Genomic DNA, 103400 nt, shown 5'->3' with positions numbered 1-103400 from the left:
CTTGGAGCTTAAACTGCATGTCAACTCTCTAGTAAGTCTCCTGTGTTGTAGGGTAGTCACTACTAATCTTATAGGAGGTGTGAGATGATAGAAACTGGAATAATTCTAGAAACCTCTGGGAAAGCAAGTTATTATACATGAATTGATGCTATCTTCTTTAAAATTTGGATTGTTTTGCTTAAGGGAGAGGCAAAAGCTCTGTTCAGTTCCCAGCCCCTTCCTTGTTAGAAAATTGTTGCATGTGTACTGTATAGAGCAGTGTTTCTTTTCTCAACTGTGGCAGCCTGAAGATGTGTGGACTTCAACTCCCAGAATTCCCTAGACAGAATTCCCCATTTCCCCTAGCTGAGGAATTCTGGGAATAGAAGTCCATACATCTTTAAGCTGCCAAGGTTGAAAAACACTGGTATAGAGAAATATGTAGCATGAATCTAGTTCTTCAAAGATAAAGTAATGTACTAAATTACAAGCTTGAGATAAAACACTTGTGTTAGTAGAGTGTATTACACTGGGTATACAGTATATTTTTATATGAAAAACACATATAAATGTATAATAAAATCTATTTCTCATCTCTTCTTTTGCTGTGTACATGTTTCATCAGGATTAGGCAAAAAGAAAACATCCTAAGATTTGTCTGTGTGTAACCCTCAAAGTGGCAGGCAGTGTAGACAGGTGGTTGAGGCTATGCATCTCACAGCCAATGTATTTTCTAGAGATTTTGGTTTAAGATATTGATCCTTAAGTCCTGTACTCATTCATAAATATGTTTGTCTATAATGTTTCCTTAGAGCAAACATATGACTAATTGTGAGACATTATATTCCCCACCACTACCACCAAAAAATCCAGGTGTGATCCTAACCCCAACTACTTTAGAGTCCCATATTCATGGAGTAATTATTTGCACATATCAACAAATTATTGCAGAATTGCTAGGTCATATTTGCAAGTGAATGAATCTACCCTATCTTGCTTACTCATAATTTCAATTTGCTTATGCCAGAAAGGAGATGAATAAATGGGAACGTTCATTACTCTGCTTGTAGTTCATTGTATTTTATGTAAGCGAATAGGGAACTCAGCCTGGAAATGCTGATCCATTTGGCAGTGCTTGGGGCCAAGCGGGAGTATCCACAGGCTTGAGGGAACTCATTAAACTAAAATAACTAAGAGACTGGGGGCCTCAGTGGAGCTTAAAAAAACTGGGCCGGGGCGGGGGGAGGACTGGGATGATAAAAAGGCTGAAGTGATGCTTTGTTATAAGTCCCACTAGTTTCTTTTATAACTTTTAAGTGAGCCATTGATGATTTTCCATATACCTCTTCTCATTGTTATGCACGGTTGATGCTCTTAACAATCGTTTTAGGAAAAGACTATGAATATAGTCCCAGTTTAATGATTCTCCACTAGGGGGAGGCAATGACAAAAAAATTGTCAGTCTTTTTTCTTGATGGAGAAATACAAATTTGTAAAATGTTTTGCAAATCCACTTGGGATGAATGCATTTGTGTGCATGCATGTGCTAATTTGCATTTACATGTCAAGCAACTGTACATATGTGTTCATACCATTCTTGCTCACACTTTTATATGAATATATACTGGATGCTATGGTGTAATCCACAGCAGGCAGAAAAAAAAAATCCAAAATCTAGACTACAGCAGAAAACATATTGCAGATACAAAGTCTCTTCCTTCTTTTATAACCTGAATACTGGTTTACAGTATAAATAGTGCAATGATTTGCATAGTTTACTCAAAAGTAAATTCCATTGAATACACTTTGCCCAAATGTTAGTATGCAGAACTGTGTCCATAATTGTTTTTCAGTTTAATTACATCTGACTTCGGTATTTTTTGCTATGCCTGTTGGGGTAGCTTCACACAACTGCCAACCCAGGATAACAAAATATGGTGCTTATGTTTGGACATCATATGATTGTACAGTATGTCTAAACAAATCATTATATTCAAGCTTTGGCTCATACAGTGTACTAAAGAAAGCCTGGCACCCATAGCATGCAAACTACTAATTCCCCAACCTCATTTTAGCCTAGTTGGTTGTTTATAATTTATAATTTATCTATAATTTCAACTTTCACAGTCACCCATTTGTACATGACTCCGGGCAGCTAACATGAGTTAAAAACTGTAACAATTAAAATGAAATTCCAACAGCCATATGAAGGGGTTGGGGGGAACCACACAATTCCACCTCACAGAATCTTGCTGGTGGATTCCCCCAGTGGGGTTTCCTTGGAGGCAGGCAGCGTTGGGGCTTTGGATCTCTGGGGGGGTGGGGGGTGGGATGTTGTTCCAGAAGGCTATGTGAGCCTAGCCCCGGAGTCTGACTTGCAAATTTTGTCAGGAGTACCTGACAAACACTAATGTTCCTACTCATGCCGCTAGAGAGAGAGAGAACGTATTTTAGAAGATGGTGATAAATCATAATGCATTTCCAGGCAGATATCCATGCTGATTTCTGGATAGAACATCAAAAGGCAATTATGTAGAATTGTTATTTTGCAAGATCAATGCCTTTTTATCTGGGAACTCTGAAGAACATTTGGAGTGAGTCTTGGAAGTAAGAGAAGATCTTCCAGATGATGCAACCTGTGGAATCATTGCTACCCATATTTATTTATCCAGGACTTGGCAACCTGAGAATCTCCAGGAATAACTGAACTTCCATTCCCAGGATCCTCACCATTAGTGATATGGGCTAGGGTGGCCAGGAGAGGGTAACAGCCAGAAGGTCACAGGTTACCCATCCAAATTATATTATTTTCAGCAGTTTGCTTCTCAGATGTAATGTTCCTTATTTGGGAGCTTTTCTAGTGTACAGTATTATAGTGAAATTACAGTATTTTTAAAACATCTAAAATGTGATTTCAGGCAAGAAAGATGATACATTCATTACTGTGACTAATCTTGTAGTGCATGGTCTCCTGCAGTCTGCAATGAAAGTGCACTTACTGGCAAAAGACAAGAAGCCAATAACTAATCTCTGGGTGGTTTTGACAGGATTGCAGAAAACAGCTTTCCACGCTGCCTCTCTCTTCAAACCTGTGCAGCAAAATATTGCTAAGAAACTAGGGACATTTTTAAAATAAGTTTCTTGGAAAGGATAGAAGATTTTCATTTTTAAAAAATAATACGCATATTCTCCCTTGAATCAATACATTAAAAATGCAGAAAATGGGAGTGGATGAAAACTTAATTCTTTATCCTGGAGCATATAACATCTAAAATATTTTCAAACTGCTCATGTGCATATGCTTGTACTGTATAACCAAATTGCATTTTGTCGTCGTTTTCAGGTGGAAGAGTCAGAGTTTTCCCTCACCCCATCCATCCCTGCAGTATAAATCAGCTGCATGTAGAGGGAAGATCAGAGGCATAATGAGGGAAATATTTATCTTTGTCCTACATTCTTTGGCACTCAGCAGTATCTGTGGGTTGCCTAATTTTTCTTGGTGTTTCTAAAACTTCATTAACTGAACCAGAAGAGGACCTCAACTGAGGGATACTTCATGTATTGAGAGAATCTCGCTCTCTTTCTCTCTCTCTCTCTCTCCATCACCATCATCACCACCAAACAACTGTAAAACCGGAATGTAGAAATTGTAGGATTTTGTATTTTAGCAATGCATGGAATAAAAATGCATAAAAGACCCCCACATCAATATCCAGAAGAATCCTGCACCTTCTGAGATGAAATGGCCAATATAAAGAAAATGTATCTTGTGTATTGGTTGATCATCTAGCTCTGAAATTCTTCACATACTGACCTCCTGACTTAGCTCATTTTTGTGGAAAAAAGTTCCCTGAATTGGATATTTTCTTAGCTTTCCAAAGCTTAGTGGGTTCCCTCCTAATCCCAACTGTCCAATAGTAGATACATTTAAAGGATTTTTTTATTAACAGTGTGGTCTTCCCTGTCTGAAGATTGCGTTCGTTAATCTCAATCAAAAATCCCATTTTAGGACACAACTGAATACTAATTTATTGCCATATTTGGCTTTTTCCTTTGGGAGATACACATTTTCTTCCTAGTGAAACAGAAAAATATGCTTACATCATCCTCAAATCATCTGATTGAAAAAGTGAATCAACTTCAGTATCCTGGCTAACACATCATTTATTGACATGATAGATCAAATTGCACAATTGAATAAAGTGTGCCTATCAAAAACCCAACCAGAAGTTGACTTGATAAAATCACATTGCTTCTTTATATATTATTGTGGTTATTATTACTGTTGTTGTTGTTGTTATTATTATTATTATTATCATCATCCCCATTATCATCATTTCTGGATTTCACAATGAAAAAAAGGAAGAGTATTTAGAAGGAAATTATAGCACAAAGCACTGTTTCTTCGTGTGCCCTATTTTCCTTTCTCCCAGCTGTGTATCTTTTCAAGCTAAGCAACCAGGATAATATTTAAAGAACACATGTAAGAATTCATTTAAGCTTGCTATTTTATAAGCCTTTTAAAAATACTGTTTCTCCTTCTCTTCCATTAATTTAAGATAAATCTAAATAATTATTTTTACTTCATAAGTTTATAGTACAGAAAAAAATACAGGTTTGCATCTAATAATAGGAGTAATTTTATGTAGTGTGTGCTTAAAGAAGGTTGGAACCAAGAACAGTACAACATAATGTCCAAATTAAACTTCAGTTTCATTCAAAACTCAATTCTAATGTTATTTTTAAGGAGAAGAATAAACAATTCTACAGATGTTTTTTACTTTAGAATATGTTCAAAATACAATAAACTATCATACCTTTATGGGCTCAGCACAGGAAGCATTTTATAGAAAAGAAAGAGCAGATACAGAGAAATGGTTCACATATCAAGATTTATTAATACAGGAAGAGGGAAAACTTAAGATGAAGAGAACAGTTGACTGCAGAGGGATATAGCTTCCAATGCTTTTCTTACACACAATTAAGAGAAAGATTTAATATAGATAAAAGGGCAGTTGGAACTGATCGACATAAGACAGAATTTGAAAATGAATTATGTACAAACGATAAACATGTAATTGCAAAAATACCTAAGATTTTTTTAAGGTATGAAACTGAAGAACAAGTTAAGAATTGCATGATGAAATGGGCTATGAATTTTGGTTATAACATACAAATGGACAAATGGGATAGAATGTGGGTAAATGGGATGAAATTTCACATGGTGTCATAATTTAAGAGAGAATTTGTATAAAATGGAGTACTGTTGGTATATGACACCGGAGAAACTATCAGAGATGTATAAAGGTACCTGAGATCAATGTTGGAAGTGTGAAAAACATGAAGGGACATTTTACCATGCATGGTGAACTTGTAACAAAGCTAGAAAATTCTGGATGAAAATACATACAATGATACAAAAAATCTTAAAGATTAATGTTGAGAAGAAGCGAGAACTTTTCTTATTGGGACTTATGGATAGCCAATTAGAAAACCTCATGGAAGACTGATTTTATGTACGGTAACTGCAGCAGGACTATTATATGCCCAACAATGGAGGAATATGGAAATTCCCACAATGGAGGAATGGGTTGTGAAGATGTCGGAATTGTCAGAAATGGCAAAACTGACCTGCTTGGTCAGGGTAAGACAATAAGTACCTTTTTAAAAGATTGGAAACTTTTTATAGACTTTTGCCTGAAAATAGAGAAAAGTGAAGTGATGATTTATGGATCTGATAACTGAAAAAGGGCTAGACAAGGGGCTGAAGGGATTATTAAGGAGGGAGGTTGGATAATACATTTGTTAATTTCTGTTGCAAAGAAGGTTGAAGTCACTTAATTTTCTGACTTTTGTTCTCTTAGTTATTCTTTTTTTCTATCTTTCCTTTTTTCTTTTTGTTTCCTGCACCTTTTCTTCTTATCTTTTCTTCTTCTTCTTTCATTTTTTCTTTTAGATTTGTCTTTTATTGTTTGAAAAAAATCTTTAATAAAAATATGATAGGCTATCATATTTTGTTCTGGCTCACCAATAAGGTTCCTCCCCTCAATTCACCTCCCACTCTTCCCCACATCTTCTCACTTTTAAGTAACCATGTCAGGTGATGTGTACACTGAAAGCAGTAGAAAATTTAAAATGTTGGTCCAGCTTTAGTCTGCCATATGCTGAATTAACACTAAGTCTTCTCAACATGATTCTAAGATCCTGACATACAAGCATGTTCTAGAATCCAAGAGAAAAACCACTGATTGTGGTTTCTTACTTTTTGTGACTTGGCTTTTCTGGCTCACAAATACCCTTGGGTCTATGTGGACTTCACTAAGAATGCCTAACACTATTGATAAATGGTATATCAATATGTGTTGGTAAATATTAGTATAAATGAACTCATAGCCACCATGAGTTGGGCAGCCATATACTGTAAATCTCATAAATAGATAGATAGATAGATAGATAGATAGATGATAGATAGATAGATAGATAGATAGATAGATAGATAGATAGATAGATAGATAGATAGAGTAAAATAGCCTCCCTCACTGGGAGGGGGCATGGTCCATTTTGGCTGAGGGGAAATGTAGTTTAACTTACCAGGAATGGGTCAATAGGGGAAACCTTGATAGAACCTCCATGTGCAAATTGTTATGCCACGGTTTACATATTTCACCAGTTCTATTACATGCAAGAGGGAGCCACTGCTCCTGATAATTGCCATTCTAGGTATTACAACTTGAACTAAAGTCCGGGATACCAGAGAGCTGGCTACTTAAATTTTCTAAATAAATAAAGCAAGCAAGCTCCCTTGGCTTTGCTATATCAGCCATTGCCAGGATTACCATTCCACAGTCAGCATAGTCATCATTAAGGCCACCTGAATGGGGAAGGTTGACTTCTTGTAATACAGAAATAAATTAATTGAGTAGGATTAATTTGTTACCGCATTTCCATTATAATCCCAACATACTGAGAGACTTGGAGCTGCTACTTTTAGCCTGGTATTGGTGATGGTGTGACTGTCAGCTACAATGAACAAACAAACAAACAAACAAACAAACAAACAGGAAAACTGTATCTATAGTTATATCATCACATGGCTTGTTAGGATAACAGTAGCTTTGTGGGTAACCATTGTTAGAAAGCCATCTGGTTGTCCATTAGACAGAGAGTATTCTATGCAAACACACAGAGACACCCAAGGTTTTGTCTTAAAGAGTACGCTGAAATACTTTTCCTTCCCCAACCTTATCTTGTTGCTTCTTCCTTTCCCAACCCAGCATTAATAGCTAAAAAGAGAAATGTACTTAAAGCTACCAGGTTAAGATCAACATGAACACAATTTTTGCTCCAGTCTCTTGGATGCTCCTTTCTTTTCTGTAAAATCTTGCCCTCCCTGTAGGGAAACAGGCCAAAGATACTTTCAGTCTACACACAATTGTCTGTAGATTTAATCTGTCTCTTATATTGGAACAGATAATTTTAAACCGTTAATGTTAAGGGTCTATGTCTGCTTATGTAGCTGACATGTATGTGTTTGTATGGAAAGCCTCTCTTCCTCTGCTGCAACATGTGGATGTGATTAAGGGTGCATTCCCAGCCTGGTATGTTAGACCTCATGTATACTTGGAAATGAAACAGGCAGTTATTCTCTATAAAAGGAAAGAAGGTTCTTTGAGGTATTCACAGAATGAGCTGGAAAGTTCCTTCCCCTCCTCCGAGCCAAACAGGTTTTTTTCAAAATATTTTGTGGTCTTGATCTTACAGAATGTTGTTTAGCGTGCTCATATGCCAAACTCTGTATTTTGTTCACTCACTGTGCAGTTTGTAAATGAAAAGGTACCTTAAATCTAGGCTTGGACATATTCCTTTGACAACACTGTTTGTTAGGCTTTGTAAATAGTCATTGCTAAGGTATGATGTTTGGGTAACTTCATATTATTGCTTTCATGATGCCCATGAGTAAGAGAGTTTTTTCCTCCTAAATCTCCAAACTGTTTGTATAAAACAAGAATAAAAAACAACACCTTGAACCTGTTCATAAGGGAAAATCCTACTTAGAGTCCTGTCTGTGAAAAGAAGTGGTACACTCTTCAGGTTACACGTCAATGTATATAACCACATGCACAAGGAGGGATGAACAGCCCTTCCAGGAGCAACCTTAGAGGAAGTCAAAAATGTCAAGAGGTGGCTGTGACTGTGTAATCAAACCCCACCCCTTTTAAAATGTACTTTGCAGTGGACATAAAAAAGGAGCAGAGCTTTGATCACACAGTCACAGTCCTCATCTTCACTCTTTTGACCACCCATGCAGACACCCTTGGAGCCCCTCCCATTTCCAGGTCATGTTGGCCATGTCACCTGTGGAGACTCCTGCTTCATATCAGCAGCTCTCTTGGAATGGGGAGCAGCTGCTTCTTGCTCCTGCAAATATACTCACAAAGGCTTTGAAGGATCAAATGTTCTCTGCAAGTCTTCCAAGGTTGTATTTCCCTGACCAACAAGGGGACTCTGCTCTTATATTTTCACAAGCAAAGTATAAAAGTGTAACCATTCTGCCCAAAGACCTGAAGATTCACATTTGAAAGCACATGTAATTTATGTACTATGCAACGTTTGCTGCTGTTATTGGTAGCATTTTATTATTTTGATTATGTGTCATCAAGTTGGTGTTAACTCTTGGTGACCACATAGACTTGTTGCATGACAATCTATCCCTAACTTGGTCCTTCAGATCTTACAACAGTACATCCATGGCCACTCTAACAGAGTCCATCCATCTTGCTGCAGGTCATCCTCTTCTCTTCCATTTCTCTCCATTACTCCATTACTCTGTGTCTGAAGTAGGATAATTTGAGCTGGGTTATTTGTACCTTGATTGAGAACTCTGGATTGATTTGTTCGATGATTGATTTGTTTCCTTAGTTGTCCATGTTATCCTCAGGAGTCATCTCCAACACCAAGGTTCAAAAGCATCTCAATACTTTTATCCTGTTTCTTCAAAGTCCAACTTTGCTTCCATAGAGTGCCACAGGGGAAACCATGGCTTGTGCAATTCTGAGCTTATTGGATTATTGTTTTCTCATTGGAACCAGTATTGTAATGCTTTGTGCTGTTAGCCGCTTTGAGCCTGGGGCAGGGCAGTTATCACAACCACATGTCCTTGCTTTCACATCTCAGTTGCCTTAATGCCTGTTTTCCTGTGATAGAATTTGATCTTAATGGTCCATCGTCTCCCCAGATTTCCCCAACGAGTGCTTCAGTAATGTCTTTTCTTCATTGTAATGAAATCAAACTGCCTGAGTTTTATTTATTTATGGTGGCAGCATTTATAACCTTACCTCCTTAGACCAAGCTCAGCTATCAAAATATTAGTTTTAGTCTTTTCCATTCAAACAGATTTCTCTGTGCATGAAACCAACTTATCTGTAAGAAAAGGGAAACTGGCTTCGGGGTGTTCCGGTAAATCAAAACCCTCCACCCTCCCTTCCCCCCATTTCATCAGTTGGTTCAAAGGACAGGAGAGTGACTTGAGGGAGCCGGCAGGGAAAGTATATTTTAGATATTTAATGTAAATATCTAAACATACTCATGTTTGTTATTGTTTAATTTGTGTTTTTTTGCTCACATTTTATTTCTACCAGTCTTCTGTGGTTTCCCAGCATGCTTAATGTTTTCTGTTATTCAAGCCTCTACAGTAGTGGAAGTTAAGCTCTTTTCGGTTAAGAGATCTTAGGGCAGATATTACCTGGTGTTATACAATGTTGCTGGTGTGAAGGAGGCAAAATCTAGAAGGGAGGTATTTACCAGTATCCTTGCAGGCTACTTAAATATGGTATTATGGTGCTGATATTGTTGCATATAACTCTGCATTATTAGTATTTTTAAACTGTTGGCAATGTGCTGAACAAACCTGAGGGCAGAAAAACAACCCCACCCCATCTCCCAAGTCAAGCTGGACTCTGAAGAAAATAAAGGGAATAAAAAGAGTGGGAAAAACAGGAAAAGAGATAGGAAATGGATGTGGCCTGATTGCTATAGAGTGATGGAAGAGCCATGGAGAAGAAGCAAAACTATGAGAAGCTAAAATCTGCAATATAATACAGTGCTGTGTTTAGTTAAAAGGAAGATGACATTTCCCCCCCAATAATTTGTCTTCAAAATAGTGATCACTGTCTTAGATTCAGTGAGAATAAGGTGACGAAGTCAGGTGTGTTTGGTATATTGTTTTCTGCTACAGAAATTAATATCACCATGGTAATTGAGTACTTTCTTAAGTATCGGCAGGGTGAAGAGGTCGAATTTAATTATCCTCAATTTGGGTGTTAAAAGCTGCATTGCCTGGGGGAGGAACCTTGCTTGGACTTGTTTTAGTTTCAGTTTCCTTCTTTCTACACACAGCCTCCTCCAGTCCTCTCTGAGCACGTGTGTGAATGCACAGCTTGTAAAATATGTTTTTGTGCTTTCTGTAAATACATTTATTTTTCTAGAAATGCCTGGTGTGTGTGATTTTTCTGATCTCTCAGGCCAAACACTTTCCAGCATTCTGCCACAAGGTGATGGCTTCATCTTTCTTGAGAGGGAGTATTTTAAGAGTTGTATTGGCATATGAAGTATTAGGATCCTACTATCAATCATTTTTATAGCATCTTGTGTTTTTTCAGAGACTGTGACAAAAGATTAAAAGAAATCAAGATAGATTATGAGCTAACCCAGAGAATGATAGGACTGCATAGGCTATCCCTTTCTACCCCCTCAAATGGAAGGAATCATGTCCCTCTGTAAACTTCAGCTCAGTGTTCTGGAGAGAGGGTGCTCCACATATGCAGATGTACCACTGGCTCAGCTGTGATTTGCCATTTTGTCTTCATCTCTGGGTTCAGAGATGTTCAGACTTCAACCTGTCCCCCCCCCCCCCCTTCCATTTTACCAAGTAAAGAAATCTTCCCTATCCTGTTGCCCCTGAGATGTATTACTTTTCAACTCCCTTAATCTTCCAACCAGCTTTGGCTATATAGGATGAGCATTATGGAAGTTGAAGTCTTTTGGAGAACATCTGGGAAGTGAAAGATGCGTTAGCCCACACAGATATTTAAGCCACCCACTGAAATGCCACAAAGGAGAAGAGGATATGGGGGTATATGCAGGTCTGAAAGTTTCTTGCCTAGCACTGAAAAAGGACCCTTTTCTTCGTGCAGAAGTTAGAGAGCAATCATCTCTTGATTTCTTCATTACCAAGAAAGAAAGTCTTGTGGACTCAAAACAGTGGTGTCTTTGCAGTAATCCTTTATTCTGAAGCTTTGCCCACTCCCATTTTCCACTTTGCTGGTTGTTCGTGAGGGTAAGCCAGCCCTTGGATTGAACTGGGTTCCTGTCTTTGACTTGCGACCAAATTAGCACCTTGGAGGTTTGCCATACCTGAACTCCAAACCTGAAGGAACCCCTACAATGCCAAGAATAGTTGTGCTGTCACTTCAGGTGACCATTCTTGGTCCAAGTACCCAGGAAAGGCACTGTGAGGACAGGGGGGAACTGGGACTTCCGGCCATATCTTTGGGTGTCAATATTGTACAAATGGCACAAATTGCTATCATGATGTGACTGATGTAACTTATATAATTTGAGCCATTGACCTCTGAATAGTGAAACATACACAGCTGTGTCTGGGGAAGGCACCAGAATCAGATGTAAACTCTCTTTTTTGCATGGTTTCTGCTTATATTAAATGGCAGATCAATTTTCTTAAAAGCAACCATTAATTTTCTTAAAAGCGACAATTAATCATAGTATTAAATGGCAGGAAGCACACAAACTCTCCTCTGTCTCTGGAAGGGTGGGAACAGCTGGCATGTTATGGCAAAACACATGTGTCAATACTTTTTGTCTCATAATTGCCTTTCTCCATGTGTGCGCCATTAGGTATCAGATTGTTTGGACATACTCCATTTCGATTGACTGGGACCACCATGCCTTTGCTTAAAACAAAAACCCTTGTCTCCTTTTCTTTTCAATTCAGAGCAGTACAATAACAATCTCCAGATGTTTGGAGAAGTGCAAGTGCACTGGGTCATTTAATGTCCTCCACCCTGCACTTGAATGAATTAAAGGAAATATCCCAATGGAAGAGAGCAAACATTAGTCTGATGTCTCTTCTAGTGCCATAAAAGCTGGCAATAACTTCGACAGCCTGCCTCTGAAAGTGCTATATGAGAAGTAGTGCATGGGAACTGTCATAATATGAGACTAAAGGAATCTAAGTGACTTCATCCCCATAGTTGTATAAGGAGTATCACCTGCTTCACAGAGATATAAGCTGTTAATGCACTCTCATCAAGCTTTTGTAATTACAAAAATCTATTTATCCTATCTATCTATCTATCTATCTATCTATCTATCTATCTATCTATCTATCTATCTATCTATCTATCTACCTACCTACCTACCTACCTACCTATCTAATCTATGTCTATCATCTATTTTGATCTGTCTATCATCTTTGCACCAAACATTAATAAAGAGCTAGTGCCTTAATTTCAGAATTCCCCATTGCTGCTACAGTTGGAGCCTAGCATTTGCTTTGGGGGAGTGGTGATGGGATAACAGCTCCATGTGCTATTGCCTTTTCTTCACTTGGATAAAGTGTTAAGCAGGGGAGGGGAAAAATAAAATCCACTTCAAGTTAAGCTTAACTGGTGATTACTTATCTCTTCCTTGGCACTGCCTTCTTCTGGAATGTTTTTCAACCTCAAGTCTAGCCTACAGCCTTGGGATTCCCTAGTGATCTTATATCTCAATACTAGACAACTTAGCTTTTTCAAGATCTGCCAGGGTCAACTAAGGGCTGCCACACAGCTCAGACATCAGGGAGGGCATCCGAATGAAAGAAAGAGCCCCTTTGCTGCTTGCAGAATGAAAGGGATTTCAGTCAGCCTGTTGCCTGACATTTTGCAATGTTCCTCTACCCAACCTCTAGTTATTATGATTGTGGGACAACAAGGCCTTGCAGGGCTTCCCATTCCTGCAGCTGCTCCATCCAGAAGGCAGACAGTGAAGTAGAAGAGGTCTTGTGTTGGTGCCTCAGAGCCATCTGTCCCAACATTTTGGGAAGAAATAAAGAATGGGGCTTATACTTTCTATCAAGTCAAAAAGTGCTACCTTCACCTTATTTCTTGTGCTAACCCAGACTCTGTGGCTTTTTGACAGGCCATGGTTAATCACACATGATTAGTGTGAACCTAGCTAATAGTCCAAGAAGGATGTTATTATTTGTAATCTCCTAATGCCAAAAATATAGACATTACACACCAAGCACATAGTCATTACATTTCATGTGTTTAGTTGCTGCTTCAGCTAATAAAATTCCTGTTTAATATTTGTTTATTTAAAACTATAAAAGAATATGTTTGGGTTATCCACTGGAAATATCCAAATCACTTAAGAGTGTAACTAGATTTGAGGCTAAATACTTCATTGGAATGATAGTTGTGGGTTCCAGGTTTCTGTATGTGAAATAAGTCTTCACATCTTTCTTTCCCCAAACACAGTTCCATGCTCATGCTACTATAAGGTATATTCAGAATATTTGTGGAACCATTTTTCTAGAACTAATATCAGCAGTATCGTGATGAAAATCTAATCTTTCTTGCTATTAATTTTTAAAAATGATATTTTTATGACATGTTTATTTTAATATCAGGTCTTGCATGACCTCAAGATGTTACAAAAACTGAATCCCAGAATATACCTTTTATAAAGGTGTTTGGAGATACCTAAAAAAACAACAAAAAAGACCCCAAACACTTATGATCTCAGTTTCAATGCCTAACATATGTAACATCTTATATAGAAAGTAAAATATAGCCAGCATTTCATATTTAGTTGTAAAAGGTTAGGCATCTGTGGAAATGAACACTGGTTTCTGACTAGAGTTCATGTTTCCTTCCTTAAAAAAAAGAAAGAAGATGCAAGTTTCTACTTGTTATTTGTAAATGTCTAGCCATGGGGGAAAAAATTCCTCAGAGATTGTGCATGCCTTCTTACATTTGTTCCTAGCTTTTGGTTATCAGCAAAGAATAAGGGCAAACAAAGTGATATATTAAATGTAGGAATAATCTCTTTTTCTGGCTACTCCATAGAATGACAGAACCACAAGAGATTGTTGTAAAATGAAGTCATTCCAGGCCACCAAATATCTCAATTGCTCCCATTTTTCATCTCTCCCCACCATGAGTTTATCTCTTCACTGATGGTTCTGGCCTCAGTCAGGGCTCCATGTTCTTTTTCCTCAACTGTAAACATAAACACACCAGGAAATGTTGGTCACCCAGGTACCCCAAAGGTAGATGGAATATGGGCCAAAAAGTGATGTAAGCAGAAAATTGCTGCTGGTTACAGTTTGCTGCTTTAATGTCATGTTCTCCGTTTCAATGTCCTGTATACATCATAACGTTTCACATGTCACTCTTCTAATCCATGTTTCCCTCTTGGACATTTCCAGCCCTGCGTGGCTGTAATCTCTGGAATGCATGTCTGGGTTGGTGACTCTATTCAAGGTTACTTTCCCAGGCCGGTGTATGACGATGGATGACATCTGGGATGGGGTGGTTGCTACGAGGAGGCACGGGGCAGAGTTGGCCTGAAGCAACAGTATTTGATTTGTATTTCGCGCGCTTTTGGTTTATTCTCAGCTTTGTCTGTATCTGCACACTATTCCTTTAATAAATCAGTTATCTTAAAGCTCGGGCTTGTGAGACTGAGTATATTGGAGTAGGCAACCATTACATAAAGCTGAGAATCATCTTTAACCTTTCCGCTAGCCCCATCCAAGTATTGGGTGAAGAGGGACGCTAGCGATGTCATAACCCGGACTGCAAGCGTGCGAGGAGGGTGAAGGAGAACCAGACACCACAAGAGCGCTTGTGGTCCCGAGCTCCCGAGCTCAGAGGGCAGCCCGACGGGATAAGCGGGGTGCCCTGACGGAGGACCGGGGTTTACCGTCTGAAGTGAGCGGTGCTACAGGGGATGACTATCGAACCGGGGAGGAGGGAGACTCCGAGGTCGAATCACCCCAAGCATCCTGGGAACCGGAGATCCCACTCTCGCCTACGGTGGTAGTGACTACGGGTCCATTGGAAGCCCCGGTCACCCCTGCGCGTATGAGGGCGCTGGAGGAAAAAATGGACATTATTGTTGCCCTGTTAAAGGACCACCCCAGGGGGTTGGAATCCTGGCAGGAGAGTCCGGAGGAAGTTCCACCTCGACGGCCCAACCTGGGAGTGAGGTGCCCATCCCCACCGAGGGGGAGAAGGACTGGGGTGTTCCGGCAAGCGAGGGGTAGAGAGTCCTGGAGTGACCAAGGAAGGGTCACAGGCGACGGGCAGGCGTTCGTTGGCCTTTGCGGAGCCAGCTGAGCCGAGAGAGGTGGCAAGAGCCCCCCCCCCTTTTGTGGTGAAGTTCGATGGCGACCCTACCAAGCTGTCCTTCTTCCTTACCAACGCTAGAAATTATATAGCTGGCTGGGGGTGAAGCTTTCGCTCCGAGTTGGGCAAAATCAATGCCATCGCCAATAAGCTAAAGGGGAGGGCAGCAGATTGGTATGTGCAATTATGCCAAACCGAAGCCACAGAACTAGAGGAGTTTGAGGAGTTCCTGTGGGCACTAAAACAACACTTCGAAGACCCCTTGGCCCAGGAATGGGCGAAGCGGGCGTTGAGGAAGCTCTCCCAGGGATCCCTCTCCGTCGCGGACTACGCTTTGGAGTTTAAAGCCCTGGCTGGAAAGGTGGAGGACTGGTCCCAGTCGACCCTAGTGGAAATGTTCAAACAGGGACTGGAGACGGAGGTCCTCCGATGGGCGTTGGGACGGGACGACCCGAAAACATTGTACGGGTGGATTCAGCTGGCCGGTAGTGCTGAAGATGCCCTGGAGACGTTCGCCCATAATAAAGAATTGAAACAGGGAAAGTTCAGTAAAAGTGTCCGCACCCCGGGATTCCCAAGCCGCCCTAAGTTGAAAAGTTGGGAGGAGGAGAAAGAACGCCATTTTACGAAAGGCCAGTGCTTGCGATGTGGGAAAGAAGGGCATCATGCAGCGGCGTGCCCAAGAAAGAGATCTGAGGAGTGACCTGGGAAGGCATCCAGCAAGTCCCCTTCAGTACCAAGGAAGGTGAGAGCTGCCCGCGTGGAGGACGACCCTGACGATCACCAATTTGGAGGAGAGGAGGAACAGCTGGACTTCGAACAACCGGCGGGAAAAGCCAGCTACCTGCCCTGAACGGCGCCCTAGGGCAGGTGGAAGGAGAGGGGCGCGACCACGATTCGGTGAGTGGGAATTTTCCTACCCTGACGGTCAAGGTAAAATTGGGCTCCAGTACCCGAACTGTGGAAGTGTGGGCAATGCTGGACTCAGGCTGCTCACGATCCCTGATGCACCCCGATCTGGTAGCCGCATTAGAGCTTCCCAGGTTCCCGTTGCAGCGACCAATGATTTTTACCCAACTTGACGGGACTATGGTGGGGGGAAAACTAGTAACCCACTCCACCAGACTGGTGGCGTTGCAAATGGGAACTCACTGGGAGAAATTACCCTTTGTAATAGCACCGGTGGGGGGCCTATTGGTCATCCTGGGGATGCCCTGGTTTGTCAAGCAAAATCTGGCTATCAACTGGCTGCATAGAACTGTGATGTTCGCTGATGGATTTTATAAGGTGCCAGAAAAGGATTTGTTGGAGGACAATGAAGGGGGGCGGGCAGCCACCACCACAATTCAAACGCTGGAGCCACTAGAGGGACTGCCGGTCCAATATCAGGACTTCGCAGATGTGTTTGGCGAAAAGGAGGCAGATCGCCTCCCCCTCACTGAAAGACTGATTGTGCTATTGAATTGTTACCCAATGTAAAGTTGCCTAACCCAAAAATCTATGCCATGTCCCCGAAAGAGTTGGCCACATTGCGGGAGTTTATTGATAAGAATCTGGCCCGGGGTTTTATTGAGCCAGCCAGCTCTCCGGTGGGGGCACCTGTCCTATTTAGACCTAAAAAGGACGGTTCGTTGAGGCTATGTACAGATTTCTGGGGGCTCAATGCAGTGTCAATATTAAACAAATATCCTTTGCCCCTCCTCAAGGACATGTTAGCACATCTGGCCAGAGGCAAGATTTTCTCAAAACTGGATTTGAGGGAGGCCTATTTTCGCATTCGCATAAGGGAAGGGGACGAGTGGAAAACAGCATTCAACTGTCCTCTGGGGGCTTTTCAATACAAAGTGTTACCTTTTGGGTTGGCAGGGGCACCTGGGGTATTTATGCAGCTCATCAATGAGGTCTTGCATGACCACCTGTTTAAGGGGGTGTTAGTATATTTGGATGATGTATTGATTTATATTGAATTATGGCAGAACATGTTCACCTGGTGCGTCAAGTGCTTGCTAAACTCCAAAAAGCTGAGTTGCATGCTAAATTATCCAAATGTGCTTTTCATCAGTCCCACATTGATTATCTCGGCTACCGAATTTCAGCAGGGGGGATTGAAATGGACCCAGCAAAAGTGGAAGCCATTGTCGCCTGGGAACCCCCACGCACGCAACGCCAATTACAAAGTTTCCTTGGCTTCGCCAATTTCTATCGGGCATTTGCCGAAAATTTTGCGGAAATCGCCCTCCCCCTCACTGACTTATTAAAAACCAAAGCTCAGGGGGATACTCGACGATCAAAAAATCCAGGCGCGCTCCTTAAATGGACTCCAGCCTGCCAGCAGGCTTTTGACGCGCTGAAACAATTGTTCACAACTGAACCCATCCTCAAGCATCCCGACCCAACTAAACCATTTGTGGTACAGGTCGATGCCTCCGACTTCTCTATCGGAGCCCTCTTACTCCAAGGTGACCAGTCGGGCACTTTGAAACCCTGTGCATATTTGTCTCGCAAGTTTACTGAGACAGAGAGGCAATGGCATGTCTGGGAGAAAGAGGCTTTTGCTGTAAAAGCAGCCTTGGACACTTGGCGACACTTATTGGAGGGGGCTTCGCACACTTTTGAAGTTTGGACTGACCACAAGAATCTCGAAGCCTTAACCACCAGTCGCAAACTCAGCCCTAAGCAACTCCGATGGGCCGAATTTTTCAGCCGTTTTGATTTCTCCCTCAAGTTCATTCCAGGGAGAAAAAACTTTTTGGCCGACGCCGTCCCGCCGGCCCCAAGATTCTGGTCCTGCTCCAACTGTCCAAGGCACAGTATGGACGGAAAAGCAATTGGGATTGGCAGCTGTGACGCGCAGTCAGACACGCGCCCGTCTAACTCAGCAGCCAGCCACTCCTCCTTCTCAGCGGCCAGCCACTCCTCCCTCTCCCGCTCCAGGGCAGTTGCCAATTTCCTCAGCTTTGCAACAACAGTTTCTTCTTCACCTGAAATCGGATACATGGTTGCAGACCAACTTAGACTCTGTTACTTTTCATGAGGGTTTTGCATGGAAGAATGATCGCCTTCATGTCCCGTCGGCTTTGCAAAAGGCAATCCTCCTGCGCTGCCACGATGATAAGCTAGCTGGACACTTTGGCTACCTTAAGACCCTCCATCTCACCCAACATCAATTTTGGTGGCCAGCGCTCCTCAGGGACGTCAAGGACTATGTCGCTGCCTGCGCTGTTTGCGCGGCGACTAAGCGCAAAGTTGGAAAGCCCCACGGCTTGCTACAACTAGTGGCTAACCCAACCTGCCCTTGGCAGGAGATCTCCATGGACTTTATAGTGGACTTACCCCCCAGTCAACGTAAAACAGTAATTTGGGTTGTCAAAGACTTCTTTTCCAAACAAGCCCACTTCATCCCCTGCGCATCCATTCCCACCGCGCAGCAGCTGGCCCGTCTGTTTCTCGTACACGTGTACCGCCTACACAGGAGCCCCTCCCGTTTGGTGAGTGACAGGGGTTCACAATTTACGTCACAGTTTTGGCGGGCTTTTTTGAAACTAGTTGGCACCAAACAAGCCCTTTCTACGGCGTGGCATTCGGAAACGGATGGATCTACTGAAGCTGTCAACTCCACCTTGGAACAATACCTCCGTGCCTTTGTCAATTATCAACAAGACAATTGGGTCGACCTCCTTCCCTTTGCTGAAGTAGCTTATAACAACGCTGTCCACCAAAGTACTGGCCAAGTCCCTTTCAAAGCTGTATTCGGCCGTGATTTCGTCCCGATTCCGGAACTCCCCAATCCGCAATCTCTCCCTTCCTCTCTCACCAATTGGTCTCAAACCTTAGCCGACTCTTGGCCAAAAATCCAACAGGCATTACACCACTCGCAAGCCTCTTACAAAAAACATGCAGACGTGAGGCGTTCCACCCAACCCGCATTTAAAGTCGGGGACAAGGTCTATTTTTCCACGAAATTTATCAAATCCCCACAACACTCCAAAAAGCTTGGCCCTAAGTTCGTTGGTCCATTTCCTATTGTTGACCAAATCAATCCTGTAACTTTTAAATTGGATTTGCCACACAACCTTAAACGTTTGCATCCTGTTTTTCATTGCAGCTTACTCAAGCCGCTCGTTCTGTCGGATCGCTGGCATCCTCAGCAAGCACCCCCTCCACCCATTATGATTGACGCTCAGCAACACTTTGAAGTTAAGGACATTCTTGATTCTCGTCGCAAATGCTCTACTTTACAATATCTCATCCGCTGGAAGCATTTCCCACACCCGGAGTGGGTTGCCGCTCCCGATGTGTGTTCCCCGAACCTCGTTGCTAAATTTCATGCTGCCTATCCCTCCAAACCTGCTCCGTAATTTTTTTAGGGGGGCAGTATGTCATGTTCTCCGTTTCAATGTCCTGTATACATTGTAACGTTTCACATGTCACTCTTCTAATCCGTGTTTCCCTCTTGGACATTTCCAGCCCTGCGTGGCTGTAATCTCTGGAATGCATGTTTGGGTTGGTGACTCTATTCAAGGTTACTTTCCCAGGCCAGTGTATGATGATGGATGACATCTGGGATGGGGTGGTTGCTACGAGGAGGCACGGGGCGGAGTTGGCCTGAAGCAACAGTATTTGATTTGTATTTCGCGCGCTTTTGGTTTATTCTCAGCTTTGTCTGTATCTGCACACTATTCCTTTAATAAATCAGTTATCTTAAAGCTCAGGCTTGTGAGACTGAGTATATTGGAGTAGGCAACCATTACATTTAAATGGGTCTGAATGGATAAGTCAAGTGGTTTTTCCATTGTTAGTGCTAGATTTGGCAGAGTGTGTCATAATATAAATATGGTGTCTAGACCAGATCCCCATTAGTGTATGATGGGTACAGCCTCTGCACAACACTCTGAAGAGCTGTTTTCAGTTGGAAGAGACAACTTTAGCCAATACAAAAATCAAACTAGGTGTCTGAAGACAACTAGTATGATCACCAGCTTGTTTTATGAATATATAAAAGAGAATACGTTGCATTGGGATTTGGTTATGCAAATACTTCTTAATCTTAGCAGTAGCCTATGACCATGGTCTAGGAGAGATGAGTTGGCTAATGAATGTGAGAATTCTTATGCTTCAAGAAATAATATTGCAGCATCTTTTTACTAGCTGCTGAATTAAATAGGTCAGAGCTGTTAATATGTATCCCTAATTGAAATTTTTTAAAAAAATAATTCATTAACACTTATTTCCCAAATTAAGGATTTTTTTTGGGTTATATCTTTGCTTTTGGAATCTGCTCTATAGATGTGATTCCAAATAATGGGATATCAAAAAAATAATATTGGAAAACATCGTTTGTCTTAAAGCTACTACTCATAAAGTGGCCCTATCAAATAATGTTTAGGGTGGGCTGATGTTTAGGGTGTTCAAGGGCTGCTGAACAATAATTTCATTCTAATCAATGAGCTGCCTTGCTTGGCTTTTATGAGAATACAAGGAAGTTTTTAACTTCTATTTTTCTCCTTGTATTTTCAGTTGGAAATATTCCTTGTTGCAACACAAACTTTCACTTTTTCTAATAAATTACCTTAATTGCCATAATTAAAGTATTGGTATTCTTGAAATGTTGCTTGCCTACCATAGATGAAAACATGCAGCATGTGTAGCTCCTGCTCTAGTTGATGTGCAAAGTATATTGACATTCTTGGCTGATAAATTTCTACTACAGCTGTAATGTAGCCAGAAAATCTGGAAATACTTACCATAAATTCAAAGAATTTAACAACTGAGAATTAAGATAGATTTGCATATTCATCTATCAGACACAAGGGAACAGTTCACATATTTTAACATAATATCATCGCTCCAAGTATTATTTTAAGAAACTGATATGCTACTTTTGCTATGCAAAATCCCAAGGTGACATACAGTATATAGTAAAATGTATTGGAAACATATGAGACAAGAACATAGAACTCAAAATGAGAAAAAAGAATCAAATTATCTCACTCTGGTTCAGAGTCACTCAATATATTTAGGGATAAAAGCAACCCCAACTGAAAACATGATGAGGGGTTGCATAAAAGATCAAAGAAAGCTACTTGTGTCTCCCCATATGACCATGCTAACACAGTAACTTTACTTCCCTCTGTGAGAGTGAGCTTGTATCCAAGGGCCACATGGGGCCTACAGGCTCTGGGTTACTTACCTAAACAGCACTTTAGCACCTGTTCTCTTCCTTAATAAGATTAGATTTCTTTAGGGCAGTGTTTCTCAACCTTAGCAACTTTAAAATGTGTGGCGTTGAAGTACACACATCTTAAAGTTGCTAAGGTTGAGAAACACTGCTTTAGGAAGAACAAATAAGGCACCCCTGGCTTTGGGGACTACATGGCTTTGCAAGGGTACTACTTCACCCAAGATGCTAATGTCCAAAGAGAGAAGGGGTATCTCCTCATCTCGACCAAGGATTTTTATTACTGATTCCAAAGGAATACGGGTTGAAACTTCAGTCTGCAGTGGCCAATGTGAAACAGATGTAGTCCTTATGTCTTTGCTATTGAATTCTTCTATGCCAGTTAGTTAATTTGGCCAAAGCACAATTTGCCCTGCAGGCTGCCATTCTGTGGAATAAATCTGTTGTTGGGCCAGACTGTTTACTTAGTGCTTTCCTTCCATCCTGTGCAGAATTAAATTTCAGAAGGCTAAGATCACCATCAAACGTCAGCTAAAACAACCCAAGTGTGTGATAATTGGTCTGTGCGGACCTCGCGTGTACTGAATTACAAGCAGATGGCATGCTTTTAAGGCTCTGTCTCTCTCTAAAAGTCCTGGATATAAGTAGGTGGGAAATTGCTTTCTCTTAAGCAATCATCTTGGCCCACTGATGTCAATATGGATTGGCAGCGGCAAATCAGTGTTTTGGGCAAATCCTTGGAATTGAACTTAGGACTTTTTGTATGTAAAAGATGTGCTTGGACACTGGGTTTATTTACCTATTTATTTAAAACTAAACTGATTGAGAAGTTCTCTAAAGGCAATAGATAAATGGATTATTTCCCATGGTTGGGGGAAAAGTATGTAAACCAGATTGTTTCCAATACCTGGAGAGTGGGGAGAGCTCCAGAAATGGGTGAGCCACCACCAAGGAGACCTCATTTTGCAGCTTTACCTATTGACCCTACTACTGTATCAGCAAGCGGAGCTCCCAGAGAGTGCTGCAGAGATTCCTAAGATGGATAGCTAACAGCATGTGCAATTCACTAGGGGTACTGAACTGGGGAAAGAACAGTTCCTGGCAGCCCATATGGAGCATGGAAGAAGCTGGTGCAGAAACACTTGAGCCTGGCTCCATAGTGGCCCCATGTCTCCCTTCCTCCAGCCCCCCAACCTACATACCCTTCTGCTCCCCTCACAGAACAGCAATCCAGCTTTGTGACCTTCCTCAAATTTAATGTAGCCATTTTTTTAAAAAAACCCATAAACTCATTATGAATGTTCTTTGTTATTAAGAACTAGAGTCATAATGACTGGCACTGCATTTATGCTTCTTTGTATTAAAACCAAGTTATCTTGCAGTGTAATTGGGGAAGCAATATAGTATAATTTCACCTGAGGGAGAAAAAAGGCTTGGCAGATCAAAAATGGGCTAGGATCTTATTTTCTTACCCATTTAAAGAAAATTTGTTCTACCTGGCCCTTGAGACATAGCTCGAAAAACAGCAATACACCTACTAAGGGAAGCTTTATTCACTTTATTAAATTAAGCTACCCAGATTTAATGCTATGGCTTTTGCCTCTTCCCCACCTCTGCACACATACAGCCTATTTTCAGAACTTTTCTATATTCCTACAGTGGTTCTCCAAAGCTAAACAAAATTAAATAGGTCTTCCATGAATTGAAACAGATGTAAGCTGTCTTCCGATCCACATGAGGCTTTTAACCTAGAATGGATAAAAAGCTAACAGTTGTTTGATGAAGTAGCAGTAAGAGAGCATTTCCTCACACCCTCTTACCCCATTTTCTCCTATCTTCGTAACACACAACTCACCAGGTTTGTGTGGGAAGGGTTATAGCATATTACCTAAACTGTTGTTGTTTTCTCGTCTCAAATTCGAGTATATCCATACATTGTACTGCCTTAATGTGGTTTACTTAGATATTGTTCAGTATGTTATGTGAACCCAACCTCTTTTATAGCTTAATATACAGTATTGTGTAAATCAAGCCAACTGTAGTTTAGTCAAATCACAATTAAGGAAACAATGGTTTACCATGAAGTCAACAAGTCAACAAGTCTGATACCCTAACTCTTAATGTTCTGCAAACCGAGTGAAAATATGTTGCTGAAATTGTACCTTGCCATTGATTTTTTCAGATATTTTAACTTTCCAGCAACTCTTGGAAAAAGGAGAAGGGAGAGGAAGAGACACCCCTCCCTTCCTCGGGTATAAAACACAAAATTTTACAATATAACAGCACTTTTTTAAGGTAGTGAAGTAAATACATGTCATCTTCCTCATTGTAATGTTTACACAGATTTATACAATATAACAGCAGATTATGGAACTGATCAGTGTGTGCTTGCCCTGATGAGCTAAGTCCAGCTTTGGCCAACTGAGGCTTCCACATAATGCTTGTTCATAATATAGAGAAGATATAAAGGAAGTTATCAGATGTATCCATGCCACATGCAGCATTCCCACAAGCTAACATTAAGGTCAGCACCAATCAGTTTTGGCATATTTTGGATAGTATGCCCCTAGGCAAAGGTAAAGGTTTCCCTTGACATTATGTACAGTCACATCCAACTCTAGGGGGCGGTGCTCATCTCCGTTTCAAAGCCGAAGAGCCGGCGTTTGTCTATAGACACTTCCGTGGTCATGTGGCTGGCGTGACTAAGTGGAAAGCCGTTACCTGCCCGCTGAAGCAGTACCTATTAATCTACTCACATTTGCATGTTTTCGAACTGCTAGGTTGGCAGGAGCTGGGACTAGCAATGGGAGCTCACCCCGTCACGGGGATTCGAACCGCCAAACTTCAGATCAGCAAGATCAGCAAGCTCAGCAGCTCAGCAGTTTAACCTGCAGTGCCACCGTGTCCCTCCAGTATGCCCCTACAGCAGCAAATCCCTTAAGCTTTTAAGCATGCTCATGTTATTTCTTGCAAGCTAGGATCTCTAATTTAGAGACTACCTTCCAAGCCAAAATACCTTTGCCTGCATCCCACCAACTTGGAAGTACCTGTGTGTGAAAATGAACGTAATGCTTAGTGAATGGTTCAATACTGATCAAAGAGTAAGACAAGGAAATGCATTGGTTAATATATTTATGAGTAAATATGTAAGGAATGCTTGTGATGATGTTGGAGGTATGTTAGCTGGGGACCTGAATGTACATACAGCTTTTCTAGGCAGATGATGCTGTGCTGATGGCTGAGATCATCAGTGATTTGTAGAAAATGTTAGGCTATTTGATCCAGTGAGGGGTATGGATCATAATATAATCTATCAAAGACCAAGGTAATTGTGTTTGACTTGGAAATGAATGATTGGAAGTTATACATAAATGGTGAAAAACTAGAGTATGTAGATAAATTGTTTACCTTGGTAGAAAATTTATGATATATGGGAGAATGGATGGAGAAATTTTAAGATGTACAAACATTGGTAGATGGGTAGACAATAGCATGTGGGATGAATTAATCTTTGTTAAAAAGAGGAGAAAATGTATTCACGAGCATGCTTCTGCCTACTTGAAAGTGCGAGATACATCTGAGGAAAATAAAGGTAAGTTGAATGAAGTGGGAATAGGGTCTTAAGTATGTGGGGTAAAACAAGAATGAATGGGTGATGAATGAAAGAGGGTTGAAAACAAGAGTGAGTGACCAGAATGAAAGGAGGATGTTATGAATGTAATCTGCAAGTAAAAGTCAGACTATAAATGGGAATTTAAAGTACCTCATTACTCATTAAAAAGTCACATTGAACTGTAATTTACCTACACCCACTTCTGTTCTCTCCACTGGAGCTTTCTTAGGAATAACTTAAATTGCATTGATTAAATGGCAACATTTCAAACAACTTTCATTTTTAATATTTTATTTATTGAATACTTTATATAGAAGCATTTAGATACATTTCCATGGCTTGTTGGTTAATTTTTTAGGAAAAACATTAGATACTTTAAGCTCTACAATTTAAACAACATGACTATTAATCACACAAAGGATATACATCTACAGTATATGTAAATGCTGGGGCAACAAGCCATCTCCGAGTCTCATTTCACCTGCAGTTCCCAATGAAAGAAAAAGGTGGAAGGGTTGTAAGGAAGCAAGGCTGAGTGAACTGCGCTCTATTACTGATAAAGTTCCATGAGTATCAGAACTCCCAGGGAATCCAAACCTAAATGTTCTCAAAGATGCATAATCAGGTTGCTTCTGATAGCATCCCCTCCGTATAGCCACAATGCCATGGACTGCAATTCTTGGAACATGATGCCAAAGCAAGCTGTGTGATCTATCTTAATCCACTTTAGAAATGTCCTTGATGAGACCATTTATTTACTTTTAAAACCTGCCACGATGCAGAAAACATTAGCACATGTCCTCAATGAAGTCTCCTTGGCATGGATGTTGCAACCTGCTGGCCATAACATAGACAACTATGCCATGTGTGCTTCCTTGTTCTCATTCATCCCTAAACATTGGCTTGCAAGTTCTTTGTGCTGTGGGCTGGTAGACCTTCCGTATCCATGAGAACAATGACTGGATGAAAATCACATAGGCATAAGGAGGAATGCCAGCCAGTGGAAACCAACAGCTGGGTGGAAGGTAGGGATTCCAATGAGCATTACACTAATCCTGTTCCTTTTAGAAATTAATCACAAATGTAGCTTCTGGCCTTTGACGGAGGAAAAGCTCACTCCTCCAAACACACACAGCTGCAAAGTTCCTCTTACCAAATTTACTGCTGCTAATACTTAATCTTCTGAAAATTTATTATAGCACTCAAATCTTATCATCATACATAAGCTATTAGGCAGAGTGCATTTAGTATTCCACCAAAATAAAATAAAAGCCACATACTTAATATGCAGTTCCCAGCATCACACTGACAATTCAATAAAAAAATTCCATCAAGTTTAATAATCTTTTCAACCCTGGTGTTTTCAAACTGCATTGGACTATTAACTCCTGTTATCCCTGTTGGCCTTGCTGGTTGGGGACAAGGAGAACTATAGTTTTAGCACTTCCAGAGACAACAGGTTGGAACAGATGAATTACAAAAAGCTATAAATAGTGGAAGTGATAGCCTGGCTGCTCCTTACAGTATGCAGGAGGGTGACTTGTTGTGGTCTCTACTCTCAAAACCTCAGCCAGCATGGCCAATGATCAGGAATGAGAACAGCTTATATCAATTAAATATACATGAAGTTGCCTAAAGTAAGAACACAGAACAATCACATAAGATAAAGGAGAATCATTTTATCAGCCACTAATGAAGGCCAATGACAATTAATGATGCCCCATTATAAACAGCACCTCAAAAAGCATGGTATGTACCTGAACAACTGCCCCTTTTGTAGAAAATGAAGGTCAAATTGGTCTAAGCTACTTCTAGTTAACTGGTTTAGCATTCAGTTCTTTCTACCTCAGGGCAGACTTTTGCAGGAATTGCTTTCAAACACATACCACTTATATGCCCCTTATCCAATTTACAGGAATACACTTAAGTTAGTCTTCCATAGATGCTCCTGCTATATTCACTCCCATGTTAGTTACTCACTGCCAGGAGTGCCAAATATAGGTTTAAGAAACAATGAGATGCAGTTCTGCTAACATGTATGAGATGCCTATGTAACTGTATCAGTCAACTGAACGTAACTTTCTTAGAAAAAGACACACTTCATAAATGCTTATGGAGTTCTGTTATATACGTGTGTGTTGAAAGACACAAGTTTTCTATCTGCAAGGGACTGTCTTCAGCACTGAATTTTTGGAGATGCTTGTACTAGGTGAACATTCCATAGTATAGGTGAAGTTCTTACATAGGACAAATCTCTAATTCCCAAACAGATTGAAGTTCTAATTTGTTTTCAAACACATGGAAGTGTTCAATATGTATTGTGTCTAAAACCAAACAGATATTTTCCAGTTCTCTGTCTTAAGTAATTCCGACTTTTATTGCATTAAAGATTCCTATAAATTGTCATTACTGATTGACCAAATCTAACGTAATTTAACAAAAAGTTTTCCATTTGCTAAGAACATAGCCATAATTTATACTAAAGGAGCTTGCTTTGTGTTAGTTGAAACAGCAACTTCGTAACAAACATAGCCAACATAAACCTTGCTGCTAATCCCAGTAGAATCAACTGGGTAGCTTTAAGAATTTTAAAGTATTCTTACCAAGAAAACCAATATCCTTTTGCATGCACTCACCTCCTACGAACATAGCACATTACTATTTTGTTTTCTTAAAATTTCCTACTCTTAAAGCCAGAAAAAGCCCTGTCACAAATATTAGGAAGAATGATTTAAACTGCCCATTTCAACATCTCTGATGGGATGCATCAATTGAGAATTTACTACTAATAGTCTCAGTATTCATGTTCAATTCTCTTTTCCCTCCAGATGTAGTAAAAATAACTCCTATCATTCCTGACCGTTAGCTGGCTGGGGTTGGCAACAGCAGAATCCAACCCCAATGGAAAGGCTTCAAACAGTCATTTTAGGGATTACAGTAGACAATGCTCCGATTCATGTGTTTAAAGGTCATCCATGTGAATAGGTCCCATTGCCACAACTGTTCTACAATGGGATAGGGAGAAGTTACCAAGGAAATTTAAGCTGATTTCATGTGATTACTTCCTCCTAGTCTGTGAAAGCAAAGTTGTATAAGCGGTGCCTCCAGAGATCAAGCACTAATGTGCTAAGATTTATTAGCCTTTACTCCCTCCATGTGGCTGTTGATAAAAAGACCAGTCTACATAGGAGATTTCTACATGCATTAAAGTGAAGTATTTCCATCTGTTTGCCCCCCCCACCCCAAATGAAAAAAAGAAGAAGTTGGGACAGAATAAATTCATCAAAACTTTGAATACATGTATAATCCAGAAAGCTCATCAAACATATGTTTTGCTTTAACAATACCTCTAGATGGCATTAAAAAAAAGTCCATTGTAACCTACATTTTTCCAATCAGGTTCTTTAAGCTGTCAAATCATTTCTTACATATTTTTCAAACTCTAATCAGCCTTCTGGAGATAATATGTTACAACACACAGGGGAAGTGAAGCCCTTCTCTTGCAGATGTTGGGGGTTCTATCTGTTTTCCCACTATACCATTCCATGTGTATCTCTAAAACTACTTATTTGTGGGAATTAGTTTTGTGTGTGATAATTTACAAATGTAGCCCTTTGATTACAAAAAAAAAAAAAAAAAACGGCAAAACCTGGCAGCATAATGAATAATTATATATATATATATATTTTAAACCTCCTGAAGAAGTCGTTTTTGTAATATGCCAAACTTGAAATAATTTAACATAATGGCGCCTAGTTTTCAGTACATGTGGTTGTTTAAAGTTCTTCCTGAAAGGCCTAGAACGTTCGATTCCTCTATTCTTCACGTACTGCATTACCATTTCCCATCTCATTTCCTGTAATTACTTGATTGAAATAACTTTAGTGGTCTAAATCCTCAGGATGCAACTTCTTTGGCTTAAACCCTCCCCATCATGTTTGTCCCAATGAGTCTGTTCCGAGTCAGAACACACAAAAACATCAGGCACCGAAATAATGCTCCTGTTTAAGGGAGCTTGTTTTTACTACAAGGGGTACACAGCAGGCTGGCTGCATCCAGGACGAACGGTTTGCCAGCCAGCAAGGTCTCACATTCCAGGCAGGTGAAATGTTGCTTGTGCCAAGTAAGGCCTTCAGTTTGTTGGTAGTCATCAGAAAATATTATCTGTGGAAGGAAACAAGTTCATTTATCATTCCTTTCCTGAACGTTTTCATTATGAAAACATCACACACGCACACAGATACAAACACGAAGTTGTTGACAAGCCAACTGTGTGAAGAGTGCATCCGTGCTACTTAGCCTTGGACAGAAAATAAATATTTACACATTCCTATAAAGAACCGTGTTTTGGTCCAACTAAGCTACAGAACAAGTTTACATTTAGATTCAAGCATTATTTAAAACAAATGCTTGAAAATATCTCTGGTTACAAAGACTTCTTGAATTCACTGAAATATATTGTGTTCTTTATACAATATGTATCTGAAACAGGAATTCCTTGAGTAATTTAAGTTCCATGAGAACCAGGCATACTATCCTATCCTCATACGTATTCTGTGCCTTTCCCAAATTCTACTTCCTTCTCTGTACAGTATTCCATACTTACTACACAGAGCCTCCTTCTTGAAATAGTGGCTACTTGTACCATAATTAGAATACTGTATAATGTTCTTCCTACAGAAACCTATGAAGGAGCTGAGGCTGGTAGCGAGCTTTATAGCGTGTAGGAATAGAGCCAAGTCTCCCCGATCCTAGTTAACACTAAATGCTACACAGCCATAACTTTTGCAGTGCAATGGTTTAACATGTAAAAATTTGCTGCAAAAAGTTGACTGGTCCATAGCTGGTATGCATATATGCTATACAGGAGGCAAGAAAGCAAAGCTAATGGTTAATAGGTATTTTGTTAGCTACAGCTTCATCATCTATGTAAGCATACAATAATTTTTTTAATGTCCATCTCATGTTCCCTCAGGAAGGAAAAAGGAACCATTTCATCAGCTGCCTGGGAAAAAACAATGAGCAAACACAGCTAAGGACTGCTTATTGTACTGAGCAGATATCTGGCCCATTTGGTTTCCAAGATTCTTCCAACTCTACGGTGGGTCAACTGGTAGAGGAAGTGGGGTGCAGAAAGAATATTTTTAGAACATACAAATTTACCTTCTTCCAGATATATTATCTTTAAATCTCTCCTACAACCTAGCATGTGGGATTTAACATTTATTCAGTAACAAGATGCTCAATTTATTATTTTTCTTTTCTTATTTCCCATATCCCAACTTTACTTCATATATTCCTGGCCCTGAAAAATAGACACCATGATCAGGAGATGGTTGTTCCTTAATAGAAAAGCAGAAATCCTCAGAGATTTCCAAACAATAAGAAATGGAGCCCTATTTGTAATCCTAGATTTTGATAAATTATTTAAAAAAGAGAGACAGAGACGGCAGAACTATAAACTCAGCAGGATCAGCAGGGGTATTTTCTGAAGGATGCGCTTATGTGCTAAATACCATTTATGATGACAGATCTGAGAGGTACAAGAATGCTTATTGGAAATATATTGCTGTAAAGCATTTAACTATATACGTACTTAACATCAAGCTCATGGGATTAGTTTGGATGGAATAAAATATTTATCCCTGGAGTGGCTTAAATAAGATCAATACAAACTAAATAGCCTATGTTCACAAATTAGTTGTAAGGGGATGGGGGAGGAGAAAATAAGCTCACCCTACCACAAGCTTAGAGCAGTTCTTCTAGGAACAGGACAGGACAGGAAATCGGAGTCAAATGGCACTGATGGAGTTGCCTGTTTGCTACCTCTAACTTTGCTGTAGCTCCTGGAGTAGCTTACTGTTGATTGGCAGCAGTGAGAGTATTTCTGTGATAAGCCTATATTTCACACAGAATACAGAGCCTGCCCCCCTTTGCAAAAAATGAAATCTGTTTCAGCCTTCTTAAGTTTAAGTTTAAGTTCAAGTTCAAAGAAAATAAATGGGCAGTTTGTTCTCTGAAACATTCCCCTATAATAAAGAATTCACAGAAAAATGAACAAAAGATTGCCTCACTGATCACCATAAACAAAAGTACTCAGCACGCTTTAAATTCCTTCCAGGCAAGTCAATGTGAACCCTGCTTAAAAGGGAAACAAGGGAAAGGATTTTGGATAAATGTGGGACTCCGTGCATCTGTTTCATCCATCTCATACTTGGGTCCAACACAGGCAAGAGACGGATGCCCACCTTCACAGCAACCATACCTCATCGCAAGCTGTACAGCGTGGCCTTATGCTATCACAGTAATGGCGTCCACACCGGATGGCCCCATTGTTCCAGAAGTAGATCAAGTCAACAAGCGGTTCAGAGCACTTAGAGCACACAAAGCATGCCGGATGCCACTGGTGATCGTAGCCTGCTCGGTCTGCGTACACTACAGGATAGTCAGCTGGTAGCACCTCCTTGCAGAAGTCACAGCGCTAGGAAAGAAATCAAAGCCACAATCAAGAAACAGTGAAGCTCCTTCAATCAGCTCATAGCCAAACACACGACCATTTGCTGTTCTCCACTGATGTACGTATCTTTGTATTTATAGCATTTATAAGGTTGCCCAACTCAAAAAAATCAACCTTACATCGTTAAAAAGTAGCCCAATATAGAAAATGGGGTAATTTAAAGGGAACTCTGCTCAACTAGACCAAAACACTGAGGAATTGTTCTCTTCTAGTTACCTTTTGAATACATTAAGGTACCCAAAGTAGAACTGTTTCAAGCAAACCTCCGTATAAAAATGTGCTGAATATGTCAGCTTAATATGTAAATCAGTCTCTTTGTCATTGAATAGAATAGAATAGAATAGAATAGAATAGAATAGAATACTTTATTGGCCAAGTATGATTGGACATACAAGGAATTTGACTTCGGTGGAAGAGCTCTCAATATATTTACATAACATCAAAAATACACAAGAGTAAAGCAATAATGTTATTTACTAAAACTATACAATCAAGAAAGAAAAAAAATGGAAGGAAATAATACTACAGCTATTAACTAACACACACTCATATTTAAAGGGAGAATTAAGGGACAATATACTGCATCTGTTGTCTAACATACGTTCACATCCAACAGAGCATTACCGGTCGCATCTTAGCAGTCATGTCTTACCATACATTGTCAATCATTATATCAGGCTACGTTAATTAGGAGTTCAACAGAGCAATGGCACGAGGGAAACAACTGTTTCGATGTCCAGACGTTTTGACATACAGTACTCTGTAGCGCCGTCCTGATGGTAGAAGTTGAAACAGTTTATGTCCAGGATGCGAAGGGTCTGCAGATATCTTCTCCGCCCTCCTTTTGACCCTTGCAATATACAGGTCTTCTATAGAAGGCAGGCAGATTGCAATAATTCTTTCTGCAGACTTAACTATCCGCTGAAGTCTATATTTGTCCTGCTTGGTTGCAGAACCAAACCAGACAGTTATAGAACAGATAACAGATTCAGTAATTCCTCTGTAAAACTGTACCAAAAGCTCCTGAGATAGATGAAACTTCCTAAGTTGATGCAGGAAGAACATCCTTTGTTGTGCCTTTTTGATGATAGTTCTGATGTTAAGCATCTGTTAGTAGCTCGGCATATTCAGTGCTCACTGGTATTAAAGGTGAGCAGCAATGTTGCAGATGCCACGTAACAGGAGAATCTGAAGTTTTTCCACCACTGACACAATCCCCAACAGCCTTAACAGGCATGGCTGGTGGCAGGGGCTGCCTGGAGGTGTAATTCAGCAGTATGTGAAGGGCTACGATTCTTCCCGTTACCCATACAGTAGTATATTTTGAGTAATTTCCACAGGAGAGGGCAGCATGTTAGCCTGCCTCATGGTCACTTTAACAAGGAAAAGGTCTCATATTTTCTTGAGCTTTCGACCCAGATGAAAAACAAAATAAAGCTCTGTTCAACAAAATGTGTCCTTTTGTGGAAACATTCTGCAATGCACTGTAAAAACATATGTTTTATGATGTTCAAAAATGAGTTTCCTATGTAAAAAGTTGTGAAATCATCCCTGTTAACACTGGATTTAGCAATAAAGAAATCTAAATGGATAGCTACTTTAGAGCAGCATATTGAATGCAAAAGATACTGTAACTATAGAAAAAGCCTGAGAAAAAAACTGGGCACTTAGCAAGAGGCTCACATTTCTTCCAATACCAGAAGTAACAATAATTTTACTCTGTTGACTCCCCATACGTTGACATACGATCTTTGTAAAAGACACAGTAAACCACAGATGCCAGATACTAAGCGAAGTGAGCCATATACCAATTTCTTACATAAATATATACATATATACACACATACATACATATCTCCTTCCACAAACAAATTGTAAAAGATTTGCTGTTCAATAGAAGTATAATTCACGACAGTGCCAAACTTCTGTAAATAAACAATTTATTACTGGGATTTCGATCTTTCTTCTTGTTAAGTGATTCAAAATTATTTATCTGTATTAAGTCACAGGGAAATGAAAGATTATGTAGTTTTATTTCCTTTTGGACCAGACTTATACAGTGCAGCACAATTTTTACTTCATGTGTGCATTTTAGAGGCATTTCAGCTTGGTAATCTGTAACTATTCTATGACAGCCTACAGATGTATTTGGATTCCAATGCTCAGAATTCTCTCTAGAGCAGAAAAAGAGTCATTTTCCTACCAAGGCCATCTTTCAGCACAGATACACCTTTGGGAGCAACATAACCATAGTTTACAATTGTCAGGGCAGGCAGATTTAGAGCCAGCACTTCACAGCCCTCCATTCTCTGCTACTCCTTTTCTCTCTCATTTTCCATTTTGACACTATCTTCTCATGCTTGCCCTTGCTCTCATCCAAAGTCTGAATGGACTGGCTTGAGGCAGTTTTTTGGGGGAGCTGCATGAAATTAGATTAAGGGCCACAGATCGCCCACTCCCTGCTCTACATTTCACCCATCTTCTTTACTTAGCCCTAATCTAATCTCCTTAAAAGGCTTCTAGAAAGGCCACATGTTTTAAACTTTTCCCTACAATAAAACTTTTTTGCTTTAGAACAGCTACTGAGAATGGAAAGTTATGGTAGCTAAAGGAGAAATGACTTGATTACAGATATCGCAAAGGCTTAATGAGGGAAAAATGCTTCCTTCCTAGGCAAAAGTTCAAGTCAAAGTAAGCTGGCCAGCATCACAACTGTACCGGAAGGCTGTACTGTTCTCTCCACATGCCAATTCCTTAGTTAATATTGACAAGAATTTTATTTTGTTTCAGGGGAAATGAAAATATTTCCCTCAGAAAAGCCTTCTGCCCACAAGTACAAACACCAGCCTTTTCATATGAAGTTAAACTTGGGTCATGATGGAATTCAGTAGATTTGTTATTTTTGTTCTTAAAGCCCAGGCTAAACTGCTCCAAGAAAATCTCAGGAGGGCCAATACACGGCTTTCCTTAAATCATTAGAAGCCTACAATCTACAATAAAGCTTCTTGTAATGATTTGTCACCATTACTACTGCAGAAAGAAAAACTTTAAAATAAATTAAAAAGATTTGTCCAGTCAGTGAGCAGATAAGAGACATAAAAGTTATTTGGGCATTTTATCTCCTTGCAGTGTTAAATCAGAATCCACATTCCAAGAAGGTAAGGAAGTCATGTAGAGGTGCATAGCCCTTGAACCCGGACTCCATGTGCTGACCCCTGAGCTTTATGGGATCCCTGGAGCTCCACTAACAGTTTCCACTAAATTCTAATTTTCAGTACAAGAAAAGGGGAAAGTACAATTACAGAATGATTAAATGAAAAAAAAGAAAAGAAAAAGATTAGGCTTGCAATGCAACTTAAATTCAGAGTACATAACTTGAGGTCTTAATTACCAAAAAATAGGCAATTGCTGGAGGCCCCCTCAATTACCAAGAACTGGCAGCCTACTTTCCTGCCATGTTAGACAGGAAATGCATGAAAATTATGCTGTAAGCTATCAAATAGGCTTAACTTGGTTAACAAAGAAATACTTCAAAGTTTCCGTTAAAAAAAAAAAACCCTTAAGACTATGTTTTGTTTTGTTCTTTAATAGGCATATATAGAAGTACAACTTATGATTTCTATGATCTGGCACTAGGATTTGTATTTACTTTGTTATGCCAGGAAAACCTAAGACATTGTGGTTAAGCAAGTGCTGATATTTTTACTGGATGGTTGTTGGCTTCAAAAACGCACTGGAACAGAAGGTAATGCCAGTTAGCTGCTTAACACTGAATAGTGCTATTTAATCAAGACAGTATTGATTAAATTTTATTTTTTGCCAAACAACTCAGTCAAGATAATGCTTAATATCCAAGGGATAGTATGATATTGATTTAAGGTTCTTGGTGTATCCTAAAAGGTGAAATCATCCTAAGTGTCCAAGTGTCCAATCAGGCTGTGTCCAAGATTTTTCAGGAGCTGTCTCCTCTCATATCAGCCTCTCTGCTCCCTAAGAACTGATGGAAATGCCCTTCTCTTGGCCTCAACGGGGGGAGAGGCATATGTGGTTAGCACAAGAGAAAGGGCCTCCCCAGTGGCCCCACCTGGAAGAGTCTTCTCAGTGTTGGCACCCAAATGCTGAACCTCCCTGCCTTAGGAGACCATGTTTACACCATCTCTGTGGATTTTCTGCCAACAAGTTACATTCCCTCCACAGACAGAATTGCTTTTAGAATATATGATAGGCTGCTTCTGTCTGCTTTATAATTTATATAAGCAATTTTTATAAGTGTTTGTGTATTTTTTGTTTGATCTTTGTTTTTTGTCTTTTACACATTTTAATTTTGGTACTACTTTAAATATTGTAAAGCTGCCGAGTAATCCTTAAGCATTTGATAGGCAGAATAGAAATCTTTATAAGTACGTATTGATTGTATGTACGAACAAATAAATAAACAGCCTTAGCATATTGCTTAAAAGCAGGCTTTTGTATCTACTTATCCTCTACCAGTTATTGGAAATGTAGAACAGATTGGCAGACAACTATCAAATCCAGACTTGTAGGCTAGACTGGGGAATTGAAAAAACAACCTGGAACAAGAATAGCCAAACACTTCTGTATTGTTGCCAAGAAAATTATACTAATGAAGTCATCAAGAGTTAAGCTCAAATTGAAGGAAACCTTACATTTATCTTCCACATTACTGTATTGGCGTGTGACAGAAAAAGTTGCCTTTGCCAAGCTAGAGAGCTAAGAATTTGGGGTTGCTTAAAACTAAAGTCTTAGTAGGATGCCATCACTCTCTTTGGGAACTCAACCTTTTTTGCTCCTTCAGCAACAATAATTTATTATTTACTAATACATGCATATCCCATAGATGTTAGAAAATGCAGCTCCTACTTAAAGCATTGGAACTCGTCTCTCAAAGAAGTGGGACACTGTGCAGAATTTATGTGGTGTCCTGCACTGGGGTCAAAATCCAGAAGATAGCTGGATTAAGGATGCTTTGGAATTTAGAGCCTGCTTCATCAAAAACAAGAGCTATGTTCTGTAGCTTTCAACAGTGGCAGCTCAGCGATAACAGAACTTCGTATTATAAAATGTTGGCACATTTCACAAAATTCCAACATTGTTCTGATAGATAAAGAGTACAGGAATGAGAAGCATAAACAAGTTTAAGAAAATAATGGAGAGTTTAATACTGTGACTGTGATGTTTTCTGCTAAGAATCTCAAAATATTTAAATAATTACAAAAAAACCAAGGATCCTTATAGAATTGTCCAGGGAATTATGAATCAGATTATACTTAGATACAGTAATTATCTTGTATAAAAATATACAAAGGTGTTATAAATGAATACCAATTAAAATACATGCAGCCTTAAACATCCAAATGAATGCATGAGACAAGTCCCAAAATGCTTAATGTTATTTTTTTAGAATACAAAAACTCTTCAGTGGAAGGATTTAGCTGTACAATTAGTTTTAAAAAGAAGTTAGGCTTTCTACTGATGCCTGTAGAATAAAAAATAAATAAAGTTTTAAATCCTCCCAGAAAGTAAACACCACAGTTACATATTTACTTGGAGGGATGATCTTGTAGTCAAAATTAATTCATCATGCCATGATGGTATTCACAAACACTTTTAGCAAAAGCCTCTTGTCACCAGTAACTTTTTATTTTCCTGGGATGACAGGGCCTTTCTTAGACTGAGCTGCTGCTATACCAACATATAATGTAGAGTAAGAAAATATGTATTTCTCCAAACAAAGAAACAAGCAAAAAATCTCTCTGTGCTCTGGGGAAGCAATATCAAAACATATGCAGCAGATTAAGGTCACAACTTCCCACCTGAATTAGTCTCTCCACTGGCAGCTTTTAAATCATGCTGGCTGGGGAATTCTGGGAGATGAAGTCCACGCATCTTAAAGTTGCTGAGGTTGAGAAACATGGATTTAAATGACAAGGGGGAAAGAGTCCCCCAGAGACCACTGTTTTTGGGACTGGCTATTCTGAAAGTAGTGCCTAACCTGCACAGGTTGCTAATTATAGTTTTAACACCAACACTTTGAAGATCTAAAAACAGTTCAGATTATCTTTGGATGATCTTCACCTACACTAGTATCATGTGTGGCTCCCAGAAAGGCAGGCAGGCAGGCAGATTTATTTATTTATAAATAATATAGCCACCCATCTCACAAAACATGATTCTAGGTGGGGTACAATAAAAGCCCTAAAATAGCTATAAAAAAAAATCCCTTCTTACCCCTATGGGTGGTATGTGTCTTCCTCAGCCTCAGGTCCTCTACTAGAGGCCTGGAAGTTTGAGGACTCTGTGCAGTATCTTAGCTGTTCCTAGCACTGCACTCTTTGGAACAGGGAGCTCTGATGTTGCCCCTGCGATCTGTTGGCGTGTGTGTGCGTGTGTGTGTGTGGGTATTCATTCTACCATTAAAAACATTATGATTAAAAAGCTAGGAGAGAGCATTAGATATTACAAACAATGGAACCACCTCATCAACTCACAGTTCCCTTGAGACCCCCAGGCCTGTTGACACAGCAGAGTTTTGGGAGACTTCCAGAAGGTTGGAAGGGATGGGGCTAACCTCTCCTTGGGATGAGGGGGGAAGATGTCCCATGAAGGGCTTTCATGGAATGTCTTTTCCAATAAAGATCTTGCTTTCTTTATTTCAGCACCTTTTCTGGCAGTCACTTCATGTCTAATACTTTTATAGTTCTGCTGCTGGATTTTTACCATTTATATTGGCAGCGTTACTGTCTTCATTGTTCATGGTGACCATGTTTGTGAACTAATTAGGCTTGAATTAGTATCTGAAAGAATCTGGTAGCATCTTTGTAGCATACTGACCCTATACACCTTCTGTACTCCCTAAAGCTATTTGCAATCTTTTCATCTATCCCTGTTCACCATCTTTCAATCAAATAAGATTTGATATTATTTTACATACATATTTAATATTTGAATACCACCCATGTTTCATCTATTAATTATATACTTTAAAAAATGCATTTCCCCCACTCTGCAACATTGTGTTGAGGACTTACCAAGTCCTGCCCTTTGGACAGATGGCCCAATGTGCCATTGGTTGAAGCTGCTTCCTGACTCGCAGGAATGTTTTTATCTGACTGCTTCCCTTCCTCTTTGGTAGCTCCCCCTTGACCTAGCAGTGCAACTTCTCCAACACCAAGGACATTGTCTTTATATTGCTTTATAAAGTCTTCCATCAGCTTGATTTCATTCTCCGAAAGGCCCCGACATTGGGAAGGGTCCTGGTCGTAAAGAGGCAGCTGCCTCATCAACCTTCTACGACGATAATAAGCACCTTCTGTGCCAGCCACTGGTTGCATTTCTTTTGAAATCAAACTCATATACTGGGTAGCCTGAAGAAATAGGAGAAATACAATTTGAGCATAAAGAGGTGCCACAATCACAGCCTGGAAAAAGCATAGCTAACCTTCACCCTCTCAATTTAGTGCAAAGCCCTTGCATCTCAGTTTTGGTTTGAGCAGTCATTCACTGTTCAGCAGCCCAAATACCTGGGGTTTCTTCCCTGTGGTCCAACCACAGGACATCACACTAAGAATAAGTACTATCTTAATGGTTATTCAGAACAGAAACAATAGCTTGACTGTTTCTTATGAAAACAAACTTGTCAATGCGGCCAAGACATAAATATTCAAATATCCATACATAATAAAACATGCAGCAACAGTATCATGAATATTATATATTGTGATCCTGGGTTTGGGTAAGAGAAGGTCTGGGAAGGCTTGGCACATCCTTTGTTACTTCCCTATAGGGACCAAATCCTTTGATACAGGACCATGTTGGGAAAATGTTGAATAAGACCTTTCCTCTTTTCAACTAAAGTAGAGATAGAATCATGGAATTAGTTTGATTCAGATGCAGATACTACTGAATCTGGGTCTTGTGTAAGAATCTTGGGAACCCAGGCTTTAGCTACCAGAAAGCTTAAGCTACAGGTAATCCTCGACTTATGACCAATCGTTTAGCTATTATTTGAAGTTATGATGGTGCTGAAAGTTATGACGGTGCTGGAAAAAGTGACTTACAGTCCTTGCACTTATGACCATCTCAGCATCCCCACGGTCACATGATCAAAATTCAGGTGCTTGGCAACTGGCATGTATTTATGACAGTTGCAGTGTCCCGGGGGTCATGTGTTCACCATTTGCGACCATCCCAGCTGGATCCCAACAATCAAAATCAATGGGGGAAGCCAGATTCACTTTATAACCATGTGATTCGCTTAATGACTGCAGCAAAAAAGGTTGTAAAATCGGGCATGGTCTTATGCCTCATTTAATGACCACATCACTTAGCAACTGAAGTTCTGGTCCCAATTATGGTTGTAAGTTGAGGGCTACCTGTATATGCTCCATTAGACTGAATCTGTATATTTATAATTAAACTCAAAAATTAAAAATGTTAAGAAGCTTTTAGTGACTGCTTTCCAAAAGCAATGAAAATCTGGATTTCTGACTGTTCCAAGTAATCTGCATGTGTAATACTGTTCTGGAACAAAATAGCAACATAGGCCGTGACCACGAAAGGCTGCTTTTCTTGCTCTTCTCCATCTGAGGGTAACATACCATTCTCCTGCCAGTTGTTGAAAATGAAAATAGTTTGGCTCTGCCTTGCTCAGTCTCATGCAATTTTGCATGACATTCCAGAAACAGAACACATTTTTAAAAGGCCCAGCATTACAAAAATGGAAAAGCTTTAGTAAAAAATCCCAGTCCCTTTTACCTTTTTGGAATCTCTAGTGTCTAGCGAATATTAATTATGTGCCTGGAGACATGCTTCCTATTTATGATAGATTTTCAAGTGGTTGCCAACATTTAGCTGGCTAAAAGCCATTAAAAAACAAGCTTGCTGTAACAGTTAATCACCAGCTGCTATGTCTTATAAATTCCCTGTAGTGCACAAATAATACTCAGTGAGATATTAAGGGTTCTCACTTAATACTTAAGGAAAAATAGAAACAATATCAGGTCTGTATACTGTCTAAAATGTTTCTTGTTTTGCCTTCTATAAGGGCAGGAGAGAAAAAGAGCCAATATGCACCAACATTGCCTCCTTTGATGCCTTGAGAATTCTGGGAAAAGCCGTCCCAGCACATCTGAGGAGGGCTTGGTTGGAAAATGCTGCCTTCATCTTTGACCCTTCAGTCCAACTTCCTTTTTTAATGCAAATTAATGGAAAAACATGAGGCAGAGGATGGCTACCAACAATATAGGATGACTACTTTTATTTCCATTTAAGCCTACAGTCCAATACTGCAAGACAAAAGGATAACATTAACGTTTTATTTGGATGCTGCTTTTCAACTCTTAAAAATAATAGTTTATAGGAAAACACAATTTATTTATTTACTTAGTATTCAATTTATATTGCTGCCCATCTCACCTAAATGACTCTGAGTGGCTTACACAATTGAAACAACAATAAAAACCATTAAAACCAATCAAAAAAGTTAATTAAAACAATAAAACTAATTTATAGGAGAACACCAATAAATTACTAACAGTGCAACCAACCAGCAGGATCGATGCCTCCAGGCACGATGACAGAACCATGGCTTAAGAGCCTTCCTGAAGGCCAGTGGGGTTGGGGCTACTCTAAACCTGGGGGAATGAGGTTCCAAAAGTCTCTCCCTCCTGGGTTCTGTCAGAAGACATTCCTGAATGGACAGCCCCATGTAGAGGACATTATTGGTAGCCCTCACTCAACAATGGTAATTGGGACCAGAATTTCCATCGCTAACTGACAGAGTTATAAAGTGTGATGTCACACCACCGCACCACTTAGTGATGGCAGTTATGGCAATCTCCAGTTACTATCATTAAGCATATCAACATGGGTCATTAAGTGAGGACCCCATGTGATTGTAACTTCAACTTCTGCTGGTTTCCCCATTGACTTTGCTTACAGGAAGCTGGTAGAGAAGGTAGCAAATTGTGATCACATGACTGTGGGATGTTGGGATGGTTGGAAATACAGGCCGGTTGCTGAGCGCCCAGATTGTGATCATGTGACCACGGGGTTGCTGTGATGGCCAGAACTTCAAGGACCAGTCATAAATACTACTCATTCAGCACTGTTGTACATTCGAATGGTCGCTGAATGAGTGGTTATTAACCAAGGACAACTTGTACAGTAATCTATTCTGGAGTGACCAGGGCATGAGTGACTAAGAGTGGAGCCTCCCAATCCAGGAACGGACGCAACTGGTACACAACCTGAAGTTGTGCAAAGGCCCTCCTAGCCACGAGTGCTACTTGCTTATCAAGGAAGAGTCGTGAGTCTAGAAGGACCTCCAGATTGTGCACTGGGTTTGTTTGGGGTAGTGCAACCCCATCCAGCACCAAAGATGGTAAATTCCTGGAATCTGAAGGCCCCCAAACCCAAAGACACTCAGTCTTGCTAGGGTTGAGTTGAAGCCTGTTGTTCCCTATCCAAACCCCCACAGCCTCAAGACACCACGACAGGACATCAGCAGCATCACTTAGTTCCCCAGGAGCAGGGATATATAACTGGGTATCATCAGCATATCCTCACCCAAAAGCAACGGATGACCTCACCTAGTGGCTTAATGTAGATGTTGAACAAGAGCAGAGAGAGTACCGAGTCCTGTGGCACCCCACAAAGGAGAGGCTGAGGGCTGGACCTCTTGAACCTGATCAATGACTGGAGCTGGCCTTGGAGGAAGGAACAGAACCAACACAACACTGTGCTACCCACTCCCAACCCCCAAAACCAGTCCAGAAGGATACCATGGTTGATGGCATTGAAAACCATGGAAAGGTCAAGAAGAGCAAGGATGGATGCACTATCTCCATCCCACTCTTGCCAGAGGTCATCCAAAAGCATGACCAATCCTGTTTCAGTTCCATGTCCAGGTCTGAAACCTGACTGAAAGAGTTCCAGATAAGACACCTCATCCAGGATCCTCTAAAGCTGTTTCACGACCACCTTTGCAACAACCTTCCCTAAAAAGGGAAGGTTGGATACTGGACAAAAGTTGTCCAGTACAGTTGGATCCAGTGATGGCTTCTTGAGGAGAGGGTGAACCACCACCTCCTTGAGAGGCAGAGGAACAACCCAACCCCCTCTTCTCAAAGAAGAATTTACCACTGCCAGAATCCAACTGCATGTCACCTCCCGGGAGGCCTTTACAAACCAGGAGGAACATAGATCTAATAAAGAGGTGGCTGAGTTAACAGCCATGAGGACCTGTCCACTTCATCAGGCCCAACAGGTTCAAACTCTTCCCAGATAACAAACAAGACTGTGCTTTATGCACCTCCCTAGGACCTGCACCCAGCTTGATTGATAACTGGCAAATAGAGGGAGAAAATGTAGAGACAGTGAAAGACTTTGTATTTCTAGGTGCGAAGATTACTGCAGATGCTGACTGCAGTCAGGAAATCAGTAGACGCTTAATCCTTGGGAGAAGAGCAATGACAAATCTCGATAAAATAGTTAAGAGCAGAGACATCACACTGACAACAAAGGTCCTCATAGTTAAAGCAATGGTGTTCCCCGTAGTAACATATGGCTGCGAGAGCTGGACCATAAGGAAGGCTGAGCAAAGGAAGATCGATGCTTTTGGACTGTGGTGTTGGAGGAAAATTCTGAGAGTGCCTTGGACTGCCAGAAGATCAAACCAGTCCATCCTCCAGGAAATCAAGCCAGACTGCTCACTTGAGGGAATGATATTCAAGGCAAAACTGAAATACTTTGGCCACACAATGAGAAGACAGGACACCCTGGAGAAGATGCTGATGCTAGGGAGAGTGGAAGGCAAAAGGAAGAGGGGCCGACCAAGGACAAGGTGGATGGATGATATTCTAGAGGCGACTGACTCGTCCCTGGGGGAGCTGGGGGTGTTGACGACCGACAGGAAGTTCTGGCATGGGCTGGTCCATGAAGTCACAAAGAGTCGGAAGCAACTAAACAAATAAACAACAAAAGGACCTGCACCAAGGCTGGCCTCCAAATGAGAGTGAATCCAAATGATTTTATCTGACAGATGCCCTGCATAATTTTTCTGTGTGATCCTACAGATGAACCTCAGAGTCCTCTCTACCCAAGAGGGCTTGAGTCACCTTATATAAGGTCACCAGATGGCTCACAGATGCAATAAGGGTGGAGAAATACTGACATCTCGCCATCCTTACCACCACAAAGTAGGCCTTAATAGCCGCTCTAACCCGTGTTTGGTCAGGTTCACTCCTCACTGACCTCCAGCAATGCTCTAGGCATCTCTTAACCTGTTTCATTTCCTTTAGTTACTCTGTAAACCACAGGGAATGATGGGATCCATAGGAAAGAAGGGCATGATCTGATCCAAAGCCCCAGGTGCTCTCTCATTCCAGGTGGTGACTAAAACCTCAGCTGTGTAGCAGACCATCAGAAACAACCCCAGTTCCCTCTGGAACCCATCTGGGTCCACCAGTCACCAAGGGCAGAGCAATTAATAGGTCCTGCCTCCCTGCAGTGGGGGGCAGCACCAGAGAATCTCATGGTTACCGGGGAGTGATCTGACCATGACAGGGGAGCCATAAAGAGCTCCCCCAATTCTAGATCATGTTGCCATCACTTCAACAAGAAAACCAGATCAGGTGTGTGACCAGTCAGGTCCTGGATGACCTGGGATAGGCCCATGGCTGTCATGGTGACCATAAACTCCTGAGCTTCCTCAGACCTACAGAAGGCAAACTGAAGTCCCCCAGGACCATAAGCCTGAGAAACTCTACTGCCAACCCAGAAATGGAGTCAAGGAGCTCAGGCAGGAAGGTCGCTACACAGCAGGGGGGCTGGTACACTAGCAACAATCCCAACTGATCCCTAGAGCCCATCTTAATAAACCATGTCTCACATCTGGTGATCTGTAAAACAATGCCTCTGAGACCCATTAGAGATTCCAGGATAATCCCCACATCCCCACCCCTACCCTGGAATCTTGGTTGATGCCACACCTGAAACCCAGCTGGGTGCATTTCTGAGAGAGGAATATCCCCTTCTGCACCCAGCCAGGTCTCAGTAATCCATGCCAGGTCAGCCCTCCCATCTGTGATCAAATCACAGATGAGAGAAGCCTTATTATAGTCTGACCTGGCATTCAGCAGCAGCAACCAAATGCCACTAGAGATTAATTCACAGAGACAACAGGGTGACAATTCTAAATTAACATTTAGAAGAAGCTGTTGTTGGCACAGCTGATGGAGCAGAACTGAACAAACAGGGACTTTTCTGCTCTTGCAGTGCAAATCCTTCAGAGGCAGCCAGTTGGCCATTCACTGTTTCTAGAAGGCAGGCTTCCTGAATTAATACAGCTGTATTAATTCAATTTAATTCCATCTTGGTCAGCAGTTGTCAATGAACTGTGCAAAGTTTTTTAATATGTACTTGCCTGAGTAGGATAAATTAGTTTCATTATATGTGCAGTTCAAGCCTTTAAACCAGAAATCTGTTGCCCAAATATCAGTACAACATGCATGGTATACAGCTGCATAAACAAAATTAATCATGGAACAGTTTAGCATGGGTAAGGGAGCAATATTTATTCACTATAACTGATAAGAGTTCACAGAAAAGACCGATCCATTTCACTGTAGAACACTTGAGTGTATACAGCTTAAAGAGAGCCAGTTTGGTGCAGTGATTAAGGTTAGAAACCGGGAGACCAAGAGTTCTAGTCCGCCTTAGGCATGAAGCCTGCTGGGTGACCTTGGGCCAGTCTTTCTCTCAGCCCCAGGGAGGAGGAGGCAAGGACAAACCACTTCCCTAATCTTGCCAAGGCATGCTACTCAGCTTTAAAATAGTACTATAATTAAAAAAAAAACAATTTCTTTAGTGCTTTTGATACACTATTTAAAAAGTATTCCCATGCAACTCAGTATTGCCTACGTATAAACACTGAGCGGATCTTCCAGTGGTTTTGACTAGAATTTTTCTTAGTTCTGCCTGGAATTGTATGGAACAAAGCTTTGAGGTTTGTATGAAAGGGATATGCTGGGCTCCACTATAGCTGTTCCCCTTATAAATGAAGGTATTGAAAAATACTACTATAGTTAAGATTTAGTTTTAAAATGTTGTTCTGAGAAATGTCAGGGATATTTGGACTAGGTTCACAGATAATGAAAGCCATGATGACTTGCGTGTTTTCTGCATAGCATGATGTGCAAATCCAGCCACTGTAATTTGTAAACCATGATTCAGACTCAGCATGCTATGTACATCTGGCCAATTATAGTTGAAACATTCTAGGTGACTCTAGCCAAAAACTTTTCAGTTGTTTAATCAGAAGATTATAGTGATGAAAAAATTATTTTAATGAATATTTGACCCTTACTAGTAATGTTGGTTTACAGTGTGCACTAAAGCAAGGTAGGAAGCTGATTGCCTGTTAGCTAGCATGGCTCATGAAGATGTTGGGAGCTGTAGTTCAGCAACATCTGGATATTTTCACCCTTGCACCAGTTTTTGGAGATGTGGTAAAGTTCACAGAGGTTAATAGCAAAGCACAGGAAACTTCACAGGAACTGTGCTTGATCCAAGTGGGACAATCTCCCAGAATGTTCTGCAATAATTAAGTTCTGAAGGTAGACAAGTTAATCTGGATAAAGTTTCCCCTAAGCTATGAAGACCACAAATAACTGATTTTATTGTTTTAGATGTGTTACAATCATTGATTAAATAAGCTGCATCAGAAGGAAAGTTGAAACAGATGTGTGGGGCACCATTCCTGAATGAAACTCAACTACAGCAGAATATAATCCAGCCAGTTTAGCTGTGTGAAATCCTATAGTGGGTCTTTCACCAGAATGCGCGCATGCACAGACAGACAGACACACAAACCATTTCCATTGAAGTAACTGAGGTCTACCTTCCCATCAAAATATAATACTGACTAACGCAAATCATTCCTAGCCAGCTGTTTAGTACTTTTGAAATGAGAAAAAGTCACTCACTGGGACAATAAGTAGGTTTTCTCTTAACTTCATTAGAAGAAGGAATCATCGTACCAAGTAAAATATTTTTTAAATAAATCTTTATTTGCAATATTTAGTCAAATTTAATATTCTAATACATACTTGGATAGCGCAAGTCTGTTTTCTGACAACTGGGAAATGTTATAAACAAACTTTGTAACATTTATTTTTTATCCCACCTTTATTACTTTTATAAATAACTCAAGGTGGCGAACATACCTAACACTCCTTCCTCCTCCTCTTTTCCCCACAACCACCACCCTGTGAGGTGGGTTGGGCTGAGAGCGCGCGACTGGCCCAAGGTCACCCAGCCGGCTTTCATGCCTGAGGCAGAACTAGAACTCAGTCTCCTGGATTCTAGCCCGTTGCCTTAACCACTAGACCAAACTGGCTCTCAAATTTAACACTTTAATTGGAATGTTTCAGTCCTACAGAGAATGTTTCACTAAAATGTTGCACAGGATGTTTTCTTTGTCCAAGACTTCTATGTATTCAACTGTTAAATATGCTAGACCAGAGTTTTTCAAACTTTTTCAGGCCATGGAATCTGTTAGCTAAAAGAAAAAAATTCCTGGATCTCATCATCAAGAGACAAAGCTCTAGCGATAGAAAGTTGGCAGGATTTGAGTAAACTTTTTAAAAATTTGCCCTCGGTCCCTCATAGAATCCCATCAAGTTCTTGCTGTACCCTAGAGTTCCATGGAACAGTTTGAAAAACCCTGGGCTAGATAGCAAACACAGCCATTATATAACTCCTAAGACCCATTATTTGATCCAAGTACAGTAGCTACAACTTGGAAGGAAGTTGTGTATGTCTGCTGAAACCCACTTTTATACTAAATTGCATCTCACTTGTATCCTACTGGAAATATGGAACATAAAACATCTTTTTCTTCTAAACTGTTGGCTTCCTCATGCATGAACAAATAGTTCCCTATTTACTTTATTGAAAGTATTTTTTTCTTCAGCTACTCTTGGAATATCAATTATTTGACTTGTAGCACAGTTCATACATAAACTTTATAGTTTATCTACTCTTGTCTCTTTCACTTTGGCTCTACAATATATTCCAGTATAATATATACAGATTTTTATTTCCAAGTATTATACTTGCAAATATATTCTAACACTGATTTATTACCTTTAAATCTATGTTCTCTAGGTTGAATTCCTATAGATTTAGTTGGCTTTGAGCCCCATAAAATTTAGGACTTACTTTTGAGTATACTCATATTGCACTCCTTTGTTAGGTACCCAAGCCAAGACCTACTTTATAGGTCATAAAATCATTCTATGGCAAAAGCAAGATTCTGTGTAGTACTTGTGTAATGTATGCCCCTCAATCTGAACAATACGTTTCACTTAAAGGTTGTAGTCAAGAACAAAAAAAAAGGCACATGGATACGCGAAAAATACACTATTTTGAGTAACTTTCTGGTTTGTTTTAATATCCCTGCCATTTAGACAGTAATTCTTAAATACAACCCCATGTTTCCTAATTTCCTGCTGCTTACTTTATGTCCACATCCTCAGTACTGCTTTCTTTAGACATATATTAATTATTACCTAGGACAGTCTTTCCCAACCTGGTGCCTTCCAGATATGTTGGACTACAGTCCCATACTTCCTAGCCAAGATATTTACGAGACGGAACTTATAACAGCCATGGTCCAACACATCTGGAAAGTACTCAGTAGCAGAAAGCAGCTTCTCTCTTGATCATTAAAAAGGGTTTTCCAGCAAATTGACTTATGGCATGGAAAGGAATACTTGTCCTATTAAACTCAAGTTTCATAGTATGGAAGATACTACTTCCCCAGGCTGATGCTCTCCAAATGAGTTGGACGTTAATTCCCATACTCCCAAGCCATGAGTTAAAGTTCAAAACAACTGAAAGACACCTGGTTGGGAATACTGGGGAAAATGATTCACTGGAAAAAGGATTACCCTCTCCCCCATTTCCAATTGCCATGAAATGAAAATGTTATTTCTTGCTCTATTAAGAGCCAAGACTATGGTACTTGCTTATGAAGTAAGTAACTTAGCTAATGTAATTCAATGAATCTTGAGAATGAAAAATCCTTAAGAATGAAAAATTATATCAATGAATATTAACAACTGCAGTGATACTTGGCTGCTGAAGTTCACTCACATAAGAATTGCAAACATTAAAAAAACACACACTCTCTTCAGCAATGAACCTACTGTTGTAAGGGCAGAAAAATATAAATGAAAAAAATGTTTGTAATAAACATGGGACAATTAAAATCCTCACAAAATATTGATACAGGGAAATACATTTTAGGCACATACAGAAACTTTGTGGAGGTCTTAAAAACCCCACTCCAATAGCTAATTGGGAATACTCTGTTCCAAATGGACAGAAAGTCTGAGCAGACGGTTGCATCTGGAAGACTGAGGCTAGGCTTGGTAGTGAAGGATGGGAACTAAGGAGGGTCAAGTCTGGTTAGTATATGGATGGGAGAACAGCAAGAAATATAAAGGCTGTGACCTACAGTAGTTGAAAAACCTTCCAGAGGGAAGGAAGGAAATGAAGCAGCAATTGAATCACAGATGTCTAATGCTGCTCTGGAACTCTGTAGTGGCCAACGCAGAATTCTGAAGAGTGATGGTTCTAGTAGTACATACAGAGCAGTTCCCAATGAATTCTAAATTCTCTTTTTAATTCCAAAAAGAAAGTCTCATAGCTAGATGATATGGTCATTAATGTAAATAGTTGTGTGACAACAGCTTTAGTGCTAGACATCAGCTTTTTTGCTTTTTAATTTTATGCTGAATTAAACATATGCTCTTACATTTTTAAAGAGATATACATAATCAGATCTGAAGATGCAGACCCAAATTATGCCAGTCCATATTTTAAGTAAATAACAAAAGCTGAAGTCTTATACTAAATTTCCTAGTAGTCTAACTGTATCACTACTACTCTATTTAAATTGGATGCCCACAAATGAGTATAATGCCCATTAAATGAGGCATTTAAGATCACTACTCTACGGTACAAAGAACTGTTTTCTGTTGCTTTGTATCAACACTGTAGATATAGTTTCATGATCTATGGTGTGAATAAGACAAGATCAATATTATAACTAGGTGGTAGGACAATTGTGAATGTTTGACTGTCAAATGACTTAATATTCATATCTTTCAACTGATTTATGTTGTATGGAGCCCCCTGAACTAGATTAGTTAAATCTTGAATTAGTTTGGCAATGCAATCCCATCCCATCCTTTTTTCCAAGTGTAGTGGAAATATTTGGGATCAGGACATGCTACTGGAGGCTGACAGGTATTCCAAGATTTCCAGTCCATTCCTTTCAAGCGACAATGAACATGCAGATATGAGCTGAACTGTAATTTTATAAGGTCATCCAAAGCAACTCTAGAATGCTCTTTCTCATGTTTAGGGGTTGCCATCTCTGTACAAAGGCACTAAGGCCCCTTGACATTACCCAGATAAGCAAACTGGTCATGGTTTAAGTGTACGTTCTCTGACCTCAAATTAATGTATGAACAAAGCACATGTGAGAAGAGCAGGAGTTAAAAACTTTTAGGTCTACAGAAGATGTATAAAACTGCACCCTAGATAACTTCCAAATTTTAAAAGCAATGAGACAGAAGATGTATGATTTTAACATTGTGTGGTTCCAACATAAAATGATCAATTTAATAATCAAATGGAACAATTTTTCCTAAATGTAAAGCCATTTTAATAAATGAAGAATGTCAAAAGGGAAGGTAATGCTTTTAATAAATGACAGAACAATCCAATAGACATAGAAACTATGATAAATGAATAATCACTTATGCTCTGCCTGTCTTGAGGGAAATCAGAGGTTTCTTTTTCTTTTTATAAAAGACACATTTTGCTTTAATTCATCCCAGTGAGAAGGAGAGATTCTGTCAGCTCATGGGCCAATTTTTTGCCTCTCCCACTTGAAGGAGTATATCAGGGTATCAGAAGACTTTGGAGGGGGATGCAAGAGAACACAGATGTTTGTTACTGCAAAATCGCAGTTTTCACTAGTTTTCTCATTTACAAGAGGTAGAAGCCACTGTTAACAACTCAATGACTGAACAAAAAATCTTACTTTAGTTCTAAATCGCATTGTCCATTCAAGCTAAAACCATAAAAGCCAGTTATCTCAAGAGCCAACTTAAGAGTTTAGAAGACAGTCCCATTGCTCCTTATCCTTTAAGACAGGATACTCTGAAAGCCAAAACAGCTAGTTCTCTATATAAAGCATGAATTTAAAATAGGCCAATACAATTGTTTATTCTTAATTAATTTTGGATCGTAGTTTGGAACAATTGTTTTTGTTTTATATATATGTATAAAGGTAAGATTGTTGCCATCATATAGTTTTGTTGTGTCTGGCCTTAGGGCTGTAATAAACATGAGGGTTTGCTAGATTTGGTTTTCAGATTTCATTTTTTTTATTTCTCAGAGCAGCTGTTTCACACAGTTCTCCACATACAAGTTCAGGAAGCATATACACTATTGTTCATACATTCATGATTTCTAAGCGGATGTAGTCAGCAGTCACCCTACTGTTACATGCTGCCAAGATCAGTTTATTGGTTTAAGGTGGACATCATTAAGTTGGGTATCTGAGGATTAGAAGTCCTGAATGGTCCAACAGTCCTACTTTAAAATGGTACTGCAAATGGGTGTACCAATTATGCTAGTTAGTCCCCCAGTAGGAAACAAGAATCAGTCATGAATCTCTTTGTAAAGGGGTCAATTTATTATAAAGATGCTATACAACTTTTGAAGGACTACAAAAAGAGGCTCTGGAATTTAACAAACAAATTAGCTCTATAGCTAAAATGGCTGATGCTGCACTTTAATAATAATAATCGGGGGGAAAGTTATCAACCTTAGCATAATTTCCTTTTTGTGGTTCTCATTCTCCACTGAAATGGGAACAAAGATGATCAGGCTTGCACTGTGCTACCTAATTTACAGACTGTAAATACAATACTAAGCTCTTTCTTTGTTCTACAAACTACAAGACATTGGCTACTTGATATCACTGCCATATGTTTTTATCCTTGTTCCAGTCTGCTGCTGCTTACTGTGAGCACAATGGGCATTGTAATAACAGAAGCCAAGTACTGCCATTTAAGAGTTATTTATTCTAGTCAGCACAATGTGGTCTGTAATATAAACCCTCTTTTGGTTTCTTAGGAAGACTTAAGGTCAAGTTCAGACTTCATTTGCATCAACGCAAGGATCAGATCCTAAAATCTATGGTTATAACCTATTTGTGTGAAGTGGGGGAGAAAGGGTTTTTGTACCTATCAGTGTTTGTGTTTGTGTGAGAGAAGAAAATTATAAATGTTATAAATGCTTTCATACAGGTGAACGATTTGCATTAGTTATTTTTCATTAGAAAACTTCAATATGTTGTAAACTTTTTATTTTTCAGCATTATTCTTCAATAACAGGTTTATTTCAGTGTAATTTTTGTTCAAAGTTTGTATTGTCTACAGAAACTTTCCCAAAGAATAGGTATATTTACCACTCAAATATGTTTGCCCTTACTTGGCTTTAGTGATATTAATAATGCATTCCTTTGGAAAAGCTATTAAATTTCAATGCAAACATAGTTGGTTCTTTAAAAAGTCCTTGTCCTAACACTCAGAAACCATGCTGAGACGAGTAGGTCTCTAGTGTTTATTACTGCTACATTAACAGAATCCTAACAAACTGAAGAAGCGTGAGAAAACCCAGACAGATAAACCCCAAAAGTCAAGGCGGGTCTGATCTGTGTCTCTTTGAATGGCTGCTTAATTCCTCAGTGCTACGCATGCGTTTTCCACCCTGGATCGAGGCCCCCTCCTGCTCGCCATCATTACTCATGACAGTCCTAATTATATGATACTAAATATCACTTTTCTTCCAAAATGGCTATGTTTGCATAACAAGTTTAGCTTGGTTATTGAATTAACCCAGTTCCTAGGGTTGTACAATATATTGGATCATAATGAAATGAGCTGGATTCACTTAACATTCCTAGCAAAGGGGGAAAAAAAGAACCAAGGTTTAGCATATTGCCCATATGCAGCTGCTAGGTATTTAACTGACTTGGTTTATCTTGTTAAACGTCATGTGAATGCAACCTTATCACTCATACTGGTTTAGCTTGTTGGGAAAGCAGAGCCAATCTTTTTTTTCTTTTCTTATGGCCTCCCCCAGTTTGATGGAGAAACAGTCAGGAAAATGCAGGGAGTCCTTTGATGGCAAAGAAGGGGTGGGTCAGGGGCTTCCTGGGGCCCCAAAGGCCAGTGGCTCCCTACCTGCCTTCTGGCACCACCTCTGCACTTTGAAACATATGAACTGCATAATTACTCAGCAACTGCTTGGCAACCTTGTTCTCTGCTAGCCCATTACCGTATCCAGAAGGCACCTGATTGTATTCCCAGCCCTTAGGCACATTTTCTTACCAGTTTCTGAGTCAATCCAGGTGGAGCCCATTCATATGTAACGGTGTCAAAAGTTGGATCTTTCCGAGATACTATAGGATTAGTGATAATCATGCGGTTCCTTTTATAGATGCGGATTCCGTCGCCTCCTTTTACCCGAGCAGTTAGTGAAGAGTATTTCGAATCAGCAAGCAAGCGGCCAATTTTCCGATCATCTTCTGTGTCAGAGCTCAGGCTGTGATCTTCCTGGCTGCATTTGCATGACTTGCATATTTTCCTGTGGGAGACAAATGAGGTCATATTTTGATATAAGCTGGGCCCTCATAGGTATGTGCTCTTTTGGTGGCTCAAGGGTGAACTTTAGAATAAACAGTGAAGGTTATGTATCAAAATGGATTATGACATAGAACAAAAGATCTTTGCGGTCAAATACTATCCAGGAAGAAAAATCTGTAACACGGATTAACAGAATTTGCAATGGTGTAGAATATAAGACTGTAGAGAGCCACACTGCTGAAACCCTGGAGGAAAAGCCATTCAAATACCGAAGCACTGAGATTTACATAATGGAAAACATTCAGTGATTAAACTTTAGTACCTATATTAAACACCCAGTGGCATGAAGGCAACCTGGAAATGCAGAATTTTCTAGCAGTCTAATTAAATAAACAAACAAAATGGGGGAGTTTCTTGTTCTGTTTCCAGTTATAAAAACAGACTGTCTTTCTTACACTCACACACACACACAAATACCAGATATTAAAACGCAAGCAAAATGATTCTTCACCATACTTCAACTGAAAACATTTGTGGAGGGCTAGATTCTTTTAAAGCTAAGATTGAAAAAACTTGAACCCTGGCTTCATAGCTGTGTGTGAGGATCAGCTGAATATCCTTTAGCTGCTGTCAAACCAAGTGGGGAGGATGGAGGAAGGGATGAAGGAAAGAGGTATTCATATCCTGATATTGGTACAGTTCAGTAGCGTTAAACGTGGATTTGATTGACTGATAGCTACAGCAACAATTCATGGATGCTACAGCATAAAATTGCAATAAGCAAATGTAACAGTTTCCATTGGTGAAGATGGGGAAAGTATACCGGGTCAACTCACAAGGTAAGTAATGCTATACCCCTGATACAGGGTGCCATTTTTAACCTCAGCACCATGTTTTTTTACCCTGAATGGCTGCAATAGTTGTACCCTATACATTGATCCAATATACAGATAAGACCAGCGTAAACAGCGGAACATACCCTCTTCATTATTTCTGATTTTGTATCTGAAATGATGACTTGCAGATCCACAATAAGATTGTTGATAGTGTTAAATCAGATATGCCCATTGTGCTAAGCTGTATGATGCTTCAGTCCATCTAGATCTTCACAGCCCTGACATGCTGGTGCAGGATTTTATGTTGTAAACTCATATAGAATCAAGATACTGTCTAATCCTAAACACCCAAGGCTTCTCTAGATTTTAAGTCTCCGTTTCTCCTTTTGGAATGATATGCAGCATCATTTTGGAATTAAAACTCCAACAGTTTTGCCCTTTGCAGAGGTTGATAGAAATTGAAATCTAAAACATCTGGAGTGCACAAGCTTGCCTGTCCTCATAGTAGGATTTGAAGATTTGAACTTTAATATCTGTTTACTTTCTCAGTATCCTGGCTGGGGAATTCTGGGAGGTGAAGTCCACACATCTTGAAGTTGCTGAGGTTGAGAAACACTGGCTTATATACTAGTTGTGGGGAAGTGATGGTAGAAGGAGTTTCTTGTCCTCTAGTTCAAGGACATGAACTTCCCAGAATGCGGTGCAGAATGCTGGAATAAATGGGCCTATATATGATCCAGCAGGGCTCTTCTTACGGTATTAATGCCTACACAGAAGCCAATGCTTTCAGTTGACATTGGTAAGGGCAGATAGGGCTTAAGTGGAGTGTTCACATGGTGAACATTCCAGGTTTATAACATTTGAATGAGGCTATAGGCTGTCAAGAATATATATAAAAAAATATTTGTTCCAACTGGACTTGCCAAACCTCAATCCAGAACGAGTCCTAGTATTACAGAATAAGTGCAAATGGCTTCTTTTTTGGATATCTGATCTTCTGTCCACTTCCAAGGTACATCAAGTCAGTGTGATTACATTTCACTTATGAAGTAAGAATAGCATACAGAGGTTTTTGGAAAAACACTGTTGAAGACCAAGAAATCATTTCAGTGTCAGTTCACGAATTCCATTCTGCAAATCAGTTCCTTATCCTAAATAGAAGTGTAAGAAATAACGAAGGCATAGAATTATATTCATCATACAGCAACAGGAAGTGCATTTTTGTTTTCTGCAGCCTGTCACAGGTAAATCACTGTTCATAATCCCTGAAATCAGCTGCCAAGGGGTGCCTCAGTGGTAGGGCTACTTCTGGGTCTGGTTTGGCTTTCAAGAATACCTGGCAAAAATGTATTCACTCAGGTTGTCAGAATTTACATTTTTCAACTGTATGAGTAAGATCTCCAAATCTTAACATCTGAATGGCAACCCCTAACCAAGGCAAGCTGCTGATGCTGATTTATGGTTTAAAATAGGGGTGGTCACTCTGGGCCACAGGTGAAAATTTGGAGGCAGAGCACAGAAATTCAACAAATGATTTTTTTTCATTGAGAGAAATAAGAAAGTAGGTGCACTCAGCCTCTGCTAGGTTCATCACACCTTATTTCATGAACCATCCCCAAAAGTTAAATGTCATCTCTGCATTTCACTGCCACACCCTCTGCAGTTCTCAGAAGTCCATTTTTATTTTATTTTTAATATAGCCTGCAGCTACAAAAGGTTGTCTGTGTCAAAGCTCAAACTTCAAAGAAAAGATAAATCCTAGTCCTGGTATGAAATAGATACACACCCAAACAATACAGAATATTCTGCAGTGTAGAAAATAATTTGTGATGCAACAAATGGAATGCCTAGCTAGGAATGAGAACAACAACAAGAAGCATTAATTAAAACATAAACCTCATTTAAAGTCTATAGGCCAAGCCCCAACTCTTGAATTCTTGATGTCTTTTACTTCCTGGATAATTAAATCTGCCAGTTTCAACCTGCATTTTAGTGTCAGAGATGGCTAATGCCTCACAAAGTAGCAACGTGATGTCTATGTTTCTAAAAGAACCAAGATTTCATTCATTCTTTAATACTCTACAGGTAATCCTCAATTTACAACCACAATTGGGGCTGGAATTTCCATTGCTAAGTGATGCGGTGGTATAGTGAGACATCACGTGACCACGTTGCTTAGTGACGGCGATCCCGGCAATCCCCGTTGCCGTCATTAAGTGAATTCCACTGGTCATTAGCCAAGGACCCACCCCAATCCAAATCATTCTGGGCTTGGTCCCTCCCAGCCCTGAGCCTCAGTAAGGTAAGGGACTGCCTCCGACTCCCCCCACCTGCCTGTCTCCCCCTCACCACTTCTGCCCTTTTGGCCTCCCTGCACCCTGCCTTATGGGGCAGCAAGCAGCCCCAGAACCATGCAGCTCTGGGGCTGCTTGCTATGCTGCGGCTCAGGGGCTTCTTGGTGCGCCGCAGCTCTGGGGCTGCAAGAAGCCCCTGAGCTGCAGTGCAGTACAAAGCCACAGCCACCCCTGGATGACTCAGGCACCCCAGCAGCGTGGTGCCAAGTTGCAGCACCTGGGAAGACCCAGCAAGGGCAGCTAGGGCAGTGGAGTGCAGGGGGCCAAAAGGGTATAGATGGGGGGAGATAGGCGGGGAGGGGAGTTGAAGCGTCCCTGTGGTTATAAGTGTGGACAGGCTGTTAAGCACCTGAATTTTGATCACATGACTGCAGGGGTGCTGCAATGGCCATAACTTTGGGGACTGGTCATAAATCCCTTTGTTCAGCATTGCTGCAACTTTGAATGGTTGATGAAAGAATGGTCATAAATTGAGGACTACCTGTATCCCAATTTCAGATTATATGAACAATTATCACCAAATCTTCTATTCATTCTTCTTTGTGTAAATAGAGAAAGGGTGGAATTGTTAAAGTGTGGAATGACTCCTCAGCCTTAAATGGTTCTAGATTTAGATCCATATCACAATGCAAACCAGGCTTATTTGAGAAAATCCGTATTAAATATTTCAAAGCAAATGGCAGCATCTGGCTGATTCTGTCTGAACTTGGAAGCTAAACGTGCTGGCTGGGGGAATTCTGGGAATTGATGTCCACACATCTGAAAGTTGCTGAGGTTGAGAAACACTTATCCAGAGGAGACTTGTTAATTTGGCTTACATATTGCTAAATCAGCAAGTGCTCCCAGCAAAAAAAAAAAAAAAAAAAAAGCTATGAACAACTACAGAATCTACCAATAACCCTTCATCAGGAGTAAAAATAGGAGAGGAGGAAACACTTAGTCTTGTTGTTTATTCGTTTAGTCGCTTCCGACTCTTCGTGACTTCAAGGACCAGCCCACGCCAGAGCTTCATGGACCAGCCCACGCCAGTTACACTTAGTCTAACAGCATATTATTTTTCAAAGATCTAACAAAATACTTTAGTCTTAATGGTCTTCTGAAAAATCACCAAGGATGGTGCTGATCTAATTTCAGGAGAGAAGTTATTCCACAGGTGGGGGCCACCATAGAAAAATATTACCTCTGGGCCCCATCCCTGTGACCTCACATAATCTATGGATGTGAAGTATATTCCCAGAGAGGACATGTGCACAGAATGGGCTGATTCTATGTGGAAAGCCAGTTTGGTCTAGTGGTTAAGGCAACGGGCTAGAAACCAGGGGGCTGAGAGTTCTAGTCCTGCCTTAGGCGTGAAAGCCGGCTGGGTGACCTTGGGCCAGTCACTCTCTCTCAGCCCAACCCACCTCACAGGGTGGTTGTTGTGGGGAAAAGAGGAGGAGGAAGGAGTATTAGGTATGTTCACCACCTTGAGTTATTTACAAAAATAATAAAGGCGGGATAGTTAGTAAATAAATAAATGAACGAATGAATGAATGATAGTCCTGGAAATAATCTGGTTTTCCCCTCTAGTTCTTGAGGCCCAGAAGGAGTAACAGCTTGTTTTGTTTAGCTTTCACAGGAACCTAGTCAATTACAGCATATTCAGTAAGCTATAATTAAATAACTCATAGCTTAACATGATGCATTAACCCAACAAATATCTGTGGCAAGTGTTTCCTGGTTGTGTTAGTGATAGCTGTATCCCCTCAGCTGCTATGTATTTCAATTTTTGTAGTTGTGATAGTAATTGTTTTAACTTTTATTTTAAATATTGTTCACTGCCCAGAGTCACTTGCTGAGATGGGTGGCATATAAATTGACTCAATAAAGGTGCTTCAGAATGGAAAGGCTGTTGTTCATTTTATCAGCTTGTTTTTTCTCATGATGGCTCTCCCAAGAAAGAAAGTTGTAGGCCACAGAACTACACCATCCCTGTCAGATCCCCCTGATCAAAGGATTCGCAGAACCCCTTATCGGAGCATCTGCCATTGTTTCATTGTCAATGGGTGTAGACTCTGTGTCGCCAGATGGGAGGGGGTGTGAGGTTGGAGTGTGAAGTGGATTATTATGGCTATGGGAGACATCAAGGACAATGGCTTGAAATACACCAGAAACACCACTTGGATAGGAGGGGGGGGGGTGACATACTTTCATGGGAAAGAGAACCAGTTAAGGGAATGTAGTTTTAAATCTAGGTTTAAGCAGGAACTCTCCATTCGCAGCTTGACCTTTGTACCATTCATTTCACTTCATTAAAACAGTCAAAGGAACACAGCCTTCCGACTGTTATTGTGTGAATGCTCGAATGAACAGGTGCTGACAATCCCCCAAAACAGTTAAGAAGCTATTAACACATAGAGCTACTCTATGTCAAGTCTTGGGCAGAGTTTTTTGCTACTCTAATGATCATCTATCCTTTTTGAAGGAAGGATTGAATCTGGGATGCTGAACATAGGTTCTGCCCTCGAGCTGCGGAGTCCCAGCTACAACTATCTCAAAATAAAGTGTTTGAGAGGAAAACGTTATTTCAAGCAGCAGCAAATTAGCAGCATACTTGGCATGCATTTGAGAAACTGAAACCCACACAGTCTATGTTTTATACCCTTTTCTTTTCAAAATCACAAAGTAAAGAGCATCAGATTTTATACCTAGCAGTTCATTCAATTAACAGCTGGTAATGTCATCCTTAAAAAGCATTTGGGGGGTTCGCTGTATCCATAATGTTGGTGCTGCTGAACATGTATTTTGCTATGGGAAGAATAATGTATTGGCAGTATGGCTTGCTGCAAATGGAATCAATATGTCCAATGATTCTAATCCAGATTGTAGTTTCTTTAAAGTTTTACTGAAACCATATCTCAGTCTCGTCTACAGAACAGGAATAATTTTAAATGAAATGAAGCTCATCTTTTTTCAATGATGGTATCATATGGAGGAAATGCAAGTTTTAGGGCACTATTTTTTCATGATTTCTTGTTGGTTACAACTCAAGTCTGGAGGAATCTGTATCTCAGTAACTCTCACTGTGTGATAAAAAGGAAGAGAAGAATCATGGTTCAAACCTGATCAAAAGTTTCAAAATGTGCTGGTACTGTACATATCTAAAACAAAATCCCTGTTTATACTTATCTTTTATTATTTACTTATTTATTAAATCAGTTTATATATGTCATGTTGCTCATTTCAATGTTCTGTTAACATTGTAACGTTTCACATGTCAATTCATTTTCCGTGTATACTCGCTTGGCTCGTTCGGGGTTTTTCCATTCCTGCGCTCTCCTTTGTTTTGGATCTATGGAATGTATGTTTGGGTTTGCAATCCTGTTCAAGGTTACTTTCCCAGGCGTGTGTAATGGTTCCTAACACCTGGGAGGGGGTGCGTGCTGATGAGCGCTTGGGGCGGAACTGGATTGAAGGCAAGGCTTTTAAAGTTTGTATTTGGCGCGCTTTGGCTCATTCTCAGCTTTCTCTGTATTTGCATACTATTCCTTTAATAAATCAGTTATCTTTAAGCCCGAGCTTGTGAGACTGAGTATTTGGGATTAGGCAACCATTACATAAAGCTGAGAATCAATTTCAATCATATTCCGCTAGCCCCATCCAATCGTTGGATAAGAGGGAACGCTAGCGATGACCGACCATCAGCTTCGCGCGAGCGAAGGGAGCGAAGAAGAGTTGGAGGCGGCAAGGACCCGGCCAGCTCTAACCTCGAGAGCGCAAAGAGCAGCACGTCGGGAGATGCGGGATGTCCAATTAGATGAGTTGCTGATATCTATGCAGGAGAGTCTGAGGAGTGAACACAAAACCGTGATGGAAAGAGCAACGGGGAGGGGGTCTCCACAACTATCCTGGGAGCCCGAAATCCCCTTGTCACCGAGGGTGGTGGTAACCAACCAACCCCTTGAAGAGCCGGTCACTCCTGCTCGTATGAAAGCACTCGAGGACAAAATGAATCTAATAGTGACAATCCTGAAGGATCTCCCCAGGGGTGCAGAGCCAAGTCAGGAAGATTGGGAGGAAGAGCCGTCACAGCTGGCTTACCCCAGGCCCAGCACCCTACCACCCAGGGGGAGAAGCACGATTCGAGCATCCCGTCAGGTGGGGGGGCGAGAGGCAAGACCTCCTAGAGATCGGGCACCCCTGGGGGCTCGGCGTACCCTGACGTTTACGGAGCCGCCACAGCCAGCTGAGCTGGTAAGAAACTTCCCACCGTTTGGAGTGAAGTTCGATGGGGATCCCACTACCCTCTCCTTCTTTATCACTAACACTAAGCATTATATGGAGGATTGGGGCCGAAGCTTTTGTTCGGAACACGGCAAAATCAATTTTATTGCCAATAAACTGAGAGGGAGGGCAGCCGATTGGTATGTGCAACTGTGCCAAACCGAGGCAACGGAATTAGAGGACTTCGATGACTTTTTGTGGGCGCTTAAACAGCATTTCGAAGACCCTCTAGCCCAAGAGACAGCCAAAAACTCCCTGAGGAAACTCTACCAAGGGTCCCTCTCAGTTGCCAATTATGCGCTCGAATTTAAAGCCTTATCAGGGAAGGTGGAAGATTGGTCTGAGCCAACTTTAATTGAAATGTTTAAGCAAGGGCTAGAACCAGAAATCCTCCGTTGGGCACTGGGAAGAGACGACCCTAAAACACTATACGGATGGACTCAATTAGCAGGCAGTGCCGAAAATGCCCTGCAGACTTATGCCCATACAAAAGAACTTAGACAATCCCGAATTGCCAGAGGAGCGCGGACGACTGGACCTGCCAGCCGCCCCAAACCAAAAACCTGGGAAGAGGAAAGAGAACGGCGCTTTTCCAAAGGTCAATGCCTGAGATGTGGAAAAGAAGGGCATCGTGCCATTTCATGCCCTAGACGACGTCCAGAAGAACGGCAAGCAAAACCTTCAGGGAAGTCGCCTGCCCTACCGCGGAAGATGAAAGCTGCCATCGCAGAACTTGACCCACCAGAACTACCATTCGGGGAAGAGGAGGAGGAATTACAATTCAAACAGCCGGCGGGAAAAGGCTACCACCTGCCCTGAAGGGCGCCCTAGGGCAGGTGGAAGAAACCGGGCGTGACCACGATTCGGTGAGTGGGAATTTCCCTACGCTGACTGTAAAAGTTAAACTAGGCTCAAAGACCAAAACTGTGGAAGTTTGGGCCATGCTTGACTCGGGCTGCTCCCGCTCCCTTATGCACCCTGATGTCGTAGCGGCTCTGGAACTGTCTACGTTCCCTTTGCCAAGACCTATGATCTTCACCCAATTGGATGGAACTATGGCGGGGGGGAAAGCAGTCACTCATTCCACAGGTCTGGTGGCTCTACAAATGGGTTCCCATCGGGAAAAGCTACCATTTGTTGTAGCTCCAGTGGGGGGCCCTTTAGTGATTTTAGGTATGCCCTGGTTTGTACAACAAAATCCTTTTATCAACTGGCTACATAGAACTGTCACCTTTGCGGATGGATTTTACAAAGTACCCGAGAAGGATCTCCTAGATGACATGGAGGGTGGAGGGATAGCACACACCTCTGTACAAACACTTCAACCCCTTGAGGGACTACCCAGTCAATATCAGGATTTAGCTGATGTGTTTGGGGAAAAGGAAGCAGATCGCTTGCCACCCCACCGAAAAACAGACTGTGCCATTGAGTTTTTGCCTAATGTGAAGTTACCTCCCCCAAAAATTTACCCCATGTCTCCCAAAGAGCTAGCAACACTAAGGGAGTTCATTGATAAAAACTTGGCTAGGGGTTTCATTGAACCTGCTAACTCCCCGGTTGGTGCTCCTGTCCTCTTTAGACCAAAAAAGGATGGCTCATTGAGGCTTTGTACCGATTTCCGCGGGCTCAATGCGGTCTCAATATTAAATAAATATCCTTTGCCCTTGCTAAAAGATATGTTATCACATCTGGCTAGAGGCAAAATCTTCTCAAAACTAGATTTGAGAGAAGCCTACTTTCGTATTCGCATAAGGGAAGGGGATGAGTGGAAAACGGCATTTAACTGTCCTCTTGGGGCTTTTCAATACAAAGTTTTACCCTTTGGGTTGTCGGGGGCGCCTGGGGTTTTTATGCAACTAATCAATGAGGTCTTGCATGACCACCTATTTAAGGGAGTACTGGTATATTTAGATGATGTATTGATTTATACTGAAACCATGTCAGAACATATTCAATTGGTGTGTCAGGTGCTGGCTAAATTGAAAAAAGCAGAGTTGTATGCCAAACTGTCTAAATGTGCCTTCCATCAATCACAAATTGACTATCTAGGATATAGAATTTCCGCTAAGGGCATTGAAATGGACCCTGCTAAAGTGGAAGCCATTGTGGCATGGGAGCCTCCCCGTACCAGGAGACAATTACAAAGTTTCCTTGGATTCGCCAATTTCTATCGGGCATTCGCCCAAAATTTTGCCGAAATCGCCCTCCCCCTCACTGAACTGTTGAAAACTAAAGCGCAGGGGGATACGCGGCGTTCAAAAAACCCAGGAGCGCTCCTTAAATGGACTCCAACCTGTCAACAGGCATTCGAAGCGCTCAAACACATCTTCACCACTGAACCAATTTTACAACATCCAGACCCAACCAAACCATTCGTGGTCCAAGTGGATGCTTCTGATTTTTCAATCGGAGCACTCCTACTACAATCCGACCAATCTGGCGCCTTAAAACCCTGTGCCTACCTCTCCCGCAAGTTCACCGAAACAGAGCGGCGATGGCATGTTTGGGAAAAAGAGGCTTTTGCTGTAAAAACTGCTTTAGAGACTTGGCAACACTTATTAGAAGGGACTTCAAACCCTTTTGAAGGACTGACCATAAAAACCTAGAGGCACTAAGCACCAGCCGCAAACTCAGCCCCAAACAGCTTCGCTGGGCTGAGTTTTTCAGCCGTTTTGACTTCACCCTTAAATTCATACCAGGCAAGAAAAACTTTTTAGCTGATGCACTCTCCCGCCGGCCCCAAGATGCTGGCCCGGGGCCAACAGTCCAGGGCACTGTCTGGACAGAAAAACAATTAAGTTTGGCAGCGGTGACGCGCAGTCAGACGCGAGCACATCAAACACAAACTCCAGCCGCCCCGCCTCCCAGCGGCTCGCCACGCTTGCCAGTTCCATCGGATTTGCAACAACAGTTGCTCCTCCACCTGAAAACTGACACTTGGTTACAAACGAATAAAAACATTGTAACTTTCACCGACGATTTTGCTTGGCGCAACGATCGTCTCTATGTGCCTGAGGCTTTGCGTAAAACAATCCTCCAGCGCTGTCACGACGACAAGCTGGCTGGGCATTTTGGTTATTTAAAAACACTCCACCTCGTACGGCGCCAATTCTGGTGGCCAACGTTGCTCAAAGACCTTAAAGCATATATCACCGCATGCCCTATTTGTGCAGCAACGAAGCGCAAACCAGGCAAACCTCAGGGTCTCCTGCAACCTGTCGCCACCCCATCAGTCTCATGGCAAGACATCTCCATGGACTTTATAGTTGACCTACCCCCCAGTCAACGAAAGACCGTCATTTGGGTAGTCAAAGACTTTTTCTCCAAACAAGCCCATTTCATTCCATGCACTTCAATCCCCACCGCGCAACAACTGGCACGCCTCTTCCTCGTTCACGTGTACCGCCTTCACGGTATCCCCGCCCGTTTGGTGACTGACAGAGGCACACAATTTACGTCACAATTTTGGCGGGCATTTTTGAAACTCCTTGGCACCAAGCAAGCCCTCTCCACTGCGTGGCATCCACAAACGGACGGCTCTACAGAGGCGGTTAATTCTACACTTGAACAATATTTGCGAGCTTTTGTCAATTACCGACAAGACAACTGGGTCGACCTACTCCCTTATGCAGAAGTCGCTTATAACAATGCCTTACATCAAAGCACTGGCCAGGTTCCATTTAAAACTGTTTTCGGTCGGGACTTCGTCCCTATCCCTGAACTTCCTCATCCACAACCCCTACCAGCCTCCCTCACTGACTGGGCTGACTCTCTCAAAGACTCATGGCTAAACATTCAGCAAGCTCTGCTCCATGCCCAAACCACTTACAAACGTCATGCAGATGCAAAACGTTCACCTGAACCTGCCTTTACTGTGGGGGATAAAGTCTACTTGTCAACCAGGTTTATCAAGTCATCACAACCTTCCAAAAAACTTGGCCCTAAGTTTGTGGGTCCTTTTCCTATTGTTGCACAAATTAACCCTGTTACGTTTAAACTTGCGTGCTGACGAGCGCTTGGGGCGGAACTGGATTGAAGGCAAGGCTTTTAAAGTTTGTATTTGGTGCGCTTTTGCTCATTCTCAGCTTTCTCTGTATTTGCATACTATTCCTTTAATAAATCAGTTATCTTTAAGCCCGAGCTTGTGAGACTGAGTATTTGGGATTAGGCAACCATTACAGCTGCCCAATCAGATATAATTCCGGGTGGGGTAGAAATAAAAAACAAAACATGGTAACAACGTTAAAGTTAAAATCCTTAAAAAAATAGAAATAAAACATAGGCAACTACACACAGTCCAAACCAACCAAAAAGATGGGCATGACACCTCCCAACCCAATGCTGAGGGAAAAGCCAGGTCCTAAGAGTTTTCTGAAACACAGGCAGTGTCAGGTTCATTCAAACCTTGGGGGAGGGGGGAAATGTTCCTCCATAGGACAGGTGCAATGACCAAGGAGGCACATCTTTTGCATTCCACCGAGTGATAGTATTTCAGAGATGGGACCCAGAACATGCCCATTCTATTAGGGTTTGGGCAGGGACAATCAGAGACAAAAAACTGGGTCCTGCACTATGAAGGACTTCATAGCTCACAATCAGCACCTTCAATCAATTTGGAAGCCTACTAATAACCAGTGCAGCTTGCAGAGTAGTAGTGTTACATGAGTGCCCCAAGATGCCTCATAACTATTCATGCTGCCACATTCTAGACAAGCTGAAGCTTCTAAGAGATTTTCAAGGGTAGCCCATGTAGAGCACGCTGCAATAATCCAGATGAGAGGTGATTAAGGCAGGGGTGTGAGTAGGGTCCCCAGGGATAGATGAAATTGATGCACAAGATGGAGCTGTGCAGTGACTCTCCAAGCCACAGCTGTCAAACAAGAGCTATAAGTCCCTATGAGTACTTAGTGATTTTTATTAAGTGCTAAAGTGGAATGACTTATAGAAATAATTTGGTTTAATATAGCGTAAGAGATTATGGAATTTTTTGTATATCCTTGCTTTTAAAAGGCAGAAACCACTTCTTTTTGTAATTTTGAAATGTGCTAACATATGGTGCCGAATTGTGGGGCCTATCAAAGGCCTCCTTACTTGAACAAAATCAAGCACGCTTTTTAAGAACTATTCTGGGGACCGACAGGAATACACCTGCAGCAGCAGTAAGAGCTGAAACAGGCACCCATTCCATTTATAGTCTAGCAGTAACCAAAGTCTTCAACTACTGGTGGAGGAGTCTCCCAATGGAACCTGACAGACTACCAAAAATGTGCCTTGAAGAACAGATGGGCGCACCTCAACCCTCCGCATGGATCAAGCAACTCCTTCAAACTATCGCATTCCTCGGCTTTTCATCACAATACTTACTTTCAGCCAGAGACCAGGCCAAGGCAATATTCAAACGAAGAGTCTTGGATGTTAATGCCCAACCAGACATTGAGTCACTTGCACACAATAAGTTGTCGAAATGGCTGGCCAAGAATAAACTGTCCTTTCAAATAGAAAAATACCTGACAATGGGTCTGACTCAATACCATAGGATAGCTCTTACTAGAGCAAGATTTGAACAACTAGATTCTATGGTCAAATATGGACGATTCCACCAAGTGCCTTATCTTGAGAGGACATGTGTTTGCAGAGCATGTGAAGTAGAAGACATTACATATGTCCTATTTAACTGCCAACTATATGCCCGAGCAAGGCTCAGTACCTTCAGACATTGACAGAACCACATACTGGGATCGTAACAAAAGACTATGTTACTTCGTCCAGGGCACAAATACATATGGGGTCAATACAACTGTTAAGTTTATAGTTAGGGCTGTCCAACTGAGAACGCAATTTATAGAATGCATTGGGGTGGCATGTAAAGGTGATGAATTCATTTAAACTCACATTGTTTCTGTATTTTATTGTTTTATTACATCTTGCATTTTTATCTTACAATTTTATCTCTATTTTACCCTACTGTATTTTATCGTTTTTTATCTCACCATAGTATATTTTAGTTAATTTTACTGTATTTTAGCTGTTTTATGGTATCATATTTTATATTCTATATCTTATAGTGGCTGATGCCCAACTTTCTGATATGGTCATTTGACTAATCAATAAAGTGTGATGACATTGTAATTTTGAAAAAAAAATCCTCTTGTGTTTTTACACATTTTTAGTTTCCTTTTCTTTTTTGTAGTTTTTTGTTTTTTTTGTAGCTTTTATCTTTGTCTTGAAACTTAGTAAAATTTTATTTTAAAAAAAGAGCTATGAGTCCAGGAGGACCCCCAGATTACCCACAAGGTCTGTCAAGAGTAGTGCAGGTGCATTTAGAACCAAAGATGAAAATTTCTTGGATCAAGGTAGACACCAAATTCATAGCCATTTGGTCCTTCTAGGGTTGAGTTTCAGTCCGATTTCCCCCACCCCTGATTTCCCCTCTACAGCCTCCAAATACCAAGCAGGATTTCAACAGCATGGGTTGGACAGCCAGGGGTTTAGATGTACAGCCTATATAAAGTCCTGCACAGGCCAGATAAACTTGTCCAGCATATAGAGGATGGCTTTCAATTAGGTTTAATCACAGGAGCTGCTTTTGTTGATTTATCTGCGGCTTATGAGAGTTAATCATAGGAAGCTTCTCTTGAAATTATATAATATTACACATGATCTTGTTTTAACTAAATGTATTGAGGCAATACTCGAGAATCGATCCTTCACTGAATTCCAGGGAAAAAAGAATCGGAGAGTTCAGCAGCATGGTCTCCCACAGGGGAGTGTCCTTGCTCCCCTGTTATTCAATGTATATACTAATGATCAACCCGTCGGTCCTGATACACTGTCCTTCATCTATGCCAACGATTTGGCACTTACCACTCAAGGAGTTAACTTCGAGGAAGTGGAAGACAGGCTCACTCTGGCTCTTAAGAATATGTCTGAATATTATAACGAGAATGGACTAAAACCTAACCCGTCAAAATCTAATGTCTGTGCTTTCCACCTCAAAAATAGGCAGGCCAGATGTAGGCTTGCTATTATCTGGGTTGGAGTGAGTCTGGCACATTGTGAGACACCATGTTACCTCGGTGTAACACTGGACTGAACATTAACCTTTAAAAGACATTGTTGCAACTTATAGCAAAAGATTTCCACCCGTAATAATCTTCTCAGGAAGTTGGCTGGTACTACTTGGGGTGCTCACCCTACCATTCTACTCACGGCTGCCCTTGCATTGTGCTATTCGGCGGGAGAGTATGCCTGCCCTGTTTGGGGCTGCTCTGCGCACTCTACACAGGTGGATAGGGCACTTAGTGAAACATGTCGCATTGTTCAAACAAAGATTAAAAAGATGGAAATCTCAAGTAAAACATCTTCATAATTGGATAGAACCGCTTGAGGAGTTGCCTGGAGGTTCGGAGGAGGAATGGACGGTCTGGAGATGTTTAAACAGATTGCGCACTGGTTTGGCCAGAACTAAAGATTATATGGAAAAATGGGGGTTTCTCCCTGAGGGCAAAAATATTTGCTGCAAATGCGGCAATATTCAAACTACCACCCATCTTTTACAGTGTCCTTTGGGACCGACATGCACACAGAGGCAAACACCTCTGTCATCAATGTGGCCCGGCATTGGGCTAGAGTTATAAATTTTATATTTTTATCAAATGTTTTTAACTTTTTAAATTTTAATTAATACTTTCCCCCTTTCTATTTCCTCCACTTCTGACACGAAACGAGATGAGATGTATAGCTGGATATCATTAGCATTCTGATGATACCTAACCCGGTGCCAGTGAAGAACCTCATTTAACAATACCTAATCTAAACAGGAAGAGAGAGAGAATCAAGCCCTGAGGCACCCCACAAAGTAGAGGCTGATGGATGATTTCTCCCCCATCAACACTGACTGAAACCAACCCCAGAGGAAGAGGGAAAATCCTGTAACACTGGGCCTCCTACCCCAAGTTCCACGAGATGGTTCAGAAGGATACCATGATTGCTGGTATTGAAGGCTGCAGAAAGATCAAGGAGGGCCAAGTTGAATACACTGTCTTCATCTTGATCCTGCCATAGGTCATCTACATGCACAACCAATGCCATTTTGATACTGTGCACAGGTTTGAGACCTGACTGAAAGAGGTCCAGATAATCTGCTTCCTCCAGAACCCTCTGAACCTGCAGGACAACCAACTTCTCAACAACTTTCCCACAAGAGAAGGTTGGAGACAGGTTGGAAATTACCCATCATTGAGAGGTCCAGTGATGGCTTCTTATGGAGGAGGTGAATTACCATCACCATAAGCCTCCTTAAGCTTCTGTTGCCCCTGGCCTTTCTCCTCTGCCAAAATTTGGGGCAAATCCAGCCCCTCACATGCACACAGAGTGCCTTTGCACAGCCTTGCATGCACCACCCCCCACATATCATGATAACCTTTAAAAGCCTACACTTAAATATTCTTTGTTATATCTATATGCAGGGTTATCTCACCTGAATTAAAATATTCATATTTTTATTTATTTATTTATTTATTTATTAAATTTATCACTGCCCATCTCCTCCCACCAGAGGGACTCTGGGTAGTTTACAACAAAATAATATATAATAAAATTCCAGTATTAAAGTGCACTATAAAACAATTACACATAGCTACTAAAATAGATGGCTGTGATCTCATTCAGTCCTTGCATAGGAGGGGCACTTCAAAGCACTAGCTAACCCCAAGTATGACTATTTTCCTCCCCTCCCCAAGCCCAGTGGCAGAGCCAGGTCTTCAAATTCCTCCAGAAGGCTAGGGGCAATGGGGCTAACCTCACCTCAGGGGCAAGATGTTCCAGAGGGCGGGTGCTACTGCAGAGAAAGCCTGCCTCCTGGACCCCGCCAGACAGAATTCTCTTACTGACAGGGTCCACAGCATGCCCTCTGTGCATGATTGGGTGGGACAGGTTGATGTAGCAAGGAAGAGGCAGTCCCTCAGGTAGCCTGGTCCCATGCCATGTAGGGCTTTAAAGGTGATAAGCAACACCTTGAATTGGACCTGGAAGCAAATTGGTACCCAATGCAGCTCATGCAGCAAAGATGTTATGTGCACCCTTCTAGGGGCACCAAGAATAGCCTGCACAGCTGCATTCTGGACCAGCTGAAGCTTCCAGATACTCTTCAAGGGTAGCCCCACGTAGAGCACATTGCAATAGTCAATATGGGAGATAACAAGGGTGTGAGTGACTGTTCGAAGGGCCTCACGGTTCAGGAAAGGGAGTAACTGGTGCGCAACATGAACCTGTGCAAAGGCCCTTCTAGCCACGGCTGCCACCTGCTCTTTGAGCAGGAGCTGTGAGTCCAAGAGGACCCCCAAGTTACACACCGGATATGTCTGGGGCAGTGCAACCCCATCGAGAACTAAAGATGGCAAAGTCCCGGATACGGAGGAGCCCTTAATCCATAGCCACTCCATCTTACCAGGGTTCAGCTGAAGCCTGTTGTTCCCCATCCAGGTCCCCACAGCCCCCAGGCACCAAGAGAAGGCGGTCATGGCATCACTTACCCAGGATGGAGATATACAATTGAGTATCATCAGCATATTGATGATACCTCATCCCATGGTGACGAATGATCTCACCCAGCAGTTTCATGTAGATGTTGAATAGGAGAGGAGAGAGAACCGAACACTGCAGCACCCCACGAAGGAGGGGTCGAGGGTCGGAACTCTCACTCCCTATCACCACCGATTGGGACCGGCCCTGGAGGAAGGAAGTGAACCAGCACAAAACCACGCTGCCCACCCGACTCCCTGAGCTGACCCAAAAGGATACCATGGTCGATGGTATCGAAAGCCGCTGAGAGGTCAAGAAGAGCAAGGATGGATGAACTACCCCCATCCCGCTCCCATCAGAGATCATCCATAAGTGCAACCAATGCCATTTCTGTCCCATATCCGGCCCTGAAACCTGACTGAAAGGAGCCTAGGTAATCTGTTTTCTCCAGAACCCTCTGGAGCTGCAATGCCACCACTTTCCCCAAAAAGGGGAGGTGGGAGACTAGAAGAAAATTATCCAGTACATTAGGGTCCAGCAATGGTTTCTTGAGGAGAGACTGTACCAGCGCCTCCTTAAAGGCAGTTGGAAAGAAACCCTCCCTCAAGGATGTATTAACCATCGCCTGGACCCAGCCACATGTCATCTCCTGAGCTGCTTTCACCATCCAGGAGGGACATGGGTCTAGATGACAAGTGGTGGCATTTACTGTCCAGAGGATCCTGTCCAACAGGATCAAACTGTTCCCAGATATGCTCCTTTGGTATCTCCACAGACCATGCCTCATGCTTGGAGTCTAACTTAGATTTGTCTAGTTATGGGCTACTTAGATTTTGTCTAGTTATCGGCTTTGGATACCATATAATACATGCAGAAATCAAAAATAGCAGTCACCTGCTTTCTGAAGTGTTCTAACCATGCAAAGAGGATATTACCTGCATGTTTTTGAATATTTTGAATCAATCTGGAAGTTGAAATGCAAGAAATAATACACTATCCACATACGGAGAGAATAGAAAAGAGCTGATAGGTCTTAAAAATGTGATATGAAATCTGGGACAAGCATTATAAAAAATCTTGACACCAGGAGAGGAAGTATCTCATCAGGGAAGGGGGAAAGCCTTGCACTTTCTTTTAGTTTAAGGCACAAACATGTATTCAGCACATAAGAATCAGTTAATAGATTGAAGTAGGAGGAAGCTGACATTTAGCAAGAACAGTGTGTTAACAAAGGATGCGTGACAATATAATGCAGAGGAAGGATTATTTAAGAAGTGCCAGTTTTGAGCAGTTCTTACAGAGCTACAAAATGTCATTATTGTGGAAGAAATTCCATTGCCAATTGTGCAAGATTAAAACACAGGCAGGAGTGGTGCTGTATTTTTATCTGCATTTTGGATCACTCTTCTGAAAATGTTTTTCCACTGAAACCAAAACAGACTGAAATCACTACACGCCTAACAGCATTCACATAAAGTGAACAGATATAACCAAAAGGTTCAAATATTTGCATTCAACTAGGGACCTTGCATCTTTCCAAATTGTTCCCTTGGGAGTGGAGGCTTCAGGGAATGTGACATTTTTAAAGATGACATCAGTGCCGAAAGCCTGGCATCCTTCAACAGGAATATCTGAGCTGCTACCCACTATTGTAAATGCCAGAAGTCAGAGATACACAATTACAGTATATAAGCAGGCCTTTTGACAAAGAATGTAACTACTCAAATGCAGTGAATGAAAAAGTCGTGGCTTAATGCTGCTCATCTGGAAAATTGTTAAAATTTGAAAAAGAACACAATGCAGTTTAGTAGCCCTGCTATATTAATCTAGATTTCAATATACTGAAAAACTATACTAGTTTGTCTGGTCTACCGTGTATTGAAGTTAATAAGACTTCTTCCCATTACTATTTCTGAATGGTGAAAGTGAAAGGTTTCAAAGTATATTTGCATCTTGAATGGGGGCTGTTTTAATCTGTATCAGTGACTGAGAATAAAAGGCAGATGACTGATTGTTAGCAGTTCTACAAGGAAATTTATAGCCAGGTACACTGTTTCTAACAGGGTTTAAAAGAAGCTAGGGATTCTGCTAAGCAATGGTAACATGCGTCCAGTGTATTTCTCTAGTTTTGACTTCATGGGAGCGAAATCCACTAGGTCTGAATGTGGGCATGTATGATCTGAACTGTAGACATGGCATGAATGTGTAATTAACGGCCACGTTATATGTCATATCCTGCATTTGTAAGCAGGATGAAGACATTTAATATAGAATGAATTCAAGCACCCAGTTCAGAATTTTAGAAAAGTAATGAATTAACCAACCAGACTTTGATACTACTATCTTTACATTGTAAATCCTTCTACATACAAAAGCATTGAGACAGGAATTATGAAAGCAAATTTCTTAGAACAGTATTTAATATAGTTCTAGGGCAAAGGGATAGAAAAATATTATTACAGTACCTCTTTCAGTTTCACAGTGACCATAATATTGCAAAAGGAAAAGGCAAATCAACAACAACCCCCCTCCACTGATAGTAATCGATTCCACTAGTATTCTTTCTAACCTATAATCAGGAATCACCTTTTCCAACTTTTAAATGTTATCATTAAAATATACAGATCATCTCATCAGATGCATAGCCTTTTAATGAAATGTGTTAGTGGGGAAAGGTTCTGCCAGACTCCTGACTTTTTTGCCACAGTAGACTAACACGAATCTCCTCTTGCAACTTGTACCCTACAGAACAAATGCTATTGGTTCATTTACAGTTGAACTAAACATAAACCAAGTGAGAACAGAAAATAGGAGCAAGAAGAATAGCAAAACCCTTTACCTCCAAGAATGTGGTTCAAAACCAGCACACTTTTCTCTGCATTTCAAACAAGGTGCACCTCTTCCTGACGGCTGATGGGTAATTGAGACCTAAAAAGAAGAACACATATATATACACACATTTTAAAAAAATCTATACCTTACTCATTTATACCAGGCTTGTATACACAGTATTAAAGACACAGTGGAAAGAGCAGCATAACTGGTCCACTGAAGAGCAAGTTTAACCTAACATAGTTAACCAGAGGTGGATAAACTGTTGCCACTGATCCTTAGCCTAATTTCAAAATTTTCAGTAAACGATAAATTCAAGTCTCTTGTAAAGACTTTATTTTCCTTCCATGAAACCTGCTGCTTGGGAGGGAATGTGGGTACATCTGGACAACAAATTTTGCTGCTTTGGCTGCTTAATGTAAACTTGAACATCACCTTGTGTAGCTTTCAGTTCCTTAACCATGGTGGACAGCATGCCTACACTTAAGCATAATGTGTGAACCCACAGCAGATACCATTTTTGCTGAATGTGAAACATGATCTGAGAATATGATGGTTTGTTCTTTCCAAATTCCAGTTACTGTTAATTAGAAATGGAGATGGTTGTGGATTTGCATACTCTGCTTATCCATAAAAGCATCAATAGTAGTTAAAGAGAGGGAGGCTCATGTAGATTTATTCTTAATCATCTATATCACCTATTCCAAAAAGTATCTCCACTGTGAGATACTCAAACTTGTTCAAGGAAAGTTTCCAATTCTTCTGGAAGAAAATGTGTTTCTTAATGGCCCATATATATTGAACACATGGAAGCATTTATTAAAATGCAGCAAAAACTAAACAGTTGCTTTGTGTAAAGAGAAAGACGACTTTAGAGTTCTTAGATTTACATTATCTTGTATTTGAAACCCAAAACCAACAAGGTCCGGATGCAAAAATAATCCCATACATTTAGAATTAAAGTCCAGAATGGCAGTGAAGAGTTCAAAAACTTAAATGTTACATGTTATGTCAATGGTTGTGGAATGTTCTCATTTTCAATGTCTGAAACACATGAATGAGACTCCAAAAACCAAGCCATGGTTTACATGAGATTGTGTTACAAAAGTAGCAATGTCTAGCCTTGGAAACTAGGTATAACAGATGCACAATATAACAAGTAGAGTACTATGTATATTAAAAATTTGATACATGCCATCCATACTCTGATCCCTGATCCTGTCTCTGAAGTCTCACTTTCTCTGCAGATCTTTATACACTGATTATGACAGTCTGCAATGGATTTGTAAAGTGGAGTAATTTATATACACTTACAGATATAAATATGTATGAAGTCATGTTGATGTACTGTACATAACTGGGAACTTTGATAAGGCAAATTATTAAGGCAGCAATTACTTGCAACTCTCCCACAGACCTCAGCACAGAACATGTGAAGGTCTTTAGAAGCATCCACTTACTGAGAGAGTTGATAACAGAGCTTATCCACCCAGTAATTGTGTAGCACATGTATGGAAACTGAATGCCTATATGTGGCTTAGAATGAGCAATCAGTTCTGAGGACATTAACAACGACAAGTATCCTAAAGAATTCAGGCTTCAGAAAGCTAGCTGGCTTTCTCTAAACAATTAAGAGCAGCTTCTGTCTTAATGTGTCAGGCCTTTGAGGCAGACTAGGTCAAGGAAAAATATACCACATAAATTATTTGTAATGGAACATAATTACAGAATCTTGAAAGCTTGACAGAGATTCTGTCTATTCCCTCTTCCACTAAACAGAATCAAGGTGAGTCAATCTTGAGTTTTTTCCTCACCCCCTCCTATCTACTGGGCTGTTTTTATATAAAGGTTGTTGAATTCTTTCCTCAAGGCCATCTCCATACTCCACAAATGTTTTTGTCTAAGCAAAAACAAATAAATAAATAGATCAAGCCATTAGCCAGGTGAATGCATTTTACACTTAAATGAGGAATAGGACAATCATTTTTGCTAGGCAGAGAAATTCACCTCAGAGCCATGTTAAAGTTATATTATCCGCTTAGGAAGAAAATGAAGAACTTTAATGCTGCATTAGCTCTGATTTTGCTATGACATAAGTTAGGAAATATAATGAGTAGTTCAGTGATTTTAGTATTCTGCTGATTTGATATGCAAGGCTTTTTTGTTTGTTTGTTTGGCTACAGACTTTCTATACAGTCTACCAAGATTCAAGAACTATACTGAGAATACTGACAGCATTGATAAGAGACAATACCATAACTGGATTTGTTTCTATTTGGAAGCTGCTTTTGGACTATTTGCTTGTAACCCAAAAAATGACGTTCTGATTTTGGGTTTTGATGATTAAATGGTTAGAGAAATAATGTTATTAAATGTTTAATTAATAGCGAGAGATTAACTTTTATGTACTTTTATATCTGTGTTGGGGAAGGTCAGAAGCCACCTGTCTTACATGTTTTTCTGTCTATTCTTGCTCTGTTTTAGTTTCTCGTTTTTTTAGACTTGTATTCTATCGGTTCTATGTTCTGTATTTTGTGTTTAATTATATCTTGAAAATTAATAAAGCTTTATAAAAAGAAGAACTATACTGAGAATGTGGCTAGTTTCTACATCTTAAAGATTCTGCTTTGGGAGTGGTTTCCATGGTGAAAGGAAAACAGGGCAGGAGGAAAAAAATAATAAAAAATATGTCCTAAAAAGAAAGGGTTAGTTTTGCAACACTATTCTGGTGTTCCTTGATGGGACAATAAGTGATTTGTCCTATAAGGAGACCTATAAAAGCAATTCATGTTAAAATTAATCTTGACTAGTTGAAGAACAGAGGCTGCTTTGAGTATATTTGGAGCAAGTGTTCTGACCATTGTCTCTAAATTGGAAGACATTTTTGCTTTTGATCATTTTCTGAAGATTAAGTGTGACACTATCAAAAAAAAGAAAAATGTACTGGAGAAACCAAAAGTTAAGCTGTACCAACAGGAAACATTCTAGAGAGAAGGATACTATGGAATGTTCCCATCAGCAGCAGCCTTGTCATCACCTTTTTCCCCATCCCAAGGAATTTTTGTAGATGCCAAAACCCAAAACACCTAATCTTCAGATCTGGCAGTAACTCTGCTTGTTAAAGACCCTGGCCAGAAATGTGCCAATTTGATGTTTGTTTGTTTTTTGCAGTCTCTATTTTTTTTTTTTTTTTTTTTGAAGAAAAACACCTCATAGATATTTTGCTGGTTATGTTTCTGTGGAGATTGCCAGTACAAATACCAGCCAGAAACATTGCCTTTCTGCAGACACACTAAATACTCAATCCCCACTCAGGTATCACTAGCTCACTGAGGTGGAGAGAAGACCCAACCAGTCCCCACATTCAAAGGGAGGCTATTTTCTGCATGGCTTTTGAATCTTAATCATTTAGGGTTCTTAATAGCTTGCTGTTAGAACACATTCTTCAGACCTTTCACTTGGTGCTCAGAAGATGCAGCCAAGGCCTTACAATTAAATAGCTTTACATGTAGTGCTAAGCCAAGGCTTGTTTAACAATAGTTAAACAATAGTTGTCAAATAAGTCAAAAGTAGTGGGTTCATCCATTGTGGCTTAGCATAACATGGCCTTTGTGCTTTTGGCTTAGCACAAAATGAATCAACCTAACCATCTAGATTGGTGACATTTGGGCAGAAGCCACAACTGGATGGAATTCTCGTTACTGTAATGAACTTTAGCTCAATCCTCTGCTATCTGTAATTTCCCATTACTGCACAAAAATGAAATGTCCAGAGAGATGTTAATATGCATTAAGTTCAATGTAAGTGTCAAACTAATAATCAACCAGCTCCTTTCTAAAGATTGGGCAGCACATTCCTCCTTATTTCAAGCTAGAAATTTCCTGACCATGAGAATTATTAAGTAATGGAAGAGCCTGCCTCCTGGAGTCATGGGTGCACCAACACGGGAGGTTTTCACACGAAGTTTGGACAACCATTTGTTTACTGTGAAGAATCCTGAACATTTGTAACATGATTGGTAAAGATTAGGTGAACTAGAGATCAAACCCATTTTGCTTTTGGAGTATGGCTCATTCTACTGATATTACAGATTCTTTTTAATAGTGTAACTCTACATGGCTTACATTTGCTTATATTTGACCTTCTGGAACATTTGTTCAATGTAGGTAAAGTAGAAACTACTGCTTTTCAGAAAAGATCCCTATGCTGCATCGTTTTAAATGGCGTAGGGCATTAACAACTCACTAGGCAAAAATGTGTTCTTCCTTAGTACCTTCAATAGCAATTTCAGTTGCTGAATTTCAAAGTTTTTTCACAGATGATAAATATTATCTTAATTGAATACTTGCACACCAACTACAGCAGAGAGGATGGTTTAAGAAGCTGGCAAATATTACAAGACCTAGATTTAAACCCAACCCCTGCTGTCAATGCTATCTGCCAAATATTCTCTTTGCAAACAAGGCCTTGTCTACATTTAAAGTGTTTTATAAAAACCCGCTGTGCAGAAATACAGATCTCTAAATTATGTTCTGAAGTCTCTTAATTGTTGTTGGCAAAGTTTAAGGAAATGAGGGAGTAACTGAAAAGATAAACTTGGCCCAGGGAAAACACAATTCAGAAAATAAATAAAGAAGAATCTGGGATTCTTATCCTTTGAGTTTTGCCAGTTCTACCAATGTAAAAGTACTCCTTGAAACCTAACTGAATGAAATTTATTTATTTGTTTAAAACATTTATATAGCCACCCATCTTATATCAAACTCTGGGTGGCTCCCAACAAACAGTTAAAACAACATCAATATACCTTTAATACATACACATATCTATTAAAACCACAAACATTAAATATCAAGTACAGTTTCACCCACAAACTGAAAATGAAAAATTCTGCAGAAATGTATAATCCCCTTAGATAAATTTAGATACCTGGTGTCTAGTGGAGAGGAAGAAAAATAGGCTGTCTCTATTAGGACAAGAACTATCATGTATTTTCCTTACTTTATAAATCAATATTTTAAGTGCTATTTCTGACAATACAGTAGTGACCAGATTCACAAAGGTAGGCTAACCCTGTTGGTTACCAGCTAAAACTACAAGTTTCTTTGAATTGTAAACATATCCCGAATGTTGTACCTAGATAAGAACTTAAAGGAGATGGCCATACCTCAATGGTAACATGCATCACTGGCATGCAGATGGTTATAGAACATGCAACCTGCGTGTTCAGGTAAAAGTTGAGAACATCACTGGTTAGAATTTGAACCCCTAGAGATGATATCAATCACAATATTTAGCTAGAGGGACACTAGTGTGCCAGAGATGGCTTGTATTGGCTCATGAGAACCAACTGTTAAAAGTTTCTGGAATTTTGCTAGTTTGTTGAGAGCAAAGCTGAGCCACGTTGCTGGGATGCCAATCAGCTAGCAGCATAGCACGGTGGCAGCAATGGAGTCGGCAGTGACAGTGAGATGTGGAGGCACTGGCATGTGAGGTTTTGTTTTTGAACAGCCAATTGTGAAATGTTTACTAGCACAATACTGTAGAGAGGCCATTATTATGACTCGGTGTATACAGCTTCCAATTTTCTCTTAGCAAATAGATACCTGTTTTAGCCACTGTTGCCTCTACTTATATGGGTTTTGCTGGCTTTCTAATTGTCCAGTGCAATGGGCACACAGACAAAATACTTTTGACAGAAGTGATCTGTGGCTCAGAAGTAAAAAAAAAGATTTTGGTTGGGAATAAAAGAATAAGTGGGGATATTATAAAAATGTCAAATTAGGCATGATACAAAACAAATGGAAAAGGAAAAAAAATATTCCTTCTTCATTATACTTGAACCCAGAGTCACCCAATAAACTGAATGGTGGGAGAATCAGAACAAAAAGGGAATACATCTTCGCACAACACATGTGGAATGTGTTGTTAGTGGTTCCAACTTGGCTGGCTTTTAAAAATGTACCAGACAAAGTCCTGGAGGATGGAAATTAATGAAGGATGAGGCTATCGATGGCTACTAGCCAAGATGGCTATATATTCCTGGGATGGAACACAAGCAGGAGACAGCTACTGCCCTCACATACTACTTATGGACATTCCAAATGTATCTGGTTGACCACTGGATACAGAACAGTGGACTTGGTTTTTAATGCGTTTGGCAGTTGTACTTCTAATGTACAATTAAAAATACAAAACAATATGGAGGAATCGTCCTCAATCTACTGCTCTCCGATTGTTTGGGGATTGTAGCTTCCAGAATTTCATGCCATTCTGGCCAGGAATTCTTGGAGCTGTGATTCCAACATATCTGGATAACATCAGACTGATAAGACTGCACAAGTCAATTTAAATGGTTCATTTGCAAATAGAAAATTCAAGGGAAGGGGGGACATGCTGATTTAAACATAGCTTTCAAAACAACCCTAGAATGAATAAAATCAAACTTAGTGTGTTTTCTTGTAAGTCTTTTGATTCCAGACTATGAACATGTTGGCTTTTGCTAAGTTGACATGCAGCATTTAGGACTTCTATTCCTTAGAACCTAATTGCTAACACAACAAACTGGACTGATAGTGTCAAAAGCAATGCAATAACAGAGATTTCTGCAGAATAAAGCTTTTTTCAGGCCTAGTAGATAGAGTTACAGAGGGTTCTGAACTATCATCTCCCAACTGCTGAACACATTAGCAGGAACCAACAAAGACCTCCCACAGAGAAAGTTACTTCACTCTTGTGGGTAGTTTGAATGAATCAACACACTATTCCTAACATGAAGCATTTGGCTTGAAACAGATTCAGAATGTGTAACTAGTCATGATTTTCTAGAATCTCTGAATCCAGTTGGAGTTTTCTTTTGATGAATGGCTTGCCATCTACAATCACTAATCCTCTTGACTGCAAGGATTCCCAAGGCACGTATCTCAGGCAGATGAGGACTAGCAAGCTTTACAAATTGCATAAGCCAAAATGTATTCCATTGTTCACTCTTATGTAGAGCAAGTCCATCAAAATCCTGCTGACAGACTAAGGCAGCGCAGACATAAAATACAAGGACAATAAAAGGAAAGGGCAATCATTTATACACATTTGTGTACTCTAGCCTTTCACAGCACAAAGAAAGCTTTGGGGACATATTTCTTCCTCGGCAACTGGACCAGTTGTTTCAAGAGAATACTCAATAAATTCCATTTTACTTTCATGTGTAGCCTTATTTGAAACTTGAATCTACTTATTGCAGTCAGCTTCCCTAGCTACCCCAGTAGTAACAATAGATGCAATGCCCACCCAAGATGCTGCTGACTCCACAGTTTGGTTGCTCCCTATTGAACTTAAATGGGCTAAAATAAAGAAGGGTGGTTCCTCCATCCACCCTAAACACCAGTATTTCTGCTCATATTGTATCCATTAGCATTCTGGATTTAACACAAGGATTAAAGCTATAGCTTACCTCCCTATTGCTATGCTCTTTATAGCAACTTGCTACATGTAAATAAAGAAGCTTCTTGATTATAAAAGGTGCAAGAGATTACAGCTGGCTTTTTAAAAATCTAAATTGTGTTATCCAGGGTATTTAAGTGGATCAGTTATGCTAATAAAAAAATATCAGTGACGAGCTGGGCAGGATTAGGAAACTCACAGAACCAAATCTCTTAAGCAGAAGAAAAGTTACCAGACTTGCAATGACTCCATGGCAAGTTAGGACATGCCTGAACTGGCTATGTCTGTTGCCCTGTGCTAGCAACAAGAGGGTTTTGTCTATCCTTACTTGAACTTCGCCATGTATTCATGAATACAGAGCACAGTGTTCTAAAGTTTACTTTGATTCCAAGGTGGAAAATATGGCAGACCAGTCTGGATAAAGTAGACAACAGCTAACTCAAAGCTTCATTCACTGGGAGGAACAAAACCAGAGCAAATATTTGAGGTGCAAATAGTTTCAACACACAGTAATTTCGTTCACTCCTAGAGCTTCTCATCCTGCAAAGATTGTACAGGATATTGTGAATAGAGCTGAAAATGCAGTGGGTATATGGGAGAAAACCCCCTTAGGATAACCCTCCCCTCTCTTTTCAACCCAGGAGAAAAACGTGTACATTTTCAACACAAGAAAGATTTGCAAACAGAACTCTAAAATGCCATTCTAAGATTTCCCATTGATAGGTACACACGAGATGGTACTGATGAAAGAGGGAGGGATGAAGACAGACAAATGCCTGGAATCAGCGTATGCTGAAAGATAGCAAGCAAAAATGGGCTGGTAATCTATTATAGTATCATTTCATAGATGTACTGATTGTTGATACTTCAACTCCGGCATGTGAGACAACAGCTCCTACACTGAGGAGGTTAACAACTGAAAGTCATACACTCATATCTCAATCTCACTATGCTTTGAGATATTAAATTTATGAATCTCATTATGCTGAATGATTATTTGACACTTCTTCCATAGTTCCAAATTCTTTCACAAAATGACTTACACATATTAACTCTACACATATTTACTAAGCAGCTCCCTTATTCTAAATATCAAATACCTAGTTTGCTCAGCACAATATTTACGGTTACGATATATTAAGATCTTTCACTCTCCATGGTATGACAAAATTAAGAGTGCTTCAACTACTGAACCTTCTTTTTTCCACAAATAATCTGCATTCCCATAAGCATTCTTAATGCCAGAGATGGGCAACCTCAAACCACTTTTAGGTTCCTCGTGCCCCAACCTCCAGCTGAATGAATTTTGGTTCATCATTGCTCTGCTTGCAGCCCTCTGAAAACCTATCATTTATTATCCCAGGCCACTAAACCTTTACCCAGCCTTTGCTAACTCCTACTCAAGAAAAAACTGATTTGATTCAATTACTTAATCATTTTAAACTACTCTTTTGGTTCTAAGAGTTCAGCCTTATAGAAATCAATAAAATTTTTGCAGTTTCCCAGTTATCTTTCATTTACAACTCAGCATTACAAATTATATGAATGAACACTGAATACTGGTAGTTTCTCAAAATATGTAGAACTATAATAAATTTTATTTTAAAAATGCTCAGAGCTTGCATTGGGGATTTAATACTCTCCATTTTTATTAACTGTTAATAACAGTTAATAGTCTCATCTGATTACCAGAAGCATTTTCATTTTAATACCAGAAGCATTTGATTTCTGATATTTGATTAGTGCAGGCAGCAAGAATTTGAACTATCTCAGAAAATTCAACAGATTGCTAAATTGAAGTTCATTAAATACACTTAATTAAATACACTTAAGCAAATTCAAATCTTCTGATATTAAAATGCAGTAGTTTAAATAGAAAACTTAACAAGACATTGAAATTGTGAAATGACACTTCAGCTTCACAATATGTGATATAAAACAGGCCAACACAAGTGTAATGGAAATTGGAGACCAACTTCTGGCGTGTTATATTTGGTATGTTATAGCAATATTTATCCTGTATAATCCTCAAGAATTTTTTATCTATTGCTGATAAAGCAGCTCATTCCCAAGAATTAAAATGTAGTATGTGTGCTCTCTCTCTATGCCTCTGGGTGCGCGCACACAAGCACACAATTCCACAATCACAGCATATTGTTCCATGCCTATTTTTGTAATGATTTTGGAAATGGCCTGATCACCATCCACAAAAGCAGTTTAAAACCTGAGAGCATAGTAGACAAGCTCCAGTAAATTTTAGACATTTACATATGTACCATGGATTTTCACGATCAGCTCCTATAATTTTGTAGAGAATATAATTGTTCAGTATTGCTTCTAGTCCAGATTAATCTTTAGCCTGTTAAAGTATCTCCAGATAGGTGCTTATGCACTGACTACACCAATCTTCCTCACCACAAATAACTGCAAACTAAATTCACAATTGATTTCTCAATGATCAATAAATGTAATGTGCTGATCTGATTGCTATGTTGCAGCACACAACACAGGATACAAAAACAGATACTCCAACTAGGACGATGTTATACAGAAACACCAAGTATGGTCCACTACCGCAAGAATTGTTTAGGAGCATTTGATGTGCTAATAGTTCTAGGAGGCAAAGGAAGCTTTAATTTGGTCGCCAGAGTAACTTTGGCCTCTTATACTCACTGCCACCACATGTCTAAGAAAACCAATGCTCAGATAGCTGCCAACTGTCCTCCAGTGTGACAAAGTTATAACAACGCAAGAGTCTCTGCAAACACCATACTCTTCCAAGTGCAAATACTTGGCAGGATGCCTTTCTCCAACTACAGTGTGTGAATTCATGATAAGCAGGCAGAGAAAGCAGCTTTAAAGTAGAGCTGAGAGAATTTTCCAGTAACTGGATTTAAAATGGATATTTTGAAAAAGGATCCTGGGCTCTAAAAAGACAAGAAGTTAATACAGGATAGGTTACAACTTGCTGGTAGCAATTCATCTCCGAATTTATATGTGTTTTCTGAAAAAACAGATTTTCTGTGAACAATTCTATGCATGCTGTAGTAGGTTTTGCTGTTCTTAATACACTTCAGTGAGGGAGGCATTGTTACTTTCAGGAATTCTAATCGCACAGGGTGATTTTTTTTTTCTGGTTGATCGCTGTAATTCCATTATCTACTACCAGGAAATTAGTACTAATAGTTGTTGCTGCTGTATGCCTTTTTTCAGGCCACTGGGCACATTTGGAATTTTGAAAACATGTTCTGGGTTGCGATTCAAGAAGGTAAAAGGGGAAGATTGCTCCCATCACCTCTTCTACCATCCAAAGGTGATTTTATTGTTGACCTTTTTCCCCTCCTTGAAGGGACATTGGCCAAAGTTTTGGCTGTGATGATTATTTAATGTTGCCTGACTTACTAGAGATAATGTCTAACTGGTAAAGTCCCTAAGATGATTGTTTTTAAAAGTCAGGTTGTGAAGCTTTTTCTCAAAAGTTCAACCTATGTACAAAGAACAAGTGCGCGTGTATGTAACATGTGAGAAGCCCTAGGAAAGGGGAACTTCAGGAGGGAGCAGTTGTGTGCTATGGAGCAGGAAGAAAATGTGTCTGTACAAATGTAAAATACAAACCAACTTGGAACTGAAATTTACAGGAATTTAAAAAATGCCCTCTCTTTTCTAATAAGATTGCTCCTTATGTGTAGTGTTGCTTGGAATGTTCCTACCAAGATGGTGGATACTAAGAGCACTATTGGACCTGGGCATTTCAGGACTGCATGGTGTTTGGTCACATTCCTCCTCCAGTGAGATGGAGGAGTTAGATAATAGGAGGGAGCACTGATTACCTAGCACAGCCACCTGAGGAGTCTGAAGGCTGATGTTCCCACAACAGCAAGATTGGGCACCCATTTTTGCATATTTCTATCCCCACCATTGCTTGGGTCACTCAACTCCCTGAAAGAGAATCAGGTCTGCTTGCATCCCATGAGGCACACAAATTGTGAGCAGCACTCCTGCTGCTGTGGCTGTTGAGGGCTCCAGTGGTGGGAAAAGAAGTGAGCTGGCATGCTTGAAAGCCACACCCCAGAGCTTTGACCATATTTGGAAGCTCCATTTCTTGGATAGTTCCAGTGAATGTTGCATGAGAGATAGGATGGATGAAAGCAAAAGGGAAAATAAGGTAGAAAGAGGTGAGGGCACTCTGGCTTAGAGATCTCTGCAGCACATACATGCTACAGCAAGATGAATCAAGAGTGGGAGTGGGTTCCTCCTTACAGGAAGGAAATATTCACTATTGGATGCCCTGCTTCACACTAGGAAAAAATACAACAAACCACTGTTGCTTGTTATAATTATATAACACCTGTATTTCAACTTGATACCACTTCAGCAGCACCATGACAAAGTTCAATGGCTGTAAAGGCCAGAATCCAAGCTACAGGGACCAGATCTTCAAATCTTTTTACTTTAGTTTGTTCAGGTATCATTCTTTGACTTTCAAATCAAACATTTACAGATCTGCAGATTAACAATTAAAAGGCTGGAGTAGGTGTTCAGTCTTCTACAAATCCTCATTCAATATTTCAAAATAATCATTGCATGAGCTCTTTTTGTACATATAGTGGGAAAACCACACTAGAAAGACTACAGATTCCTATTTATACAGTCCACAAACTTATGTAACACAAAATACTGTTAAATATATAGGAAATAATAAATAGAGGGTATCTTCTTTCAGATTACAGCTAAGTATACTGATTTCAGAGTGGTAGAGAGATATACAGATATATGCCATCGGGATTTTATGAGCTGGGGTAGTTAAGAAATTGTTTTGGTTTTTGATGGGATTTTATTGGAATTTTACTGTGTTTTTATTTGAGTTTTTATTGTATATTTATTCTGTGCTGTAAACCGCCCAGAGTCCCTCCGGTCAGAGGAGATGGGCGGTGACAAATTTGATAAGTAAATAAATAAATAAAATACTAGAGGTAAACCAGGAGCACAGAATTGCTTTGGCTTGAATTTTGAATGACCCACCTGCATATAGTGGATTTTTTTTTATCCATACAATCGCATCCAATTCTCAGAAACTGCCTGGACAAGTCCCTGCAGTATTCTTGGCAATGTTTTTTGGAAGTGGTTTGCCATTGCCTCCTTCCTAGGGCTGAGAAAAAGTGACTGGCCCAAGGTCACCCAGCTAGCTTTGTGCCTAAGGCAGGACCAGAACTCCCGGTCTCTAGCTTAATGCCTTAACCACTACACCAAACTGGCTCTCTAACGTTAATTCAACATAGTATTCCCCAACATGGTTTCCAGATGTATTAGATCTGTTACTTCCAGAACTGCAAGCCAGTATGTTAGCCAGGAGTTCTAGGAGTTGAACTTCAAAACAGCTGGAAAGCATCAGGCCATTTTTAGTACAAAGCTCCCCACCCACTCTGAAACTGCAGCTTTCTGTTCCACAGAAACTAGTATTTGGGGTGACTACCTGTCCCTCAATAAAAGCATGGCTAGTTTTACCATCTCAAGTGATAAGCAAGCCCAAAAATTTAACAGTTGACATTTCAATTTAGGGTTAAAAACTTAACCCAGCCCACTTTCTTGAAAAGGAAGGAGGAAGGAGGAAGAATTGATGGGGTTTCTCAGAAAGTTTTATTGTCACAAATGCCACTTTCTCCACTCAACCTTCATCTAGCATCTGGAAGGAAGGCGGTACCTCTCACTGGGAGGAAACCAATTTGTCCAAGGTTTGTGTTAACTGTCCTGTAGTGGAGAACAAGGCAGTATTCCATCACTCTATACTGGTCACAAATATGTATTTCATAAGTTATATTATTTAACAATGAAAGTAGAGGATATAAATTTTGTAACTTAGTAATAAATATTATGCATTACACTTCCATTTAACAGCTATGTTGTAGTTTAGCAATTTAACTCTTTAGAATTACAATGTTGTTCAACTGTCTACACTTATAGGAAAAAAGGCAACAGTTTACTTTTCTAAAATCCAGTTTTGAAACCAATTGCCTTGAGTTTTGCTTAAAAAAAAGCTTCCCCTGAAGAAGCCATCAAATTTTTAGTTCTGGCTTAAAGCTCTTTATTTCACTTTTACTTCAGATCATTCCAGTATTAAGAATCCTATCCTATCCACTGGTTTTGTTTTACTTAGAATATTATACTTAACAATGAAAATGAAACAACGAAACATGTTAGGATCCTGAAAGTAGTCTTAATGAATTCCAGACTCTGTATGCATATATTTCCCCAAATGGCTGTGTGGCATTGCTAAGCAAAACTCCAAACTGATAGTCAATCATCTCATAAACTGGCTTATCAATCAAGGTTGCATGTAAACCATTTATTGAGCTGGAATTCCTTTCTGAGATGGTTTTATCAGAGTAAGAACATGCAGATTTCACATTCTAAGATTGTGTGGTATGTGTGTGTATGTACTGTATATATGTTTCTATTGGCTTTCAAAGTCTCTGGGAAACCCAATGTGATTTGTGAACTGATATTTCCTAAAGTGGACCCAATATCTACTTCAGGCCCATTGAAAACAAAATGACAAAAGAACAGATGAGAAATCCACCTGAAGTTGGTAGACTAGGAAAACTTTTCAATCTCACAACATTAAGTCTTCTGACACAGGAAGGCTATAATCTTGAATAGAGAAGACAACGCTATTCTCTTTATGCAATTAAGGAAGGGCAGATCTTATGTCTCAGTTACAACACATTTTTCTTTCATAATATACAGTAGAGAATAAAAAGATCATATTAATTGTTCTATTGTTCCAGAATGCGCATGCACGCACACACCACCTTTGTTTTTGCTCAGAAATAATGGGTAAGAACGTTGCAGTTTGAACTGAATGGAAGTTCTCCATATGAATGGAAAATGGGGGTTCCTGATTAGTGGAGAGTCTCCATGGACAGGGAAAGAAGAAACAGCTCAGTACCCCCAAGATCTCTTTCCCTGATTTCCAGCCAATTTACATCTAAGGAAGCAGCCACCTCCTAGCAAAATTTAAGCAGACTTACCTGGGAGTGAGCCACCAGGACACATTAGGGCTTACTATAGAATAAGTATCTATACATGCATTCTTGCTGAATGCAGATTCCTGCAATCTCTGTGTATACATATTTCCTTCTGTGTGTAAGAGTACTTCATGTAAAGCAGAACAGTTTGTATCTGTGTATGCATATGGAGAGATCAATCACTTGTATAAAAGGATGCCTTAATTTCAAGGTAGTTTATTTTAATCAATGGTTATTACTATTAATTTATTCCTTCTAACTCAATGGAACATTGGAAAGAATATAGATTTTGTCTGTGTGTAATTCAAAGAGTTACCACAGAATTTTGAACAAGACAAAATTTGTTACAGGAGAGAAGAAACAACTTGAAAAATGGGCCAGAGGTGCCTAGAGTCTGCAGACATAAAAAAAAAAATCCCAAAGCATTCCTATGGGAGAGCCAGACCTAGATAACCTTGGTTCCTTGGTTCTGCCTTTTTTTGGAACATGGCAGCTGCTGCATGCATACATGCACACACACACTATGCAAAAGTTTTAGGCAGCTGTAAAAAAATGCTGTAAAGTAAGAATGCTTTCAAAAATACGTATTGTTAATTGTTTATGCTTATCAATTTACAAAATGCAAAGTGAGTGAACAGAAGAGAAATCCAAATCAAATCAATATTTGGTGTAACCACCCTTTGCCTTCAAAACAGCATCAGTTCTAGGTATACTCGCACACAGTTTTTGAAGGAACTGGGCAGGTAGGTTGTTCCAAACATCTTGGAGAACTAACCACAGATCTCCTGTGGATGTCGGCTGCCTCAAATCCTTATCTCTTCATGTAATCCCAGATAGACTCAACGATGTTGAGATCAGGGCTCTGTGAGGGCCAAACCATCATTTCCAGGACTCCTTGTTCTTCTGTACGCTGAAGATAGTCCTTAATGACATTGGCTGTATGTTTGGGGTCATTGTCCTGCTGCAGAATAAATGTGGGGCCAATCACACACCTCCCTGATGGTATGGCATGATGGGTAAGTATCTGCCTGTATTTCTCAGCACTGAGGACACCACTGATCCTGACCAAATCTCCAACTCCATTTGCAGAAATGCAGCCCCAAACTTTCAAGGAACCTCTTTACTGTTGCCTGCAGACACTCATTGTACCACTCTCCAGCCCTTCAGCTAACAAACTGCCTCCTGCGACAGCCAAATATTTAAATTTTGACTCACTAGTCCAGAGCACCTGCTGCCATTTTTCTGCACCCCAGTTCCTATGTTTTTGTGCATAGTTGAGTCGCTTAGCCTTGTTTCCACATCGGAGGTGTGGCTTTTTGGCCACAATTCTCCCTTGAAGACCACTTCTGGCCAGACTTCTCTGGAAAGTAGATGGGTGTACCTGGGTCCCACTGGTTTCTGCCAGTTCTGTGCTGATGGCACTGCTGGACATCTTCCGATGTCGAAGGGAAGTAAAATGACATGTCTTTCATCTGCTGCATTAGGTTTCCTTGGCCAACCACTGTGTCTATGGTCCTCAGCGTTGCCCGTTTCTTTGTGCTTCTTCAAAAGAGCTTGAACAGCACATCTGGAAACCTCAGTCTGCTTTGCAATTTTTGCCTGGGAGAGACCTTGCTGATGCAGCATAACTACCTTGTGTCTTGTTGCTGTGCTCAATCTTGCCATGGTGTATGACCTGTGACATGAAACTGTCTTCTACAACCTCACCTTAGTAGCAGAGTCTGGCTGTTCCTCACCCAGTTTTAAGCCTCCTATGCAGCTGTTTCTGTTGCAGTTAATGACTGTTTTAACCTACATATGAAATTGATGATCGTTAGCACCTGCTTGGTATAATTTGTTAATCATATAACTGACTCTAATCCCACAAGATCCCTTTGTGCAAGTGCACAAGTGTAAGAATTGATGCTGTTTTGAAGGCAAAGGGTAGTCACACCAAATATTGATTTGATTTGGATTTTCTGTTCACTCACTTTGCATTTTGTAAATTGATAAACAATTACAATGCATATTTTTGAAAGCATTCTTATTTTACAGCATTTTTTCACACCTGCCTAAAACTTTTGCACATACTGGTGTGTGTGTGTATATACACACACACATATACATATGCATAAATGCACATGGTTGTATCTCACACACATTCTAGTGGCAGTAGGCAACCCTAGTTGACAGCATATGGGATTTTTGTGTTTATGATCTTGTTTTCTGTTTCATCTTCCTTTGAGGAGGGGAGGTGGTCTCAAAATTCAAAGGTGACTTCTTTTCAGTAGCAGGTACTGAAAGAATCACTCAGATTTTTATCAGGGATTGGATTTTCAAAACAAACACTAGCCATAAGCAGAAGTCAATGGGGGATGGAGGGGGCTTTTTCCCTTCCCCAAATGTACACAAATGCTGGGGAATTGCTTTACAGGTAGTCCTTGCTTAACGACTACAATTGGGACTGGAATTTCACTTGCTAAGCAAAGCAGTCATTAAGTGAATCCAACCTGATTTTACAACCTTTTGTGGTGGTTGTTAAGCAAATTACCACAGGCATCAAGTGAATCCCTTTTTTTTTTTTGCTTGGCAGAAGCCAGCTGGAAAGATTGAAAATGGTAATCATGTGATGCTGCAACAGTCATAAATGTGAACCAGTTGCCAAGCACCCAAATCTTGATCACAAGACTGTGGGGTCACGCTGTGATGGTTGTAAGTGTGAGAACGGGTTGTAAGTTATTTTTTTCAACACCGTAAGTCCAAACCATCACTAAATGAATGATTGTTATGTGAGGACTGCCTGTACTTCATTTAATGCTCAAATTAGAGATACCAGGTAATTTTAAATTTTCTCATTGAGCTGGGCATTTTTGAAGTTGCCAGGTGGCAACCCCAACAAGGACTAAAGATATCAAAACAACAAACACTTCCTGTAACAGCATTTCAAGCCAAGGGATGGGAGAACAAAATGCTGCAACATATCTTGGAGTTACTTGGCACAGCAGACTTGGGCATTACACAAGTATAAACTTTACCCAAACTAATATTTTTTTCCAAACTTAAAAAAAAAAATCCTTAGAAATGTGCTAAAGATGAAAACCGCTCAAACCATACAAGCAGTGAAATAAACATTTTCTTGGCACCTGCACATCCCTAGCACCAACATAAACCCTACTTGCCTGTAGGGTTAAACTTAAAGGCATGTAAGGTCAAATATTTTTGTTTCCATTTGTACTTCAATCTTTTCTTACTGGATTAGCTAAGTTTAAACATTGCTATGTAAGTTGATAAAGGCGCTGTTACATATGGACTTCAAATTGTGCTTATTTGTTTCAGTCCATTATGGAGAGAAGAGCCCACAAGGGGAAAAAAGGGCAGTTAGCATCAGATGGGGACACAGGAAATTCCAATTGTCTTTGAAATAATGCAGTTCCACCTACCAATCTGGAACTGGGCATCAGGTTTATAAGGTGACACCCAACTCCAACCTTGTTCCTGAAGACAGCTACGGCCATAACTGCCTTTACTCAGGTGTAGCTATGGGAGGACTGTGTTATCTTTGATGAAAGTTTACCTGAAAGGAACCCCCCCCCCAAAGAACGTTCCCTCCCAAGAAGAGTAAGCAAAAAGAAAAAGTACCAGCACTAATACTAGAACGGGATTAGAGGTGGAAGGAACAGACAGAACTTTAAAGCTCTCTTGAAAGCTGAAGAAATCTGTTTTTCCCTTCTTGCGATCCAGTCTTAAATATGAAAGGTATATTAACCTTCCCTGTTGAAATGACAGGCATCATTGGCTTTGGAACTCCCCATGACAAGTTCATATGCTATTTATGCTCCTCATTCTACTGTGGTGGTGTCCAGATTATTTCAACTCTCCCTCCTGTCACACAAATCTTATAGGTACTTATTATTCTTCAGATCTCTAAAAAAGGTAAAAACACTCTCAAGTTAAGCTTGACTCCTGGTGACTGCATCATGCAATTTTCTTGGCAGTGTTAATGAAGCGGTTTGTGCTGCCTCCATCCAGAATGTGATTTTGACTTCCCAGTGTGGCCAACAGCCCTGGAATTTCCTCGGCTAATAACCACGTACATATTATGTGACGAAACACCCGATTTTGCCAATTAGACACACCCTTCAATAGAGCTTTATTCCATGGAATTTGCAGCAAAGCCAACTTTTATTACATTTGACCCACATACCAAATCCCACCATTAAAAATTTGGCATTTTTCTCAGTTCCTACTTTAGCAGATTATATCACTAGAAGCCACCACTGATAGCATTCTTCTGTGGCTATTACTGCAGTAACAATTTAAGAAACTCCAATCTCTTCTTATCCACACTGATGGTTTTAAGATGCAAACAGGGTCCGTTTGAAGATGAAAGCGATTTTATATTCCTAGGCAAGCAAGGTGATAGTGGTACAATTATCAGCATTGGAATGAAGTAAAAGGATTGAAAGGGAAGATGAGCATCTCATCCCCCCTCCCTAGGACATACATATTAATGGTACTGTGATGGAATAGGCCAGCCTTTCCTGCACTGAATGCATCCACAAAGTTATGCTGACATGAGGAATAGCCACATCATTAGCCTGCTCCAAAAGCTAGCTTTATTTCAAGGATAATGTGACAACATCGCATTATCCTTGAAGCTATTACAGTTTGCAGGATAAAGCAAGTTCAAAATTCTGTTTGCACAACAGGCTAATCAGGGTTACCTACTCCTGGTTCCCTGAATTACCCTAATTGCACGGACCTGTACAACACACTGAGCCACAAACTAGCCACCTCATTTTAGCCTACTGTATTGTACAAACCCAGCCACAGCCTGAGTTTTTAAATCCAAGATGCAACATAAGGCCAGCTGTGGAACTGATTTTACAGCATAACCATTTCGAGTCTGACTATTACAACAGTGGCTTTAGAACTCCCCATGACAAATTTATTGAGCCAACTGTCATCATACCCCTCATTCCATTTTGGTGGAGTCCAAGTTATTTTAACACAACACAAACAGTACTCCCATTACTCTGTTTTCTAGGTATCTGATGTTTTGGATGCCTCTCATTCTATTTGGATAAAAACGGTTGTGCACTCCTATTATATTACATTCTAGGCAGTATTTTACAGCATCAACATCATCTCTTTGGAAGCAAAATTCCAACTTAGCTTCCAGTTCAGTTACATTCAGTTCTATTTTCTACACTGATAACATTGTATTGTCCCCCTCTAAATATCAGATATTAGCCTTCCAAAATAGTATGTGACAAATGTAAAAAGCTCTACTAAGGGAAGAAGAGGGAAATCATGTTCTTATAACCAAGGACTTAGACTCTTTCTGTCTAGTCTCTAAGTAAACTTGCCATCTAAGTTACAAAACACCCAAACACCAAAGCTTTCTCTTTTTTTTAAATGGAGATGAGTGAAAAATATGCTGTAATAATAGTCACCCTGAAAGCAAAAATCCTTGTCTTATTAAAAAGAAAAAACAAACACCAAATATTTATGTCTGCACCTTTATTTAACTGCCTTAGCCAAAGAAAAGACCAAAACAACTACAAGGCTCCTCAATCAAACCACAGTTCATTTTAGTTATGTCTTTACTCTAAACCAGTTCCCAACTGTAAATTCATAGCTAAACAGCAGACACACAAACAGAAACATTGGTTAAATCCTGTTGCAGGATTACAGTTCACAGAAGTGCTTCAAAAGTGCAACTAGAACTTAAATACTCTTATTTAATACTTTCCTGGCTCCTTTTGTTAACCCTTTCAGCATAATCTAAATCCACCCTGAACTCCAGCAGCTAACGATTACCTCTCCATTCTGGAATATTTTATAGCATTTCCTAGGATATCAAAAATGGATTATGCCCAAACTTGCTCATAGTACTTTGAAAATGGAAGCTATTTTCTCAGTGACAGATATTCACTGAATTACCACGCTTAGAGCTGACATCCTAGGTTCATTTACCACAAGCACATCAAGACCAATTTGTTCAGTTACTAATTCAATTTTCAGATGCAAGGATTAAAAGGTATGCTTAAGTAAAATGTGTGTAAGATTGCAGCCCATCGTATCCCTTATTACAATTACCTGTGTTGAATCTCCTGGATCAGAGTTTCTCAACCTCAGCAACTTAGATAACAACAAGATATAAAACGGCAACTATCATTGTCGAGACCTGATTAAAAGCTTTGAGGGAGAACGAAAGAGAAAGTAAGAGTTTCTCCTGGAGAGGAGAGCATAAGAAATGAGACAAGGTACCTACTTTTTGAATCCCTGAACTCAGATCCATGGTTCCGCTTCCCGTCCTTCTTCGATGTGAATCTGACCGCCGGCCAGCAAAGTGCCTCGCTGCAGTGGTTAACTCGGATAACGCGAAGCGACTTGTCTGTGGTGGGAGCCCGGAGGAATCAGGACCCGATAAGGACTACGAACTCCACTTTCTGATCCGGAGCGCTAATCTCCTCGCCGCCTGAGCGAAGTCCCTTTAATTGGAGCGCACAACTCCCTCTCACAGCTCCGCAGCCAATCGGATGAGCGGGTCTAACTTTTTCAGCCAATGCGAAACGACTCATTCACCTCAGGTCCTTAGGCTCGCTTCAAGTCTCCGAGCGGAGGGCGGGGTCGTGTTGTCTTCCAGCTGTGGAAGGCGTCAGCCACATCTGTTTCACTTGGTGTCCGAGCGCGGAGGCCGAAAGTCCCGCATCCTTACTTTGCCTTTTACAGGGTGGCCGAGAGACGTGCGCTGAAGCAGCCACGTTCATTCATTCCGGGGAAGCGGAGGGGCGGAGTGGGGGAGGGGGGGCGATATTATTAGCTCCTGAAATCCAAATAAATTCCTATCTCGGCGGAAGTGATGAGGTCATTGCATTAATCAAACGTTTTATCTAATCCAAAAAATATTTTTAAGCCATGGTTACATTTTTCTAAACAAAATGCAAAAGGAAAAGAAAACACTAGAGGTGAGAACTGGAGGAACCAGCCTGGGAAAAGCTTGTTTGGGTAAGGATGATCTATGATTTGGGGAAATCATTAAAATTCTTGGCCAGGAATTATGCCATAAGTGTAGTTATGTTTAGACTGTTGCAGCAAAAATAGAAAAGGGCTCTTTGACCCCTGAAAGATTAAGAGATATGGTACAAGGTACAGATTATACATCCCATCTCATCCCACGCATTATGTGATTTTCATTTGGTAAATCTGTACCTGGTTACAGATAAAATATTTAGACAGATATAGTACCAAATCTTATAAAATATAAATATTTTCAAATATTTCAGCCAAGTGAATTTGGCATAGAATTTATCCTTCGGATAAAATTTCATGCTGTGATTATGTTTTATATACTGATTCCTATGTTTAGGGCAGCTGAGGCAAGGGCCATTGAGTGAAAGCAATAAATCACCATTACTATTGAGAATAAGGGTCTATGGAGATGACACATTGAATTTTTTAAAAGCGTTTAATAGTTTTGCTATATAAGCTGCAGGATCATTCGCCACAGAAATTTAGTGCAGTTCAGTGGGAGCAGCCTGCTTTCAAAGTTCCTAGAACTTTCCATGAGCCAAGAATGGGAAGTGAGGTGCCCTTGATACTGATGATCAGAGTTTTGAAGTGGAACTGGAAGGAGATAGCAAACACTAATTTGAAAGCTTGCTGAGTGATCTATTAATTTCAGACTGCAATCAGGATCACCTCAGGGAGTGCTGGATAAAGAAGCAAAGAGACTGAATATATAATCATCTCCAGAATGTGAACTCAAACCCATCCATAGCCTTAGGGGAAGTAAAGTAAGGTAGTCACTTGGTAGAAGGAAAATGTAGTGGAAGCTAGCCAGCCTGCCTGTATACTTAACAAGGCTGTAAATAATTTAGGTGATGAACTAAGGTTTTGAAAAAGAAACATCACTGGAAATCAGATTTTCTAGCTTTTGCTAAGAATAAAGTCTCAGCTTCAGGTAGAAAAAAAGCCTTTCTTTGTAGATAGTTGTTTTTAAATATTTTCAAACATGGCCCTGTCCCCAAGTAGGGATTATAAGAAAAATTCCAGAATGCCATCCATTCATTCATCCATTCATATAGCTGCCCATCTCACATAGTAAAAACAGTCCAAATACATAAAAACCATTAAAAAAAACAACCAATTTAAATTTAAAAAGCAATATGGCAGAAAAACATATGAGAGATTGCATTCAATTAACTATCCTACAGCCATCTGGTAGGCTGCACTCTATCAACGGATCCCTAAGCCAGTTGATAGAACTATGTTTTCAGGGCTTTCCGGAAGGCCAAAAGGGTTGGGGCAAGCCTCATGGCATCAGAGTCTTCATTGGCAGAACTCAAACAAGTAAAACTTTTCAGAGTGTAGATTTGAACATTACAAAACAGAGGGAGGATTGGAAAAAGAGGAAATCTTATTTTCAAGCCATTAGTTTGTATGATTGTGATCCTAAAATGGAGGGCCAGAGGAGACTGCAGCTATTTGTAATATCTGGGTGATGCCTTAATGTTGCAGCCAAGACTTTTTTGTTTCTTTGTGTTTAAATAAACAATCCCCACTCAATTTTCTCTGTTGGAAAAAGAAGTCAAAACATGTTTTTCTAAGAATTTTAAAGATGGGACATAATCCAGGATAATAAATTTATTTTCCTAATCTCTAGCCTAAGTATTATAAGAAAAGGTCCTAAACCAGACTTGCTATTTTCCCTATTTAATACATGGTTTGGTCTTTCTCAAATTTCTTTTACATGTTGATGAGAAAAACATAAACAAGTTTGGAGCCTGGCTGCTTTTTTTTTAACTTTTTGTTGAAATAGCTTGTTAAAAGGTGGCATTTTGTTCCTCTGCCTGTCTTAAATAAGTTTACTAGGAAATAGTCCAAGAGATATACTGTAGGTCCTAATTAAGTATGTACAAAATTGTCTTACCCGATTTTGTGGGACTGATTTCTTTTTATTTGATCTTGCAGCAACCCAGCAGACCATGGGATTTCTTGCAGGGTACTTCAGTTAGACATGAGGGAGGACTAGCCAGATCAATCCAGAGAGTTGTTAAAATGGGATGCAGCGGTGCTGGCTGCCTCTCAAGAGATGATTGGGGTGGCAGTGGCAAAACGTCCTCCATTCAGAGATTTATAATAATTATAGACTGGTTATACATATTCCCCTCTGGTGACAAGGAGTTTGGAAGGATAGCAGCAGCACAGCTGTGAATGATCTCAGAGGAGATTAAGGCCATTTCAGTTTGGCATTCAGTCTTAGCTTTGAGACAGAATCAGCTTTAATCACTATGACAGCAAACCCTAATTTGGAGCAGGAGAAGATTACATGTGGTATCTCAAAAAATCATAGGTTTGGAAAGAACCTCAGAAGTCATCTAGCCCAACTCACTGCTTAGCAAAGGATTCACTACAGCAGTTTTGACAGATGACCTCTGTTTGAAGATCTCCAGCGAAGGAAAACTCATCATTTCATGTGGCTGCTTGTTCCATTGGCTGACAGCCGGTATAACCGGGAAGTTCCTCCTGCTGTCGAGCTGAACTTCTTTCCTTGTAGTGTTAATTCAATGGTTTTACTCCTGACCCCTGGGACAAGAGAAAATAACACCACTCTCTCTTCTGTGTAACAGCCCTTCGGATATTTGAAGGCTTCTATCATATTAAACTGCCTAAACCGCTGGTAAACTCCTTGAACAAACAATTCTCTCAGAGTCTCTATTAAGAAGAAAGGGATAAAGTTATAAGGATTACAGCAACTGAAATATTTCCAAACATATGGCCATTTCCAAACATTCATTAGAGTGAAGATTCTCTCATTTTCTTTTTCTTTTTTTCTTTTCCATTCTCTGAACCAGCAAAATGGCAGGTCTTTTCACTGATAACAAAGAAATGTACAAGCGGCTGTTTATAAAATCATCACCTGGAACCTCATCATTCAGGGAATGGACTATTAGATCTGCACTTGGCAGTATAATAGGAACAATGCTGTCTCCAATATCTCCAGTGCTATTCAATACTGGAATGAGCACCTCTAGCAATGCAGGTTGTAGTCTGCTAACATGCCTCAGAAAGTCCTCTCCAGACTGACTACTAGATACTGAGTTTAAAATGCCTGTGTGTTCCTCAGCACAGCAGGGATTTTTGCTTGTTTGACCCTTTTTCCTATAACCCTGGTTGAAGAAAGGAAAAGAAGATAGTGACAGCAAAAATCAGCTGAAGTTCTCATTGGGTGAGGCAAACCAACAGTAGTTTTAATAGCTATATAAAGCCAGTGTGTGGTCTTTAGAAGAGACGGGGTAACTGCTCACAGAACACTGATGAAGTATGTCAGGTATGAGTGAGCATGGTTAGGCTCAGTGCCAGAAAACAATAGCATATTGAATGAGGATAGCTACATTGAGGTGAAAGATTGGTGAAGGCTGCAGTTCTGTGGATAGATGGTCCTGGGATCTAGGAATTGAATTCTACATGGGTTTCACTCTCCTTCTATGAATAAGTATATTATCTGGAGATGCTGATAGTCACATTACTAGAGGCCTAAGTGACCTTTGAAGGTTAGGACTGGTACAGCAATTATCTCTAAATTGGGATTGCTTTTCTAGAGTGATCTATGTATTGGTAACCACAAGACTGGTAACTGTAAGATGCCTAAAAAAGCAGGATACTGCTGCTCTACAGAGTAGTTCAGATATTGTAGCTATCAGGATGCAGCATCTGGATTGCTCAGTGATGCTTCTTACTATGCACATACAATACCTACATTGGAATCTCTTCAGTGGCTAATTAGCGACTGAACCACGTTCAAGGTTTTGTTGTTGGTTTATGAAGCCAAAAGCACCATGGGGGCAAATTACCTGAAAAAAAAAATTTTTTTTCCTATACAGGTCTATTGAGTCTTTGCAGTCTGGGAAGAGGACAGCTTACTTATCATGCCAGGAGCTTCTGATGTCCATAAAGAAGTAACACAAAGGGGGGTATTTTCCATTATGGCATCTACTCTATCAATGGAATAATTTTGTTGAGATTAGGAGGGTTCCCACTGTGGAGCATTCCCACCAACAATTAAAGAGTTGACCACTTGGTTAATTTCCTGGCTATTGTATAGCCAGGTACCTCTGAAATGCCTTTAAAAAAAAAAAAAATGTTTGATTTTGTTATTTTTAAAAAACTGTATTCATATATAGTTGACAGTTTTATTGTAAGCCATTTGGAATTTAACAATGGGGAAAGCATTAAATCAATGTTTTAATAAATAAGCTGTGATCGTAAAAGCGAAGTATACTTTGCTCAAGACATTGTGATCTATTTCCAGGAAACATGCAATGGATTGTGCTAAGTGTCTCACTGAAATTAGCAGACTTGACTTTTGAGTGAACATAATTACTGTAGGCTGCAATTTTCTACTATGCATAGTCTTCAAGTCATTGTGGCTGTTTCCTGTCTTGGAAGAGCAGATCCAGAAGGACTTTCACTCATGAGTGTGAAGCAACTTTTTAAATGTCCTAATCTCTAATCACCAGAAAGTTTAATATGGGGGTTCATTCAGTACTATGGAAATATCCATTTGTTCATTTATTTCAATGATTTCTAGTCAGTCCATTCTAGACTGGCTCTGAGCAGTTTATAGGAAAACACAATGCATTTTAAAAAGGGGAGGGGACAAAAATTGTAATAAAGGGCAACAAGCTTGCTCAATTTCAAACACACTTAAGCAGACTTAAATGGTGTTTGCTGGGAAGACCAAGTACTTTGATTTGATGATAATACATTTAATAAATTAATTAAGTAAATCTCTGTAATCCAAGTATAGATTTTGGCTTGAAATGTCCATCATGTTTGTAATATGGGGAGATAGTACTTCAGAAATGAAATTGCACATGAATTATAGTGTTGTGAAATAAGTCTTATTCTTTCACTTAAGAGACTGTCATAAATCACCATGTGATGACCACTTCAAATAACCAAGCTATCATGTGCTTTCTACAGTCAGTGTAGTCTCCTCTGTGTTCCCAGATATGGTCATTTGTATGATTCAGAACACTAAGCCTCAAACATTTGAGTTTGCTTGGATTGTATTGCTAATCCCTTTGAATTGTACTCACTCAACATGTCATCACAACCAGCTTCAACTTCCTGATTTTTATGACATGTGTTTGTATATGATCGTTGTGTCCCTACAGTTTTCAAAAATGACTAAAATACTGAGTCAGGGATCTTTATCTTTAGTATGCTTTATGAAGGGGTTTAATGACATCTAGGCATTTGTGTTTATTAGGAGTAAAACTTTAGACTGTAAAAATGAGTAACTTTATAATTCGCAAACATAAAACTACAGGATGGATTCTAGCCATTTGAGTCTTTATTTTCCCCATCCCTATCATCAACTTGGAGAAAGCATAATGTACTTTTTTGCCTTTTGTTAAATTTAACTGCTCCCCCCAGAAATAAGATTAAAAACAAACTTGAGAAAGAACAGTGAAATGATTGAAGATGGAAGTTATATTTTTAGGGCTATCATATTTTGGCTGCAAAAGTCCGCCTATCCTCTAGAGGGGAGCAAAGCATTACAGTTTTCTGTGTCTGTCTGCTGCCATCTGGGGATGGTCTGCATTTTTGCAATCCAGGTCTGATAGCCATAATATTTTTAAACTGCATTTGAACACCAAAAAGCAAAGTAATGACAGCATTGGGTTAAAAACGAACATAAAAATGTAAACTGAAAACTATGAAGTCATTATCAAGAAACTGAAATATTCAGTCTGTGTAGTGGCTGGGCAGAATTCCAAAACTTTTTTTTTTTTGGGATGGCTTCTGACTAATACATTTATGTGATGCCTGCTTGCATATTATTTTGGATTTACATCATTGTTTTACTAAATCTAAATCTATTTCTGCAGCAGTTATATTTTGCAACCTTCTGTGAAGGGCAAAAGGGTCTTAATTGTTGGAAAATGTGCATCAGGGAGATCTCTTACTTCCGGTATATTTCACGAACCCACTTTTCTTGAAGAGTATTCATACAGAAGCCTGCTATGACAATGAAAGATTGGTAAATCAGTAGTAAAAACTTGGAATTAGCAGAGTCATCATAACTAAACAGAATTCCTTTCTTAGACTGACAAAATTCTTGGGAAGGAAAATCCTAGACTTTATGTCTCCTTCATATCCTTTTATAGTTGTGTGCAATGAATTTCTGAAGTAAAAGTTGCAGTAGGTTACCCAATGGCATTCAGAAATCTGACTCTGTTTCATAGCAAATGAGTGTGTGGAAGATTAGGCAAGCACTCATCAGCCCTGCCACTTGGTCACATCCCAATGACTCCATGGGTCTGGAGTCACTGGAGCTGAATGTGTGCTAGAGGACCCTTTGAGATCTCTCTCCTTTTTAGAAACATGATAGTCCCTTGAAGGAATTTACAGAAATTCAGCCCCAGCACTTTGATAACAAGAGGTAGAGCTGGGATAAGTAGAAGGATTATTGGGTGGATGAAAAAGGGCAGGATCCTGTATTTTTTTAATGCATCCACATTTACTTTGATCAAGTTCCAAAATGGAGAACACATTTCTCAGGCTGGAGGCAATATGTGGCCTTTGAATAGAGTGCTGAGGACCACATTCTAAATCACGGAGTAGGCCAGGAACACAGGTGAATTTAATTTAAACTGACAATTATTAAAATTAAATACAATTAGTTAAAAGTAGTAACAGGATTCTCCCATTGTATTTAATGATTTCCCCCACTCTGAAATGATTTGGAGGCAACTTTTGGATGTGCTGCAGAGACAGCACCCACGGCAGAATAACAACACTAAGAAGTGTTTCAAGGAGTATCGGTACAAATGAGCTAATTCTGTAATGTCTAAAAAATTAAATGAGGGCAATGGCTGCAAGATAATGATGAAATGGTGTGTGTGTTGGGAGGGGGTAGCATATAATTAAATCCAGATGTCAGCTCTAGTTACGGTTGTCAGTAAAGCAAAGAGACTTCTCCATATGTCAATTTTAGTTGCAATTGTTTGTTCATAGTTATAATTCCTTGGTAGGAAGGCAGTATTACTGCAGCTGCTGGTCTGGAAGACACATCCTCGCTTTTTTTTCTCTCTCCCACTGGATGCTACTGAGTCACTGAGTGAAAATATGTCTTATAATTTGATCAGAAAAGGTGTATGTGAAGGCTGTGATCATTCGTTTAACATCTTTCCATATTTGGTTATCTTACACCTTGAATGTAAGAGAAGTGGAATGTTATCTCTGTTCACAAGGGTGATTCTTATTCAACAAAAATCATTACACGATGTAAAGATTTATGGGTGTGTGTCTGTTTCTTCTGAATGATGTCTTGTGCAATGATTAGCAAGTCAGCATCTATATTTTGAATTAGGGATGAAGTGTTCCTTCATTGATCTACCACCCTTGTAGTAGTCCGAATTGACACTAGGAATGGGGCTGATGTTACCTGCCTCCAATTGTTCCAGGTTTCTGCATTAGCATATGCAAATACATATGTACCCTGGGATGGGTAGGCTATAAAATCATGAATTTTGCATATGGGCACTCGGAAACAGTGTTTTTCAAGCTCAGCAACTTTAAGATGTGTGGACTAAAGTTGCTGAGCTTGAGAAACATGGCTCTAAAAGATAGTTCTTATGTCTGACACTGTGCTGTTCTGGCAACGTTTGAAATGCAGTAGTTTATTTATATATAGAAGGTAAAGTAAGAAAGTAGTTTTTGAACAAAAGGATTCTTCAGAAACCACTACCTTTGCACAGAAGTTTTGTGACTTGAGCCCCAGTTTTCTTACCTTAATTTTTTGGTCTCTGAGGGCTATGTAGAAGGTATGCGCTAATGTCACTAGACAGGCAAGGCAACAATTGTTGCCTCCTTTTCATATTTGGGGAGTTAGTTTTTAATAAATAATACATCTATTAGATTTTTTAAAAAAAATTTGTGGGGTACAGCAAAATAAGTTTCACTTCTGACATACAGTATATATGGGACACTCCTAGAGCCATAGGACTAGGCTATGGATTCCCCATCCCTGGGAAGACAAGATATCTCATTTTTTAAAAAAAAAATATTATGACTAAATTTTGAACAGTAATTTTAAGTTCAGTATTAATGTCTATATCCAGAAATTTGACTTTTAAGCCACCTGTTAGTATGTTAGTCATTTAACAGAAGAGAATTCAACTCTCAATTCTTTTGAAAGTTAAGATTGAAAGGATTGGGTGGTAGAGTACAGAATCTATCTCCAATCTCCATATATTTAGCAATTATAGGTCTTGGAATTTAACTATGCATTTTCTGGAGGTTCTTCTGTTCTTACTTTATGTTACTTATTGATACCAATTACCATGAAACCTGATATACCACACCCCTGCTCATCAAGATACAGATCCTTTTATATTTACAAATCTAGCCATGGTGGTGGTTTTTCTGTTACATCTATTCTGTTACATCTATCACGTCTGTTATCACAAACAGGGATACTTGGTGTATCTGATAGTATTTCTAACTATGGAGCAACCACTGGTTGTGTGTCTCCTTCAGGGGTTAATGCTATTGGAATAACTCAGGAATTACAGTTGAGCCTCCAGTCACATCAGTTGGAACTTCTTCCTTCTGTACCTCTGTTCTCTTCCATTGGCATCACTTCAGGAGCAATCACTACATATAAGAAAGAGGTCCA

At 40.2% G+C, this 103400-nt stretch overlaps 1 protein-coding gene across 1 annotated transcript; it reads right to left on the bottom strand.

Annotated features, from left to right (window-relative positions):
- Positions 1 to 28874: 28874 nt before the first annotated feature.
- On the bottom strand, positions 28875 to 94155 carry LMCD1 (LIM and cysteine rich domains 1). Its single transcript, XM_063291617.1, has 6 exons — positions 93981 to 94155; positions 73267 to 73355; positions 53198 to 53453; positions 38750 to 39085; positions 31449 to 31664; positions 28875 to 29347 (listed from the first exon to the last, which is right to left on the bottom strand). Exons 1-6 carry the CDS (start codon positions 94005 to 94007, stop codon positions 29189 to 29191), a joined length of 1083 nt encoding a protein of 360 aa, XP_063147687.1. The 5' UTR covers positions 94008 to 94155; the 3' UTR covers positions 28875 to 29188.
- Between the last annotated feature and the right edge of the window lie 9245 nt (positions 94156 to 103400).

Source organism: Candoia aspera, chromosome 2, assembly GCF_035149785.1.
Source record: "Candoia aspera isolate rCanAsp1 chromosome 2, rCanAsp1.hap2, whole genome shotgun sequence".
NCBI lineage: Eukaryota > Metazoa > Chordata > Lepidosauria > Squamata > Boidae > Candoia > Candoia aspera.
This window is presented reverse-complemented; position numbering and strand designations above follow the sequence as displayed.

Coding starts and splice junctions, on each gene's coding strand:
- LMCD1 (XM_063291617.1), bottom strand. CDS start 94,007: ATGGATCTGAGTTCAGGGATTCAAAAA. Junction 73,356..93,980: donor TGAGTTCAGGGATTCAAAAA/GTAGGTACCTTG, acceptor TCTTCTTTTTAG/GTCTCAATTACCCATCAGCC. Junction 39,086..53,197: donor CTGGATTGACTCAGAAACTG/GTAAGAAAATGT, acceptor CTATTTCTTCAG/GCTACCCAGTATATGAGTTT.